The sequence below is a fragment of the Ceratotherium simum genome, chromosome X (assembly GCF_057802395.1).
Source record: "Ceratotherium simum simum isolate JZ-2026a chromosome X, ASM5780239v1, whole genome shotgun sequence".
Lineage (NCBI taxonomy): Eukaryota > Metazoa > Chordata > Mammalia > Perissodactyla > Rhinocerotidae > Ceratotherium > Ceratotherium simum.
The window spans coordinates 44,286,468-44,424,552 of NC_141940.1; the positions used below are offsets into that span (position 1 = coordinate 44,286,468).

General features: G+C 41.5%; 2 protein-coding genes across 5 annotated transcripts; one reads left to right on the forward strand and one right to left on the reverse strand.

Annotated features, from left to right (window-relative positions):
* Positions 1-36,938: 36,938 nt before the first annotated feature.
* On the forward strand, positions 36,939-61,762 carry TAF7L (TATA-box binding protein associated factor 7 like). The gene is made up of 13 exons (XM_087427585.1): positions 36,939-37,248; positions 40,200-40,267; positions 41,103-41,181; positions 42,626-42,759; positions 43,386-43,512; positions 43,759-43,814; positions 46,154-46,186; positions 46,967-47,114; positions 47,448-47,561; positions 47,993-48,202; positions 48,401-48,513; positions 50,124-50,183; positions 60,876-61,762. The coding sequence occupies exons 1-13, from the start codon at positions 36,990-36,992 to the stop codon at positions 60,918-60,920; spliced, it is 1,446 nt and encodes a 481-aa protein (XP_087283711.1). The 5' UTR covers positions 36,939-36,989; the 3' UTR covers positions 60,921-61,762.
* A 5,951-nt stretch (positions 61,763-67,713) lies between these two features.
* Positions 67,714-108,461, reverse strand: DRP2 (dystrophin related protein 2). 4 transcript variants are annotated; one of them, XM_087427255.1, is made up of 25 exons: positions 108,062-108,461; positions 106,293-106,403; positions 103,940-103,991; positions 96,865-97,042; positions 92,677-92,840; positions 90,106-90,262; positions 88,370-88,490; positions 86,526-86,794; positions 86,001-86,147; positions 85,473-85,551; positions 83,384-83,444; positions 83,009-83,070; positions 81,870-81,944; positions 80,714-80,915; positions 80,406-80,491; positions 78,594-78,751; positions 78,113-78,279; positions 75,598-75,709; positions 74,197-74,333; positions 73,823-73,888; positions 73,503-73,568; positions 72,487-72,630; positions 70,619-70,856; positions 69,392-69,512; positions 67,714-69,079 (listed from the first exon to the last, which is right to left on the reverse strand). In XM_087427255.1, the coding sequence occupies exons 4-25, from the start codon at positions 96,979-96,981 to the stop codon at positions 68,955-68,957; spliced, it is 2,874 nt and encodes a 957-aa protein (XP_087283381.1). In that variant the 5' UTR covers positions 96,982-97,042; positions 103,940-103,991; positions 106,293-106,403; positions 108,062-108,461; the 3' UTR covers positions 67,714-68,954. The 4 variants fall into 4 exon arrangements, with proteins under 4 accessions (XP_087283381.1, XP_087283380.1, XP_014651198.1 ...); XM_087427254.1 differs by lacking the exon at positions 106,293-106,403; XM_014795712.2 differs by lacking the exons at positions 103,940-103,991; positions 106,293-106,403.
* Positions 108,462-138,085: the final 29,624 nt, after the last annotated feature.

A 138,085-nucleotide genomic window follows, 5' to 3' on the forward strand; every position in this document is an offset into this window, starting at 1 on the left:
GGGTGGGGTGGTAAGGCCCTCGCCTTGTGTGCAAAATATAAGGGGGTGCCAAAAAACTCAGTAATCAAGACAAATAGTATTTTAATGCAATATTTTAAAAATCAAAATTAATGCAAAAAATCCATGATGAATAAAATATCAAAATCTTAAAAAAAGGGTCAACAACACTGCCATACCAAGCCATACTGGAGTCTGAGGCAAAAAGAAAAATGTGGGCTCCATATATATGTTTTTATGTATTTTTTGAATGGTTAATTTTTTCCAGGACGTTAAAGCAGTTGAGAAAATGTTAAAAAATTGAAAAGTAGATATATTAAAACTTATAGCATTAAGTTTAAATATTTTATTTAGACCCAAACCAGAATTTATTAAATTTTCTTCCCTGGCTTCAATGGAAGAAAACTCATCAATAATATTTTCATTGAAACCAGAGCTTATAAAAAGAATATGTAGAATTTGGGGAAGTGCTGGTAATCTTGTGCAACTTAAATGCAAGGTAGATTTTGGAGAACCTCTGGAGATGAGAATCACAAGGTAGACACAGACTGTTTAGTTATGCTATGTTAAGGAGTTTGGCTTTTATTTTGAAGGTGATGGGAAACCTCTAAAGAATTTTAAGCATGTGCTTTAGGAAGATTACAATCACACAAGTGCTGAGGACTGAAAAAGGACAAGACTGCAAGTAGAGATCTGATCGATTTTTAAGGTAGAAATGTAATTCCGAGGTAGATAGGCTAGGTCTTGATGACTAAATAGGACAAAAACATGAGGACCACCAACCATTCAAGACTCGCCCATTTACAACCTGTTCTGTATCCATATTATATTACATGTTCGTTCCTGAAATGTATGAAAGGAAATACTCTCTCCTTCCTAAGAAGCATGCCAAGCAGATTTTATTTTTGTAGCAGAGCTCACCAAAAAAGTTGAGAATCATTTATCTGATCAATTTTCTCATGCTAAAAATGACCCATCCACCCAGGCATGGACCTACACCACTCGTCAGCTATGCTGTGGTGGCAACCCATGTACAAAAAATAGAGGAAGATTGGCATGGATGTTAGCTCAGGGTGAATCTTCCTCAAGCAAAACAAGAGGAAGATGGCAATGGATGTTAGCTCAAGGTGAATCTTCCTCAGCAAAAAAGAAATAAAAAAGACCCATCCATAGTATTTATATGTACATATGTGAGATGTATCCTTCTCCTCACCCTCACTAGAGTCTTTTGCAAGAAACTGGCAAGAAACCTGGTATTCTGCCAAATGTGCCAAGATTAGGATAAAAAAAGTAAAAGAGGCAGCAGACCTCAAGTAACTGGTAGGTTGACAGTTTTGTTTTCTTTTTTAGGCAAGCAAAAATATTTAAAGATGAGGAAATAGGGCAGAAAAAAATCCATTTACATTCTTCTCTGAAAGAAAGGAGGATGGCCTTCTAAATAAGAAATTAACATCTAAGCCAACACTGCCTGCCATCCTAAGATTATTTTCCTTTAAAAATAATCTTTGATGTCCATCTCCAGTAATATGGTGGCCAAAATAATCTGAAAGTTCTCCCACACTAAAAAACACTTAGAAATATGAAATAAAATATAACATTTAAAATGTACAGCTGAGTTTGCAAGTAAGTAAAAGAAATCACTAGGGATCCAAATACAAAGTGGAAAACCAAAACCCAAAGCATTTAGTGGGAGTTGAAGTTTTAGCCATGCTGATGGTGGGGTGCAGGTGGCTTGGTTATCTCATTACGTGAGATGCTTAGGTTTTGATGGCCATGTAGAGGCAGGAGACAGAGCCTTGGGCCTAAGGAAGGCAGGAGGTTGGAACTGAGACACCTGTAGAAAGTTGGAACTTTCAAAGGACTACACCTTCAATAAGGGAGAACTAGACAAAAGTCCATCCACCGGCGTAAGGAGACAATCTAGGATATAGGAAGGCAGAAAAAAGCTCTCCCTGTGAGGATTTGTAACCTCAAGCCTGCTTTCACATGAGTTTGGGATTCAAAATGCCTACCTCCTGCAAGGGCCAGGAATCCTCCAGGTCATAAAATTAGCATGAAGTGGTTCCTTGCTGTTGATATCCCTCGAACTACCTGGCAGATGCAACATAAAACAGCTCTAGAGGGACAAATCCTCTGCAAGATCACCACAGGTAAAGCCGCACTGAACACAATTTACAATGAAAAATCACAAAACACATGAAGAGACAACCACCATAAGCCACTGTCAGAACACAACAGCAGGATTAGACCCTAAACATTCAGATAATAGAATCATCTAATACACAGTCTAAAATACCTATGTTTAAAATGATTAAAGGCATAATCAAAAACATGAGAAAAGAACAAGACATTATTTTAAAAAAAAAGACCAAGTAGTTTTGAAAGAGAATTCTAGAAATGAAAAAGAAAGTTTTAAAATTAAAAACTCAGTGGACAGATTAAACCACAGATTGAGCACAACTAAAGAGAAAAAGTGGTAAATTGGAATATAGATGTACAGAATACAGCACAGAGAGATAAAGAAATAATAATATGAAAGAGAGGTAAAGAGAGGACAAATGGAAAAAAGTAACCTTCAAAGAAGTAATGGCTGAGAGTGTTCCAGAATTAATGAATTAAAGATGCAAATTCTCAAATTCAGGAAGTATGAGTCCTGAGCAGGATAAATATAACTAAATTCACATTTAGACCATTTTGGTGAATCTTCAGAACATCAAAACAAATGATCATAATGATAATACTTAACATTTTCTATGCACCAGGATTGTTCTAAACACTTTACTCATTTTAATATATTGGCATATTTTCTTCTGGTCTTTTATCCATACATGTTCATGTATAGATACAAAAATTTAAAAGAAAAATCAGAATAGCACTCCACATATAACTTTGTATTCTTTTTTTACTCAACATTTTTCCATAAGCATTTTCCCATGTCATTAAGCAGCAGAAGCAGCAGCAACAGTATAAATAACAGCTAACATTTTAGTGTTGTGGTTATGAACGTGGGTTTTGAAGTCAAACTTTCTGTGTTTGAATCCCAGCTCACCAGTTACTAGCTGTGTGACTTTGGGTAAGTGACTCGTCCTCTCTCTGCTCCCCTTTTGTTTTTTTTTTCTGAAGAAGATTCGCCCTGAACTAACATCTATTGCCAATCTTCCTCTTTGTTTGCTTGAGGAAGATTAGCCCTGAGCTAACATCTGTGCCAATCTTCCTCTATTTTCTATGTGGGTCGCCACCACAGCATGGCTGACGAGTGGTGTAAGTCCGTGCCTGAGATCTGAACCCGTGAACCCGGGCTACTGAAGCGGAGCACGCAGAACTTTACCACTATGCCATGGGGCCTGCCCCTGCTCCCATTTTCTCACCTGTAAAAACCTACATCTTAGAGTTATTGTGAGTTGCTATTTACTAAGCTACCTGCTAGGCACTGTGCTAAACACATGAATAATCTCATTTAATCCTCACAAAACCCGTATGGGTTAAAATTGTTATTGCCTCTGTTTTACAGATGAGAAAAGCGGGGCTTAGAAAGGCTGTTAAGTGATTTACCCAAAATCACATAGCCAATGATGGTGCTTTGACTTGAATTCAGATCTGTCTTCAAAACCTGTGTTCTTGATTGTTATACTACACTCTTCTTTGATATATTTGAATGGCTTCATCCTATGTACAGATCATAAAGCTCACCACAATATTCCCAAAATGTTGCACATTTGGATCTTTTCCACTTATTTCCTGTTACAAATAACCCAGTGAAGAACATCTTTGCCCATAAAACATTGTGTGTACTTCAGATAAACCCTTTAGGATAGTTACTCTGAAGCGGACTTACTAAGTCAAAAAATATGAACATTTTAAGGCTCTTAATATATGTTGGCAAACTGCTTTCCAGAAACGTTGAAACCATTTACATGCCCATTTGGCAGTTTATGAGATTAAGGTTGAATATATTTTTTCATATATTGACCACCTATTTATATGTTTTGCCCATGTTTCTTTAGAGATGTTCATTTTTCTAATTTGATTGTATGTTATATAGTTATATATTATGTTATATATTATGTAATATATATTATATGTTATCCGTGGATATATGTAAATGTGTATATGTTATATATAATATATATGAAGTTATATATATAGTTATATAGTATGGATATTAGCCAGTTTTATCACATATATTTTTAATAAACTTTTTATTTTAGAATAGCTGTAGAGTTACAGAAAAGTTGTGACGATAGTACAGAGAGTTTTCATATACCCCACACTCAGTTTTCCCTATTGTTAACACCTTACATTAGTATGGTACATTTGTCACAATTAGCGAACCAATATTGTTACATTATTGTTAACTAAAGCCTGTACTTTATTCAGATTTCCTTATTTTTTTACCTAATGTCCTTTATCTATTCCAGGGTCCCATCCAGGATACTACAGTACATTTAGTCGTCAGTCATGTCTCCTTAGGCTCCTTTTGCTGTGGCTGTTTTTGCCTATCACATATTTTTGCAAATCTTTTACTTCCAATTTATAATTTGACTTTCTCATTTATGTGTGCTGTCTTCTGATGTATATAAAAATTAAATTCTATATTCAAATATATCAGTATTTTCTTCTGTGATATCTTCTGCTGTATTTATACTTAATTCTTCCCCATATCAGAACGAGGGAAATGTTTACCTATATAATTTCTTATTGTTTCATATTTCCACTTTTCATATTTATATCTAATTCACCAATCCATATGGAATTTATTTTGGTATACGGTATGAAGTAGGAGTCTAATTTACTTTTTTCAAAATAGTTACCATTTCTCTGAGCACTATCTCTTATGAAATCCTTCCTTTCCCCATTGATTTGTGGTTCTCTATTACCTATGAAGGTTTGTTTCTGGGCTATCTATTCTTTTCCACTGTTAGAATGACCAGTGGACCCAGTTGGCTCAGGAGTGTCTCAGTTTTAGCCTGAGAGCCCTGTATCCTGGATATCCCTCAGTCCTGGGCAAACTGGGACGATTGGTCACCCTACCCACAGCCTATTCTTGTGCCATTGCCATGCTGTCTTATTTACTGTTGCTATATAATACATTGTAATATCTAGTAGAGCAAGTACCCGTCACTGTTCTCCCCCGAAATTGACTGTTTCTTCTTCTAGATGAAATTCAGAATATTTTACCAAATTCCAAAATAAAAATCCCATTGAGTTTACATTACAATTGCAAAGAATTTGAGAACAGACATTTTTGCAATATTGAGTCTTCCCTTCATGCAACATGGAATACCTCTTCTAAGTCTTCTTTTATGTTTCTCATTAAAGATTCAAAGTTCTTTTCATATAGGCCCTTACATGCATTTTATTCCTCGGCAATCTAAAATTTTATGCTGCTATATGAAATGGGATCTTTTCCTCCATTATATTTTCTAAATCATTAAAAAATATTTTCATGTATATCCACACAATTTTACCTAAATGCATAAATGTGAATATATACATGCTTTATTTATTAACCACAGCCTTTTTTTCTTTTCTTTTTTTTTTGCTTGGCTACCCCAACTCTTCTCCACTTCTACCCCTGCCACACATATTAACTTAATATGTATCTTCCTATTTTCCCCATATTTAGATAAGCCTATACAGACAGACAGATAGATAGATAGATAGATAGATAGTTAATAGACAGATAAGTTTTTTGATCACTGATTGTTTTTAAAAATGGGATCATATTATATATATCTTTGAATTTTTCAATAGATATTACCAGATTGCTTACCCTGGCTATAATACCAAATATTTCTGCCATCAATGTGTAAGAATACCTGTATGGGAAAAAACACTCTTCCTCCTGTGTTTCTCCTTTACTTTCACACTACTACCACACAATACTTCTGACACCAGATGTGTGGGTTTTCCACACATCAAGCAATTCTCTGACAGCTGGGTGTCCTACAATTCAATTCAGTTCTAACACTACCTGGCGTTAGCGACACATGCCACAAGTTAAGGGCTCAGTCCCACAAGACTGCCTCCATTTCAGACACCAGTCAAAAGTCCCAGGTTGTCATCTGTACTTCTGAGCGACCAGCTATAAATTGGGGTTCCCATGACCTCCTCCTTGGGCTTGACAATTTGCTAGGATGGCTCTCAGAACTCAGGGAAACACTTACTTATGTTTACTGGTTTATTATAAAGGATATAATAAAGGATATGAATGAACAGCCAGATGAAGAGATATACAGGGTGAGGCCCAGAAGGGTTTTGGAGCTTCTGTCCCTGTGGAGGTGGGATGCACCACTCTCCCGGTATGTAAATATGTTCACCAACCCAGAAGCTCTCCAAACTCTGTACTACTGGAGTTTTTATGGAGGCTTCATCACATAGGCATGATGAATTATTAATTCCATTTCCAGCCCCTCTCCTCTTCCCAGAGGATGGCGGCGGGGTGGGGGGTAGGGGCTGGAGAGGGCTGAAAGTTCCAAGCTTCTAATAATGGCCTGGTCTTTCCGGTGACAAGCTCCTATCCTGAAGTTACTCAAGAGCCCACTAAGAGTCGCCTCATTAGAACAAAAGACACTCCCATCACCCAGGAAATTACAAGGGATTTAGGAGCTCTGTGTCAGGAACCAGGGTTAAAGAACAAATAGTAGAACAAAAGATGCCACTGGTGCTCTTATCACTTAGGAAATTACGAGGGTTTTAGGAGCTCTGTGCCAGGAACTGGGAGCCGAGACCAATATATATATTTTCAATTATTTCTCAATAGTCTTTTCCCAAAAACCCACCAGCAATAAATTTTTGCCCATCTTAAATCACCCAAATGTCCATCATAGGAGATTTACTGGATAAAATATGGTACATTGTAACAATGGGATACTATGCAGCTGTAAAAAGAAATGAGAAAGTTTTTTATATACTGCTATAGAGTAATCTTCAGTATATACCATTAAGTGAAAAAGCAAGGCACAGAACAGTATTATGGAATGCTACTTAAGAAAGAAAGGGGGAAAATAAGAACAAATATAACTATTTGTTTAGTTTTCAAAAATAAACAATGGAAGTATAAACTAAGCGCTAATAAAAATGGTTACCTCTAAGAAGAAGAAGGAACAGGCTGCAGGGGGTCAGGAATGAAAGCTAGATTTCTCTGAATGTGTCTTTTATAGTTTTGATTTGGAATCATGTAAATTTTTTCAGAATTATAACAAGAATTAAACCAAAAAAATCCCTAAAAGTTGAAAACAAAATAAATAAAACAAATGACTCTAATATCAGTTGTGGGCAGAATGACACAGAGAATTTTTCCAGGTTTCTTTAAAACACAGTAATTTGACTAAACTGGTGGGATATACCCCAAAGACAAAAAGAATCACAAAGAAATCTTAAGTTACATTCAATAATCATATTTGTTAGTAATAATACTGGAATTGTTATTTTTATAATTGATGTCATAATAGTTTATAACATTGTGAGATTCCAGTTGTACATTATTATTTGTCAGTCACCATATAAATGCGCCCCTTCACCCCTTGTGCCCACGCCCCAACTCCCTTCCCCCTGATAACCACCAAACTGTTCTCTCTGTCCGTGTGTTAGTTTATATTCCACATATGAGAGAGGTCATACAGTGTTTGTCTTTCTGTCTGGCTTATTTCACTTAACATAATACCCTCCAGGTCCATCCATGTTGTTGCAAATGGGACGATTTTTGTCTTTTTTATGGCTGAGTAGTATTCCATTGTATATATATATATCACATCTTTATCCAATCATCTGTTGATGGACACTTGGGTTGCTTCCACATCTTGGCTATAGTGAATAATGCTGCAATGAACATAGGGGTGTTTAAGCCTCTTTGGATTGTTGATTTCAGTTCGTTGGATAGATTCCCAGCAGTGGGATAGTTGGATCATAAGGTATTTCTATTTTTAATTTTTTGAGGACTCTCCATACTGTTTTCCATAGAGGCTGCACCAGTTCGCATTCCCACCAGCAGTAAATGAGTGTTCCCTTTTCTCCACATCCTCTCCAACATTTGTTGTTTTTTGTCTTGGTGATTATAGCCATTCTCACGGGTGTAAAGTGATATCTTAGTGTAGTTTTGATTTGCATTTCCCTGATGATTAGTGATGTTGAACATCTTTTCATATGCCTATTGGCCATCTGTATATCTTCCTTGGAAAAATGTCTGTTCATATCCTCTGCCCATTTTTTGATCGGGTTATTTGTTTTTTTGTTATTCAGATGTGTGAGTTTTTATATATTATGGAGATTAACCCCTTGTCGGATATATGGTTTGCAAATATTTTCTCCCAGCTGGTGGGTTGTCTTTTCATTTTGATCCCGGTTTCGTTTGCCTTGCAGAAGCTCTTTAATCTGATGAAGTCCCACTTGTTTATTTTTTCTTTTGTTTTCCTTGTCCGAGTAGACATGGAATTCGAGAAGATCCCTTTATGGCCAATGATGAATAGTGTACTGCCTACATTTTCTTACAGGAGTTTTATAGTTTCAGGTCTCACCTTCAGGTCTTTGATCCATTTTGAGTTAATTTTTGTATATGGCAAAAGCAGATGGTCTACTTTCATTCTTTTGCAAGTGGCTGTCCAGTTTTCCCAGCACCATTTATTGAAGAGACTTTCCTTTCTCCATTGTATGTTCTTTGCTCTTTGGTCAAAGATTAGCTGCCCGTAGATGTGAGGTTTCATTTCTGGGGTTTCAATTCTGTTCCATTGATCCGTGTGTCTGTTTTTGTACCAGTACCATGCTGTTTTGATTACTATCGCTTTGTAGTATGTTTTGAAGTCAGGTATTGTGATGCCTCCAGCTTTGTTCTTTTTTCTCAGTATTGGTTTAGCTATTCGGTGTCTTTTGTTGCCCCATATGAATTTGAGGATTCTTTCTTCTGTTTCCATGAAGAATGTCATTGGGATTCTGATTGGGATTGCTTTAGGTAGTATGGACATTTTAACTATGTTTATTCTTCCAATCCATGTGCATGGAATATCTTTCCATTTCTTTATGTCATCATCGATTTCTTTCAATAATGTCTTATAATTTTCATTCTATAGGTCTTTAACCTCCTTGGTTAAATTTATTCCTAGATATTTTCTTCTTTTTGCTGTGATTGTAAATGGGATTGTATTCTTTTTTTTTTTAAAGATTTTATTTATTGATTTTTCCCCCCAAACCCCAGTAGATAGTTGTATGTCATAGCTGCACATCCCTCTAGTTGCTGTATGTGGGACGCGGCCTCAGCATGGCCGGAGAAGCGGTGCGTCAGTGCATGCCCGGGATCTGAACCCGGGCCGCCAGCAGTGGAGCGCGCGCACTTAACCGCTAAGCCACGGGGCCAGCCCGGGATTGTATTCTTGAGTTCTCTTTCTGTTAGTTCATTGTTAGAGTATAGAAATGCAACTGATTTTTGTAAGTTGATTTTGTACCTTGCAACTTTGCTGTAGTTGTTGATTATTTCTAATAGTTTTCCTATGGATTCTTTAGGGTTTTCTATATATAAAATCATGTCATCTGCAAACAGCGAGAGTTTCACTTCTTCATTGCCTATTTGGATTCCTTTTATTCCTTTTTCTTGCCTAATTGCTCTGGCCAGAACTTCCAACACTATATTGAATAACAGTGGCAAGAGTGGGCACCCTTGTCTTGTTCCTGTTCTCAGAGGGATGGCTTTCAGTTTCTCCCCACTGAGTATGATGTTGGCTGTGGGTTTGTCATAATATGGCCTTTATCTTGTTGAGGTACTTTCCTTCTATACCTATTTTGTTGAGAGTTTTTATCATAAATGGATGTTGGATCTTATCAAATGCTTACTCTGCATCAATTGAGATGATCATGTGGTTTTTATTTCTCATTTTGTTAATGTGGTGTATCACATTGATTGATTTGCAGATGTTGAACCATCCCTGTGTCCCTTGTATAAATCCCACTTGCTTGTGGTGTATGATCTTTCTAATGTATTGCTGTATTTGGTTTGCCAATATTTTGTTGAGGATTTTTGCATCTATGTTCATCAGTGATATTGGCCTGTAATTTTCCTTCTTTGTGTTGTCCTTGTCTGGCTTTGGTATCAGGGTGATGTTGGCCTTGTAGAATGTGTTAGGAAGTGTTCTGTCTTCCTCAATTTTTTGGAATAGTTTGAGAAGGATAAGTATTAAATCTTCTTTGAATGTTTGGTAGAATCCTCCAGAGAAGCCATCTGGTCCTGGACTTTTATTTTCTGGGAGGTTTTTGATTATTGTTTCAATCTCTTTACTTGTGATTGGTCTATTCAGGTTCTCTATTTCTTCTTGATTCAGTTTTGGGAGGTTGTATGAGTCTAAGAATTTATCCATTGCTTCTAGATTATCCAATTTGTTGGATAATTTTCATAGTATTCTCTTATAATCCTTTGTATTTCTGTGGTATCCGTTGTGATTTCTCCTCTTCCGTTTCTGATTTTATTTATTTGAGCCTTCTCTATTTTTTTTCTTAGTGAGTATGGCTAAGGGTTTGTCAATTTTGTTTATCTTCTCAAGGAACCAGCTTTTTGTTTCATTGATCCTTTGTACTGTTTTTTTGGGTTCAATTTCGTTTATTTCTGCTCTAATTTTTATTATTTCCCTCCTTCTGCTGACTTTGGGCTTTGTTTGTTCTTCTTTTTCTAATTCTGTTAGCTGTAGGTTAAGGTTGCTTATTTGGGATTTTTCTTGTTTGTTAAGGTGGGCCTGTATTGCTATGAATTTCCCTCTCAGGACCAGTTTTGCTGCATCCCATATGAGTTGGTATGGTGTATTTTCATTTTCATTTGTCACCAGATATTCTTTGTTTTCTCCTTTCATTTCTTCAATAATCCATTGGTTGTTCAGTAGCATGTTGTTTAGTCTCCACATCTTTGGCACTTTCCCAGATTTTTTCTTGTGGTTGATTTCTAGTTTCATAGCATTATCGTTGGAAAAGATGCTTGTTATGATTTCAATCTTCTTAAATTTATATAGGTTTGCCTTGTTTCCCAACATGTGATCTATCCTTGAGAATGTTCAATGCTCACTTGAGAAGACTGTGTAATCTGTTCTTTTTGGATGGAGTGCTCTATATATCTATTAAGTCCATCTGGTCTAGTTTTTCATTTAAGTCCACTATTTCCTTATTGACTTTCTGTCTGGATGATCTATCCATTGCTGTAATTGGGGTGTTAAGGTCCCCTACTATTACTGTGTTGTTATTGATATTTCCTTTTAGGTTTGTTAATAGTTGCTTTATGTATTTTGGCGCTACTGTGTTGGTTGCATATATATTTATAAGTGTTATGTCTTCATAGTGGAGTGTCCCTTTTATCATTATATATTGCCCCTCTTTTTCTCTTATTACCTTTTTTATCTTGAAGTCTACTTTGTCTGATATAAGTATGGCAACACTGCTTTCTTTTGTTTGCCATTAGCTTGGAGTATTGTCTTCCATCCCTTCACTCTGAGCCTGTGTTTGTCTTTAGAGCTGAGATGCATTTCCTGGAGGCAGCAAATTGTTGGGTCTTGTTTTTTAATCCATCCAGCCACTCTGTGTCTTTTGATTGGGGAATTCAATCCATTTACATTTAGAGTGATTATTGATATATGAGGGCTTAATGCTGCCATTTTATCTCTTGTTTTCCAGTTGTCATGTATTTCCCTTGTTTCTTGTCCCATGTATTTTTGGACTGCTAATTCAGTTTGGTGGCTCTCTATGATGGTTTTCTCAGTTTTCTCTTTATTTACCATTGGTGTCTTTGCTCTGATTTTTTGTTTAGTGGTTACCATGCGGTTTGTATAAAAGATCTCATAGATGAGATAGTCCATTCCCTGATAGCCTCTTGTTCCCTTAGTCTAAGCAGGTTTCATCCCTTTCCTCTTCCCCTTCTAAGTTGTTGTTGTCACAACTTATTCCGTTATGTGTTGTAAATTTGTGGTTAAAATGAATTGATGATATTTATTTTTGATGTTTTCGTTTCCTTTATCTTTAGAGCTATAATTAAGTGTTTGCTAATCTGTTCTGATAGAGAGTTGCAATTTCTGATTTTTTCTGCCTATTTATCTGCTTGATCAAGGCTTTGTAAACCCTCTCTTTCCTTTTTTTTCAGGTATGAGGGCTTTCTTGATCAAATCTTGTGGGGGGGGGTCTTGTGGCAATGAACTCCCTCAGCTTTTGTTTATCTGATAAAGTTTTTATTTCTCCATCATATCTGAAGGATATTTTTGCTAGATATTGGAATCGTTATTTTAAAACTATAAGATCCATATTGTAGAATACAATAAATAAATAATTATGTTAATGTCATTAGCAACTGAGATTTCAGCATAAGAGAAAAGAGACACAAGTATAAAATCAAAGTGGAGTACAAATTCTATAATTTAATTTTGAACTGGAAATATCAGAATGAACTGATTTATTTTTCTCTTTCTAAAAATATATTTTTAATGTTTATATACTTGAATAGGTCTGTCTCTTCTTTTATAGAGCTTCTGGATATGCAGTCTGCATTAGAAAGATTTCCTCTACCCCTGTACTGTACCCACAGTCTACCAGACTTTCTATGTTTACCATTTTACTTTTGTATTAAGCCATCTGGAAGTTACTTTTTGAAATTGTGTGTGATAACAATCCATTTTTATTTTCTTCCAAATGGATAGCCAATTGTGCCAGTATCAATTATTAAGTCATCTATCTTTTTCCCACTGAACCAAACTATTGCTTTGGTCATACATTAACTTTTCACATATCTGAGGATCTCATTCTGAATTTGCTATTCCATTACACTGATCTATTTTTCTAATCTTGTATTAATATTATGCCGATTTGATCACACTGGCTTAATAGTATTTCCTAATACCTAGCAAGACAAACCCTCCTTCAGTGTTCCTATTTTTTAGACTTTTCTTGGCTACTCATTTTATCCAATTCCCCCTAAAAAATCTTGCTGGGATTCTAATTCAAATTGCATTACATTTCTATGTTAATTCAGGGAGAATTGACATTTTTATGATATTAAGATATTCCCATTCAAGAACACTTCATGTGCCTTTTTATGAGCTCATGAGATTGTTTTATATTTATAAAATATTTATAATGAGACTTTATAGTTTTCTTCCTATAGGTACTGTGTCTTTCTGGTTAAATTTATTCCAGAGTATTTTATAAGTTCTTCTTTAAAATATTTTTTCTTTGGGCCGGCCCTGTGGCTTGGCGGTTAAGTGCGCGCGCTCCGTTACTGGCGGCCCAGGTTCGGATCCTGGGCGCGCACCGACGCACCGCTTCTCTGGCCACGCTGAGGCCCTGTCTCACATACAGCAACTAGAAGGATGTGCAACTATGATGTACAACTATCTACTGGGGGGGCTTTGGGGGCAAAAAAAAGGAGGAGGATTAGGCAATGGATGTTAGCTCAGAGCCGGTCTTCCTCAGCAAAAAGAGGAGGATTAGCACAGATGTTAGCTCAGGGCTGATCTTCTTCACAAAAAAATATATATATATATTTTTTCTGGCTTTATTGAGGTATACTTGACAATTAAAAATTGTACATATTTAAGGTGTACAACATGATGTTTTGATATATGTATACATTGTGAAATTATTACCATAATCTAATTAACATATCCATCACCTCACATAGTTATGTTTTTTTTGTGGTGAGAACACCTAAGATTAACTCTCTTAGCAAATTTCAAGTATATAATACAGTATTACTAGTTATAGTCATCATGCTGGACATTAGATCTCCAGAACTTATTCATCCTACATCAATGAACCTTTGTACCCTTTGACCAACATCTCCCATTTTCCCCTATCCCCCTAGACCCTTGGAAACACCATTCCACTCTCTGCTTTTATGAGTTCGACTTTTTTAGATTCCACATATAAGTGAAATCATGCAGTATTTGTATTTCTTTATCTGGCTTATGAGTTCTTTTTTCTGCTATTGTAAATGTAACATTTTTCTCATTTCCATTTCTAGGTGTGTATAGCTATAATACAGAAATTATTTATTGTTGTATGATTATCTTGAATTCAAATTCTCTTATTAATTACAGATTTTTTGTTACTAAAATCTCTTGGGTTTTCTAGGTATATAAGCATACATTAGCAAAAAAAGATAGATTATTTAATCTCATCTTTTGCACTATATATACAGATTTTCTTCTCTTACTTCATTCTTTAGAACAGCAGTGTCCAGTAGAATTTTCTGTGATGATGGAAATGTTCTATAGCTGTGCTGTCTAATATAGTAGCCACTAGACACATGTGGCTATTGAGCACTTTAAATGTGCATAGTGAGATTCAGGAACTACATTCTAAATTTTAATTAATTTAAATGTAGATAGCCACGTGTGACTAGTAGCTACCATATTGAACAGCACAGGTTTAGAATATCTAAAGTAAAGTTAAATAGGGGCTGGCCCACCAGCGTAGCGGTTGGGTTCACATGTTCCGCTTCAGCTGCCTTGGGTTCGCCGGTTCGAATCCTGGGTGTGGACCTACACACCGCTCATCAAGCCATGCTGAGGTGGCGTCACACATAGAAGAACTAGAAGGACCTACAACTAGCATATACAACTATGTACTGGGGCTTTGGGGAGGAAAAAAAAGAAAAAGAGGAAGATTGGCAACAAATGTTAGCTCAGGGCCAATCTTCCTCAAAAAAAAAAAGAAGTTTAAAATAAAGTTAAATAGTAATCACAATAGTAGGTGTGTCTGTATAGTCCCTGCTTTTAATCAAAGTGGTTTTAGTCTTCTGCTACTTAGGATACTCTTTGCTGTTAGTTTTTGGTAAACAGACTATTATATCTAGGTATTTTTTTTTCTATTCCTATTTTACTTAGAGTTTTTATTAGGAATTCCTGCTGAATTTTATCAAATTCCTTTTCACTATTTATGATCACATAAATAGTGAATTTAATTTGGTGATATCATGGATTATGATTATAGATTTTCTTATGTCTAACCACCTTCATTCTTGGAATAAACCATATTTGGTCATAGTCTTACTTGTTATTAAGTGATTTTAAAATAAAAATTTTAAAGTGATTTTAACTAGAAATTATGTGACCTATGCAGAAATAGAAGTATAATGATGTACACCTGAAATTTATACAATGTTATAAACCAATGTTACTGCAATAAACAAAAAATTAAAAAAAAAAGAAATTATGTTCTAGCTTTTTCATCAGTACCTAGATCTTTTAGTTTCTCCACCATCTGTGACAAGGTAGAACTCTGCTCTCCCTGTTGGGCATAGGTCACCAATACTGTAGAGCCCAGAACACTTAGGATGCAGCCCATCTTCCCATGCATATTGAATTACTCATTCAAAGAGTAAGAAGATAAAATTGAACAAGGGGAAAACAGATAAAAGTTAAATAAACCTAGAATTCCTTCTCCAAACTTAGGCTAGGCAATTCTTGGAAAAATGGTAAAGCTGACCAAGTTCACTTCAATTTCCTTATACCATATAGACTTTTTCTGGTGTTCCAATAGGAATAAAAATGTCTGTTAGTTTAATTCTACTAGGCAGCTCCCGGGAACAAAGTAAGAAGCAGCAAAGGGCATGTAAGAGAGATAAACTAAAGAAAAATTATTGCAGAAGTATGGTTGGTGGGCTTTATACACGGGCAGACATTCATTGAAATATATAGTATCTTCTACACACTCTAGAAATTAAAATTTCTCCTAAATAAAGAGATAAGGGAAATAAAAGGCCATCCTCGGCAGAAGTAAAATACTATCAGATAGAACTAATTTAGGGGTATAAGAATAAAAATAAGAATGAGAAAGATAGAGCAAAGATTATGATGATACCAACAGAAGTCCCAGATAAAGCATCTTAATTTTGCATACGTGACTAACACACTCAGTGCACCCAGAGGTTGCTAGGACAAAGGCACAGGCTACAAAATTGGCAGCTTTTCCAATTCCCACTGCAAAGGAGACACAAAGTTCATGGTTAAGTGAGGAAACATGACTATAAACAAAACTTGGCATACCTGTATTATTTTTTACATATACTACACTTAAGTCCAACTCATGTAAAAAACTAAAAGCACTTATATATAAACTTGTACTGTATAAACTCTGAACTTGTACCAAATTCCAGTTTAGTGCTACCTTTTTTCTTGATTAAATAAATCCCACAGCAGCAATAAAACGGGATAGTTCATACTGATGCCCTAGTAGTTTTCATAATTATTCCAGTGAGTAAAGATTGATAGGTTTTTTTTAGATTGATAATTTCTAATATATTATGACCCACTAATCAAAGTATCAGTAAATGTACACAAATGACTGGTAAATAAGGAGCAAATGTACCATGTTTTCCAGAAAAATGAGCAGCGGATAAGCATTTCTATCTTACTATGATTAAGAAAACTCTACTTCTGGGGCCAGCCCAATGGCATAGTGGTTAAGTTGTGCTCCACTTCAGTGGCCTAGGGTTCGCAGGTTCTGATCCCGGGTGTGGACCTACACACCGATTTTTTGTGTGTGTGTGTGAAATTTTTTTGTACATTATTGTTTATCAGTCACCATATAAGTGCATCCCTCCCTCCGCCCCTTGTGCCCACCCCCCACCCCCTAGCCCCTGGTAACCACCAAACAGTTCTATCTGTGCGTGTGTTGGTTTATCTTCCACTTATGAGTGAAATCATGCCCTGTTTGTCTTTCTCTTTCTGGCTTATTTCACTTAACATAATACCCTCCAGGTCCATCCATGTTGTTGCAAATGGGACAATTTTGTCTTTCTTTATGGCTGAGTAGTATTCCATGGTATATATATACCACATCTTCTTTATCCATTCATCAGTCAAGGGACACTTGGGTTGCTTCCATGTCTTGGCTATAGTGAATAATGTTGCGATGAACATATGGGTGCATAAGCCTCTTTGGATTGTTGATTTCAGGTTCGTTGGGTAGATAACCAGTAGTGGGATAGCTGATTCATAAGGTATTTCTATTTTTAATTTTTTGAGGAATCTCCATACTATTTTTCACAGAGGCTGCACCAGTTTGCATTCCCACCAGCAGTGGATTAGGGTTCCCATTTCTCAACAGCCTCTCCAGCATTTGTTGCTGTTTGTCTTGGTGATTATAGCCATTCTAATGGGTGTAAGGTGATATCTTAGTGTGGTTTTGACTTGAATTTCCCTGATGACTAGTGATGTTGAGCATCTTTTCATGTGCCTATTGGCCATCTGTATATCTTCTCTGGAGAAGTGTCTGTTCATTTCCTTTGCCCATTTTTTGATTGGGTTGTTTGTTTTTTTGTTATTCAGTTGTGTGAGTTCTTTATATATTATGGAGATTAATCCCTTGTCAGATATATGGTTTGCAAATGTTTTTCCCAGCTGGTGGGTTCCCTGTTCATTTTGATCCTGGTTTCATTTTCCTTACAGAAGCTCTTTAGTCTGATGAAGTCCCACTTGTTTATTTTTTCTTTTGTTTCCCTTGTCTGAGTAGACATGGAATTCAAGAAGATCCCTTTATGGCTGATGGCGAGTAGTGTACTGCCTATATTTTCCTCCAGGAGTTTTATAGTTTCAAGTCTCACCTTCAAGCCTTTGATCCATTTTGAGTTAATTTTTTGTGTATGGTGAAAGAAGATGGTCTACTTTCATTCTTTTGCATGTGGCTGTCCAGTTTTCTCAGCACCATTTATTGAAGAGACTTTCCTTTCTCCACTGTATGTCTTTAGCTCCTTTGTCAAAGGTTAGCTGCCCATAGATATGAGGTTTTATTTCTGGACTTTCAATTCTGTTCCATTGATCTGTGTGTCTGTTTTTGTACCAGTACCATGCTGTCTTAATTACTATCACTTCGTAGTATGTTTTGAAGTCAGGGATTTACATACCGCTCTTTAAGCCATGCTGTGGCAGTGTCCCACACACAAAATAGAGGAAGATTGGCACAGATGTTAGCTCAGGGGCAATCTTCCTCAAGTAAAAAGAGGAAGATTGGCAACAGATGTTAGCTCAGGGCCAATATTCCTCACCATCCCTCCCCCCCCAAAAAAAGAGAAAACTCTACTTCTGCCAGAACAGAAGACCAAAAAGGCAGGATTTTATTGAAAGGCTCACAGACAGTCCCAATTTCTAGAGTCTGACATCAACTTATATTTATCTCTTTCTGTTATCTGTTTCCAGGATGCCCCCCTCATCTGGATAATTTTCCTAGGAAAGTTGCTTCCTTATAGTGCAGGCCTTGAACAGTGAGACTCAACTCTAGACCAAGGCAACAGAAGCTGAGCTTAAATTTGCTTTTGACTTAGTCATACAGAAATGGATCCAAATGTAGGGCAGAGACAGAAATATATTCTTGAGATAATAATACTAATTTTTTATTATAGAAAAGTAGGTAAATATGTATCTATGCTTATGTGACTATTGTTAAAAATAAACCTAAAGTGGCCAATTATTTTACCCACAGAATAAGTTTATTCAAGAAAAACCAAAGAATTGCAATTCGGGACCCGCATGCTATGGCAAAAGCCATAGGCAAGGAGAGGAAAGTTATTTTATAGGGAAAAAGGAGAAAAATGGGAGGGGTTGTCTTGAACAAAAGTCTATTGAAAAAAAGGAAGAGTTCAGGGTGGTGATGGTTTCTCATTGGCTGAGTTGCTGGGGTAATCAATTTCTGTTTGGGATGTAACATACATTTCTTCCTATTGGGGTCTGTCTTTGATGATTCTTCCTGTTGATGACTTCTTTCTTTCCGTAATTGACCTTGAGTGGTACTGAGTGAGAGCTCCCCCTTCTGGCCTTCTTAGTCTATTTTAAATGAGGTTTTCCTTTATTAATTTTCACACTATGTCTATGTATGTGAGTATGCATGTAATTATGGGAGGAAATGAGATTTTACTGAAACTATCTGGGAAAAAGAGAAACCGTGAAAGCTTGTTGGCTTATTTTAAACCTGTGATCCATTAAAAAAACAAGCTTGTTTTTTCGTATTTTCGTATGAGCATTGGGTTAAATATAATTCCAATAGATTATAAACTGAAGAGCACTTACTGAATATTAGTCCAACCCACCAGAACCATTCCTTCAGGTATGCATGACCACCATAACCTAAAGAAAGGCATAAAAACTATTAATATATCAATTCTAGAATACTGCAATATAATAAAGTAATGCTGCAACTATTTATATTTTCTTTTTTTTTCCAATTCATTTCATCTTTCTTCTTTTTTTTCTTTTCTTTTTTTGCCCTCCTCAGCTTCCCTCTTCCCCTTTGATAACCACCAATCTGTTCTCTGTATCTGTGTGTCTGTTTGTTTCTGTTGTTGTTATTTTATCTTCCACATGAGTGAAATCATATGGTATTTGGCTTTCTCCGTCTGACTTAATTCACTTAGCATAATACTCTCAAGATCCATCCACATTCTCACAAACAGCAAGATTTCATCTTTCTTATGGCTGAGTAGTATTCCATTGTGTATACATACCACGTCTTCTTTATCCATTCATCCATTGATGGGCACTTAGGTTGTTTCCAAGTCTTGGCTATTGTGAATAATGCTGTAATGAACATAGGAGTGCAAATATCTTTTCAAATTAGTGTTTTCATGTTCTTTGGATAAATACCCAGCAGTGGAATAGCTGGATCATATAGTACTTCTATTCTTAATTTTTTGAGGAATCTCCATACTGTTTTCCATAGTGGCTGCACCAGTTTACCTTCCCACCAGCAGTGTACAAGTGTTCCCTTTTCTCCACATCATCTCTAACACCTGTTATTTCTTGTCTTGTTATTATAGCCATTCTGATGGGTGTGAGGTGATATCTCATTGTGGTTTTGATTTACATTTTCCTAATAATTAGTGATGTTGAACATCTTTTCATGTGCCTGTTGGCCATCTGTATATCTTCCTTGGAGAAATGACTGTTCAGACCTTTTGCCCATTTTTTAATTAGGTTGTTAGTTTTTTTGTTGTTGAGATGTGTGAGTTCTTTATATATTTTGGAGATTAACCCCTTATCAGATACATGGTTTGAAAATATCTTCTCCCAATTTTTAGGCTGTCTTTTCATTTGTTGATGGTTTCCTTCGCTGTGCAGAAGCTTTTCAGTTTGATGAAGTCCCATTTGTTTATTTTTTCTATCGTTTCCCTTGCCCAGTCAGACATAGTAATTGAAAATATGCTGCTAAGACCCAAGAGGAAGAGTGTATTGCCTATGTTTTCTTCTAGAAGTTTCATAGTTTCAGGTCTTACATTCAAGTATTTAATCCATTCTGAGTTAATTTTTGTGTATGGTGTAAGATAATGGTCTACTTTCATTCTTTTGCATGTGGCTGTCCAGTTTTCCCAACACCATTTATTGAAGAGACTTTCCTTTCTCTGTTATGTGTTCTCAGCACCTTTGTCAAAAATTAGCTATCCATAGATGTGTGGGCTTATTTCTGGGTTCTCAATTCTGTTCCATTTATCTGTGTGCATGTGTTTATGCCAGGACCATGCTGTTTTGGTTACTATAGCTTCGTAGTATATTTTGGAATCAAGGAGTGTGATACCTCCAGCTTTGTTCTTTTTTCTCAGGATTCCTTTAGCTATTTGGGGTCTTTTGTTGTTCCATATAAATTTTAGGATTCTTTGTTCTATTTCCATGATAAATGTGGTTGGAACTTTGATAGGGATTGCAATGAATCTGTAGATTGCTTTAGGAATTGTGGACATTTTAACTATGTTAATTCTTCCAATCCACGAGCACAAAAATATCTTTCCATTTCTTTGTGTCCTCTTCAATTTCTTTCAACAATGTTTTATAGTTTTCACTGTACAGGGCTTTCACCTCTTTGGTTAAATTTATTCCTAGGTATCTTATTCTTTTTGTTGCGATTGTAAATGGGATGGTATTCTTGATTTCTCTTTCTGCTATTTCATTGTTAGTGTAAACAAATGTAACTGATTTTTGTATGTTGATATTGTACCCTGCAACTTTATGGTATCTGTTTACTATTTCTAATAGTTTTTTTGTGGATTCTTTAGGGTTTTCTACACATAAAATTATGTCATATGCAAATAGTGACAGTTTTACTTCTTCCTTGTCAGTTTGAATACCTTTTATTTCTTTTTCTTGCCTAATTGCTCTGGCTAGGACTTCCAATACTACGTTGAATAAGACTGGTGAAGTGGGCATCCTTGTCTGGTTCCTGTTATTAGAGGGATAGCTTTCAGTTTTTCACCACTGAGTATAAGTTTAGCTGTGTGTTTGTCATATACGGTCTTTATTATGTTGAGGTGCTTTCCTTCTATATCCATTTTATTCAGAGTTTTTATCATAAATGGATGCTGAGTCTGGTCAAATGCTTTCTCTGCATCTATTGAGATGATCATGTGATTTTTATCCTTCATTTTCTTAATGTGGCGTATTACATTGATTGATTTGCAGATGTTGAACTATCCCTGCATCACTGGAGTAAATCCCACTTGATCATGGTGTATGATCCTTTTAATGTGCTGTTGTATTCAATTTGCTAATATTTTCTTGAGGATTTTTGCATCTATGTTCATCAGTGATACTGGACTGTAATTTTATTTTTTTGTGTTATCCTTGTCTGGTTTTGGTATCAGGGTAATGTTGGCCTTGTAGAATGAGTTAGGAAGCTTCCCCTCCTCTTCAGTTTTTTGGAAAATGTTGAGAAGGATAGGTATTAAATCTTCTTTGAATGTTTGGTAGGATTCTCCAGAGGAGCCATCTGGTCCTGGACTTTTCGCTTTGGGGAGGTTTTTGATTACTGTTTCAATCTCTTTACTTGTGATTGGTCCATTCAGATTCTCAATTTCTTCTTGATTCACTTTTGGAAGGTTGTATAATTCCAAGAATTTATCCATTTCTTCTAGATTATCCAATCTGTTGGTGTATAGCTTTTGATAGTATTCTCTTATAATCCTTTGTATCTCTGATGTATCCATTGTAATATCTCCTCTTTCATTTCTGATTTTATTTATTTGAGCTTTCTCTCTTTTTTTCTTGCTGAGTCTAGCTAAAGGTTTGTCAATTTTGTTTATCTTTTCAAAGAAATAGCTCTTAGTTTCATTGATTTTTTCTTTTTAGTCTCTATTTCACTTTTTTCTGCTCTGATTTTTATTATTTCCTTCCTTCTACTGATTTTGGGCTTTGTTTGCTCTTCTTTTTCTAGTTCCTTTAGATGTAATGTTAGATTATTTGATATTTTTCTTGTCTTTTGAGGTAGGCATATATTGTTATAAACTTCCCTCTTAGAACTGCTTTTGCTGTATCCCATAGATTTTGGTATGTTGTATTTTCATTTTCATTTGTCTCCAAGTATTTTTTATTTCTCCTTTGATTTCTTCATTTTTTTTTTGAGGAAGATTGGCCCTGTGCTAACATCTGTTGCCAATCTTCCTCTTTTTCTTTTTTCTCCCCTAAGCCCCAGTACCCAGTTGTGTATCATAGTTGTAGAGTTGTAGCTCTTCTATGTGGGATGCCACCTCAGCATGGCTTGATGAGCAGTGAGTAGGTGCACACCCAGGATCCAAACCAGCGAACCCTGGGCCGCCAAAGTGGAATGTGCAAACTTAACTGCTAAGCCACAGGGCTGGCCCCTTGATTTCTTCATTGACCCAAGAGTTGTTCAGTAGCATTTTGTTTAATCTCTACATATATGTGACTTTTCCAGTTTTCTTTCTGTAGTTGGCTTCTAGTTTCATACCATTGTGGTCAGAAAATATGCTTGATATTATTTCAATCTTAAAATTATTGAGGTTTCAGGGGCCGGCCCGGTGGTGCAAGCGGTTAAGTGCGCGCGCTCCGCTGCGGCGGCCCGGAGTTCGCTGGTTTGGATCCCGGGCGCACACCGACGCACTGCTTGGCAAGCCATGCTGTGGTGGCGTCCCATATAAAGTGGAGGAAGATGGGCACAGATGTTAGCCCAGGGCCGTCTTCCTTGGCAAAAAAAGAGGAGGATTGGCGGATGTTAGCACAGGGCTGATCTCCTCACAAAAAAATAAATAAATAAATAAATAAGATAAAATAAAATTATTGAGGTTTTGTGGCCTAATATGTGATCTCTCCTAGAGAATGTTCCATGTGCATTCGAAAACAATGTGTATTCTGCAGTTTTTGGATGGAATGTTCTGTATATATCTATTAAGTCTGTCTGATCCAATGTGTCATTTAATGGCAATGTTTCCTTATTGATCTTCTGTCTGGATGATCTATCCATTGATGTAAGTGGAGTGTTACTTATTATTATTGTGTTATTGTCAATATTATTATTATTACCTACTATTATTTTCTTACTGTCAATTTCATCTTTTATGTCTGTTAATATTTGCTTTACATATTTAGGTTCTCCTATGTTGTGTGCATAGATATTTACAAGTGTTATGTCCTCTTGTTGGATTGTTCCCTTTATCATTATATAATACTCTTTTTTGTCTCTTGTTACAATTTTTGTTTTAAAGTCTATTTTGTCTGATATAACTATTGCTACCTCAGCTTTCTTTTCATTTCCATTTGCAAGGAACATCTTTTTTCATGCCTTTACTTTCAGTTTGTGAGTGTCTTTAGGTCTGAAGTGTGTCTCTTATATGCCGCATATATATGGGTCTGTTTTTTAATCCATTCAGCCACTCTATGTGTTTTGATAGGAGCATTTAGTCCATTGACATTTAAAGTAACTGTTGATAAGTATGCACTTATTGCCATTTTGTTACTTTTTTTCCTGGATTTTATTTTATAGTTACTCTCTTTTCCTTTCTTCTTTTCTTGCTCCCTTCCCTTGTGATTTGATTGCTTTCATAGCTGTTATGTTTGAGTTCCTTTATTTTTTGTATATTTATTATAAGTTTTTGGTTTGTGGTTACCATGAGGTTCATATACAATAAACTATTTAAATAGCAATCTATATTAATCTGATGGTCTCTCAAATTCAACCTCTTACTAAAAGCCCTACACTTTTACTCCCTTCCCCCCACATTTCATGTTCTTGACATCATATTTTACCTCTTTTAATTTTGTGTATCCCTTAACCTCTTATCATAGATATAGATGATTTTAGTACTTTTGTCTTTTCACCTTCATACTTCCTTTATCCATGGTTGATCTACTACATTTACTGTATATTTATCTTTACTTGTGACATTTTTTCTTTGATAATTTTCTTATTCCTATTTGTGGCCTTTGCTTTTCCACTTAAATAAGTCTCTTTAACATTTCTTGTAAGGCTAGTTTAGTGGTGATAAACTCTGGTAGTTTTTGCTTGTCTGGAAAATTCTTTATTTCTCCTTTTATTCTGAATGATAGCCTTGCTGGGTAGAGTATTCTTGGCTGTAGGTTTTTTCCCTTCAGTACTTTGAATATATCACGCCATTCTCTTCTAGCCTGTATGGTTTCTGCTGAGAAGTCAGATGATAGCCTTGTGGGGTTTCCTTTGTATGTAACTTGTTGCTTATCTCTTGTAGCTTTGAGGATTCTCTATCTTTAATTCTTGACATTTTAATTATAATGTGTCTGGTGTGGGTCTCTTTGGGTTCATCTTGTTTGGTGCTCTCTGTGATTCCTGTACCTGGCTGTCTATTTCCTTCCCCAGATTAGGAAAGTTTTTAGCTATTATTTCTTTAAATAGGCTCTCTGCCCCTTTGTCTCTCTCTTCTCCTTCTGGGGCACCTATAATATGGGTGTTAGTACACTTGATGTTGTCCCAGAGGTCCCTTAGACTGTCCTCACTCTTTTTAATTCTTTTTTCTTTCTTCTCTTCAGCTTGGGTGATTTTCTCTACTATTTTATCCAAATCACTGATCTGTCATTTACTCACCTGTTGATTTCCTCTAGTGAATTTTTCATTTCCATTATCGTATTCTTCAGCTCTGATTGGTTCTTTTTTATATCTTCTAATTCTTTGTTGAAGTTCTGTGTTCACCTATTCTTCTCCCCAGTTCAGTGAGCATCCTTATGACCATTAGTTTGTACTCTTAATCAGGTAGCTTACTTAACTCTGTTTAGTTTAATTCTTTTTCTGAGGATTTGTCCTGTTCTCTTATTTGGAACATATTCCCTTGTCTCCTCATTTTGCCTACTTCTCTGTGCTTGCTTCTATGTATTAGGTAAATCAGCTACATCTCCTGATCTTGGAAACGTGACTTTATGTAGGAGATGTCTTATGGGACCCAGCAGCATGCTCCCCTCTTGTCACCCGTGCCAAATGTTCCAGGAGTGTCCCCTGTGGGGGCTGCACGTGCCCTTCTGTTGTGGGTTACTATTGCTGCTAGTGTGCAGGTAGGCTGAGCTGGACCCTGGGCCTGCTGGTGTGAGGCCTGGCCACATGTGGCTGCTACAGGCATGTTATTGGGCAGGGCAAGCCCCCGGCACAGCTGGCTGCAAAGTCTGGTAGTGCACCACTACTGCCCAGTTTTGCTGGTGAGTGAGTCAGGCCAGCAGTGTGGCTGGTTGTTAGGCCCAGGGTCACAAAACTGCTGGAGGCCCCCCGATGTGGCAGGGCTGGCTAGCCCTGCAGCACTCAGCTGCCTTAGGTGCGCTGATGGGTGGGGCAGGCCCCTGGCATGGCAGCGTGCAACTGTTTCAGGCATTGGTAGGTGGGGCAGATCCCCTGTGTGACTGTTTTCAAGGCCCAGCAGTGCAAGTCTGCTGTGGGGTCACTGGCGGGCGTGGCGAGTCCGTGGGGTGGACTGCCTGCACTGCCTGGCTATTCTCAATTGCTTCAGGTGCTCTAGTGGGTGGGGCAGACGCCCCCCCGGCCCCCCCCCCGGCACTAATAGGCCAGAGGAAAAATTCCAATGGCGCCTGCCATCATCTGTGTCAGCATGACTGAACTAAGTCACAATAATGGCTGCAACCAGTGTCTCAGTCCCTGGAGGTGAGCCCAGCCACCTCCTGCCTCTCCAGGGTGCATTCTGAGCTTAGTGAGTCTCTCTTACCAATGTATTATGCACTTTTCTATCTGGTGTTTTTGTGCTGGTGTCTGGGTCAAGTGAGTCTGCGCATCGGCCCTTTAAAAGTATGTTTTCTTTTCTCTGAAGTTCTATAGTTTTTCTGTGTTGTTCTTTGTTGTGGAGGTTCTTTTTATCCAGTTTCCAGATCTCTTTCAGAGGAAAATGTTCCACAGGTAGTCGTAGGTTTGTTGTGTCTGTGGGAGGAGGCGAGTTCAGGATCCTCCTATGCTGCCAACTTCCAAACTCCTCTATATTCTCTTCAGGTGAAAGCATAATTAAAATTTTTAACTATTCTTTATGAGCTTTAGTAAGGAGCTTGAATTGTTTCCTACCACATTCGTAAAACTTGTTTTATTCCATTCATGAAACAAGATATTTACTTGTTTTTGAAAAAGCTCGATTTTTTTCTGATTATAAAATTAATATGCATGTTGACTGCAAAACATTCAGAAACTACAGAAAAGTATAAGGAAGAAAATGTGCTAACGGAAAGAAAAACAAAAGGAAGAGAAGAAAAGCTAAATAGTCAACTTTTAGAAAAATTTAGAAATTGTTCTAATAGAACTTCTGCTGATCATTTTAATAAGGCCTATCTCCTAAAGATAAAGTTTCCTCCAGTGAAAATGCTGGAGCTGAGAGCCAAGACTAGGCCAATGTGGAAGTCAGAGTTGCAATATATGTTTCCTTCCAGCAATGATTCTCTGGTGGGATAAAATACTGAGATGGACAATTTGCCCTGATAAAAAAACATTTTTGAATTTGAGTGAAATCAGCAAAAATGGCAGAGTAGGAAACTCCAAAAGTCCTTCCCTTCACAAAAGCAGCAAAAAAATTGGAAAACGCTGTCAAAATCAACTTTATAAGAACTCTGGAAACTAATCAAAAGTTTACAGCAACTATCCTTGTCAAGTGACATCACAAAAAGTGGTAGAGTAGAGAACTCCAGGGTTCTGTCTCTCCACAAAAACAACTAATAAGCTGGCAAAAACTGCCAACTTTTGCAGAACTCTGGAAACTAGTAAAAAAAACTTACAACAAGCAGGGGAAAGCTTAATGAAGAAAGAAGTGGCTACACTGAAGTAAAAGAATGCTGTGGTGTTTTTAATCACCTGCCTACCAACTCCCCATTCCCCAGGTCAGCAGCAGCCATAATGATGACATCCTGCACTCCTGGCATAAGTTTATATTGCCAGAGGGAGCAATATGGACCTTATTCATAAAGATTATGATTGTGTTTTTCAACCTGACTAGTGGCTCCCTCAAGGACTGGTGTAAGAGCCTGCCTTTATTTAACCTGACTCAGAGCATTCCTAGGACTTCCTGAGTGGCTTTTGCCAAAAGCATTTAAAGGCAAAAGTATTGTCTGGAGCAGCCTGGGGAAAGAGATAACAGTGGAAACAAGCAATAGATAGACTGAAAAACCTGGGAGAGAAGAAGTTGGGAAAGGAAATATGTGGGAGGATAAGAGCTTTTAACAGCTCTTATGTATACCAGGGCATTGAGAAAGCCACGTGCATGCCCAGAGTTGGACACATGCTCAGAAAAGGCCTGAGATGACCTAAGCTTTCACCTCTGGCTGACTTTCAGGATTCATGCAAGCAGGAACTGAAGGCTAAAGCAGAGTTGTAAACAAACTGGCTAAGCATTGAAAGAGTCCCCAACACAGAGCCAATCTGCAAAAATTGGGAGAGTACTTTTTTCTTTCTGTTTTTCGTTTCTTGGCTCCAGTAAATTCTGTCAAAACATTAGTTGGCCGCTAAGTCAATGGAGTACAAACTTCATTGGCCATATCATAGAATAGAGACTTTACAAAAATAGTTTAGAAAAGTCATTAAACAAACAACAAGAACCCACAACAGGAAGCAAAAACAAACCCTTGGAAGGGAGGAGAATCATATTTCAAGAGTTACTATATTATAATATTCAAAATATCCAATTTTCAACAAAAATTACAAGGCATGCAAAAAAAAGAAGAAAGTATGGACTATTCACAGGAAAAAAAGAAATTACAGAAACTATCCCTGAAGAAGCTAAGACATTAGATTTACTAGAAAAAGACTTTAAACAAGTCTTAAATATGCCTGAACTGCTAAAGAAAATCAAGAGCCAAGAACTAAAGGAAACCAGGAGAACAATGTCATGCCAAATAGAGAATATCAATAAAGAGAAACCAAAAAGAAATTCTGGAGTTGAAAAGTACAATAACTAAAATTTAAAAATCACTAAGGGAAACAGTTTTGAGTGAGATTTGAGCAAGCAGAAGAAAGAATCAGTGAAATTGGAGATAGATCAATCCAGATTATCCAGTCTGAGGAGAAGAAAGGAAAAAGAATAAATAAAAATTAATAGAGTCTAAGACACTTGTGGGACACTATCAAGCATACTAACATACACCTAATGATATTCCCAGAGGGAGAGGAGAGAGAGAAAGGGGAATAAAGAATATTTGAAGAAATAATGGCTGATAACTTCCCCAATTTGATGAAATACAATACTCTACACATCAAGAAGCTCAACAAACCCTAAGCAGGATGAACTCAAGAGGTCCATACTGTGACAAATTATAATCAAATGGTCAAAAGACAAAGACAAAGAGGCAAATTTGAAAGCATCAAGAAAGAAGCAACTCATGATGTACATGAGATCCTCAATAAGATTAACAGCCTATTTCCCTTCAGAAACCATGGAGTCTAGAAAGCAATGGGGTCACATATTCAAAGTTCTGAAAGAAAAAAAAAGCCTGTCAACTAAGAATTCTATATTTGGTCAACCTATCCTGAACAAACAAAGCCCAAATTCAGCAGAAAGGGAGAAATAATAAAAATTGGAGCAGAAATAAATGAGACAGAGACTAAAAAAAACAGTAGAAAGGATCAATGAAACTAAGAGCTGGTTCTCTGAGAAGATAAACAAAATTGACAAACTCTTAGCCAGACTCACTAAGAAAAAAAGAGAGAAGGCTCAAATAAATAAAATTAGAAATGAAAGAGGAGAAGTTACAATGGACACCACAGAAATACAAAGGATTATAAGAGGATACTATGAAAAACTATATGCCAACAAATGGACAATCTAGAAGAAATGGATAAATTCTTAGACTCATACAACCTCCCAAAACTGAATCAAGAAGAAACAGAGAACTTGAATAGACCAATCACAAGTAAAGAGATTGAAACAGTAATCAAAAACCTCCCAAAAAATAAAAGTCCAGGACCAGATGGCTTCTCTGGAGAATTCTACCAAACATTCAAAGAAGATTTAATACCTATTCTTCTCAAATTATTCCAAAAAGTTGAAGAAGATGAAACACTTCCTAACACATTCTACAAGGCCAACATCACCCTGATCCCAAAGCCAGACAAGGACAACACAAAGAAGGAAAATTACAGGCCAATATCACTGATTAACATGGATGCAAAAATCTTCAACAAAATATTGGCAAACCAAATACAGCAATACATTAATAGGATCATACACCATGATCAAGTGGGATTTATACCAGGGACACAGGGATGGTTCAACACCTGAAAATCAATGTGATACACCACATTAACAAAATGAGGAATAAAAACCACGTGATCATCTCAATAGATGCAGAGAAAGCATTTGACAAGATCCAACATCCACTTATGATAAAAACTCTCAATAAAATAGGTATGGGAGGAAAGTACCTCAACATAATAAAGGCCATATATGACAAACCCACAGCCAACATCATACTCAACAGGGAAGAACTGAAAGCTGTTCCTCTGAGAACAGGAACAAGACAAGCATGCCCACTCTTGCCACTCTTATTCAACATAGCACTGGAGGTTTTGGCCAGAGCAATTAGGCAAGAAAAAGAAATAAAAGGAATCCAAATAGGCAATGAAGAAGTGAAACTCTTGCTGTTTGCAGACAACATGATTTTATATACAGAAAACCCTAAAGAATCCGTTGGAAAACTATTAGAAATAATCAACAACTACAGCAAAGTTGCAGGGTACAAAATCAACTTACAAAAATCAATTGCATTTCTCTACTCTAATAATGAACTAACAGAAAGAGAACTCAAGAATACAATCCTGGGCCAGCCCACTGGCGTAGCGGTTAACTTCACATGCTCTGCTGTGGCAGCCCGGGGTTCACAGGTTCAGATCCCAGGCATGGACTGATGCACCGCTTGTCAAGCCATGCTGTGGTGGTGTCCCATATAAAGCAGAGGAAGACGGGCAGGGATGTTAAGCCAGGGCCAGTCTTCCTCAGCAAAAAGAGGAGGATTTGTGACAGATGTCAGCTCAGAGCTAATCTTCCTCACAAAACAAAAAAAAAGAATACAATCCCATTTACAATCACAACAAAAGGAATAAAATATCTAGGAATAAATTTAACCAAGGAGGTGAAAGACCTACAATGAAAATTATAAGACATTATTGAAAGAAATCGATGATGAGATAAAGAAATGGAAAGATATTCCATGCACATGGATTGGAAGAATAAATACAGTTAAAATGTCCATACTACCTGAAGCAAATCTACAGATTCAGTGCAATCCCAGTCAGAAACCCAATGACATTCTTCACAGAAATAGAAGAAAGAATCCTAAAATTCATATGGGGCAACAAAAGACCCCGAATAGCCAAAGCAATCCTGAGAAAAAAAGAACAAAGCTGGAGGCATCACAACCCCTGACTTCAAAATATACTAGAAAGCTATAGTAATCAAAGCAGCATGGTACTGGTACAAAAACAGATACACAGATCAATGGAATAGAATTGAAAGCCTAGAAATAAAACCACACATCTACAGACAGCTAATCTTCGACAAAGGGGCTAAGAACATACACTGGAGAAAGGAAAGTCTCTTCAATAAATGGTGTTGGGAAAACTTGTCAGCCACATGCAAAAGAATGAAAGTAGACCATTATCTTTCGCTATACACAAAAATTAACTCAAAGTGGATCAAAGAGTTGAAGGTAAGACCTGAAACCATAAAACTCCTGGAAGAAAATATAGGCAGTACACTCTTTGACATCAGTCTTGGAAGGATCTTTTTGAATACTATGTCTAGCCGGGCAAGGGAAACAAAAGAAAAAATAAACAAGTGGGACTTCATCAGACTAAAGAGCTTCTGCAAGGCAAAGGAAACCAGGAACAAAATGAAAAGACAACCCACCAACTGGGAGAAAATATTTGCAAATCATATATCTGACAAGGGCTTACTCTCCAAAATATATAAAGAACTCACACAACTCAACAATAAACAAACAAACAGCCCAATCAAAAAATGGGCAGAGGATATGAACAGACATTTTTCCAAAGAAGATATACAGATGGCCAATAGGCACATGAAAAGATGCTCAACATCACTAATCATTAGGGAAATGCAAATCAAAACTACAATGAGATACCACCTCACACCTGTTAGAATGGCTATAATCACCAAGACAAAAAATAACAAACGATAGAGAGGCTGTGGAGAAAAGGGAACCATCATACACTGCTGGTGGGAATGCAAACTGGTGTAGCCTCTATGGAAAATAGTATGGAGATTTCTCAAAAAATTAAAAATAGAAATACCATACAACTCAGCTATCCCACTACTATTTTCCAAAGAACTTGAAATTAACAATTCAAAGTGACTTATGCACCCCATGTTCGTTGCAGCATTATTCACAATAGCCAAGAAGTGGAAGCAACCCAAGTCCCCTGCGACTGATGATTGGATAAAGAAGTTGTGGTATACATATACAATGGAATACTACTCAACCATAAAAAAGACAAAATTGTCCCATTCGCAACAACATGGATAGACCTTGAGGGTATTATGTTAAGCAAAATAAGCCAGACAGAGAAAGACAAACACCACATGATTTCACTCATATGTGGAAAATAAACTAACACATGGACAAGGAGAACAGATTAGTGGTTACCAGAGGGGAAGGAAGGTTGGGGAGTGGGCATAAAGGGTAAAGGGGTATATTTATATTGTGACTGAAAAATGATAATGTACAACTGAAACTTCACAATGTTATAAACTATTATGATATCAATAAAAAAAAAAACCTTCCAACAAAGAAAGGGTCTGTACCAGATCACCTAACTGATGAATTCTATCAAATATTTTTTTTTTAAAGATTTTATTTATTTATTTTTCCCCCCAAAGCCCCAGCAGATAGTTGTATGTCATAGCTGCACAACCTTCTAGTTGCTATATGTGGGACGCGGCCTCAGCATGGCCGGATAAGCGGTGCGTCGGTGCGCGCCCAGGATCCGAACCCCGGGCCGCCAGCAGCGGAGTGCGCACACTTAACCGCTAAGCCACGGGGCCGGCCCTCAAATATTTAAAGAAGAATTAACTCCAATATTTCTCAAACTCTTCCAAAACATATAAGGAGAGACCACTTCCTAACTCATTCTATGAGGCCAGTGTTACCTTGATACCAAAGCCAGGGAAAGATATTATAAGAAAAAAAATTACAGACCAATATCCCTTATGAACATTGATGCAAAAATCCTCAACAAAATACTAGCAAACAGAATTTAGCAAACGATTAAAGGGATTATATACCATGACCAAGTGGGATTTATTCCTGAAATGTAAGAATAGTTCAACATATGAAAATCAATCGATGTAATACATCATGTTAATGGAACAAAGGGGAAAAAAAACCACGTGATCATCTCAATCAATGTGGAAAAGGTATTTGACAAAACTCAACACCTTTTCATGATAAAATCATTCTACAAACTAGGAATAGAAGGAACCTTCAACCTGATAAAGTCCATGTATGAAAACCCCACAGCTATCATCATACTCAATGGTGAAAGACAGAAAGCTTTCTCCCTAAGATCAGGAACAAGACAAGGATGCCCACTTTCACCACTTCTATTCAACATGGTATTGGAAGTTCTAGCCAGAGCAGTTGAGTAAGAAAAAAAAAAAGGCATCCAGATTGGAAAGGAAGAAGTAAACTTATCTTTGTTCACAGATGATATGATCTTACAGGTAGAAGACCCTAAAGATTCCACACACACACACACACACACACACACACAAAACCTGTTAGAGCTAATAAACAAATTCAGCAACATTGTAGGATATGAAATCAACACACAAAAATCAGTTGCATTTCTATATACCTAACAATGAACAATATGAAAAGAAAATTAAGAAAACAGTTCCATTTATAATAGCATCAAAAGAATAAAATACATATGAATAAATTTAATCAAGGAGGCAAAAGCCTTGTACGCTGAAAACTACAGACATTGATGAAAGAAATTAAAGACGACATAAATCAACAAAAACACATTCCATGTTTATGGATTGGAAGAGTTAATATTGTTAAGATGGAAATACTATCCAAAGTGATCTACAGATTCAATGCAATCACTATCAAAATCTCAATGACAATTTTTTAGAAATAGAAAAATCCATCCTAAAATTCATACAGAATCACAAGGGACCCCAAATAGCCCAAACAATCTTGAAAAAGAAAAATAAAATTGGAGGACTCACACTTTCTGATTTCAAAACATACTACAAAGTTACAGTAATCAAAACAGTGTGGTATTAGCATAAGGAAAGACATATAGGCCAATGGAATAGACAGCCCAGAAACAAACCCCTGCATACGTACATTACGGATTTTCCACAAAGGTGCCAAGACCATTCAATAAAGGAAAGGACAATCTCTTCAACAAATGGTTTTGGGAAAACTGGATAAGGATATCCACATGCAAAAGAATGAAGCTGGACCCTTACCTTACACCACATATAAAAATTAACTCAAAATGGATCAAAGACCTAAATGTAAGACCTAATACTATAAAACTCTTAGAAGAAAACATAGAGGAAACTTTCATGATATTGGTTTTGGCAATGATTTCTTGGATATGACATCAAAAGTACAGGCAACAAAAGAAAAAATAGATAAATTGGATGCCATCAAAATTAAAACTTTTGTGCATCAAAGGACACTAGCAAGATTATGAAAAACAATCCACAGAATGGGAGAAAATATTTTCAAAGCATATATCTGACAAGGAGTTAGTTTTCAGAACATATAAAGAATTCCTACAACTTAACAACAGCAAAAAATAAAAACCAACCAACTAAATTTAAAAAAAATGGGCAAAGGACTTGAATGGTCATTTCTCCAAAGAAGATATACAAATAGTCAATAATCACATGAAAAGATGCTCAACATTACTAGCTATTAGGGAAATGCAGATCAAAACCACAATGACAAGGATGGTCACATAAGTGTTCTGTGCAAGCTGGTTTGACAAGAGTGTTATTTCAAGGAACGGATGCGACTCCTCTTCTGTAATGCTTTAGGGATTTGTTAAAAAATACATAAAATAAGGATGGATAGGAGTGCTAAAAAAACACAATGAGATACCACTACATACCCATTAGGATAGCTATTATTTTTTTTATTCCTTATTTTTGCTGAGAAAGATTCACCCTGAGCTAACATCTGTGCCAATCTTCCTCTATTTTGTATGTGACTCGCTGCCACAGCATGGCCACCAACGAGTGGTGTAGGTCCGTGCCTGTGAGTTGAACCCAGACTGCCAAAGCAGAGAGTGCCAAACAACCACTAGGCAATGGGGCTGGCCCGGCTACCATTTTTTAAAAAGGGAAAATAATGTGTTGGTGAAGATGTGGATAAATCGGAAACCTGTGCATTGTTAGTGGGATGTAAAATGGTGCAGCCACTATGGAAAACAGTTTGGTGGTTCCTCAAAAAGTTAAACATAGATTTACCATATGATCCAGTAATTCCACTTCTAGGTATATACCCCAAACAATTGCAAGCAGTGACTCAAACAGATACTTGTACATCAATGTTCATAGCAGCATTATTCACAACAGCCAAAAGGTGGAAACATTTCAAAAGTCCATCGACAGATAAATGGATAAAGAAAATGTGGTATATCCATACAACAGAATATTATTCAGCCTTTAAAAGGAATGAAGTTCTGATACATGCTACAACCTGGATGGTCCTTGAGAACATTATACTAAGTGAAAGAAGCCAGATATAAAAGTACAAATATTGTATGATTCCACTTATATAAGGTACCTAGAATACGCAAATTCATAAAGACAGAAAGTAGAATAGAAATTAGCAGGGGCTAGGAAGAGCAGGGAATGGGAAATAACTGCACATCTAATTGTGTAGGGGAGGTCTGAGTATGTAGACAAAGACACATTTAGAGTCAAATGAACCTGGGCTTAAGTTAAGTATTGGCTTTGCCATTTACTGGATGTGTCACATGAGTCAAGTTAATTAACCTTTTTAAATCTCAGTTTACTCATCTGAAAAAAAAACAAAACGGGATCAAAGTCACACCAAACTCAGAGCAATTGTGAGAGTTAAATGAGATAAGGCATACAAAGCAGTTAGCAAACAGCTTAGCACCTAGTAAGTGCTCAGTGAATGTTAGCTATTATTAACCTTGGAACAGTTCTTGGCACACAACTCAATAAATTTCTGTTGAAGGAATATGTGCAACTGCCTATTTGCTATAATGATAAAATGTATTTAAGCCATAGTTAGGGGAGAGGCAGGAGGGCTTTGAAGGGGGTGGGGTCCAGAAGAACTTATTCGAAAGACAGTAACATTACAGAACAGAACCCAGAAAAATATTCTGTATGTATTTGACAATATGATAGTATGTATATAACAGGTTTTTATCTGTACATCAGTGCTACTTCTTGGATCAGCTCTCCCCTACCATAATTCATGCTCTTCCCTTTCTTGCACTTTTCAGTCCCTTCTTCCTTAAGAAGCGTCTGGAAATCTGACAGTAAAGGAAAAATTACATATGTGTATACCTGTATCTTAAGGGTAATTTTTGCCTCCTTCCATGAAAGTCTTACCATATTTTAAGCATTTAATAAATATTTCAAATCAAGTCTGGCACGTTAGATCCTCAATGAACATTTGTTGGATAATTAATTTATAAGTGAGCAGTTCCTCACTATGCTCCCCTCCTTCGCCCATAGGGATGCTCCTTGTGACACATCCTTTTTTTTTTTTTTACTTGAGGTCACATTGGCTTATAACATAAATTGCAGAGCACTATTTTTATTTATCTAATATTTATATCTGATTCTCTCTCTCTCTCTTTTTTTTTTTTTGCAGAGGAAGATTGGCCCTGAGCTAACATCTGTGCCCATCTTCCTCTACTTTACATGAGGCGCCGCCACAGCATGGCTTGATAAGCGGTGCGTCTGTGCGCTCCCGGGATCCAAATCTGCGAACCCCGGGTCGCCAAAGTGCAGCTTGTGCACTTAACCACTTTCGCCACTGGGCAGCCCCCTGATTCTCTTTTTAAAAGGTTTTGAAGCAGCTTTCAATGTTACGAACTGCACAAGATAAAAATCATTAGGGAATTGGGAGAGAACGTGGTTATTTAAGATAAGAGAAAGATCAACATTTGCCAATGAGATTCACAGTTGTAAGAAGTGGGTCGAAAAATTGATTCTGAGCTTCCTAGCAGCCATTGCAAGAAAAGTTAATTACATAATTCACATTGTGCATGTGATTCAAAACACACAATTACTCAGCTATTTCAGTTACTGAAAATAGAATTTTTTCCTTTGAGTTATTATTAAACAATTATTTTTTGATATAATAAATGCCTCAAGAATATTCTATAGTAAATGAAAAATGAATTTCATTGGTCTATTTTGTATTACAACCCTGGATGTAGCCCCACGACATAATGCCAAAATAAAGATCAGTGCATGGATTCTAAAAGGGGCCAAAATGATTTTGTCTAGGTCTGAAGCTCTGGTAATTTAGCTTCACAGAATGAAAAAAAAAAATCGTGTATCCAGAAGAAATGATTGTACAATAATTAGTTTTCCCCAAATATTTATTCCTTATGGCTTAGATAAGTGTTAGGCAGTAGAGACCTCACAACTATAACCTCTAATAAGTATCTCTAATGTCTCTAATATTATCCCTGTGTCTTTAAGGAGGATATGGTTGACCTCATTTTATGAAAGTTCTGGAATCTTCAAGGTCACATGACTAAACGGAAGCCATTTTATGACCTACCGGTAGACCATGAAGTGCCCTGAGGGACAGCTGCCCAATCCTTCGGAAAAGGATTCAACACCAACAGCTTCAACATCAGAGGTAATGAGCTTCCACGACCCCCAAAGTCCTGTGGACCTTGGAGCTGACACTGCCGGCGATCGTGGCGCCGAAACTGCCGGCGACCAAGGCAGCCAAACTCCTGCAGACCATGGCGCCCAAGCCGACGCCGAAAGCGGCGCCCAGGCTGCTGCCGGCACTCCGCTGGAAAACTTACTGAAAGGGAAAGGTAAGTGGCTTTAAGTTTTTTCCCACAAGTTTAGGATCTTCTTGGGGAGAAGCGAACTGGTTAGAAGTTTATTTGTACCGCGACCCCACTTTAGGAGAAATAAGCGGCGTAGCTTGTTTTTCTGTCCAAAAGATGTACAGTAGTGACTCTGTTGAGGAGAAGCGAGCAGCTAATTATGTTAGAGTAGTTTGGGCGCAGATTCTAGTTATTTAATGGGTTTTCGCGGCGGTGTATTTGTCACCAAGCGAGGTCGCCTCACCACTGGACAAATCGGTCCAACCTAACGGATTCGAGGAGCAATATCGCTGTGTACTGGTGAAACTCGTGTGGCCGACCCCAAGGTCGCCCCTGGGTAAAGGGAATTTGTTCTGGAGCCTTGATCCGCGAGGTCCCTGAGCGGCGGCGTCCCCGGCGCGCTCGGCGCCTTCCCAGCCCTCCCGCCTGGGCACGCGGCGAGCTGGCCGCCCCCTCGAGGCCGCCCTCTGTCCGGGCGGCCGCGGAGGCGTGGCGGGGAGGGGCGGCGCGCGCGCCTCCTACCTGTCGACGCGCAGTCGGCCCGCTCGAGCCCCCGCCGGAACCCCCCGAGGGCAGAGAGGCAAGCCCCCCGCGCGGCCTTTCCGTCCCGGTCGGGTTGCCGTCCTCAGAGGAGCGGGTGAGCGGGCGGTCAGCGCCGGGCAGCCGCGCGCCGCGCTCCTCTCCGCAGCCCGCCGGGACTACGAGGCGCGAAGGCTAGGGCCCCTTGGCCGAGCAGGAGGTTTTCCAGGGAAACGGGATCAAAACCTAGGAGCTGGACGCTTCCCTTGGAAGCTTAGTGCCCCTAGGTTAAGGATGGAGTGGTCATTGCCTCCAAACTGCAGCCAGCGGTTATGAACTTGAGAAAATACCAATTTAGGTTAGCTGACTGGTGCTGCCTGGAGCGTGCTGTCAGGCGCCCTCCAGCTAGCTATAATTCTAATTCAGATTCTAACACCGTTGAGGCGAGATGGAGCTGAGGGTGAACGGTGGAGAGCGGTTGGTCCTGTTAATTTAATTAGGTACCAAAGAATGCTTGCTGGAAAAAAGTGGATGCCTTTTTCTTTTTTTTAAATAAATATGATATAACCAGTTAATTGGGTAAATGCAGGTAACAAATTTTTAAAAATAATTAAATCTCATTTCAGCTAGCGTTGTCCACCTTCTCTGAAATAGTTTCAGCTCTTAAATTCTTTCTTTCATAAGAGAGGAGTTGCCAGAAAGGCATTGAAATGAACAAAATGCCTAGTCTTAGTTCTGCAGAGAAATCTAAAAGTTGCTACTGATCTGATAAAATCATGCTTAGCAGCTAGTTCTTCAAATAATCTGTATTTCTACTCCCAACCTTAAGTGTTTGGTACTCTTTCTTCTATTATGCCATGTGCCCCGCCCTAAGTTTTTTTATTTAATTTACTTTATTTTAATTAACTTTTTTCCTTACGTTTACATTGAGTTTTTGCATTTGTGTGTGTGTATAACTGTATGAAGCAGGAAAAGAAGAAATGACTATCACAGATAATCAATCTCTCTCTCTTTTTCTCTCCTTCTCTCTCTCTCTCTCTGTCATCCTGGATCTCTGATTTTCCACTGCTGACCTCTCTTGTGCTTTCTGTGCCTTTCTGGTAGTTTCTGAAGTCATACTAAACGACTGAAGTAATAGCTGGTGAGTGATTTCATTGTAATAGTGTCTCAGATTCACTTGTATGTGTTTAAAAACAAGGTTCCAGGGCTTTTAAGTGAGATTCAAATTCAAAACTCAGAGCCCAGTTAATGGTTTACAGGGTATTAGGAGCTGTACATTAACTGGAGTTTTTAATCTAACTTAAGGTATAAGATTTTGTAACTTGGTGTATGGCATAGTGTCCTTAGAACATAAGAAAAGAACATAAGAAAACTTTGTCAGGTTTCATATATGTACATTGCTTTCTTTCCACCTTTGAGAAAAAATTTTCTCAGAGGAAGTGTGGGCCCTAAAACCCAAAATGCAAGCCACTACAGATGTATCCCAAATAGGTGGAAAATAAGATTAAAAATAAAGATTCATTTGGAGATAATTCACTTTACAGAAGGTGTATTTTTTTAATAAAGGGATCCATCTTAGGATTCCTTTAAATAGCTTTTAGGGGTACTTCAAATAAGTGGTGGTTGTGAGGATTAAATGAAATAATAGACCCAACCCACTCAGTGTAGTGCTTGGCACATAGAATTCATGCAGTACGTGTTAGTGATGAATTCATGCAGTACGTGTTAGTGATGAATAAATCAAATGGGATTTTACGTTCTTTCATATCACCCCTTCAGGAATGCATCTATTCCGTGAAGTTAAGTGTACTCATACAGAGAGCCTCGCCGTAAGAACTGGACTCCTTACTTTTCCCAAGGGTAGCTCAAAGTTTTTGATGCTGGCTCTAGAGTCATAAAAAGCTGCCTGCTCTCCCATGGGCTTAATTCCTACCAATCCATTAAGGTGAAGGAAATATTGAAAATTAAGTTCTTGTTTCCTTCAAATCATCATAGAAAACTTCTGCCAGTGGTTTTGGTTGATTTCAGCCTTTGGTTGGGACTCTTTGCTGCAGAGTTTGCTTCAGTAGCCACCACTGTGTTGATGAATTGTAGTCCTTTATCTGGGTCTAAGAATATCATTAAAACGACTAAATCATATTTCATAACAACTCTTACTTCATTTGTTATCATGTAATTGGGATTAACTTTGGAAAATATGCACATATTGGAGGGGAGATAAGGTGACATCTAGAAATAATCAAGTTATGTCAAATAAGGTATTTCAGAGCTGTACACACATCATTCCAGTGAGGGTTATAAGCAAGATCTTATATAATTTAACCAGTACTACCATAAGTGGTCAGCAGAGGGAGCAAGAGGAGTTTTTGGTGACTTTCTGTTGGTTTTGTTTTTGTTTTCATGAACTTAAAAACAAGAGATGAATAGAAGCCGGGATGAACCTCCTTACGAACTTGAGAACCAATTTATATTGCGTCTGCCTCCGGTAAGAAACCCTTGTATCTCAGACTAAATATCTTCAGTATATCAGTATTAGTTCTGCTTGGATTCTGTAGCATTTCTATTTAAGGCAGGCCATAAAAACTGAAAATATTTGTTTCCCAGGAATCATGTTCTAGTAAGCAGTCCTGTCCTAGTGTGTACTCTTTTAGCAGCATTTCTTTCATCCTGTATATGCCACCTATCGTGTGGGTTGATTTCCTGGCAAATAGCTGTGACAGTGATGGATTCAGTCACTTATCACAGACACTAACGGCCTGTTCACTGGAGAGCCAAGATAAGACTCTTCTAAAATCCTTTCTGTCACTTCAGAAGAGGCAATGAGAGGGATCAGCACTGTCTCCTCAAATTCACCACCATACAAGGCTGTCGAAGCTCATCTCAACATCGTGTTAGGGTCTCTTCCCCATTGATACCTGTATTCAGGTATCATTTAGTCTAAGAAAGCTATATTAAGGATGGGCTTCAGAAAGGTTTTTCCCCAGTTAGGGTTAATTAATATACCCAGCAAACTACAGTCAAGCCTTTCCTTAGCAACTACAGCTGAGGGGCAGCAGTGAGAGGTAGGAATGTAGAGCTAGGAGAAGGCATTAACTATAGCTACTTGACAACAATGAGATTAGAGACAACAATGAGATTCGAGTCAGCCTCATCCTAACTTGACTTACACAATGCATGGTATCTCATGGTACATGGCATGGTTCCTAACGTTTGAGAGGTTTAAGGTTTTGTTTAAGGGAGGACTGTCTCTGAATATCTATTCTATTAGCTGCCAAGTAGACAATTCACCCTTCTGATGTTTCAATTTAACTCCTTTTTAGGAACATGCTTCTGCTGTAAGGAAGATAGTACATTCCACAAGTGTTGCCATGAAGGATAAACTAAAAATTGACTTATCTCGTAAGTAGTTAATATCCATTCACTGGACATTGAACAGTAATTTATTAAGGGATTACTTTGTGCCAAGGCACTATACTAGATACTAAGGATGTGACAAAGAGTAGCATGTGGTCTCTGCCTTGCTGGAGTCTAAGAGAGGCTGAAGTCACTCCTATCTCTTGTCTTTTGAGGAAAGGAAGTAGAAATTATGCAACTTGAGGTAATTACCATAGTGCGTATAAGGAAGAACCTGGGAGTCAATTGTGGGATTTGCATGCTGCTGATTGTCTCCTACAGCCAAGCTTTGTGATTTCTGACCGTGCAGGAGAATGACCAATGAATGTACTGCCCTTTGTTTACAAAAGTGACATATCTTTCTCTCTTTTAAATAATATTTATTGGGTTTTTTAAATACAGAGAAATATATAAAGAAGAAAATAAAAAGTGACCCATAATCCCACCACTCAGGTAGCCCTTATTGACATTTAAAAAAAGGTAATACAAGTTCATGGTTAGAAAATTCAAATAAGACAGAAAAGTTCAAAAGGAGAATTGAAACTCTCCCTCACAGTGCCCCAACCTCAGTGCCAAAGATAACTAATAATAACCATTTCTCCTTGTCTTTCCTTACAGACAAAATTTTTATGCATAATACCAACATTTAAATAATCTCTCTATATTTTTAAAGTTAATTTATACCAGAAGGCTTATGTCAAACATGGTTCTGCATCTTTCTCTTTTCATTTAATATTAGAAGATTACACTCGAATCCTCTTGTGTCAAAAGATATTCATGTTTGAGACATCTGGGCAGGATTCAGAGTTGTCAATATATGAATGTATATATACATGTTCAGTATATGACTATTATGTAGAATTTTATCTTTGTGATGCTAACTAGAGATTATAACTTGAGACTTATTAGCTCAATTCTAGGATCAACCCTTCCCTCATCCAAACCTTTAACCATGTACAATGACACAATTGAATGCTTCTAATAGTGTCAAAATGAATGGATTTGAATGAATGGAGTTTGCTTTTCAGGATGAGAATGAAACATTTCCTACTTCATCCACGTTTAGTTCACAACCATTACCAAGAAACTTAGCTACTTTTGATCGAGTGACAAAAACTGGGAAAAAAGAGCCCCATGTACTATGCCTTCTTTTCCCTGGGAAGTTACTAATTGCATACACAATTCTAGCATTATGAGAAAGAGTAGGTTTCACTGAAAGACTAGTCCGTCCCACGTACATCTTCGTTATTCAAACCCTAGGAGGCTTAAGAGTACGCTGGGAAGTATGTAATCTATGCAGAAATAGAAGCATAATGATGTAACCTGAAATTTATGCAATGTTATAGACCAATGTTACCGCAATAAAAAAAAATGATAAATAAATAAATGCTACAAAAAAAAAGAGTACATTGGGAAGACGTCAACTTTAATCTTTCCTACTTCTCTTCAGCTGATGGACATCATGCAGTTGTTGAGGTAGAAGATGTCTCACTAACTGCTAACCTGGTTGATTTGCCTTGTGTTATTGGAAGCCTGAAAACTCTTGATAAAAAAACCTTTTATAAAACAGCGGATATTTCCCAGGTATGGGTATTTCTCAAAAAATCCCTTTCTCCTTCCTTTTCTCTTTCCATCAGTGCTCCTTTCCACTTGGTGAATGGCTGCTCGTTATTTCTAATTTCCAGCTCAATTGCACAGGAATACAGTGTCACGGTCTGGTTTGGTGTTTGATCCATAACTTTCCACTACTTTATTTTATCCAAATAGCTTTTAGAGCCTCCTGTTTGCCATTTATAGTGACTTTCGTTATTTGAAAAATATGAACATCTGGGATCTTCTTCTGAACTTTCTGCTAAAGCAGCATGTTTTAACTTGGGAGGTTTACCTTGATTCTTATTCATCATCTCTACTGTTGATTTCTTGTTTCTTTTCTAAATCAAAATGCTAAGATATATCTGTTTTTAACATATTCCCTCTGCAGTGGTAAGCACTCGAGCTAAAAAAAAACTCAGAGTCCATATACAGTGTTGCTGAGACACACAGAGAGAGAATGAATATGAATGTATATAATAACTTGGTTTTCTGGAAATGCCAAGTAACATACTCCTTACTTCTATGCTCCAGGATTTCTGGTGGTAAGAATGATCACGATTCATTACTAACTCAAGATTTATGGCCATAGTCAACTTCTTTGTCTTTGTTAAATGTAGATGCTTGTATGCACTGCTGATGGTGATCCCCACTCTTCCCCGGAAGAACCAACTACCTCTACTGATCTTAAAGTAATCGCAAAAAATGAAAGAGAGGGCAAGAAAAAATATGTCTGGAAGCATGGCAGTAAGTCAACAGCCCCTTGCTCATTCTGGCTGCCTACATATATCTGCTGAATCCTAATTACTTGTGAGCCGGGGACCTGTTACCACACTGAGGTGATTGGTTCATTAGGCATCCAGACACCCTTAAAAGAATGAGCCATGTCATGAGCCAGTGGCTTATAAGATGACCTTTCTCTTTATCAAATTCAGATAGATATGTGGCTACCATCAGGCATATATATGTTTCACCATGTTGAATTTTTTTTAGTTACACCACCACTTAAGAATGTCAGAAAGAAAAGATTCCGCAAAACAATAAAAAAGGTTAGTTGCATGCTATTTCTGTGTCTACTGGGTGGATTGGAAGAGGATTATGAGTGGGGCGGAGGAAGGGGAGACAGTCAGTTAGGGATTAATTTATTCATTTATGTGTTCAATAAACGCTTATTGAGTGTAAGCTAAATGTCAGGCACTGTGTGCTAGCAACTGGGAATATGCAGTGAACAAAACCAGACTTGATCCTTGAGGTTATAGGCTAGTCGTTTAGGGATCTGGATGTGTCATGAATTTGAAACTTCTGCTAATGCTTTTAGTTTTCAATTGCAAGATCTAGTTTTAAAGGGAACCCATTCCAGAACTTGAGAATTGGGAATTGTGGTTATATTCCTAACCTTACCTCAGACTTGTAGAACCTTGGGCAAGCTACGGGAGTACTGTGACTTGGCTTGTTTTTTTAATTAAACTTTTTATTTTGAAATAATTGTAGATTCACAAGTAGTCGTAAGAAATAAAAGAGAGATACTGTGTAACTTTTTGCAAAACTATAGAACATATCACAAACAGGAAATTGACCTTATTACAATTCACCAATCTTACTCAGATTTCTCCAGTTTTACTTGTACTCCTGTGTGTGTGCATGCATGTGTTTAGTTCTATGCAAATTTTATCCCATGTGTATGTTGGTGTATCTACCTGCACCGCCAAGATTCTAAACAGTTCTGTCACTGCAAAAATCCTTCATTTTGACCTTTTATAGCCACACCCATCTCCTTCCCACCCCACACCCCCAGTCTCTAAGCCCTCGCAGTCACTAATATGTTTCCCATGTTTGTGATTTTGTCATTTCAACAGTGTCATATAAATGGAATCATACAATGTATAACATTTGAGACTGCCTTTTTTTTTTTTTTGCTCAGCATAATTCCCTAAAAAACCATGCAAGTTTTTGCACATATCAATAGTTCATTCTTTTTTATTGCTGAGTAGATTCCATGGTATGAATGTACCACAGTTTGTTTGACTGTTCACCCGTTGAAGGACATCTGGGTTGTTTCCAGTTTTTGACTATTATAAATAAAGCTGCCAGCAGGTTTTTGTTGAACATGAGTTTTCATTTCTTTTGGATAAATGCCCAGGAGTGCCATTGCTGAGTTGTATGGTGACTGCATGTTTAATTTTATAAGAAGCTACCGTACTGTTTTCCAGAGTGGCTGTACCATTTTACATTCTCACCTGCAATGGATGTGTGTGATCCAATTTCTCTACATATTCACCAGCTTTAGGTGTTATCACTGTTTTTTATTTCAGCCATTCTGATGGATGTGTAGTTATCTCTTTGTGGTATTAATTTGTATTTTCCTGATAGCTAATGATGTTCAACATATTCTCAAGTGCTTATTTGCCATCTGTATATTCACTTCAGTGAAATGTTTATTCAGGCCTTTTGCCCATTTTCTAAATGGATTTTTTTTAATTGTTGAGTTTTGAGAGTTCTTTTTATATTCTAAATACTAGTCTTTTGTCGGATATCTGGTTTCCAAATATTTTCTCCCAGTCTGTAGCTTGTCTTTCCATCTTCTTCACAGGGTCTTTCAAAGAGCAAAAGTTTCTTGTTTGATGAGGTCCAGTTTATTGATTTTTCCTTTTAAAGATCTTGCTTTTTGTGTCAAGTCTAAGAAGTCTTTGCGTAGCCCAGATTCTGAAGATTTTCTCCTGTTTCTTTTTTCTAACAGTTTTACGTTTTACGTTTAAGCCTGCGGTCCATTTTTGAGTTAATTTTTGTAAAAGATGCGAAGTTTAGTTCAAGGTTCCTTTTTTTTTTTTTTGCCTTTGCACGTCTAGTTGCTCCAGCACCAATTTTTAAAAAGGCTGTCCTTCTTCCACTGTATTGCTTTTGCACCTTTGTCAACAATCAGTTGGGCATATTCGTGTGAGTCTTTTTCTGGGTTCCCTGTTCTGTTCCATTAATCTATGTGTTGATCCCTCCGCCAGTATCACAACATAGCTATAAAATAAGTCTTGAAATCAGAAAGAATATTCTCTATTTTTCTTTGTCAAGATTGTTTTAGTCGATCTAGAGCTTGTACCTTTCCATATAAATTTTGGAATAAGTTTGTCTTTGTCTATAGAAAACCTTGTTAGAATTTTGATAGAAATGGCATTAAACTTCTAGATCAGTTGGGGGAGAATTGACAGCTTTACTATGTTGAGTCTTTCCATCTATGAACACGGGTGCCTTAGCTTTTATACTGTCAGTCAACAGCATTCATTGAGTTCTTACTAAATGTAAAACTAAGTTAAGAATACTTTTAGAACTCTTTAAGCTTTAGTGAAGTAGAAAAATCGTAATATAACTTCATTGTTTATTGTGTTTTATTTCATAGCTCATTGATTTTGAAGAAATCAACTGTACTGAGGTAGAGCAATCATAATATAACTTTATTGTTTACCCTTAGTGTGTTTTATTTCATAGCTCATTAATTTCAAAGAAATCATAAAGGTTACTTTCAAGCCTTCCTTCTCACCTCTAACTCTTACTCCCATACACATACACTGAATTCGATTCACTGAAAAATGAATTCATTGTTTAATGTCTGATAACTCCTAGAGGAAAGGATACAGTTTGGCCGGTGACCCTGTGTATTCTAATTTGCTTTTTTCTCTGATATTTATTTAAAAAGCCATTTCTTGGAAGCCAGGGTTCACTTTTACCAGCAATTGTTTGCAATTGCTTATTCCCCCTCAAAGTTCTAATTTCTATTTGTACCATGACGAATTGCTTGCTGTGGAGATATCTAAAACTGGATTTAAGGGAGAACATGTAACTAACACCCAATTTTTATAGGAAAATCTCTAATAATAAAGATGTGGGGAAGTGACATCTGGGAATTTGGATTTTTAAACCAAATTACTTCTGAATAACAAATAAGGAATTATAGTTCTTTGCCAGTTTGGGTCAAGGTGAATAATTAATAACTGAGACCTAAAGGTTGTGCCTCTGAGAGAGTTCTTTAACATTCAGCTGCAAATTGAAAAGATTAAATGTCTCAAGTAATTTGATTGGGAAAAAAGTTAGCTTACTGCACAACAATCTAGACCCTGGTCAAAGATTTCTTCATAAATAGCATTACTTAAAGTGGAAATTTGGTTGGAGGGATATTAAAGAGGCCTAATTGTTTGAATTCATTTGTATGTAGGAAAAAGGCATTCCTGCAAAACACAGGGTGTTAAATGACGTTCCTGGTATTCCCTTCTCCCCCACTTTGGTTCAGTACATTGAATCTCCTGAAGTGGAAAAGGAAGTGAAAAAACTGCTGTGTTCAGATGCTGAAGCTGTCAGTACCCGTATCCTTTTATACCATATTTTCTGTGTCATCTCTTCCACCCCATATGCACTTGCTGACAGGCCCTCACCTCTAGTATCTGTGTTCCGATTTTGACGTGTAGAACTTAAGATTTTTGGAAATGGTACTTTCTAGCTAGGAACAGTAAATTCATGTAATAGAAATTTATTTACTTGTGTAATCCAATATAAGGCACTTCTCCGTACTAGGAATCCAGATCCAAATGGCCTGAAGTGGACTAAATTAAATAGTGCTTTCAGCCAAAGAGCCTCTTCCCTTTCAACTGTGCCTTCTCCTTTCTTTCTGCTTTTTCCTTGACTGCCCCTCTTTTCAGGATGGGAAGTCATTGCTGAAGATGAAACCAAGGAAATAGAAAGTCAAGGCTTCATCCCAGGCTTTAAGATATCCCCAGGAATGAGTGGCTATAAGCAGGGTCATGTCTCATCAGGTATACTAATAAAGGCAAAGCAGGAGCTTCAGAGAGGGCAGGTGTTAACTGTGTGTCAGACCATTCTCCCTAGACATCCTGGCCAATCACAGAAACAGGATGCCTTTGCCCTTCTTTTCTCTTATTGGTCCTTCAGTGCTTTAGGGGTTTCAGATTGGTGTTATGATCTCTCATCCATCCCTGGTATTCTAAATTTCTATGGGCCCTTAGATTCTCTGAATGTCTTCATCATTGAATACATGAGTGAATGTGAGTGTTTTGCATTTCCTGTACTTGTTTTATGAAGGGAATAATCTTCCTGTGAGAAAATTATTTGTCAAATTCATTGGTTACTCAGTGAATTTGAGGGGAGGGAGTATAATTGCAGCTAGACTGGGAGTCATTTGAAAAGCTTCAGATAGTTTCGACTTCCACTTGCTTAAAACCAATAGAATGTGAGATGCTTCGGGAGATGTTCAGTGATTCTAGTAGTAACAGTGATAAGGATGATGACGATGATGAAGAGGAGGAAGATGACTACGATGATGATGAAGATGAGGAAGAGGAGAAAGATTATTATGAAGAGGATGTGGAAAGGAAGCTACAGGCCAAGTTCATTGAACCTGGCCAGCATGAGGCCAAGGAAAGAGCCAGTTCAATAGGTAAGTTAGAGGAAAAAGCAAAGGGGTGGGACAGAGTGACTGGCAGTGCTCAAGACCGACTCTAAACACGTGTGAGATGCAAGGCTAAGTTTGAGAAGCTGCTGTTCAGATGTGTAGTGGAGTTTTAGTTGATTTAGATCTCAGTCAACTAGTTTAGGCTGTGTTTAGATACATAAAGTTTCTGTCTATCTCTGTTAGTCATGGAAATTCAGAAGCAGATTCATCACATGGAGAAAAAGCTCCTGGAGATTCAGTGCAAAGCACAAAGACAGAAAAATCTCATCATGAAATTGGAAAACCTGATGCTCAAGGTAAATTCTTGTTAGCTGGTATAAAGATATCTTGATATCTTATTTCAAAATCCCATTTTTGTGTTTCCATTCATGTCATCTCTGTGCAGCATTCTTATTCATTTGTGAACCTAAACAACCTCTTATAAACCCTGAATAAAAGATAACCCTATTTCCTTTTATGTGAGTAATTTTGATCATCTCATATAAGCGTTGTTGTGAAGGGACCAGGAGACCTGAGATAATAATCATCAGTACTGAGCAGTAACTATGTGAAAGGCACATAAAGAGCTGAGCACTTTACATACATCATCTCATTCCGTCTTCGCATCTCTGAACTATAGGTAGTGTCATCATTCCCATTTTATAGATAAGGAATTGAAATTCAAAGAGATTAAGTAACTTGCCAAGGACCACAGTAAGTGGTAGGGCATAGATTGAACCCTGTTGTTTGTACCAAAATGTATTCATTGCAGTGAAAGAGAATTAACTACCTTCATTTTTAAATTTTATGATGGATGCTTGAACAAGAACAAATATCTTGCTTTTTTTTTTTTAATTATTTATTTATTTTTCTCCCAAAGCCCCAGTAGATAGTTGTATGTCATAGCTGCACATCCTTCTAGTTGCTGTATGTGGGACGCGGCCGGAGAAGCGGTGCGTCGGTGCGCGCCCGGGATCCGAACCCCGGGCCGCCAGTAGTGGAGCGCGCCCACTTAACCGCTAAGCCACGGGGCCGGCCAGCCTTGCTTTATTTTTATTAATACACATTTCAACAAAAGGAAAATGTATGTTTAGGATATATTTGGTTCCCTTTTTATAGTGAGGGAAATTCTGAAGCGTTTGAAAATTCCTTGCCGTATATCATTTTCTGTAGAGCTGTAGTCATCGAAGGGGAGCAACTTTACACAGAACTACACCTGTTTAGGGCCGGCCCTGTGGCTTGGTGGTTAAGTGCGCGCGCTGCAATGCTGGTGGCCCGGGTTCGGATCCCGGGTGCGCGTCGAGGCACCACTTCTCCGTCCATCCTGAGGCCGAGTCCCACATACAGCAACTAGAAGGATGTGCAGCTATGACATACAACTATCTACTGGGGCTTTGGAGGGAAAAAATAAAATAAATAAAATCTTAAAAAAAAAAAAAAAAAAGAACTACACCTGTTTAGAGTGTTGTCCTTTAGAATAACCAAGTGAGATAACAGATGTGGACACACTTTGAAAGATACAGATATATGGTATTATTATGATTGTTGTTGCATGCAGTACTAATTAGGAATAATAATATTCTGCCCTAGTGCAGGGAAATGAAGGCATCAGCACCAAATTCTAAACCAGTTTCTTTATTTCACCACAAAGGATTTGTGCTAAACTAGAAAAAGGTAACATGAAAGCATTCCAACTATTTATTTTAGGGCAATAAAAAAAATGCTGTGTAGGGTTTATAAATTCAAATCGGATGGCCTTGTAGTTAGGGGGTGCAGTTTTTATACTCTAAATCCTTTAAAAATAGTGCTCTTTTATTACGACTGACAGTTTTCTTACTTATCAAATTATTTGCCAAACTCTTTGTCTCTCTTGGTTCTCTTTTCCTTTGAGACTCAGCATTCATCATTTATACAATTTGTTTTCCAGAATCATTTACAGTCTGTGCTGGAGCAGCTTAAGTTAGAGGAAAAAGAAAAAAATGAGCAGGTGAGAAGTGTGTTTTCAAATTAACCAGAAAACATTTGATACAAAGAATCCCCCCACCCCACCCCCAATCTCATTTCTGGCTGTTTCTGTCACAGGAATAGTAGTAGCCAAATCTTCTAAATGACGGTAGCAGGTTGAAACAAGGTCTTTGTGAAAATTCATTCAGATATTGAATGCCTATTAAGTGAAAAGCAGTGGATGTACATAGAGTGTTGCTGAATAAGACAGATATAATGCTTGTCCTCATGGAGCTAACAGTCTAGCAGGGAAGAGTGACAGGAGACAAATTATCATACAAATATAAAGGTGCAAACTGTGAAGAAGCACTGTGAAGGAGAAAAAGTCAGTGGTGCTATTTGAATAAAGAGAGTCCTGAATTAAATTGGGGGTATCATATTAGCCCTCTCTGAGGAAGTGATAATTAGGCTGAGACCTGAAGTATCCTTGAGTTCAGGCAGAGAGGGGATGAAGAGCCTCTTGGGTGGAGCATATGCCAAGGCCCACATTGGGAAAGAATTTGGCCTCTTTGAGGACCTCTGGAATATTGAAAGCAAGGAAGAGAGTGACTTAACATAAGGTTGGAGAAAAAGGCAGAGGCCATATTGTATGGTTCCTTGCAGGTCATGCGAAGGATGGGTTTTAGTCTTAAGTGCAATGGGAAGCCCTTGAAGAATTTTAAGCAAGAGAGTCACATTTAAGCTTTTTAAAGATCACCTTGATTATTATCTGGAGTATGGATTGTAGGAGGGCAGGACTACAAGCAGGGTGGCCAGTTAGGAGGCTGTCTGGTAGTCTAATAAGAGATGATGGTAACTTGGACTAAGGTGGTGGCAATGGATATGGAAAGAATATATATTTTTTAACTGCAATAAAAATGTTTAACAACAGCTTTATTGAGATCTAATTAACATGCCATATAGTTCACCCATTTTAGTTGTAAAATTCAATGGCTTTTAGTATATTCACAGAATTGTGCAGCCATCACCACAGTCAATTTTAGAACATTTGCATCACCCCAAAAAGAAACTTGTACTCATTAACAGTCACTCCCCATTTCTTCTGAATCTCTCTCACCCCCCAGCCCTAGGGAACCACTAATCTACTTTCTACTAGCCTACTTTGCTTATTCTGGTGATTTCATATAGAAGAAAACATAGCCAAAGCCAGTCTTTTGCGTCTGGCTTCTTTCGCTTAGCAAATGTTTTCAAGATTAATCCAAGTTGTGGCATGCATCAGTACTTTATTCCACTTTATGGCTTCATTGTATGGATATGCCACATTTTGTTTATCCATTCACTGATGGACATTTCTATTGTTTCCACTTTTTGGCTGTAATGAATAATGCTGCTGTGAACATTCATATATGAGAGAATGTACTTTAAAGGTAGAATTGATGGGACTTGGATCAATTGCTGGGTGTTGTAGGAGAAGGAAGTGTTAAGGATGTATGCCAGATTTCTAACTTGAATGACAGTATTATTGACAGCCACAAGAGAGTGAGCAGAGTGAAAAGGGAAGAGGGCAATGTAGGATAAGTGAGGGTCAAGTAGCTGTATAGAAAATGTCTGGTCACTCCAGCTCTATACTGTTGAGAGTAACAATTTAAAAGAAACTGGAGGTCATATTATGAGGATGGGCTGAGCGTGGGGCTCTTAAGGTAGAGATGCCATCCCCCCGCCTCCATCCCCATACCACCAAGGCCAGGGCATTTCTTATGTTCTGTACATTCCTTCCCCATCAGCAAATCACTTATCCAAGTACTGGTTACAAACAGTCATGGGAACAGTTAATGCCAAAATTGCTTTGGCACCCACTAAACATCTTTGTTTTCATCCATGTGAGTAGTATTTTTTGTTGTTAGTGCCGTCAAGTCGATTCCAACTAGTGACCCTGTGTGCAGCAGAGCTGAAGCCTGCCCAGTCTTTTAGCGCCATCCCCTCACCTTCCAGCACCATATCAGACAATGCTCCGCTGCTATTCATAGGGTTTTCATAACCAGTTTTTTCAGAAGTGGGTGGCCAGGTCCTCCTTCCTAGTCTCTCATAGTTTGGAAGCTCTGCTGAAACCTGTCCACCCTGAGTGACCCTGCTGGTATTTGAAATACTGGTGACATAGCTTTCAGCATCACACCAACATGCAGCTGCCACAGTATGACAACCGACAGATGGGTAGTGTGGTTCCCTGACTGGGAACCGAACTCGGGGCTGTGGCGGTGAGAGCACCAAATCTTAACCACTAGACCACCAGGGCTGGCTAGTTCGTATTGGGGAGTGCTATTTTCAACATAGAAATATAGCTGTAAACTGTATTCACTCAGACCCCTTTATGATAGCTCATTTATTCAATGTCGATTTATTGGGTGCCTACTTTAAGCTGGGTTCTGTAGGGAGCTATAAAATGCTTACAACACAGTCTGCCTCCAGTTGGAGAGAGATCCATGAGAGGGATAGGAAATTAAAGGAATGAGAGCTTACTTTTGTCCATGGAGATTAGGGAAGACTTCATTGAGAAATGGTGTTTGACTGGGGCCTTAAAAGGTGGGTAGGGTTTTAATAAGGAGATAGGGAAAGGAGGGCATTCTGTATAGAAGTAGCATGCACAGTGGTTCAAAGGTCATGATGCCAGGCTAAAGAGTTTAGATTTTTGGTGTAGATCATAATGATCCATCAAAGCATTTTACCTGGGGAGTAACTCAGGAAGATTTCTTTGCCAGCAGCATACAGCAGAAATTGGAGTGGGGAGAGACTAAAGGAATATGCAAGCGATAGAAGGAATCAGAACTTAACAACTGATTGGATTTATAGGGCAAAAAAGGGAACAAAGAGGATTCTAAAGCCTGGGTAACTGGAAAATGGTGTGCCACTAACAGAATGAAGACTACAGGAAGAGGATTACTGGGGGTAGGGGATGGAGAAGATGAGTTGAGTTGGAAGCATGTTGAGTTGGAAGCACTTTTGAAAATGGGAGACTGGAGGGTGGCTCATGCTTAGAAATGATCATTGAAGCTGTGGGGATAGATGAGTTAGCCAGGTTGACTGTACAGCAAGAAACCTGAACCTAGGGAAAACCTCCCTTTAGGGGTTGGCGGGAGGAGAAAGAGCCCACAAAGGAGACAGAACTGGGGTAGTCGGTGGTTGTAATCATGGTCAGCATCTGAGTGAAAAGAGTCTCTATAAATTACTGTAGGCAGCAATTAGAGCAATTTGGTAGGTGATGTGCAGCATAGGATCATTTTCTAATGCTCCATTCCTTTCATTTCACAGAATGAAAATCCACACTGGTATGGAGTGACCTAAATTGAATAACATTCAAAAACAATCTTTGTCCCACAGACAGTATACCTCTCTGAATGTTATTGGTCACTTTGCCATTTCAAGTAAAAAAAAGGAAATTCTACACCACAAAAGGTTCAAGGCTTCTGACTTAGAAAGCATCAGGATAAGTAAAACATTATCAGGCTCCTAATTGGTCAGGACTCTGACCTGGTTTCCAGGTATCTCAGCGTGGCAAGAGGCAGCAGCTAAGACGTGGTTTAAGACCCAGTGTGTTCAATGGGACAAGGGGCTATCCCAACTGCCTTATCTTCTGACTCTTAGAATATGGCCACAGTGATTCCCATCTCCTTTGTCCCTACAGTGAGCTGTGACCTCTGTCCACTCTTCCCAGAAGTACAGATTCTTAACAGCAAGCATACTTACTTTTTTAAGTATATTCTATTTTAAAGCTTCCTTTTATAAGTTTGGCATAATAAAAGACAGCATCATGGCCGCAGCATTGTGCATTCATTCTTTTTTTTTTTTAATTGTTTATTGCAGTAACATTGGTTTATAACATTGTAAAAATTTCAGGTGTACATCATTATACTTCTATATCTGCATAGATTACATCATGTTCACCACCCAAATACTAATTACAACCCATCACCACACACATGTACTGAATTATCCCTCTCACCCTCCTCCCTCCCCCCTTCCCCTCTGGTAACCACCAATCCAATCTCTGTCTCTATGTGTTTGTTTATTGTTGTTATTATCTACTACTTAATGAAGGAAATCATACGGTATTTGACCTTCTCTCTCTGACTTATTTCACTTTGCATAATACCCAAAATGTCCATCCATGTTGTTACAAATGCCTGGATTTCATCATTTCTTATGGCTGAGTAGTATTTCATTGTGTATATATACCGCTTCTTCTTTATCCATTCGTCCCTTGATGGGCACTTGGGTTGCTTCCAAGTCTTGGCTATTGTGAATAACGCTGCAATGAACACAGGGGTGCATGTATCTTTACGCATTGGTGTTTTCAAGTTCTTTGGATAAATACCCAACAGTGGAATAGCTGGATCATATGGTAGTTCTATCCTTGATTTTTTGAGGAATCTCCATACTGTTTTCCATAGTGGCTGCATCAGTTTGCACTCCCACCAGCAGTGTATGAGAGTTCCCTTCTCTCCACATCCTCTCCAACACATGTTGTTTCCTGTCTTGTTAATTATAGCCATTCTGACGGGCGTGAGGTGATATCTCATCGTAGTTTTGATTTGCATTTCCCTGATAGTTAGTGATTTTGAACATCTTTTCATGTGTCTGTTGGCCATCTGTATATCTTCTTTGGAGAAATGTCTGTTCAGGTCTTTTGCCCATTTTTTAATTGGGTTGGTAGTTGTTTTGTTGTTGAGATGCACGAGTTCTTTATATATTTTGACATTAAGCCCTTATCTGATGTATGGTTTGCAAATATCTTCTCCCAATTGTTAGGTTGTCTTTTCGTTTTGTTGATGGTTTCCTTTGCTGTGCAGAAGCTTTTTAGTTTGATGTAGTCCCATTTGTTTATTTTTTCTATTGTTTCTCTTGCCCGGTCAGACATGGTGCTTGAAAATATGTTGCTAAGACCGATGTCGAAGAGCGTACTGCCTATGTTTTCTTCTAGAAGTTTCATAGTTTCAGGTCTTACATTCAAGTCTTTAATCCATTTGGAGTTAATTTTTGTGTATAGTGTAAGGTAAGGGTCTACTTTCATTGTTTTGCATGTGGCTATCCAGTTTTCCCAACACCATTTGTTGAAGAGACTTTCTTTTCCCCATTGTATGTTCTTGGCTCCTTTGTCAAAGATTAGCTGTCCATAGATGTGTGGGTTTATTTCTGGGCTTTCGATTCTATTCCATTGATCTGTGTGTCTGTTTTTGTGCCAGTACCATGCTGTTTTGGTTACTATAGCTTTGTAGTATATTTTGAAATCAGGGAGTATGATAACTCCAGCTTTGTTCTTTTTTCTCAGGATTCCTTTAGCTATTCGGGGTCTTTTGTTGTTCCATATAAATTTTAAGATTCTTTGTCCTGTTTCTGTGAAAAATGTTGTTGGAATTTTGATAGGGATTGCATTGAATCTATAGATTGCTTTAGGAAGTATGGACATCTTAACTATGTTAATTCTTCCAATCCAAGAGCACGGAATATCTTTCCATTTCTTTGTGTCTTCTTCAATTTCTTTCAGCAATGTTTTATAGTTTTCGGTGTACAGATCTTTCACCTCTTTGGTTAAGTTTATTCCTAGGTATTTTATTCTTTTTGTTGCAATTGTAAATGGGATGGTATTCTTAATTTCTCTTTCTGCTACTTCGTTGTTAGTGTATAGAAATGCAACTGATTTTTGTATCCTGCAACTTTACCATATTCGTTTATTACTCCTAAAAGTTTTCTGGTGGATTCTTTAGGGTTTTCTATATATAAAATCATGTCATCTGCAAATAGTGACAGTTTCACTTCTTCCTTTCCAATTTGGATCCCTTTTATTTCTTTCTCTTGCCTGATTGCTTTGGCTAGTAGGACTTCCAGTACTATGTTAAATAGGAGTGGTGACAGTGGGCATCCTTGTCTGGTTCCTGTTCTTAGAGGGATAGCTTTCAGTTTTTCACCATTGAGGGTGATATTAGCTGTGGGTTTCTCATATATGGTCTTTATTATGTTGAGGTGCTTTCCTTCTATACCCATTTTATTCAGAGTTTTTATCATAAATGGATGCTGTATCTTGTCAAATGCTTTCTCTGCATCTATTGAGATGATCACGTGGTTTTTATTCATTTTATTAATGTGGTGTATTACGTTGATTGATTTGCGAATGTTAAACCATCCCTGCATACCTGGAATAAATCCCACTTGATCATGGTGTATAATCTTTTTAACATATTGTTGTATGCGATTTGCTAGTATTTTGTTGAGGATTTTTGCATCAATGTTCATCAGTGATATTGGCCTGTAATTTTCTTTTTTTGTGTTGTCCTTGTCTGGTTTTGGTATCAGGGTAATGTCAGCTTCGTAGAATGAGTTAGGGAGCTTCCCCCCCTCCTCAATTTTTTGGAAGAGTTTGAGAAGGATAGGTATTAAGTCTTCTTTGAATGTTTGGTAGAATTCACCAGGGAAGCCGTCTGGTCCTGGACTTTTATTTTTGGGGAGGTTTGTGATTACTGTTTCGATCTCCTTACTGGTGATTGGTCTATTCAAATTCTCTACTTCTTCTTGATCCCGTTTTGGAAGGTTGTATGATTCTAAGAATTTATCCATTTCTTCCAGATTGTCGAATTGGTTGGCATATAGCTTTTCATAGTATTCTCTTATAATCTTTTGTGTTTCTGAGGTGTCCATTGTAATTACTCCTCTTTCATTTCTGATTTTACTTATTTGTGCCTTCTCTCTTTTTTTCTTGGTGAGTCTAGCTAAAGGTTTGTCAATTTTGTTGATCTTTTCAAAGAACCAGCTCTTGGTTTTCTTAATTTTTTCTATTGTTTTTTTGGTCTCTATTTCATTTATTTCTGCTCTTATTTGTATTATTTCCCTTCTTCTACTGATTTTGAGCTTTGTTTGTTCTTCTTTTTCCAGTTCCTTTAGGTGCATTGTTAGATTGTTTATTTGAGATTTTTCTTGTTTGTTGAGATAGGCATGTATTGCTATAAACTTCCCTCTTAGAACCGCTTTTGCTGTATCCCATAAATTCTGGCATGTCGTATTTTCATTTTCATTTGTCTCCAGGTATTTTTTGATTTCTTCTTTGATTTCTTCATTGACCCAGTCGTTGTTCAGTAGCATTTTGTTTAATCTCCACGTATTTGTGGCTTTTCTGATTTTCTTCCTACAGTTGATTTCTAGTTTCATACCGTTGTGATCAGAAAAGATGATTGGTATTATTTCAATCTTCTTAAATTTATGGAGACTTGTTTTGTGGCCTAATATGTGATCAATCCTGGAGAATGTTCCATGTGCATTTGAAAAGAACGCGTATTCTTCGGTTTTTGGATGGAATGCTCTCTATATATCTACTAGGTCCCTCTGTTCTAGTGTGTCGTTTAAGGCCAGTGTTTCCTTATTGATCTTCTGTTTGGATGATCTATCCGTTGGTGTAAGTGGAGTGTTAAAGTCCCCTACTATTATTGTGTTACTGTGTATTTCTGTTTTTATGTCTGTTAATAATTGCTTTATATATTTAGGTGCACCTACATTGGGTGCGTAGATATTTACAAGTGTTATATCCTCTTGTTGGATTGTTCCCTTGATCATTATGTAATGCCCTTCTTTGTCTCTTTTTACAGTTTTTGTTTTAAAGTCTATTTTGTCTGATATGAGTACTGCTACCCCAGCTTTCTTTTCATTGCCATTTGCATGGAGTATCTTTTTCCATCCCTTCACTTGCAGTTTGTGAGTGTCTTTAGGTCTGAAGTGTGTCTCTTGTATGCAGCATATATATGGGTCTTGTTTTTTTATCCAGTCAGCCACCCTGTGCATTTTAATTGGGGCATTTAGTCAATTGACGTTTAAAGTAGCTATTAAGTATGTACTTACTGCCGTTTTTTTAACTTTTTTTTTTTCCTCAGTGTTTTAGTAGTCCGTCTCTGTTCCTTTCTTCTTCTATACAGAATTGATGGTCACTTTAGTTTGACCTCTGTCTGAAAGCTGTACTCTTTAACTCCCCTCCTCCCTCCTTTTATGTTTTTGATATCATATCTAACCTCTTTTTTGTGCATTTGTATCCATTGCCCTCTTATCATGGAAATAGATAATTTTTCCTATTTGTGGTCTTCTCTTTTCCCCTTAAATCTGTCCCTTTAACATTTCTTGTAGCACTGGTTTCTTGTTAACAAACTCCTTTAATTTTTGCTTGTCTGGGAAATTTTTGATCTCTTCTTCCATTTTGAATGATAACCTTGCTGGGTAGAGTATTCTTGGCTGTAAGTTTTTTCCTTTTAGCACTTTAAATATATCATGCCACTCTCTTCTAGCCTGTAAGGTTTCTGCTGAGAAGTCACTGATAGCCTTATGGGGTTTCCTTTGTATGTAACTTGACTTTCTCTTGCGGCTTTTAGGATTCTCTCTTTATCTTTAATTCTGGACATTTTGATTATGATGTGTCTTGGTGTGGGCCTCTTTGGTTATATCTTATTTGGGGCTCTCTGTGCTTCCTGTACCTGGATGTCTGTTTCCTTCCTTAGGTTAGGGAAGTTTTCATCTGTTATTTCTTGAAATAGATTCTCTGCCCCCTTGTCTCGCTCTTCTCCTTCCGGGACACCTATAACACGGATGTTAGTGCGCTTGATGTTGTCCCAGAGGTCCCTTAGACTGTCCTCACTCTTTTTAATTCTTTTCTCTTTTACCTGTTCACCTTGGGTAATTTCTTCTAGTCTTTCGTCCAGCTCACAGATCCGTTCTTCTGTATCCTCTACTCTGCTTTTGAGTCCCTCTAATGAATTTTTCATTTCCAGTATTGTATTATTCATTTCTGATTGGTTCTTTTTTATATCTTCCATTTCTTTGTTGACATTCTCACTGAGTTCATCTATTCTTCTCCCCAGATCAGTGAGTATCCTTAACACTCTTTGTTTTAACTCTGTGTCAGGTAGGTTGCTCATTTCTGTTTCACTTAGTTCCTTTTCTGGGGTTTTGTCCTGTTCCCTTACTTGGAATGTATTCCTTTGCCTCCTCATTTTGCCTCTTTCCCTGTGCTTGTGTCTACGTATTAGGTAGGTCAGCTACGTCTCCTGCTCTTGGATAGGTGACCTTATATAAGTGATGCCTTAGGAGGCTTCCAGTGTGCTTCCCTCAGTTCTCAATGTTCCAGGGGTGACCCCTATGTGGGCTATGTGTGTCCTTCTGTTGTGGCCTGTTTGCTCTCCCTGTAGGCGCCCAGGGAGGCCAAGTTATGCTCCTGGCCAGCTGTTGTAATGCTCAGCTGCTTGTAGTTGTTGTGGGCCCTTCAGTCTCTTTACCAGGTGTGGGGAGCCCCAGCACAGTTGGCTGCAAGTTCTAATACCACATTTGTGTTGCAGTATTTCTTTTAAGTGAGTAGGCTCCCAGTGTGGCAGGTTGTTATACTCAGGGCCTTACAATTGCTATAAGCCTGTAGCCTATTAGGTCTCTTGTCAGCTCTCTGAGGATTGCAGCTGGGTGGGGCTGGCCTCAGGCACGGGAGCACCCAATTGTTTCAGACTTTGGAAGGTGGGGCAAACCCCCTATGTGGGTCTTTGAGAAGCACAAGCCTGCAGCTGACAAGCCCTGCCGCCCACAGGTCCACACACACAGTCAACACAGTCCTGCCCCGTGTGCACGCCCCGACCTCCCAAAGTGGACCCAGTCTCTCCATGGCGGGAGCCCCACACACTCCACCACCGCCCCACACTCTCCACCCGCTCCTTGTGCACACCCTGCCCCACTGAAGTCGGCTCAGTTGCCAGGCTGCAGAGAATCCAGTCACCAATCTCTGCAGGCCCACAAGTTGCCTGAGGGCTTGTTGTTGGGTGGGGCCAGTCTCTAGGGTGGGCTGCCTGCCCTGGCTGAGCTGGATTAAATCGGTGCTCTAGCGGGTGGGGCAGACCCTGGGCTAGCAGGCCTCAGGGAGAACTCCAATGGCGTCTGTGTCAGCACGCCCACACCAGGCCACAACGGTGGCTCTGCCGCCAATGTCGCAGTCCCTGGAGAGGTCTCACCTCTCACCGAGATGCACTCAGGGCCTATTAGGTGAGTCTCTTTTCACCACAGCACTGTGCACCTTTCTTTCTGGTGATTTTAGGATGCTTTCTGAGACGGGTGAGTTTGCGCGTGGGCCCTTTAAGAGCCGGTTTTAGTTTCTTTGTGAACCAGCTTTTCTGGGGGTGCTCCCCAATGTTTTAGTAGCAGGCAAAGGCAGATATTATGCCGCTGGTCTCGATTGTTCTGGGTCCACAAAATGCCCCCAGCGGGGGCGCTCCCTGGCTCAGGGCCCGGTGCCTCCAGGGAGGGCTGCGTACCTGTGGGCTGCTCCTGGGCGGCCGTGAGGCACTGCGGCTGGTGAAGGCAGCGTTTTTCCTCTCTAGAAGGGAGACTCTGCCTCTTCTACCTCAGTTAGGATTGTCCGTTGTTGCAGGAGTTCCTCTTATCCAGTTTTCAGTTCTGTCTCAGGGGTAATTTTCCACGAGTAGTTGTAAATTGGCTGTGTCCACGGGAGGAGGTGAGTTCCGAGTCTGCTTATGCCGCCATCTTGACTTCCCTCTTCTGTAAATTCATTCTTGACTGTGGCGCTGTTCTTTGGAACATTGCAAGACTAAGATAACTTAATAAATGCCAAATTTCAGTAGTTCTTTTTCGTTCATATAAGTAAATTCTAGATCAAGTAACAGAACTTAAGATTTCAGATGAATTTTTCCTGTTTTTCTGCCTCTCCCTATAGCTCATTTCCCTACGGGAACAATTGAAATATCTTCTGGAAAAGTGAGGAGAGCCTGCAGCCTGGCACGTAAACCTTGGATTCACCATCCAGACTGAAGACTGGGTGAAACTGCATGTTTCTGTTCCTTTGTTGCCTCATGTTGAATCATTTGTATTTGTTTCTCTGAACCTTTTTTTGCTAGTTATATTGGAAGTTTGTACTCATGTAGAAAGTGACAGACTATAAAAAAAGCAGTAGGCCCAAAGATCCAACTCAACTATGAGACTTTGCTTCTCTTTATTAATTTGAGAATTACTTCCATTGCTTCTGTTCTATAGTGTCACCAGATGATTCAGCCATGCTTGTCAAAGATAGACAGTCTAGCCTAAAGGCCATACAGCTGGTTTGCATATGTTTTAGCTTTTCCTTCTTCTGTTTGTTTTAAATATTTCTTAAAACATAGAACACATCACCTCGTTTCTACCAAGGGCTAGGACCTGCCACAGTGAATTTAAGTGCCTACCTCACAGCAGGTTAATACTAGGTTGTGTCCTCTGTTCAGGTAATGGGGCTGCTTTCCTGCTCAGGGATGATTTCTTGCTGCTGCCATCTTTGCTCTGTTGTGTTTTTAGGACTTTGTCTGGTTGTTACTTGCCAGCTAAGGGAATAGTTAGACAAGCAGAGATGAAATTCTGAGTTATCTTTATTCTGAGCTTCTTCATCTTAGCCCCCGTCAGAAAAGGTTAGGGAAAACCAGATGCCTGCGATGCCTGTGATGCCTGTGAAGACTTCCTTAAAAACCCTGGGTGGGTTTGTTTTTTTCAGCTGTATTGTTAAGGTTTTCTAGTCTGTATTCTTTAAGCATTAAATAAATTCCTCATTTTAAATGGATTGCTGTCACTTTATTAAACCACTCCCACGAGGAGTACACTCATATCCAAAAGGAAACTGGCGAGACAAACAATAACCTCTATGATTAGGAGATGACAGAAGGTGCTGTCAGTACTGAGACATCCTTCTAAAGAGCTCTTAGGATAACTTCTAATGAACTAAGCAAATCATGTATATTAACTATATAGCATTGGGATTTTGAGAGAGGGTATAGAGAAGTGAGGCCTGCCCTGGTGGTCTACTGGTTAAGATTTGATGCTCTCACCGCCATGGCCTGAGTTCATTTCCTGGTCAGGGAACCATGCCACCCATCTGTCGGTTGTCATACTGTTGGCGACTGCATGTTGCTGTGACTGCATGTTGCTGTGATGTTGAAAGCTATGCCACCGGTATCTCAAATACCAGCAGAGTCACCTATGGTGGGCAGGTTTCAGTGGAGCTTCCAGAGTAAGATAGACTAGGAAGAAGAACCTGCCCACCTACTTCCAAAAAAATTGGCCGTGAAAACCCTATGAATAGCAGCAGAGCACTGTCTGATATAGCACCAGAAGGTAAGAGGATGGTGCAAAAGACCAGGCAGAGTTTGGCTCTGCTGTATACAGGGTCATTAGGAGTTGGAGTCGACTCGACGGCACTAAAAACAACAATAGAAAAGTGATACAAATGGCAGCTCCGATGTTTGCATTGAATTATGTTGCAGAGGAAGGAACACAAGGTTGGAATCCCAGCTCTGCCACTCACCTTGGGCAAGTCCCTACACCTCTTAGAGCCTCTATTTCCTCATCTGGAAATCAAGGGCGATAATGCTTACCACCAAGAGGCATCTGAGGGTTTTCTGAAAGTAGCCCAGCTAGACCCAGGTCTAGTCCCAAATGATGAAGTCAGTTCTTCTCTAGGAAATATACTCCCAAGTTTTCTGTGCCACTTTTAGTGCTTCCATTCCAAGTTGAAGTTAATAAGCCAAGGGCAGAGAAGAGCTCAATATGTATGGGCAGGGCCTGTGGAGGAGGGATGAAGACAGAAGGAATGCTGGGGGCAAATGCAGGGAAGAAGTGGGCCTGAGGGAGCTAAACATGTTAAGGGCAAACAAAATGAAGCCAAGATTAGGAGAGAATTTAGAGGACAACTTGAAAACTAAGATGATATAAAAACGCTCCTTTTTTTCAGAAACCCAGAATTTAAAAGATGAGAAGAAAGAGAGAATGGAGAAAAGGAATCGAGTGTCAGAGGCAGAAGGTGGGGGAAGAGGCAGGGTTTGAAAAGAAGATAGGCCTTTCCAGATGAACGAATGCAGAGGACTGGAGCAGAAACAGATAAAAAGTACCCTGGGGACATGGATGGAGAGACTGAGGCCAGTGAGGGTGGCACATATGCCACAGGTGGCAGCCAGGGGTGAGAGAGGGAGAAGAGCCCTAGTCCAGTCTCTGCTCTGTTCTGTAGCCCAAGAGCAGCCAGAGTTGTGCTGAGAGGCAGGGTGGAAGGGGAGACAAGAGGAAGGGGCAGGGGCGAATCCGTGCATCTGCAGTGCCGTTCCATTCCCTCTGCCACCATGTCTCACTGTAACCCGGGCTAACTGCTTCACCACTGCCCTCCAGGCACCCAAGGCTTATTACTACCCTGACTCCCCACCCCACCCCACCCCACACACATATGATACCTCATGAAGTTTCTTTTTTTCCTATACCCCAGTGATTCTTACTTTTGCATTTTATAGACCTGGACTCTCCGATATGGTATCCACTAGCTGTGTGTGGCTTTTGAGCACTTGACATATGGCTAGCCCAAATTGAGATGTGCCCTAAGTGTAAAATATACACCGCGTTTCTGTATGGGAACTGCTCTGTGCTAGTGCCCCAACAACCTGGCACTATCCACATAGGCCACATAGGCAAAGCTCAACTGCAGACTCCCCCAGGCCTTGGCAGAATGCCTTGTGATCCTCTTGGAGCAGGGGAACATGGGAACATGGGAAGATAGGCGGTCTCATGAGGGGCTACAAGATCATTTCTTCTTCTCTTCCCTATCCTGAGGGAGGCTGTGGTGAGGCAGTTTCTTATCTGCCTCCCTCATTTTGGTGAGGCATGGGCCTTTCTACCTGCCGCCCACCGCCAAGGGTACAGCTGCAGGCCATAAAACTGCCAAGCTGCAGCGTGGAACTGGCTTCTCAGCAACAGGGGGCCCGGCCATTCACGTTGCACATCATCTAGCCCCTTTTGTTTCAGTGTCGTCCTGTGAGACGGGACGCAGGGAGCTGATACTGTTGCTGAGCTTTGCTATCTCTATAAGTAATAAATTGCCTGGATCTATGTGAGTTTCTTGTTCCTTTACCAGCTGAATCAGTCAGCCTGCTTGAGAATTTCTAAGACTTAGTTAAAAAAAAAGGAATATAAAATATCTTATTCATTAGTAATCGTTTTATACTGATAACATGTTGATAATATTTTGGATATATTGGGTTAAATAAAATATATTATTAAAATTAAGTCCACCTGTTTATTTTTACTTTTCTAATATGGCTGCTAGAAAATTTAAAATTGTGTATGTGGCTCACATTATATTTCTATTGGACAGTGCATTATAGATTAGTGAGAAAAGAAAAATTGGTGGTTGGAAATGGACGGGGTTTTATTTTACCAGAAAATGGCTTTTTTTGTGTGCGTGTGAGGAAGATTAGCCCTGAGTTAACATCTGTCGCCAATCCTCTTTTTGCTGAGGAAGGCTGGCCCTGGGCTAACATCCATGCCTGTCTTCCTCCACTTTATATGGGATGGCGCCACAGCATGGCATGACAAGTGGTGCGTCGGTGCGTGCTCGGGATCCGAACCCGGGCTGCCAGCAGCGGAGCGCGTGCACTTAACCGCTACACCATGGGGCCAGCCCCCAGGATAGACCTTTAAATTGAATAAATGTAACTTTTTGGAAGCTCACCACATTGTCCTGACTTTTCTCATATTGCTTCAGGCTGGTGAAAAATTCCTCAGATTGATGAGGATGGTATTTAAAAACCATTGTATAGAGAGCTCATCCCGTGAGGCGATAACTAGCTAATTTGTGTGGGGCCTTGAGAGGCAACTACTCCAGGTGACAGTGGGGGATGGGGCTGGTGGGGGTGTCTTTTTGTTCAGTAGGTGTTGGACTCATCTGGTGGCTGATGTTTTGCAGTGCTCCTGTGGCTTCTTGGTACACCCTCTCTTCCCACACCCAAAAAAGGGAAGGATGTGGAATATCAGAGTCAAAGAGTATAACCAGAAGAACCAAAGTAAACAAATACAAATTTATTCTTTTCAAAGCAGAATTCAAGAGAAAGGGGAAAAGCACCACAGAGTGGCAAAGTTAACCAATTTGTTCCCAGCCCCGCCCCTTCATCTCAAACTTTTCTAGACTTGTGTGCCACCCTTGCCACGCGCCCCCCCCCCCCAATCCCTTCCCCAACTCTCATCCTCGTGCCTGGTTCTTGCAGCCGGCAAGCAGCATAGCAGGCTTCAGTCTGGCCTCAGTACTGTCCTGAGGACAGCAAGGACATTCAGCAGGTCCCCCCAAATGCGGCAGCTGTGGGAGGAGATGGAGGCTGGGAGCTGAGCCCTGGCCTTGAGCCTTTCCCTCTCCCACAGCCGTTGGTGTTAAGAGAGTAAGAAGGAGCTGAAGTATTTCTTTGTTCCCAGGGCTGGATTTTGGCAGGAGACCCAGAGATAGAGCAGCCCAGCTGAGCAGCTAAGTCTCCACAGCCCTAGGACAGGGCCCCCAGTTTCTCCCCCAGGACTATTCGTCTTAAGGCAGCTACTTTCTTGGTTATCTGTTGCCTATGTCAAGGAAACTTTGATAAAATTCTTGGCCTGAAATAGTCTCAGAGACCATAAATCTGCCATTGAGAATGTGTGTTCAAGGAATGCTCTAGCCTAAAGCTGGATATGGAGCCCAGATCCCAAACACACACCTCAGGCAGCATGGGTAGTTCTTAAAATTAATCTGGAGGGAAAACATCTCCCAGGATTGGCCTCGGCCTGGTCTCAGGGTTTCTCGTTACTACCTCCTGCCAGCCCAGTTCCTAGGGCATAGAAACTCAAACGGGATTCTCTGCAGAGAAATAGCTCCAAACTTTGGGCCTCAAAGGAAATGGGCACTTGTGAGCTTTGATTTCAGCTTTTCCATTCTGGAGGGAAGGGCACATGTCCTCCTGGGTAGGACCCTCCCTAGGGAACCATACAGCAAACAGCCTGATATTCTCCAGCCAGTCAGCCTTCCCTAATAATTTCCCAGTCAACATGACTCCACTCTGCTTTCGCTAGGAACAGAGGCACCCTCATAATGGCTTTTTGGCCTCTATCTGATTCTATCAAAAATAAATCGCCTATCAACCCTAACTGTTCCCTGATACTATTTGACAACAACTCCAGCAAATGCTCACATTCCTTATCACCGACGCTAATCCCCCAAGGCAGAGATTTTCATTAGGCTGCCTCGCCAGCAACTCCCTTCACCACCCTTCCAGTACAGGGCCATAAACTACACAGCATCACACACAATACCTCTAGGAGACATGATACATGACAGATGCCTAACAACATACGACACATCTCAGGAAATCCCACCCTAATTTGGATTCACGGTGCCCAAAGATCCATTTACCTCACTGCAGGCAAACTGCCCACACATGCTGCAGTGCCATCACTGGACCTCTGAGCAATGTACTCACCTCGAGCATTAAGGTAAACACAAGACCACAAAGTGTCAGTGACCCTGTTGGTGAGAATTCAACCCTTGACTTGCTGCTTCGGTCCACCTACAGCACAAATCCTACATAACAAGATCTACATCTCCTCTACCATGGCCCACTGCAGCTGCCACAGGTCCTCAACAGTCCAAGATCTCAAAGGTGGTGCAGGGGCTACAGAAAGGATTTTCCTAGTAAAAGATTGTTTCATAACATCTACCTTCCTAAGGCTTAGGCAGGCATATGCCTCGAAGACCCTGAGCTCTCTGTCCTATAGCAAATTTCTTCTATCTCATTCCTGCCCACAATCTAGGCCCCTGCAAATATAGTTCCCCCCACCGCACTGACTGATGTCCAGGCTCTCTGTTTGATCCCTGCCTACCACCTGCTCGCCATACATCCAGATACCCAGTTCTCTCACCCAGAGAGCTCATGAGCACTAAGGCAGACGTTGTGATGAGGTCGGACACCCTAGACCTGTGGCTTAGTGCCCCCTGGCAATTCTAGAAGGAGGCAATCCTAGGCTTCCAGACCCAATCCACTGCCCTCCCTCCCCTGCAGTAGATAAATCTAGCTTCCCAGGAGTTCTGCCCACTGGCCCACTGCTTAATTATAGCACAGTACCCCAACCGTGTCACACCCTCCTGACCTTGGTGGCTACTGCTGCTTTCTTTAAGGCCCTGAGCCAGACAGGAATTGGAGGGGAACAGAAGATGTACTCTGTGTCTTGGCCTGGCAAAGGCTAATAAAAGTCTATTTATTCCTTTTTTTCTGCGTAGGGTAAGTAGAGCTTGGATTTGTTCTATTTTGGCACCTGAACCATTGTTTAGAGGAGCCCAGGAAAATTCATCTAAGGCCCAGGTCTCAAGAGAACTAGATTTGGAATGAATGAAGGTAACAGAGTGACTCTTCTTGTTAGATACCTCTGTGACCAAAGGCTGCTTGCTGTTGCTTTGGTCTTGAGGACAGCTCACCCCAAACATGAATGGAGAGACATCCTAGGGGAGCAGCCAGGATGCATCTATCTGTCCAACCAGAGGCTGGGGCTAACAAAGAGCAAGGCAGAACATTAATACTTTAAGAGGTATTAGAATTTAATGTGTGAGTGAGGCCAGGGGAGTACTGATGTACAGTAGATATGTAGGATAGATATGTACATATATAAACTTAGGCAAATTAAGTCAATTGCAGGGCTCTAGGTTATAAAGCTCCTTTTGATTGAAAGCTGCCTAAGTGGGCTCTGACTCTGTTCAAAGTTCCCAAGCCCACTCCCCCCACCCCCCGCTATCTAGTCTGAACAGTTTCTGGATAAAGAGATCGTGATATATGTTGCCTAAGAAGAGTTAGTTCACTTTGACGATTGGGCTCACCTTCCAGAGTTAGAAAGAACAATTTTATACAAAGGAAGGCCTTGCTGTTGTCTAAGTGGAAGTGGCCAGCTTCCTGATTTGGGGCCAGTGGCTCCTAGGAAGGGGCTGCTATTCAGGGTGGCCCATTGCCTCTTCCTTATGATTATCCGGGGGCAATCAGCCACTTCATCGGTTTCAGCCTAAAAGAAAGAAGGGTCACAGCCTGCAAGGGTGTTGGGCAGTCACACTCCTCCATACTAGAGGGTGATTCCCCTTCCCTACCCAAGGAGAGGAAGACACCCCTTGCTGAGCAAGCTGCCACCCCTCCCCCAGGGTTGTGAGGGCCGACTCAGAAGAGCCAAGGGTGGCTTCAGCTGGGTTCCCAGAGCAACTCAGCTGATCTCTCAGGATGCTGAGGCCTTCAGGAAAGAGGAAGATCAGGGAAAAATATCTAAACCCATAAGTATTTCTTTAATGTTTCCAAATGTAAGGTAGAAGTAGGAACCAAAATGAACTGTTCTCCTCTTGAGGAAGGTCTGCCAGGGACTGAGGCAGAAGGAACTGAAGCTATTCGAGGAGGAAACAACATCTAGGTAGCATCAGGATGGCTAGAGATGCCTTTGAGCTGAAGTTATATGACGCAGACTACCCAGACCTTTTCAGGGGCACTTTGATGGGGAGGGTTGTCTCCGAAATACCCTTTTGCCTCCCTGAGTTGGGCCAGAGAGTAGGGCTAACTCCTGTGGATTCATAATGCTAGAACCCTTGGGTCATTAGGCTTCCCAATCTCCATAATTCCATGGAGAAGGGAAAGGGGCCAATGGGCATTGCTTCGCTCTGCAAGGCAGCTTCTCTACTCCCCATCTGAATGGCCGCTGAGTGCCATTTGACTGGACTGCAACAGAAGCGTACTTAAGGGACTGGTCTCAAACTTGAAGATTAAAGGGCACATTTCTAGAGTCAGAGGAATCACGCCTCTCCCTCTCCTGGCCCCCACACATCCACCTCACATACCACCAGATCCCTGCTGCTGCCTGTAGCCCAAATAACTCTGGCTGAGGAATGTGGGGCCAGTGGGGACTGGAAAGGTTGGGCGAAGGCTGAGGGAAGCTGTAACCAGTACAGGAAGAGGACCGTGGACTGGCTCCATCAAGAGGCCAGCAGGGTGTTGGCAGTCACATCAGAGCTTCGCACACTGGGGAAGGCATGGCGGAGTTTCTCCATGATGTCCTCCAAGCACAGGCTGACATCTTGGCTCTTTGACCCCACATCATCTGAATTGGAAAAGAGAGATTTGGGAAGAGAACTAGAAATTCCCTTATGAGGCCAAGGGGCCGAGGTGGGACACTGCCAGCTGAAGGGCAAACCTACAACATTTGTATCTTCCCAGCGCAATGCCTAGTATATACAAGGTGCTCAATATACATTTATGGAATAAACAAATGAATGAATCAGTCAATAAGCCAATCATCCCTGACTCTAAGCTCGAAGCCATGAGGAGAAACCATCCCAGCCCTAGTAGAACCTTGGGCAGGAGATCTGGGGCAAGACAAAGCCATAAAGCTGGGAGGGACTGGGGAACTCACCTGCAGCCTCAGTATCTGGAGTAGTTTGTCCTTTCTCCTGGGGGTGACTGCCTTCTGACTGCTGTGGAGAGGAAGCTAGAGACGAGCCTGCAGAGCCATTGCCATCTGATTCGGTGGGTGGCTAGCAAGAGGTAAGGCATGACTTAAGTGGCTTTGCCTTCCTAACCTTACTTTGACAGACTCCTGAGCTCAGAAGGGACCTTAAAGACCTCATGCCCATCCCTTTGTCCTTGGACTTTAAGAAGCTTTTTGTAGTGCCCCAAACAGTGGCTTCCCCTTTTAGGAAACTTCTTGGAATATTCAATTACTGATTACCTTCTTCCTTCAACAACATGTGTCAAAGTTTCCTGGTTCTTATAAGGATGGCATTGCGCCTAAAGGTCATTTCAGCTATAATTAAGCTACTTAGAACCCAATTCTCTGTGGAAATGTAGAGCTTCACACCTGATCCTCAGTTCATGACATAACATCATATGTTAGAGACCTTTAGGCATCTAGAGGCCATCCCTTGGAGGATCTGGGGAAGAGGCAGGGGGTGATATTACTTGGTACATATAATGACAATAATACATAACATTTATGAAGTTTCTACTATATTCCTGGCATTGTGCTAAATTCTTTAAATGCATTGTCTCATTTTATGTTCACCACAATTCCATCAAGTTGGTGTCTTATTATCCCTGTTTTATAGATGAGGGAACTGGGGCTTAGTGAGGCTAAGTAAATTTCCTAACACTTCACAGCCACTAATTGGCAGAGCCACATTGAAACCCAGGGCTATCTGATTCCAGAGCTACACTACATCATATACCCCACCTCTCAAAGAAGAAAGGGACAAAAAGTGACAAGAGTTCCCTTTACAGCCAAAATTTTTCTCTTGCCAAGCATGTCCAAACCTGCTTGTTTCCAGCAAACATCAAAGTAGCAAAATCAATGTTTTGGATGATTCTTTGAACTTTGTTCTTTCAATACTAGATTCAAATGGGTTGTGGGGAAGGGAGCCCTCAGAAGTCCTCCCTTTGCCCCAGGCCCCACAGTGGCTTGAGAGTAACACACAACAGTGGAGTGGAAGCTAGGTGGAAGAGAATTGGTCAAGCAATGTGACATACCAGCTCCTTCCTTCCACTACCCTCCCCAATTGCCAGCCCAGTTCTCTTCAGAAATTCATCTAACAGCCACCGCCAAGCTCAGGGGCTGCTCTAGTCCTTCTCCTGGCTCCAGCCTCACCTGCAGGAGCAGCTCCCTTAAGCGCTGCAGCTGGGACTCTAGTTGCTTGTTGTGGTCTTCAAGGATCTGCATGCGTGTCTCCAGGCGGCTCTTGTGCTGACGAAGGATCCGGGCCTCAGCCAGAAGCTCCTCATTGCGGTGGTCCTGTGTCACCTCGGCAGAGCCCTCAGCCAGGGTGGGTGCCTCAGCAGCCTCCTCATGCTGCCACTTCAGGCGCCTCAGCTCTCCCTGGAGAATCCTGCCAAGGATAGAGAAGCCAAGACCTATGGTCCTAATGGGTTATTGACTGTGTAGGTCCCAGACGTCCGCTCGTAACTAGGTGTGAGCAATCCCTTTACTCTCCCATGCCCACCCACACCCCAGCCATGTGCTTGCTTGAATGGCCATATCCACTTTCTCTCCAGCACATACATCATTTACTCTGCCATCCTACACCTCAGAGCAGAGAGAGCTGACATTTCATATAACAAATGTCTCAGGGCTTTGATGTGCTGCTTCTGGGATTAATTCTGACCTTAAAATCAGGCAGAAACACAATCTGCAAATAAATGAGGCATTAGAGCCACTGACTCATCTTCTCCATTTTTAGATTTTTAGATTCCAGGGGAACACAAACAAACCATCACCCATCTTGCCTCTTCTCTTCACTACCCTCCTCTTTGGCCCACTTTGAACACTCACGTTGAGTCATCAAGGAAACAGATTCCAAAGAGATGGTCTACTTTGGGGGACATTACTTTTTTTTGGCAACAGAATCACTCTCTCCCCAATATTTCCCTGGGCTTGCCCACTGCTGCTGTAATGCAGTGCTTCTCAAACTATTCACGCCGAGAAACCAGAGAGATTTTTTAATCCATCGTGGACCAACATGTGAGCTGAATGTGCATGGCTAGTATACAGTTCACACCACACATGACTTACCACAACAACACTCAAACTGTTCTATACCTTACTCAGTGAAGACAAGTTCACTAATTATGTGCTTGGATGTCATGGCAATGTCAAATTGCTATAAAAGTTTCTAAAAGCTTACTCTCGATTTCTGTATTTACCTTGTCTTGAACCAGTAACAAACACTTTGCAGACTGGCCCTGTTCTAAGGACTTGCTACTCCAAGTACAGTCTGTGAACCAGCGGCATGGGCATCCCCTGGGAGCTGGTTATAAATGCAGGAGCTCAAGCCCCACCCCAGACCTGTGAATCAAAATCTGCATTCTACCAAGCTCCCCAAGTTCCTTGTATGCACACTAATGTTTGAGAAGTACTGTTCTGAGGGATTCTACGGATTCTACTGCCTGCCCCCAAAGTGGCTTGGGCCCTCCTCAGGCCCCTGCTGCCACTTCTACTTCATGGAGATGAATGCCATCCCTGTAATCTTCTTCTCTTTCCCTCTTCCAGTCCTCAATCACTCTGTGTAGTGTCATCCTCTTTTCTTCTATTACTTTCACTAAGTGATAAGTATCCCTTTCTGTTTCAAGACTGAACGTCCCTTTCTGTTCCAATACTGAACGTTCCTTGAGGGCAGGGACATGTCATACTCTCTTCTGTATTCTCTCTGCTGGTACTTGGAAATATTTGGGTTGAGTTAAAAGGATTCAAACAATTATTAGAACAGCTAGCAATTATTGAACCCTTACTATAAGCCAGGCACTGGCTAATACATTTATATGCCTGATCATTTGATCTTAACCAGTGACCCTAGGAGGTAGGTACTATTATCACCATCCCCATTTTACAGGTGAGGAAATGGAGGATCACAGAATATAAGTAACTTGTTCAAGGCCACATAGCTAACATGTGGAAGTGCCAGGACTTGAATTCAAGCTGGCTCTAGAACCCACACAGATCTGTGCCATCGCCACACCCACCGGTTCTCATCCTCTAAGTGGGCCAGGATCTTCTCTAGCTCCCCCTTGCTTTCTGTGGCCAACCTGCATGGAGCCTGCTGTCCAAACGCTGGCTCTCGGTCTGTAATGGGGCTGGAGTGCCGCAGCAGGTACTGGTCCTCATCTCTGCATGGGTGTGGGGAGAGGAAAGGAGGTGGCCAGGCATTGAACCAAGAAAAACAGCTCAGGGCATGAGTTCTCAGCTTCCAGCTCAGGCCCCAGGAGACACATGCTGGAGGATTCACTTATAAGTCACATAGAGAGGGAAACGCTATGTAGTCAGGCTTAAGAGGGATGAAAGTGTTCAAAGGTGACTGGGGGTACTAGGAGAGTGTTTTCAGGATGCTGGAATTTCTGCCTTCTACTTAAAGCCCCTGGGAAACAAGGAGCAAATCACTTCCCATTCTGTGATGTTCCTCCACCGCACCCCCTTCCCTTCCTCACCCCCCAGAGGGACCATTTCCTGCCTGAGTCCCAGTCAGGGTCAGATTGATCCAGATAGCCAGTAGCTCCTAAGCCCTCTGAGCAGGTCAGTGACCTCCCTAGAGATGAAGGGCCCTCTCTCTGGGCTATAGCATCAGGGAGTCTCTCTGGCCACTCTTCAGTCAAGACCCTGGTGACTCCCCAGGGTTGGTGTGGCACTAGATGGGGAATTGGCATCTTGAGCATAGGATAATGGCTCATTTCTGTCACTTTAGATGAGGGCATATTCATCTTCCCTCAAAGTTGGGCATTGAAGGATGGGATCTTGCAGCAGGAAAGGACCTGGGCAGATGGCAGGGAGGTATTCCATCACTCATTCCCCAGCTCAGTTGATAGACAGCAGACTGTTTCTCTTACTAAACACTGTGCCCAGAAAGCAGCCTTCCTTCTTTAGGGTGTCAAAGACCCTCACCCCCACACCCTGCCCTCCCTTTGAGGATATACCCTTCCTGAACGGTGGCAGAGGGATCCCAAGGAGAACTATTCCTGGAAAATAAGCAGCTGTGAAAACTTACATGCTGTCATCTGGGGACAGGCTGTCATTAAAGAAGGAGCAATTTTGACTTTCCATCTCAGCAAGCCTGGAAAGAAAGAACGTGAATAGAAGGGAAAATGGGATGGAGGAAGCCTGCTTTTATCTCAAGCACTCTAATCCCACAATAGGATCATTAGCTCTGGGGGCTACCCCAACCACCCTTAAGTGTCCGGCCTCGCTGGCTGCCGCATAATCCCACTGTGCACATCCCCTGGTCCTGACTCCATTCTCTTTGCCCTGACTGAAAACCCTATCCCCTTTAGACTCCTTAAAATCTCCCTCCCCTAAACCTGGTGATACCTGCTGGCAAAATGCTCAATGCGGGAGTGTGTGTCAGCGTGTGGCAACATCGGGGAAGAAGCTGGCCTAGAAGAAAGCAGCAAAGAGTCAGAGGACCAAAGACTGTGCAGCTGGGCAGCCTGTTTCCTCACCACCACCCTCCTTGCCCCCCCCCACCAAATTAGAGAGATGGGCAAGAGCTGATGGCAACAGGATACAAAGACTGGTTTATTTCCCAGGCCAGATTCCTGGTCAGGCCCAAGCTGAACTGCCCTGTCACTAGTTGGGTTTGCCCTGCAACACTCTCCAAGCCAGTGTGGGACTCAGCCCCTTCACAGCACATCCCCGGGCTCCGCGAGGCTGCCCACAGCCCCTGCTCAGCCACTGGTACTCACGTCTCACTGTAGTCGGCCTCCAGCACTGATTGCACAGGCAGATAACCTCGCTGAGGGTGTTTGCTGAAATAATGCTTTGAGCGGAATTTGTTCTTTAAGGTTGTGGCAAAGTCCCTCATGTTCTCACTGGATGTGGTCTAGGGGAAGACAGGGCAAAGGGACTCACCCTAATGGCATCGGGATATGCTGAGGAGGTGTGCCTGCTCCCCTAGAGCAGGGAACATGACTGGTAATCCACTCTTGTTCATGCCTACCACACCCGCTCCTAGAAAAAGGTCTAGAAGGATACATGCCAAACTGTGAATAATGGTTGCCTTTGGGAAGTTGGACCGGAGGGGTGGGGGCAAGACTGAGGAGAGAGGAAGACTTTCGTTTTATATTTTAAACACCTCTGTATAATTTGAATCTTTTACAATGAGAATATATTTGTTAATATTTAAAATATCTTTTATATAAATTCTAGGGATGTTGAAAATAGCAGGAGGTAGAGGATTATCAGTCTACCATCTCAAGCCAGGCTTCTGTGTATGACTTTTATAGTGTTGATTTTAAATGATAATAAAATAAAAATAAAGGGCAAGGTCCCTGCTCCTGCTGGATCACACATTTTTCTGTGCCAACAGAATTTGGAGAAGAGGTGACAGCTTGGAGATATGGATTATAGGGAAACAGGTTGAAAGGTGGGAAAGTGGGGGGAATAGAGTGGTGGGGGGAGCTGGGGATACGCTTGGGACTTTGGGAGTGCCTGTGGGGCAGAAAGAAATAAAGGAGTTTAGGGAGCAGAGTTAGCTCAGGAAGCTAAGCCTGGACCTGTGGGTCCTGAACACAGCAGAGGAGAAATTCTGTGGCTCGAGATCAGGGACCAACCTGTTTCAGGTGGCTATGAAGGGCACGGTTTCCAATGAAAACCAAGTGGAATTTGAGAACCCAGGTAAAGAACATACCTTTATTTTCCCCAAAAGACTGAGTAATTAATTTGAGCACAAACTTTGGTATTGACTAGAAGGGATAGAAGCAGTGACAAGGTAGCAGGTGAAGACCAGGGGACAGGAGCAATACAGGATGCTGGGCAGGAAAAACTAAAGTGAGTAAGGGAAGGCTAGTTGCCTAGAACTGTCTTGCTCTCTATTTTTTCTTGAGACTTCTCTCTGTAGGAAAATAGTGAGTACCTTTTAAGTGGCCCAGAGTGTCCCTGGGTGCTATAGCCAGCTGCGGCCCTGGTGAGGGAGAAGCTCTGCTGAAAGAATAGAGAGGCCTGAATCCCCCAAACTGGTGAATCACCAGGACTGTTTGGCGAATGCTGCCCAAAGGAGAGCAGAATACAGTCAGCCAATGCTTGGCAAAGTGGATCAAGCACCTGAGTGCTGCCCATCCCTCCCGCCCGGCCCAGAGGCTCCATACCGGGGTGTAATACTCCATGATGGGGTAGTGCAGCTTGTTGCCTTTGCTGGCTCTGCCTGTCAAGAAGCAGGTCTGGCAGATGTCCACATTAAATTGCTTCAGACTCCGGTACCTTCGGGAGAGGAGAGGTGGTAAGACAGAGGATCCAGTGTGCCATAGTGACCTCTCTATTTCCCTAACATCCAAATATACACACACATTAGAAGCGGGGGAGGCATGGAGCCATAACATGTTCAACCTCCTATACACAGCAGTGCCTGAGTCCTCACTAGATGACTAGCCTTATTCTAGAGACCATTAACCTCCATGAAATCACATGCTCAGACTCCTAGGAAATGTGGGAAATAGCATTATCTCACCATCTTTTTCAAGGAGAGGGGGCAGGAATAAAGAGCTCATGATATCAAATAAGCATTCTAGACAAGGATGGCCCCAAAGGGTCCAGTCTCACAGGTACCACCACCTGTGTTGGAAAAGTTACACTTCCAACAACACAAAGGCTGCTTATTCTACCAGCCCTGAGCAAAATGGCTAAAAGTTATTTACAAAACTTATTTATAATAATAACTCTTGGGGCCAGCCTCGTGGCCTAGTGGTTAAGTTCAGCGTGCTCTGCTTTGGCGGCCAGGGTTCAGTTACAGGGTGCATACTTACACCACTCGTTGGCAGCCATGCTGTGGCAGCGACCCCACATACAAAATAGAGGAAGATTGGCACCGATGTTAGCTCAGGGCAAATCTTCCTCAAGCAAAAGAGGAAGATTGGCAACAGATGTTAGCTCAGGGACAATCTTCCTCAGCAAAAATAATAATAATAATAATAACAACTCTATTATTACTGAATATATACTAGCCCTTCAGATCCAGTTCCAAAGCCTGGCTGAACTGCCCAGACCTAGTAGTATAGAATAGTGAAACACCTAGACTTATTAGAGAAGTCAGAGGATCCAACATCTAGTCCTGGATCTACATTAACCAGCTGTGTGAACTTGGGCAAGTCACACTCCACCTCCGTGCCTCATTTGCTTATAAAAAGTAGGTGGTTGGGGCCAGCCCCGTGGCTTAGCAGTTAAGTGCGCGCGCTCCGCTGCTGGCGGCCCCGGGTTCGGATCCCAGGCGCGCACCGATGCACCGCTTCTCCGGCCATGCTGAGGCCGCATCCCACATGCAGCAATTAGAAGGATGTGCAGCTATGACATACAACTATCTGCTGGGGCTTTGGGGGGAAAAATAAAAAATAAATAAATAAATAAATAAAGTAGGTGGTTACAAAACCCAGACTCATAGATACAGAGAACAGATTGGTGGTCGCCAGAGAGGAGGGGGGTGATGGAGGAGGCAAAATGGGTGAATGAAGGGGTTAAGAAGTACAAACTTCCAATTATAAAATAAATATGTCACAGGATGTAATGTACAGCATGGGGAAAATAGTCAATAATATTGAATTAACTTTGTAAGGTGACAGATGGTAACCAGACTTATCATGGTGATCATTTTGCAATGTATACAAATATTGAATCACTATGTTGTACACCTGAAACTAATATAATACTGTATGTCAATTGTACCTCAATTTAAAAAAAATGCAGGGTGGTTGTAAAAAGTGTGTGTTAGTGCTTTAAAAAGTTTAAAAAATTGAGTGCTTTATGATGAGAGCCAAATTCAGCCAAATTCTGGTTACCTTTGTGGGAGGAGGAGGGGAATGTAATCAGGGAAACTTCAAATGTGTTGTAATAATGCTTTATTTCTTAAGATTGTGGTGGGTGCACACTGTGGGGTACTGGAGCTGGCCCATACCAGCTCACGAGAGACAGTAGCTAAAATTGCAGGGATTTTCCAAGCCAGTTGTTAGATTATATAAACTCACAATTAAGTAAATGATATTAAAAACGAAGGTAATAAGTACTCAAAATTCATCACTTCCTAATTATTTTACTATTATCTATGCTCTTGAGGTTGTTTATGTCTAGCATAACTGCATGGTGAAAATACTATGAATAGTATGCAACTGAGCATCTCTTCCCAACCTCCTGTGGCCAGACATTGGCCACAGTAGGAGTATTTACATCATGGAAACTAGCAAATGCTACAAATCAGATTTCTTTTTCGCTTTCTGGAGAGTCTGTTGTGAACCATTTGTTAGCGTCGCCATTCGGTACATAGGTGTTCTTATATGTTAGGATGCTGGGGCTTCTGAGTTCTGCTTAACGCTCCCTGGGAAACAAGCAAATTATTTCCTTTTCTGTGTTGTTCCCCCATCCCGCCCTTCACTTCTCTACACATTTTTGTAGGTCTGGAATCCTTCATAATACAACTAAAACAAAAGAAAATATTTCATTATTTCTGATTTTTTAGAAAGTTAAACAGTCTGCAATAGAAAAGATTACAACAATATATGACAACATATAGTAGATTATCTATAATTATATAATGATGTAACACATTGTTTTGTAACATGATTTATATGTAACCTGGCCTATTATTATTGTCATTCGAACAGGTATTGCTTTCCTTACCTGAAGCCCTTGATGGGGCACTGCCTACAGATAGAGCACTTGGTCTGATGCTTTACTTGCTCAGCAATGGTGACCCGATGCAGAACAGCCAGCCACACCATGGATTGGGGCTCCAAGTTGACCCACTCCAGGAACTGTGAAGCTTCAATGACTGGCTTCCCAGTGCTCTAGGGAAACAAGAAGCCCAATGGCAATGACTGAGACCCAAAGTGTCTTGTCCCTAGAATGGCAACCCTATGCAGAACCAGCAAGGCCTGGGTTGGCCTGCTCTCCAGAGGTGTCCACCTCTGCCCTGTCCTAGTTGAGCTGGCACCCTCTGGCAGGACTCTGACCCTAAAAGCCCAAAGAACCCTCTGCCCTGTTATTCCATCCCAACAAATTCCCTTACATCTGAGTACTTCAGATCAAATGCCTAGCTTTTAGTCCTCCCTCCCTTCTTCCCACCTTCCCTCTCATCATGCCTCCCCAATTCCATACTCACAAAACGGAAGCAACTACGGACACTGGGCTCCACATTGCTGCCTCCAAAGGCTGCCACTTCTCCCAGCTGACGGGGCACCTGGATAGCCTCATGAAGCAGGACACCGAGGTGGCGTTGGTCACATTGGCTGCCTGAGTTGGCCACTTGGCTGAAGAGGTCTGCTGGCCCCAGCATAAGTCATGGCCAATCCCGATGCAGGAATGGCCAGAGAATGGTGCGAGGAGAAAGAGCAAAAAAGAAAGACAGGGAAAGAGCACACAGACTTAGCTAATGACTTTTGAAACTGGAATACCTCAAGGTCAATCCCTGATCATCTAGAAGTCCAGGAGTTCTGAAAAGAGCATTCTCTGAGTTCAGAGAGAAAGAGTGAGACAAACACAAAGAGAGAGAGCATCAGAAAGAGGAGAGAGAGAGAGATGAAGACAGAGAGCGAGCTGCGTGTGAGAGCAGTGCCAGACACAGATATGACACTGCTGGGAAAACAGATTCTTGAGAAGCAAGATGAAAGGGTGTGGGGCTCAGGGGTGCCTGAATATGAGCCACAGTAGATCTGCCCTATCGCCTCCTGTTCATGTAGCTCATGAAGTCCGATACTGCAGTAATCTCGCAATTACGCACACAAATGGAAAGAAACACTGGCATGGGTAATCTAAAAAGAGGAGATAATTCAAAGCACTTGATCATCTAAGAAATATCTTTAAGTGATCATGGAGTAGACTATGGTACTTATATTTGAATATGGGTTATATCTGCCCTGTGGGAATTCCCCTAACCCATCCCAACCTTAGAAAACCTCATCCAGACATTCTCATCTGTCTGTTTCATACCTCATACTTCATACTTCAATACACGGAAGTAGATGGCAGAGGGCCTGGGTTTTAGTTCTGGATCCATTACTGACTAGCTTGTAGAACCTTGGGTAAGTCATGAACCTCTCTATGCTGCAGTTTCCTTACTTGTAAATTGAGGATAAATAATCACCTCCGTCCCTCCTCAAAGGAATATTAGAAATAAATAGTATCATAGCTATGAACATGCTTTGAAATGTCTCCTTCCCTGTAAAGTTTTCCCAAACCGCTGTCATCTCTCCTCTGTGATCTGATATAGAACGTATCCTTTGCCATTCAGATTATTCTAATTAGCACTTTAAAAAATGCTTTCTGTGTACTTCTGTCTCCTCCTCTGGACTGTAAACCACTTGAGGCAGGGACCATGTCTAATTGAATCCTTTACTCACCACATTTAGCATAGTGGTCAATACACATTAAGCACTTGACAACTAATGATGCTACTGCAGAAAAGTACAAAATGCTGTACAAAAGATGGAGGATGGAGAGGAAAGCAAAGGTAATATAAACCAGAGAGGTTAAAGACTAAAGAATTACATACTGTTCGCGTCCCAGATATTGGGGATTATTGTGCCCTTCCCATGGGAAGTCTCCAGTAGAATGCGTGACATGGCTTGACCTTCAGAATGGGAGAGGGCTAAGCCTGCTAGGCCATGGGGGAATGAAACTAGAAAGTCCCGGCCATGGGTACCCCAGGATGCCAACTCAGATCCTGGTCAAGTAATTACATCAGATCAGAAGAAGCCAAACCCCTTGGAGTGACACTGGGAATAATAACAGGCCTTAGGCCTATATTAGCCTTAGGCTGTTGTGGGATCTTTGCAATAGCCTAGACCAGGAAGCATTACAGAGTAGCCCTCTGCTGAATCATAAGACCTACCTTCTGCTTATCTCACACCCTTCCTCTTCCCGCCACATGTCTCCCTCCACCCAACTCCACTTCAGACTTGGGAGTTGTACTCACACTGCAGTTTTTCCTTCACTTCTGTGCCACACAGGCATGCAATGCCAGTCTTAAAGGACAATGCCCGCATCTTTCCACTGCGACCACTAGGTTTAAAAGAAGAAACTGAGAACATGAATATATGTAAAGGGTTAACATTTTGGCAGTCATTTCCCTCACAGAGTTGATCCCAGCGGGGTTCTGTGCCAACCATGACCCAAGCTGAGCTGGGTCCAAGTTCACCGTGGGAGAAAGCCCTTCCCACCATACCCACTCCAGCTGTCCCATTGAATTTCATCCTGGAGGCTACCAGGGCTGCGAGCCCTTACCTATCAAAAACATTGAGGAGCCAGTTGAGGCTCATGTCCACACAGAGTGGCACATTGACCAGGATGCCTCTTTCCTCCTCCAGTCGTTCATATAAGGCAGTCAGGCAGTGAATGACCTCCACCACATCCATCACATGCTCACTGGCCTGCAGATCATGCTCATTGAAGATCTCCAGGGCTGTGGTTAAAGTTACCAGGTCCACTGGCAAGGAAAGGAGAGAAGCAGAAAGTATAGCCAAAAGTAGAAGCCCAGAGGCTAGACAAGGAGATAAGGACACCAGCATCACCATATTTGACTCAATCTCCAGAGCAACCATTTGTAAGTATGATACAAGCTTGCCCTTTACCAAGACCCTCATCCCAAGGAGGGGAAAGGCAACAAAAGGCCCCCTAAATTAACTCAAAATGTTTCTATACCCATATATTCTTTGACATCAGCTTCAAGAAGTTGATGGGATGAGTAAACTCACTTCTTCTGTTGTATTAACTCCCAAGGGGTCTAATACCATTTTAAGTGTCTCTGTCTTTACATACATTTCAACTGCAAATAGGTTTGTTTGTCCATGAACCTTGCTCTGAGAACCTAGACACCAGTTATGAAAGCTTGGGTATGCCTGGGTAAACATGACAGACCTCAGGAGGACTTTTTAATTACCCTCAATGCTGAAATAAGCCTAGCCAGACATGCCTGGGCCAGAAAGATTGAATGGACAGTGTCTCTGAGAAAGGCCAGAAGACACATTGTATCTGCAGCCATGCTATCGCCTAACCACTGGACTTTGCTTCAACAGTTCTGCTGCTACATCCAATAACCTCAAAATGGCAAAAGAACACAAGCCCCCAGTGGCTCCAAGCCGTCGACTGGGATACTTCCTGTCATCAAACAGTTGCTTGATTATCCATGTCAGGCAAAGAAGAAGGGACAAGGAAGAGGATAGCTGTGGGTTAATTTGGAAACAAGTCTGTGGCTTGGGGAGAATGGACGGGCCCTGCAAAGAGCAGGTGTCCACAGCCAGCATATCCCAGCCTTTGGCGAGTTCCCACCAAGCCAATCAACAACCCTTGCCAAGGTGAGATGAAAGTGGGAAGCAGCTGACAGATGATGAAGAGCAGGAGAGGGGTGAAGGTCATAAGAGAAGTGCAATGGGAGACTTACAGCGCAGTGCCTTCTGGACTCTGCGTAGCTTCATGGCAGTGCGGTAAGCCGAGAACTTAATGTTGTTCAGATCAGCTGCAAAGAATGGAAAGAGACTCAGATCAGGGAAATGAAAATTAAAACCACAGCAAGATACCATTTTACACCCACCAGATGGGCAAAAAATAAAAGTCTAACAAAGCAAGTGTCAGCAAAGATGTGGATGAATGAGAATTGCTGGTGGAAGAGTGAGCTGATACAATCACCTCAGAAAACAGTTTGGTATTACCTAGTAAAATTGAACATTCACATAGCCTACAACCCAGCCAACTACATATCCTAGAGCAGGGATTTTCACACGTTTTTCCACTAAGACAATAGTAAGAAATTTATTTTACATCACGGTGCAGTATATATACACACATGTGCACATGTATAAATAACTGAATCAAACATTTCAGGAAACAACACCTTACTAGATTTGCTACAGTAAAAACACAACAAAATTAATATCGGTTATGACTCTTGCTAGGGATCTGTTGCACTTTCATATTTCCTAGTCTATTTCAATTTTTTTAAATGCTTGTCACAACACACTGACATGATGTTATGACCCGTAGGCTGGAAAACGTGCACACATGCACCAAAAGACATGGGCAAGAGCTCCTTAGCAGCTCTGTTCTTGTTAGCTCCAAACCAGAAATGACCCAAACGTCCATCAATAGTAGAATAGATGAAGAAACTGTAGTATATACAATGGAATACTCTACAGTAGTGAAAACAAATGAACTATAGTCACATGCATCAACATAGATAAAATTTACAATGTAATCCTGAGTCTCTCTCAGTAGTCAAAGATAAGGTACACAAGGTAAGGTACACAAGAGTCACGCTCATCACAGCCTGGATAGTGTCTCTCAAAGCAGATCTGGTTCACATCTATAGGATAATTCCCTAATGTGATGATAAGATGGTTCAGGGGGAGTGGAGAGCCTCCAGTTGAGGGAGGTGCAGAGGAAAATGGAAGGAAGGCTGCTGGAAAAAAGACAAGGCACTCACTTCCACCCCCACATGCTCGTTGAATGGGATTCCCTTCTATTCTCATAAGACAAAGGCAACTGTATAGATCTTCACCCTATCCAGGAACCTCGCATTCTTACCTAGGGTTTGGTATAACTCAGTCATCTTGGGATGGTCCCAGCATGTGGTCTGAGCCTGGTGGCTACAAACAAAAGCATAAATAGCGGCAGGGTCCACACCATCCTCCACCCCCCACACACGTGCGCGAACCACTCAGTGATAGGTTGAATGCAAGGAGCAGCAGAATCCGAGGGTGAACCCTGAAGATCCCAAGGCACAAAGGTTCACCTTTACCCAGGTAGCATCTTGAGCTCTTGAGATGAGTAGGAGGAAAAACTGGACTGGGTGGATGAATCCCAACAAGTAAGGAGTGACAGGGACGGGTAGAAAAAAAGACAAGCAAGGGAGGGGGTGGGCAGGCGACCGACCCACTTCTGATTCAGACGATCACTCACTTGATGTAGTAGGGAACTTTATTGGGTGAAATTGCTCTTTCCCAGGGAACCTGGACAGAGGCTGGTGAGGGAGAAGAAAAAGAGAAAGAAGTTGGTCACCAATGCTCTTCAGGCCCCGGGCAACTCCCGTGCTCTGTCCTCCCAAATAGGTGGTCAAGCCCAAAAGGGGATGCTTGACTTTCATTGTCAGCTCTTAACAGCCCCTGAGAGTGGGACAAAAACTTCTAATGAACACACTGCTCTCCCTGATGTTAGGGTAAGGGACGGAGAAGAGGTTGTCACTGATACCCTCATGTGCCAGAGATGTGGCAAGGGCATGAACAGGAATACCTGGCCTCGGCCACCCTGACAATCTTCTCCCTGAGCAGGCTGCCATTTCTCTCCATTCAGCTGGAGACAGCTGGAGTACTGCTGTGGATATGAAGCGAATCCTACTTTCCTCATGGGGCTCAAAGCCCTTTCCCAAGAAGGTCAAGCTTTCCAGTCCTGTGGGACAATGGGGAATGGTACTGCCCATTTCTCTCTGGTGATGAACTCTGGAAAAGGATGGCCCTCTCTGGTCCATGTCTTTATCTTCCGGATGTTCCAGGAGAGGCTCAGTTACCTGGCCAATCTCCTCATTGCAGCTTCCCTGGGTAGAAGAGCCCTCTGCATGTATAGCTGCATGCCAGTGATTATAACAGCAATAATTCTAACCTCCATTAACATCGACTGAGTTCCTACTACATGCCAGATACTCTGCTAAATGTTCTGTGTACATATCTAATTGTCATATCTGTATCTTCCCACCATCTTCACTGCTACCACCCTGATCTGGGTCACCATAATCCTGCACCTGGATTATTGCAATATGCTTCCTAACAGGTCTCCCTGCTCCCACTCTTGCCCCCCAACACTCTGACTCTATTAAAACATACGTCAGATTATGTCATCCTTCTGCTCAAACTCCTCCAAAAGTTCTCCATTCCATTCAGAATAAAATCCCAAGTTCTTACCTCTGGGCTCCTGCTACTGTTCTGCCCTCCTGCTCTCTCCCTTCCTTCTTCACTTCTATACCGGCCTCCTTGCTGTTCCTCAGCCATGCCCCTGCCTTAAGGGCCTGGAAGTCACTGTCCCCTCTGTCTGGTATGCTCTTCCCTCAGACATCCACATGGCTCATTCCCTCACCTCCTTGAGGTTTCTGCTCAGTTGATCTCAGTGAGGACTTTCCTGATCACACTATTAAAATCACAACGTTTCTTGGGCCGGCCCCGTGGCTTAGCGGTTAAGTGCGTGCGCTCCGCTACTGGCAGCCTGGGTTCGTATCCCGGGCGCACACCGACACACTGCTTCTCCGGCCATGCTGAGGCCGCGTCCTACATACAGCAACTAGAAGGATGTACAACTATGACATACAACTATCTACTGGGGCTTTGGGGAAAAGCAAGGAGGAGGATTGGCAATAGATGTTAGCTCAGAGCCAGTCTTCCTCAGCAAAAAGAGGAGGATTAGCATGGATGTTAGCTCAGGGCTGATCTTCCTCACAAAAAAAAAAATCACAATGTCTCCTCGCTTAAGTCCAGCACTCCCTATTCACGCCTTCCCTGCTTTATTTTTTTCCATAGCACTTGTCGTCAATTGACCTTATATATATTTTACTTATTTGCTTATGGTCTGGCTTCCCTCACTAGAATGTAAGCTCCACAAGTCTGAGGGCTTTTGTCTATTTTGTTCCTGTTGTAGCCCCAGTGCCTAGAACAGTACCTGGCCCACAGGAGGCCCTCAATAAATACTGCTGAAAAAACAAAGTCATTCAATTCCCATAACCCTATGAGCTAGGTAATATTTGCCCCTCTTTTTTCATATGGGAAAACTGAGGTTCAGAAAGGTTAAGCTATTTTTTTCAAGCTTGCACAGCTATTAAGTCGAGGAGCTATGACTCTGACTGGAGAGCCTGTCCTTTTAACCACTATGCTACACTGCTTTATCCTTACTGCTTCTTGGATGCCAAGGTATACTGGGCTCCCACCAGGCCCCCAAGGGGCAATAGTAGACTCTCTTGGAAGGTGGCTGAGGTTCTGCTAAGTGAAGTGCAGTTTGTCTCACGTACTGGAGAGGAAGTGCTGTGACCCAGGCCCAAAGTCCCGGTGGGCATCCTGGAGCTGCTTAAGCCTCTCGCCAACTGATACCTATGGAAAGAACGAGTAGGAAGTCAGTAGATTCATGCCAGATGTTTAGTATGGGATTTCCAGGTGCCTCCAGGCATCTCTGTGAACTCCCTTATTGGCTGGCTCCTCTCTGGTTCCAGCTCCTCCCACATCACCCAACTCCCAGCCCTCCCACAGCACTCCCAAGCGTCAGAGAAGCGCATCCCTTATTCCAGGCAGCAGTCTTCACCTGCCCCTGTCTACCCTAAGTGCCCACATTTGGACAGGCCCCTCTCAGGTCTTCATTTCAATCACTCCCAGCAGCTTAGAGGTTGAGAAGTCTGTTCCCTGGACCCAAACTCTCTACTATTCCTTTTCCATGTAGATCTCATTTCAATGCCCCTTTACTTCTTTTGGGCCTGGAGAAGTTTTCCCCAAGCCTAGTTATATTGCGGCTCTTCCCCCTGGCTCACTCCAAGCTCCTCTTGTACCTGTAGCTGTTTCCACCGGATATTGATCTGCTCCAGGGCCCGGGAATTCTCCATTGACAAGTGCACGTCAGAAATGGCAAGTTGATGGGCCAGATCATTCACCAACTTCACTCCATCTTTCATGGGGGAGAATTCTTCTTTGAATAGCTGTAGGGCCAGGACCCAAGTCCCACAGTGGACGGAGAGTGGGAAAGAGGAACCATTAGTCATTCACCTTGACTCCTCCCTCTTCACCCAGAGATTTTGTTTCAACAACACAACCTAGGTGCTTGCCTATTAGCGCAACTGAACTAAGGTGTGGGCAGTCACTGTCCTTACCCTCTTCCTTTTCTACCCTCAGAAAACACTAAAGAAAGAGAAGACAGTAGAAGGTCAGAGGAGACTCCAGCTAACCCAGCCCCCAAATCCAGCACATAAACTGAGAGAGGCTCAGTTGTAGTCAGGGCCAGAAATGGAGTCTCAGCAGCAGGAACATTGTCAGGGTTTGGGAGGAGTGTTAGGTCTCAGGTGAGGGGGCCTGCATACCTTAAGAGCCTGGATGTGCTCAGGGAGTGAATCAATGAAGAGATCTCCAATAGGCTCCCAAGTGGCTCGGACTCCCTCAGCCTGGGTCAGAGTAGTGCTTAATTCCTCCATTGCCCCTTGGATCTCCAACAGCTGCTCCAGAGTGCGCTCAATGTGGCGATGCTGGTCCACGCAGCGGGCTGTCAGCTTCTCCCATAGTTCACTGGCCACCGTCGCTTGCTTCCACACAAAGCGGCTAAGATTCTGGATCCGCTGTCTGGGAGAGGTATCTGCAAGGGCAGGCAGGAAGTCAGGTCAGGCCAACCAGGCAGTGGCAGCCCAGGGAAAGACAGAGACAAAAACAGCCCTTTGTCAAAGGGCATGTATGTGCGTGTGTGTGTGCGTGCGTGCACGTGTGTGTGCATGTGCATTTGTGTGTATATTCATACACACAAATACACATTTTTCCATGGTTGAGCTCCTTTTGTACATCCAAGTTTTTTTTAAAATTAAACTTTTTATTTTGAGATAATTGTAGATTCACACGCTGTTGTAAGAAATAATACAGAGATCTCATGTACCCTTTACTCAGTTTCCCCAAATGGTAACATCTTGCAAAATATAGTACAATATCACAACCAGGATATTGACATTGATGCAATCCATCAATTTCATTGAGTTCCCCAATTTTACTTGTACTCATTGTGTGTGTGTATTTAGTTCTATGCGATTTTATCACATGTGTAGGTTCAAGGTTCCACCACCACAGTCGAGAGACCATACTGGTATTTTCTTACTATATCATGAGAATTTCCTCATATTCTTAAAAAACGGGCAAGGTAAATAGTGAGTAAAGTATTTTAAGAGGCGCAGTGAGGCAAATCATCCAGGATCCTATCCACGTGACCCTGGACTGCAGTTTTGCATTAGTGTGTGCTGCCCACTTCCATACAAAGAAGGGAGACATTTTATGAAGACCCAGCCCAGGAGAGGTTAGTATAACATGCCCAGCTTCTCTACCTAGGCTCCTAAATTGTAGCTTTCCTCTTCCTCCCTCAGACCTCCCCTCAGAAGTAGATTCAGAGCCCCCAGACTCCAGGCTCATTGAAATTATCCTGCTCTCTCTTGGGCTTGTCCTATCTGAAGCCCATTGGGCAGTAAACTGAGTACTAGCCCTCCTACTGAGGGGATCGAGGTGAACTGAGAGGGTCAACAGCATTGACAAAGGACTCAATTAAGGAAAGGTCTTTCCAGGCTATTCATAGCCAATCTCAGAGGGGTGAAGACTCTTTCTGGAGAAGAGGGCTTGCTGGGCCACCACTCAGACTTAATCACCGTGGATCCCAACCCTGCTGCCTTATTTGAGCCTAGGCCTAGAGTGGCCCACTCCATTGAGCGAAGGGGCCAGAAGTCACCAGGGTCAGCATCAAAAAGCCACAATCAATTTTCTTCTCAAATGTCATCACCTAACTTTTTAGATTTTAAAAAAGTATTTTCATTTGTTGGTTGATTAGAGCATTGCCACATATCTCTCTACGTTGGAATAAAGCAGCATGTTTTTAAAGGACATACTACTACTTTTATTCCCTTCAATGCATTTGAGTCTTTTGTTTTTTCCTTTTTGTGCCTCATTGGAAGGCCACACATGTTACTCCAGAGAGCCACATACAACTTTGGGCCACACGCTCGTTCTGCTCCAAGCTCTGTTCTCTTTGCTTTTCCTTGCAGTATGAATCTTGCTCCTCCTTAACTCTGGACTCCTAGGAGAAAACTATCCTTCTAGATAACAGCCAAGAAAATGAGTTTGGGGAGGGCAGGAAGGTTCATAGCTCAAGAAGAAGGGGAAAGAGAAAAAGACCACCCACCTTTGCTCTCAGAACGAGGCTCTTCTAATTCCTCAAATGGGTGCTGGGACAGGAAGGCCTGAGCTGACTCCAGTACAGAGTAGATATAGGGGCCCCGAGACTTGACATCTTCCATAAAGGCCTGTAAGGTTTAGCAACACGGTCGACAGGGAAGGACAGTCTTTCAATTGCTTTAAATTCCATCCTGTAATTGACAACCTTCCTTCTCCTCAGTGCAACCTGATCCTTTGGCAATGTCATGTATCTTTGGGCTACCCAGACAAAAAGAGGTGCAGTCCCCCCTATAGGCAGAAGAATAAGTCTGACACTGGAAGGTCTATTTAGTATGAAATGGGCCTGACTATGCCACAAGGTAGAGAGAAACATGGGAATTTGGGGTTGGGAATCTTGGTTCTCTGGAAGATTCAGCAAGTCTCCTGTAAGGGGCTTAGAGACATCAAAACCAGGATGGGCAGGACTTATATTAAAATTTTAATTAATTTTTTTGTTGAAATATACACAGAGGAGAGTACACAAATCAAAAGTGTACAGATCAATGAATTTCCATAAGTGATTTCATCTCTGTAACCAGTACTGAGATGAAGAAACAGAACTCCACTAGCATTCTGGAAGGCCCACTCACGCCATGGCTCCTTCTAGTCACTATCTCATCCTTCTCTCCAGCAAGGTAACTACTATCCTGACTTGTAACACCACTGATTAGTTTTGCCCATTTTTGAAGTTTATATAAATGGAATCATACAGTATGTACTCATTTTGTATCTGGCTTTTTTTCATTCAACATACTGTCTTTAAAGATTCATCCATGCTGTGGCACGCAGTAATAGTTTGTTTATTTTCTTGCTGTATTGTATTCCATTCTGTATTCATTTGTTAAATTGAGATATAATTGACATATAACATTGTGTGAGTTTAAGGTGTACAATATATTAATTTGATACATTTATATTGCAATGTGATTGCCATTGCAGCATTAGCTAACACCTGTGTCACATCACATAATTGTCATTTCTTCCAGTGCATTCCGTAGTCGTTTTTAAGAAACATCTGCTGTTATTTTCTGTTTACAGAGGTAATATACATCTCAGAAATCTTAGAAATTTCAGAAAAGTATGAAGAAAATTAAAAAGAACTCTAACTTCATCACCTATAGTTTATCAATGTGAACATTTTGATATAGTTCATTCTATTTTTTTTTTCTGAGGAAGATTAGCCTGAGCTAACATCTGTGCCAATCTTCCCCTACTACATATGTGGGTCACCACCACAGCGTGGCTGACAAGTGGTGTAGGTCCACACCCGGGATCCAAACCAGCGAACCTGGGCTGCTGAAGCAGAGTGGGTGGAACTTTAACCACTATGCCATGAGGCGGGCCCCAGTTCCTTCTATGTTTTTATACGTGTGTATACATATACACACACATCTATGTAGATTTTTATACAGTTGAGATCCACTTGTACATAGTTTCGCATCCTGTGCTTTTTCATTTAATATCATATTATGTCCATTAAAAATTAGGTCAGGATTTTAAGAGAGGCCAATATTTGATAAAAGGAATAGAAAGGAAAGGTTTGACTTACTCTGTGGAGTGCTATCCACAGACCTGTAGGACTGCATACAGCTTCCTGTTACTTTAAGTGTCTAAGCAGAGGCTGGGTGTCTGTCAGGGTATTGCAGAAGGGAGCCTTTCCCGACTGAGAGGCTACACATCCCAGCCTCCATAATTCTAACCTACCGCGTGTGTCTCCTTCTCCTGTTGTACCAGGGCCACATCCCCTCGTAGGGGCAGCTGAGCTGATAATTCCTCATCCTTTTGGCTGAGCCAGTCAATAATATCTTGGAGAGGGAGCTGAAGCTTTCCACTGTGGTCTGAGAAGGCCTCTAGGCGAGCACTGCAAACAATGAGTAAGATCAGTGATTTTCAATCTTCATTTTAGTGGCAAAACATTTTTTTTCCCAAACGAATATTTATGTGGAACCTTAATATACACAGTCATCCCTCGGTATGCACGGGGGATTGGTTCCAGGACCCCCAGGGATACCAAAATCCACAGATGCTCAAGTCCTTTATATAAAATGGTGCAGTATTTGCATATAACCTATGCACATCCTCTCATATACTCTAAATCATCTCTAGATTACTTATAATACCTAATACAATGTAAATGCTATATAAATAGTTGTTATATTGTATTGTTTAGGGGAATAATGACAAGAAAAAAAGTCTGAAAGTGTTAGGTATAAATAGGCCTTTCGATCCACGGTTGGTTGAATCTGCGGATGCAGAACCTTGGGCTACAGAGGGCCGACTAAACAGATTAAAGAGGTGCTGCTCTGGTTGAAGTGGGTGGAGGCCAGGAGTCTTCCCTCTTACCCACCCACAGAGGCTCCTGAGGCACCTCTGCATGGAGCGCGGTACTAAAACACTTTGTGGAGGTCAGTTGAGTTGGGTATCCAGCATCAGGCTGGGAAGGGTAGGAAACTGACCAAGGGCATTAGAGGTGACAGTGTCTGGTTGCCCTCTTGCCCTGGAGGAACTCAAGTCATGCCAAACTGCTCATGCACAAAGGCTTCTCAGGGCCTGCCCTCTGAGCAGGAGAGGATGCAGTAAGTGGAAAGGGCAAGTCAGGTGGTTGAGTGTGGGCACCCACATGTATGACAACGCACACAAATATAAGTAGCCCAAGGGTCCCAAAGGATGATAGCAACATAGGCTAGAAGTTTGACATATGGAAGGAGAAAAATGTATACAGTATAATCATCTCTGTCTGCCTCCCCCTACAAATGAACCATGAGCTGAGGTCCAAGTGCTAGGAAGCTGGAGGCCAGCCCATGGGCTATGTGCAGCCATCAAGCCCATTCCCCTTAGCAGACAATAATAACTATTCATTGCCTCCTTACCACCTGAGCCAAGCCCTTTACCTAAATTTTTGCTTCTACTAATTCTCAGAGCAACTTTTTGAGATTGGCACTACTGTTGCCGAGAGAGGTTAAGTAATTTGCCCAAGGTCACACAGTTAAGTTACTGGTAGAGCTATGATTTGAACTCAGGTTTGTCTGACTCCAGAGCCTGCGTTCTTTCAATTTCTCCACACTGCCTCATTGCCACCAGAGTCCACCAGAAGCCAGGAGTTTGGTCTTTGATGATAGGGAGTGGAGAGAAAAAGAGTGTGGCGAGGGGGGGACGGGGTTAGGCAGGGGCATGGGGGAAGAGGAACAACTCCTATAGAAATTGCCTTAAGGGCCGGCCCGTGGCTTAGCGGTTAAGTGCGCGCGCTCCGCTGCTGGCGGCCCGGGTTCGGATCCTGGGCGAGCACGGATGCACCGCTTCTCCGGCCATGTTGGGGCCGCGTCCCACATACAGTGACTAGAAGGATGTGCAACTATGACATACAACTATCTACTGGGGCTTTGGGGGGAAAATAAATAAATAAATAAAATTATAAAAAAAAAATACTGCTCTCTAAAAAAAAAAAAGAAAAAGAAATTGCCTTCAGGGGCCAGCCCATGGCTTACGGGTTAAGCGCGCACGCTCCGCTGCTGGAGGCCCGGGTTCAGATCCCGGGCGCGCACTGACGCACCGCTTGTTAAGCCATGCGGCGTCCCATGTAAAGTGGAGGAAGATGGGCACAGAGGTTAGCCCAGGGCAGGTCTTCCTCAGCAAAAAAGGAGGAGGATTGGCATGGATGTTAGCTCAGGGCTGATCTTCCTCAAAAAAAAAAAAATTGTTAAAAAAAAAAAAGAAAGAAATTGCCTTCAGGCTCTTACTGATTTGCCCTCAGTTTGGGGAGGAATAAGTGGGCTGATAACCAATGGATGGGAGTAGAGAGATAAAAGGATAGGAAAGAGAGCAGATGAGATCTACCAAGATGGAGGACAGTTATGAGAAGAAGAGAGGGGAGTAATCCTATCCTTCATTTATACATCAGTGCTTTGAAGTCAGAAAGTATTTTCCTATCTTATTTGAATGCCTATGACATCATGAGGTAGTTAGGACAGGTGTTATTCCTCCACTCATTTTTTTTTCTTAAAATAAATCCAAAAATAAGTGGAAGTTAAAATTCAGATAACTCAAACCACTTAGCCAAGGTGACACAGATACTTAAAACTGGGGCTCAAATCCAAGTCTCCTGACTTCTGACCCAGGGTTCTTTCCCCGGTGCCAGAGAAGGAAAGAAGTGGGTGGTGAGGCTGACGAGAAGGAGACGCACAGGCTGAGAGGAGAATGATGAGCTGCAGCAGCAAGAGGAGCCCAACACTGTCTGAGCCAATTCCTGCAGGCCCGTTTCAAGGGGCCAGGCCTTACCGGAGGTTGTGAGACTTCTTTTTGATTTCATTCCAACACAGATTCATGGCTGGTGGTTCCAGGGGTCCAGTGGCACCAACAGACCCGTTGAACAGCTTTGGGCTTAGACAGGAAAACCCAGCACCATCCTGAGGAGGCGCAGGGGTGGTGGCAGCAGCTCTAACCTGGACAGAAATACAGACATCCTGCAATCGCTGGAGTGCAGGTCTGCACCCTGGTCTGCACCAAGCCAAGGTGAGACGAGTGTGAACAAGGGGAGAGAAGGGCTTGTCCCACGGTGTGTTCAGTGGGAAGGAGGGGGCCGAGATAAAAGAAGACTCTTTGGCTCTGTTCATTGCAAGGTCCTCTCTTGGCACAGGTCGGTCACATATAAGTGCTGACTACTATCATTATCAGTCTTATTGTTGTAAATTCTGCCAGGACTTTTGCCCAGATGAGATCCTGGAAGTACTTGCATTAGGCAAGAGCTGCTCACAATTGCCCAAACACTGGCAACCATAACGTTCAAGGTGAGCTGCAGGGTCCCACAGTTTACCCAACCTTCTGGAAAAGAAAGCTGAGGGGTCATCCCATAAAGATTCAGAGAGAAATCAGACCAGCCAGAGAGCTATCAGTGGAGATGTCCTACTTCCCAGATGAATCTAGGCCTTGGTGTCCCCTCTCCCTCTTTCCCACTAGCATTTCCCACCACAGTCGGGAAGCCTGAAAATAATCCTAAAGAGGACTGCTCATCTTCCACGGGTTGAGAAAGGGCTACAGCAGCGTTTTGGATCCTGATCTCCAAAGGACTCTGACCAGAGTCGGCAGCTAAGGTGACCAACCGTGGAGCCTGCCACAGTCTCACCTTGGGCCCTCAAGCTCAGAGCCCATCACTTGCTCGTGGGGTGTTGTAGGGTTTAGGGGAATGAGAGTTGTGCCAAATAGCCCTTAAGAAGTTAGCTACCTCCAACACAGTGCCAGGACTGCCCAGCCAGGGTCAGTAGGAGGTGGAGGGAAGGAGAGTGTGGAAGAGGAAATCTCAGCCTGTGTTTCTCCACCCAGGGGAAACCCACCTGCTTGCCTGCTTGTCTACCTGCTCGCCTTCTGTGGAAAGGACAGGGTCCTGCTGGGGGACGAGACTCCTCTAGTCTCCCTTTCCCCCCAAACTATACTTCCTCCCCACAAGATGCTCCAGGCAATTTACAAAACCAATCATCCCATTAAAACCACAGCTCCCAGCCACATATTGAAGGGAAGTGAGGGAGCAGCCAGGCTCTGGGGCAAAACTCTAAACTCAGTCACTCTGTGTCCCCGTGAGCTGACCCTACCTGTGCTGCCTGGGGACTCCGTTGCAGGATTGGGCAGCTCCATGATTATCCCTCAGCACGAATCTGGACTCAGTGCCTGGTGAGCTGCAGGCAGAGTCCTGACAGGCTCTGAGCAGGCTCCCTGAGGGAGAGCAGGCAGAGCACTGAGCCAGGCCAGGAGGCGGGAGCTGTCACCCTGTTTGTTTACTGACCCCCCAGGAATCTGGAGGGGGCGGCCATGTCAGGGCTCAGCCCGTGAATCAGAGCTTTGTCCCTGGGGAATTCCGGCTTGCTCCCAACTGGGCCCGCCACACCGGGGCCAGGAGAGCCCTCCCAGGCTGGTGAGGATGGCGGGAGTGGGACTGGGCATTCCATGGTGCTGAGGAGGGGCCTGTAGAGGGTAGCTTCTGTTCATTTATTTTCCCTTTCCATGGAAGACACAAAGGACTCACTCTGACTCTGGGCCCACCCCTCCCTTGAGGTGGAGGAAAGGAACAGACCACTTTGGTGACAAATCTCTGGTAAGCAATTTCCTCAAGGCCTAGCAGGAGGATGGGCTTGAAAATAAGCCTTGTCCTGGCTAAGTAAGTGTCCTCAGAGGCAGTGAGGAATGCATGTGGCACACCTGGGGACAGAGCCATGGGTTAGCAGGATCAGGAAGCTGGGCAGCAGAAGATTCATCCGAGCCCACTGTGAAAAAAAGGGGGTGCTCTGCCCTGCCTTGGGGAGGCAGAGACGGGTGGAGGGAGAGTCATATCCCCACAGACCTCTCACTGCACTCTAAGGCCAGGGGAAATGGATGGTCCAATCCCCTTGGACCTCTGCAGGGGAGGGAGAGGGCAAATTGGAGCCCAGTAGCTCCGTGCGGGGGTCCAGTGCCAAGGAGGCTCCTGTGCCCTGCCTGTGCTGCCCTGGTCCACTGGCCTAAGCGGCAAGGCCCCTTCTGGAAGTGACTACTCTTTTCCTTCTCCAGCAGACTTGCCTGGGTAAAGGTTAACATTCCTGAGCTGGGCTCCCGCCCTCAGCACTGAGAGAAAACACTTCATTTTTACCAAAAAGGGTTCTGTTCCCATCCTCATTTATCTCCCACAGAGTCTTCTGGGCTTTCCACAGTTCCACATTGTTTCCATGCTGAGGCCCACCTACAGGAATAGTTGGAGCAGCTGCCTGCCCCTTTCTGGGGGTCTGAGGTGGAGCCATCTGGGGTGGATGGGGGATGGCAGGGGATGGCAGGCCAAGAGCAGGGAGTGGCTCTAGCTCTGGGTCGCAGCTTTGCTTATGCTGGGATAATTGGGCTCAAGCCAGTCTCACAGAGTCCCCTGGACTAGGAATGCCCCAGAGTTAGAAATGGTCCCTTGTGACCCAGCCACAATCAAGTTGTCCTTGTTCTGAGGAAAGCGCCCATGATGAGCTGGGCTCCACCCACGTTAGCCTTTCATTCCCTCCAGCCTTCTTCTTAGTGTCCTAACTCCCCACTTGGCTCCGTCACCCTGTTCTCCCCTCCTAGTTCCCCTTTGTACTCACAAGTCCCCCTAGCAGAGCCAGGCTCACAGTAGGCAAATAACGAATAGTAACTGTTTTCTTTCCCTATCAACGGCCTTCTACTTCTGGCTTTTGTGGCCAAGATGTTGGCGTCTCACCCCCATTCCCCACAGGGCTCTCTCTTTATCTCTTGAAACTTCTAAGACAAAGTCAAGGCCATAAGGAAGGAAGAGAAGAAACTGGACAGCGGCAGAAGAGAGGGGTTGGTCTCATCATTCTTAATCACAAAATGAAGCCCTCAGGTCCCTCTGCCTAGGTGGTGAAGCTTGGAGGGGGGTGGACAATGAGCAGGGAAAGGCCTTTGGAAGGGCCCAGGCTTCTCAATCCCTCGATCCTGTGAAAGTCCCACTCTGGCGAAGGGGTAGGTGCACTGGGGAGCTCTAAGTTGACGCTGGCCTTAAGAATATGTTAGAGACAGCGATTTCTCTCTGGCTAGATGTGGGAAAACAGCTCAGGAGGACCAGGATCTTATGCTTCTCTAGACCTTGACTTTTTCTCATTATTCTCCCCAAAATGGGCTCACCAGCATCCACATTCTCCATCCCTCTTGCCTTTCTCTCTTCCTTTCCCCTCCCTGTATATTCAGTTGCTGTCTGCACCCCCAGCAGCAACTCAGCACCACAGCCCATCTATGAGATACTAGGAGACATAGTACTTTCTCACCCCCCATGGCCTCTGGACCCTAAAGCATTGTAGGGCAAGCCAAAGTATGCTTATGCTTCTCCCTTGTCCAGTCAACTTTTCCGTGGACCTCCCTTCTTGTCAGGAAAGGGGGATGCCCTCTCAGGATTACTGCCTTTCACAGATCCTCTGCCCACCTACCAACATACACAGTCAGGCACACACAGCACCCCCACTCCACTCCTAAGGGAGGAGAGGGAGAGGAGGGGAAGATATGAATCTCAGGGGATTCTTGGTGGGGCTGAGCCAGGAGCTATAATAAGACTAAGGACTTAAGAGGAAGAGCTGATGGAAGGAGAGAGAACACTCTACAGATGCAGAATATGAGGCATGCCACAGAGAAACCAAGGCAAAGGAAGGTCCTACCTTGTCCTAGGCTCTGCCCTGAAGGATCATGCTTTTCTGGGACCTCCCGTGGGAGGTTAACATGGAACCAGTCCCCTTCGGCCATTGTGGGCCCTTTGGCTTGCTCAGCCCAACACAATTCCTTGCCTCATGCCCCCCACAAAAGGCCTCATGAATGACAAGAGATGAGCCAGGAGGCCCCATGCTATTCAAGGGGTTTCATGTCTGTGGAGAGTGCCCCTGAACCTTAGGAAGCATGGACACCCACAAGAACACACACAGATTCTGTGTCCACCTTTTTCCACAGGCCTTTGTCTTGTTATGGGCATCTTACCTGAGGCTGGGGGCAGGCGCTTTGGAGGCTGCTGCTGTGACGGAACTGGTCAGCTGCCTGCCACTCATGACATCGTGGGAGGGTGTAAGGGCATCCCTGCATGACCATAGGTTGCATCAGAACCAAGGCTCATGGGGGGGTGAGGATGGGCAGTGCACTGACCTTTGAGCATAAGCACCTGGAAGAGTAACAGGGAGAGATTTAGAGTCAAGACCTAGAAAAGCCTATGAATCCAGCACTTACCCAGAGGTGACTTGACCAGTTACGTAAATAAGTATTCAAAGCTTAACTACCCAATAGTTCTCCCAGGTCACTATGTACCGGAAAAGACTTTCTGTATTGATGAAGGAAGTATTTATTGTTTATCTATTGTGCTTTGGGCTAGAGACACAAAGATGATTTGGTGTTTGAGATCTCACAGCCTGGGGATGGAGGTCGGGGAGATGGGGGGAGCAGTCATGTAAGCTGATAATTATATAACAAAATGTTTATGTGGCAAATGCTATAATTGAGGTTTGACCAGAAGGTTAGGAGAGCACAGAGTGGGGAACAACTAGCTCTATCTGAGGACATGCAAAGATTTCAGAGAGACTGCATTTGAGATGAGTCTTGAAGGATGAGTAGGTGTTTGCCTATGCAAAGAAGGGGAGAAAGGGAGAAGGGCATTCCCAGCAGAGGGACCCACCTGTGCAAAGGTGGATGTTACAAAAAAGCATAGCATGTTCAGAGAACAGTAAGTTCAGTATGGCTAGAGTTTGCTAGAGTTTAGGAGGTACAGAAATGAAAAAGACATAGTGCCTGCCCCTGAGGAGTTCACATACAGAGAGAGTAAACATGGGAAAAATCAAGCCATAAAGTGTTACTTGCATTAATAATAAAAGTATTTATGGGATGGAGAGAAGGGATAAATAAGGTGAGTTCTACTTGGTCATGTCAAGAAAAGTTTCCCTAGAGGAAATATACTTGAGGTGAGTCATGAAAGAGAAATCGAATTGTCATTAGGCAGAGAAGATAAAACAAAAAAGAACATTCCAAACAGCAGGAAAATAAAATGTATGGTGTGATCAGAGTACAAGGTAGGTGCCTTGTGGGGAGTAGCAGACAAGGCTGGAAAATGAGGCTGTGGCCAGATCGGGCCATGCCTTGAATGACAAGCAGAGGATTCTAGGCTTTATCTTATAGACACTGAAGCACTGAAATTTTAAGCAGGGGAGTGACACAGCCAGATTTGCATTTTAGAAAGAGCCCTCTGGCTGCTTTGTGGAGTGATTCTCCCAGGGGAAGAACCCATTGAAAAGCTGTTATAATAGGCAGGCAGTTGCAGCGAGGATGGAGCAGAGAGCATGGCTTTCAGATACACTGAAGAGGTGAAATACCTTGGGCTCGGTGATCAATTGGATGCGAAGGGTGAGGGAGGTGAAGGAGTCAAAGATTTCTAATTTGGGAGCTGGGTGGATAATGTTGCCAACAGCAAGAGAGAGAAGACAGGAGAAGGAGCGAATATGGTGTGGTAGGGGATGAGGGCAGTGTTCCATAATAAGCTATGCTTGAGACATATTCAGCTTTAGACGTCAGGAGGTAAGCTTAGAAAAGGAAGATATGAGTGAAAAAGTTAGATGTACAAACCAATTGACAGTTTAGTGAATGAACACAAGAGCAATGAGAATGGGTGGCAAAAACAATGCTTGCAAATGATAGAAGTGATATCTTTTAGTGCTGGGAAAAGACATGCAAACCTTGATCCAAAGGGCAGGAAGTGAGCATCTTTGGTTACTGATGCTGATGATTAAATAGCCACCACTTTTAGTCTCTATTTCAGTGGTTCCCAACATTTTGGGTATAAGGCCACTTAAGATTAAAAAAAAAAATCTCACTTCACCCACTCACACCTACAATAGTAGCTGTACTTTTAGTACTTAAAGAGTGAGAAAAACACTTATACATTTAAAGATCTGTGGACTCCTTGCAGTAAGTACCTTTCCCTCTTCCTCAAGGGTCCATGATCCAAAGATTGGGGACTATTACAGATCACGCAGGTGCAAGAATTTATGGTCTAAAGGACACTTTATTGTAGTCAAAGTCCCTAGAGAACACAGCTACGTAGCTCCTCATCTCCAAAGAGATTTCCCAAAGAATGGTTGAAAAGATGGCTCCCCTCTGGTCCAACAACAACATAAAAGAATTAGTAACTCAGATAAAAAATGAAGTATTGCTATGGGCGTGCTATAAGCATGAAGGCTTGATTTGAGACCTCTTTTTATATTAACATTTTTATTTTTGCTGATTACTCAAGTAATGAGTGTTCTTTATAGAAAAACTGGAAAATATAAAAAATCATAAGGATGAAAATAAAAATAACCTACAATACTACCACCCAGAGATAACCATTACTAATAGGTATAAAGCCTTATAATAGTTTTTCTAAGAAAAATATATACACACACTTTTAAAATAGAAATGTCATCATATGATAGACATCATTTTGTATTGTGCTTTTTTCATTTGCCGTTTATATCATGATCATTTTAGAATGTCACTAACTCTTCCTCTAAACCATGATTTCTAATGGCTGCAAAGGTGATAGAGCGCTATGGTTGAGGTCATGAGCTTTGGCATCAGACAGACCCAGAGTCAAATCCACACTATTCAACCTATTAGCAGTGTGGCCTGGCACAAGTTAATCTCTCTGAGTTTCAGTGTCCTCATCTGCAAAACGGGGATGACAATGATACTGCCCTCATAGAATTGGTCTAATGATTAAAATTAATAATGTATTTAAATAACTGAGCACGAACTGAATAAATTGTGGTTTTACCAATAAAAAAAAAAAAAATAAAAATAACTGAGCACGGTGTCTGGCAATAGTACACTGCTCAATAAATGTTAGCTGTAATCATTGTTGTATACTATTCCATTGAATGCATATACCATAATTTATCTTAACAGTTAGACATAAGTCACACTGCAAGGAACAGCTGTGTGCATATTTGTGATTCTTTCCTTAGGATAATTTCCTAGAAGGGAGAATTCCTGGATCAAAGAGTACGAACCAATTTCAGGCTTGTGATGCATACTTCTAAATTGTCCTAGAAAAAAAGTTAGACTGCTTTATACTACCAACAGCAATGTAGAGAGTGCCAGTTTCCCAGCACACTTGCCAACAGTGAGTATTCTTATTTTTAAAATATCTTTGCCAATTTTGTAAGTGAAGATGGCATCTTGAGAATTACTTTGTAGTTCCTTAATTACTAAAGATGCTCAACTTTTCTCCTACATTTTTAGTGGCCAGTTATATTTCTTCTTTTATGAACTGTCTCTTTTTCTCTTTTGAGGTTCACCTCTCTACAGATTACCTTCCTTCCTTCCCATTCCTCTACTGACCTGACGTCAACTTGATGCCTCACAAAACAAAAATAAAACAAACCCAGGAGTCAGAGAATTCAGATCTTCTAATCCCAATGCAGGCAAGAAAAGGAATAAACTCCTTTGGGTCCTAGCATGACTATCCTCTACTATTTTCAGACTTTGCCACCGACTGTGATCTCAAGTCATTTCACCACTCTAGATGCTGGTTTGCTAACCTATAAAATGTGAATGTTTAAGAGTTGTCACGCATAACACTAGCATTCCCTGTATTTGTATAGCATGCTTTTGCAGCCTGCTGTACTGTCTCTCCTGATCCTCAGTGCACCCTGGTAAGGTTGGCCCAGCCAGAATTATGATCCCATCTGACAGATGAAAATGCTGAGACACAAACGAACCAGGGCCTCCTGACTCTTTTGTGTGCTTTGTTCCACACAAAGATTCTTCTTTCTGCTTCTCTATTTGTCTCTATCCTGTCCCATATTACTACCAGCACATACTGATTCTCTTCCTATTCCTCCTTTTAATTCGCACAGGCTGTGAGGAATTGGAAATGAATCTGACTTGGTCCTCAAATGGTCAAGTGTAGGAAATAAGACATATAAACAAAAAAAAAGTCTAACTTAAGGGAGAAAATGATTCGTACCTTGTGTGGGACACAGAAATCATGCTTGAGAGGTCACAGAGGAGGAAGTGTCCGCCTTAAGTTGGAGGGATTTAGGATGTATTTTGGAAGAGATGCTTTTGAGCTAAGGTGAGAGAGAAGATTTGGACACACGGAGTAGTGTGCAGGATGCTTTTGGGGTTGTGGGAAATCAAAATTGGCCACCCTGAAATATATCTCTTTACCTTGATTATTTTCTCTGACAGACATTTGACCTCCCGCAAACTGCCTAAAGGAATTTAACTCTGGGTATAGACAGACTGGCAGGGTCCTCGCTATGCCCATTCTTAACAAAGTTCTGTTTACCAAACATTTACATTTGTAAAGATATCTCCCTCTGTGTAGTGGGAAGAGCGGGGGATGACCTTATCTGTGAAAACTCTTATCAGGATGGAAGAAGAAGACTTAAATGTATGTACTCTTGATTACTATAATTCCTATCTCTCCAGCCACATTCTCTATAGGGGGCCCTGCAAAGCATTAATCTGACAAACATTTACATTTCTCTCTTCATGTAAATTGTCTTCTTCCGCTCTGAAATCCCAAAACACCACCCACCCCCAACATCCTCCTTTGTCTTTAGCTGAAGATAGTATTTAAGATGAGAATCTCTGCTATTGTGTTGAGAAACTCAGTTTCCCTGGTTTCTCCCATGTATACATGTTATTAAACTTGGTATTATTTTCTCCTGCTAACCTGTCTTTTAATTGTTTGGCCAGCCAGAAGAACCTTAAGGGAAAGGGCAGAAGGGGATTCTCCCTCTTCCCCAACAGGGTGGAACAACTCTTCTGTGGTCTTCCCTAGGGATCTTGCTAGATACCAAGCTGTGGCTTTTTGCCACCAGGAATACTCGTTTCCTGGTTCTCAAAGCCACACACAGGCCCTTCCAGGAGGATTCAGGGGGGAAACATTATTTTTCTTGGGCAGAGATATAAGCTTTAAAAACATGTGGGAAATACCAGGATTCCAGCATGAAAGGGAAATTGTTGGCTCGTGGAGGACAAGGTCCATGCCTGATATTTCTATCCCACATGTTTTTTAACACAGTGCCAGGCACAGAGCAGACACTCAGTGAATGTTTCCTAATTTGATTTATTGAATTGAACTCCAATTGGGTAAGTGTACAGGTCCTCAACTTTGTAGGTACAAATCCCAGGAGGCACAAATAGAAAGGCTTTGGATATACATTTTTACTTCCATTTATGTGAAATGATGTGTGCAGAATGTTAGCATTTGAAGCAAGCCTTGAAATGGCAAAAAATTGCAAACAACCTAAATGTCCGTCACTAGGAGACTAGTTAAATAGATAATGGTGTATCCATACAATGGAATTCTATACAGCTATTAAAAACAGAATTAAGAACTCTTTATGTGCCGATACAGAATGACCTCTTAAGATACATTTTTAAGTAAAAAGAAAAAAATTAAGGTGGTTAGTTCACATTTATGTAAAAAAAAGGAAAATATGTGCTTATATATACAATAAAATATCTTTGGAAGTATACAAAAGAACCTGTTAACATTGATTACCTTTGGAGAAGGGAACCAAGTGGCTACTAGACAGAGGTGGGAGAATTCCCTCCATTCCTTTAGGATTTTTCCCTATTTTCCTTCTTTTTCTATTTATTTATTTTTTTGTGTGAGAAAGATTAGCCCTGAGCTAACATCCGATGCCAATCCTCCTCTTTTTGCTGAGGAAGACTGGCCCTGGGCTAACGTCCGTGCCCATCTTCCTCCACTTTATATGGGACACCACCACAGCATGGCCTGACAAGTAGTGCGTCAGTGCGTGCCCGGGATCCAAACCTGTGAACCCCGGGCCACCGAAGTGGAACCTGTGAACTTAACCACTACACCACCGGGTCGGCCCCTATTTTCCCTCTTTTTAAAATTGAGAAATATAATATACCTACAAAAAAGTGCATAAAACATATGTGTAAAATATAGTGAATTATTATAAAGCAAATCCTCATATAATTGCTGCTCGGGTTGAGAAATAGAATAATTACCCACACCCACAAAAGCCCTGTATCGCCAATAGGAGATTTAGTTTTTACTGAATATCCTTTTGTACGTTTTGAATTTTGAACCATGTAAATATATTAGCTATTTAACAGCTACTTCCTCCCTCCCTCCCCACTTCTCACCAAAATGCCATGGACGTCTTCAACTGTTTCATGGAAAGATTGGTATAGCAGCTTTTCTATAGCCAAATAAATAATAGCAGTTAAAACTTACTGTATTCCATGTTTTACATGTATTAACTAATCACTCTACATACTGATTAGTCTGCATATCAAGTCATTTAATCCTCACGACAACCCTATGAAGTAATTACTATCGTTGTCTTCCTTGTGCAGATAAGAACATGGAGGCACAGAGGCAGTAAATAACTTGTTCAAAGTGATATTGTGAATATGAGATGAGGAGGTGGAATGCATATCCAGGCAGATGTGTCCCAGAATACAAGTTCTTCACTGTTACACTACTATGCCTCTGTAAATTCTAGAACCCAGGCTCTGAGGCATTGCAGTGACCCCTGGCAAGTAGAGAAGATTTTGGCTATGGGCCACCAGGTGGGAGCCCAAGCAATGATAGTCATGCTGTTACCCAGCCAAAGACACAGTAATTAAGAACAGAGAGGATGCAGTGGGTCTGAGGTCACCCACCCAGCAAACCCTACAGAGCATTTAAATGACTTTCCTAGGACATGTGAGAAGTAAAATTCTTGGTTAACTTTCCCAGTCTGACCTCGGACCTTCCCCAGTGCCTCAGAGCTCAGTAAATATTTTTTGAACAAATGAATAAGCTCTTTCCACCTATAAACTGGAGAAGTCTAGGAACCTATCCTACAGAAATACTCGCAGAAGTGCATGAGGATTCTGCTGCAATATTGTTTGCAATAGCAAAACTCTGCAATCAACTCAAATGTCCACCAGCAGGGGACTGGTTAAGTGGACTATGTCAGAGAGGTGGCACAGCATGACAGTTAAGGGGGTGGGCTCTGTGCCAGGACACTTGGGTTTGTAGCCCGGCTCTGCCACTTACCAGCACAGGTTTGGACAAGCTCCCTGATCTTACCGTGCTTCAGTCCCCGTATCTGTAAAACAGCAATAACAAAAAGACCTATCTCATTGCCATGTTGCAAGGAGCTAATTCCTAGTTGGTGACATCTGTAAGTAATCAGATCTTATCTATTATTGCAGCTACTCACACAATGGAATATTATGTAGCTGTTAAAAGAAAGAGGTAGATCTGTATGCACTGATTTGAACAGATATCAAAGATATATATTTTAGGTAAAAGAAAACAAGTATTAGAATAATGTGGTAGAACTCCAATTTTGTAAAAACCTTCTAAAAAATCTACATGTGTGTATGCACAGAAAGAAAGCCTGCAAGGATACACAAAACTGTTCAGCAACATTACTTCTGGAGAGTTGTATGAGGGAGATTCTCCTTTTGACTTTATATACTTTGTGTATATATATACATTATTTTTTATAACAAGCATTTATTGTTCTTGGACGAAAAAAATAAAGAAATAGGGAAAACTTTTAAATCATGATAGCCTCGGAAAAGAACAGGGCAGTGGGAAGAAGACTCTCTTCCCTTGGGCTATAGATTCCTCTCTCCAATCCAAGATAACCCGGCACGATGGCTCTCCCTCTCCCAGCACTGCCTTTCTACCTGACAGCACAACACTAAGAGACAAGACACACATTTCATTGGTACCGAAACTTGTTATGTGTTCCTAAAATAATTCCTGCAATGTAGCCAAAAACCAAAGTTCTGCTTCAGATCCTCTCACTTAATGAATAAATCATGGAAACTCACATTGTCAAACTGGAAGGGACTTTAGAGATTATCTAGGCCACCCCCCTCATTTACAAACGGAACAATGAAATATGTTCCTGAGAAGTTAGCTGTCAAGTAATTTTGAGAAATAAAATTTATTTTCCAGTGAAAAAATCAGAGATGCATCCTCATGGGGAGAATTTAATTCTAAGACCCAATTAATGCAACACACCTGAAACCTTTATACACTGCTGGTGGGAGTATAAGTCAGTAAACCATTTTGGAGAGTGATTTGACAATGTCTCTGCAAGGTGAAGATTCTCATATCCTGTGATGGGACAATTCCCCCCTAGGTATACATGCGATAGCAACAGTCAAATAAGAATATCTAGACAAGAATTATCATAGTAGCCCTAACTGTGAGCCAAACACTGGAAACAACCTAAAAATGTCTATAAACAGCAGAATGGATAAATAAATCATGGCGTATTCATTAAATGGAATGCTATACAACAGTGAAAAATGAATGAACTAGAGCCACATGTCACAACATGGATGAATTTCACAAATATAACATTGAATAGAAAAAACAAATTGGAGAAGAATACATATCATTGATAGAAAATTTTAAAACACATAAAGCAGTAGTATATGCTGTTTAAAGACACATACATGTGTTAGTAAAAGGATAAATAAACGCATGAGAATAATAAACACCAAATCCAGGAGAGTGGCTCCTTTGGAGGTGGGAAGGGAAGGAGGGAGTTTAATCACAGACGGATAGACAGAGGGTTTCAACTCTACTGGTGACATTTTTTCTTAATCCTGATTTTCCTTATATTATTCTTTATACCTCTTTGAATGTATAAAAATTTTCATAACACATTGTTTAAAAGAATGCAACAAATCCCATGCTGAAAGGAAAATTCATAATTTTCAGATATAACAAAATACTAAAAGAAATGTATAAGATACAAATGCTATGCTCAAAATGACAGGATTATTCCTTAAACCTGCTTCATTTTCCTGGGACTAGTGTCACGGGAGAGAACCTGCTCGAGAAGCAGCAATTGGGCACAGTGGACTGAGAGTCAGGAGATAAGGGTTTCACTCTCTCAGATATTCATTGGCTATGGGAAGGAGAACAATTTGATTAACTTCTCAATTTTTTCACATTTAAGAATGTGGCATTGGAGTGGATTATCTTACAAGTTTTTTCCATGTGACAATTTCTTCTAGCTTTTTTTTTTTTGTTTTTTGAGCAGCAATTCCCAAAACTGTGTCTGCAAGATGCTAAAGTGTTTTCCATGTAGAAAAGTGTTCCCTGATCAAATCAGTTTGGGATATTCTGGGTTAAACAAAATTAAACAGATTTATTTTCAGCAGTACTTCTCAGAGCCTTTAATATACTTATACACGTTGTGACTCTCCAAGAAGAGAATTCAATTATGGAGCATTTTCAAAAAATTATTGAACTGTAGAATGTTCCCCACCACCACTACCACCACTCCTTATTTTAAAGCATAATCTATCACCATTCTCTCAGAACAATGTTCTGTGGAACACCAGTTTGGTAAATGCTGTCCCAGAAAGATTTATCTCACCGGCTGTTTCGCTGTTTCAGTTGCTGACGTGTGTTTAGAATCCTTTGTAAGAGAGGAATGTGGTTTCATGGTGTAACTTCGACAGAGTGGGTTTCCTCTGAGTGAGCATCCCTGGCAAGTTTAGAAGGATATCTTCTTGAGCTTCATTAGTGAGAGCCCATCCTATCTGGCACTGTGGCAGATTTAACATCAGAAACTTCTGAGTATCTGTGGTTAAAAGTCCTGCATCCCAGATGTGCGCTCTGCATCTGGCTCTTGGGCCTTTGCTAAGTTTGCTGCTTCAAGCCACACTCTCCTCCTTTGGGTGATTGCGGAGCTGAAGGGGCCTCTGGCCTGGAGCTCAGAGCTACTTAGCAAAGGCAGAATGCCTGGGGGAATAACTCTCACAGGAAGAGGAGCACTTTCCATGTGCCTTCATCCCCTAGCAATAGTTCAAAGGAAGCAGGACTGCAGGGCAGACGGTGGCCAACCCAGGAAAAGAGGGGTTCAGTTTTCTTTCAGGGACAGGACACTTACAACTTCCATCTACAGCACTGCCTTTTCAGGGGGTCTCCTTAGAAGGCCCCAAGGTTCTCTGGAACCATCTCCCCACCCAAATTCCAGAGGGAAAATCTCCTGAGGTTTGTGGCTCCACAGGGCCTTTTTAAAAGGTGATTTACCTGAGGGTAAATCTGGAAACAAGTATTCCTTTGGAAAAGTCAAAAGCTAAGGTAAACTAAACATAGAGCTTTTTAAAGGCTTTTGTTCTTTTGAACAATCAAAAAGAAAACATAAGACAAAAGTATGTTCTTTTCCAGACAGCATGCACCATGCTCTCAATGGAAGCAGGCAGCTGCTACTGCTGCCGTCCCTCCTTCTCCACTCCACCCCAGCCCAGCTACCTGCTTGGACCCAACACCATGAGGCCTGGCTCTACCTGCCTGCCAAAGGCAGGATAAGCCTTAACTACCCACAGAGTCTCAGGCGCACTTACCAGGCTGGGGCGTTGGGCCTGATGCTGGGGAAAGGTAAGGAGAGCAGAAGGAATAGGGTGTTTGACTCTAGGAGAGGGAAGCCCGATTTCAAAGCACTCCAAGCTATGCTCTCAGGAGTAGAAAGGTGCCTACTGATTAAAGGGCGTAGAAGAGAAACCAAGGGAAGAAGCAATGGGGAAATGGAACAGGGAAGACAGATTGAGCCAGGAAGTGAATGCAGAGATTAGGATGCGCCTTCAGCCCCAGGCTTCTAGGTCAGAGCCCAGCTTACTCCAGGGAAGTGCTTCTGTGTCCTGTCTGCTGGCCAGACACTCATTTGTTCAGGGAATCTGCTCTGAGGTCCCACGTTTCCTCTCTGTTCCTTTTCCAGCCAATGCTTTCCACACTCCTTCCCTTCCCTCCCACCAGGAAATCCACCCATGGACAAAAAGCATGTCATTGAGAACACACATAAATAAATAAACAAACAAACAAATAATACCCCTCTCCTCTCAAAGAAGCAAACTGTGGACCTTCCTCTTCTTCATTAGTTGCTCAAATTGGCTTGAGTTTCTATTTCTGGGCATCTTTTTTTTTTGTTTTTTTGTTTTTTTTATCTCTATGAATCCAAGCGGTGGCTACTTCACTGGGGGCATTTTTTTAATGCAAGTTTTCCCCCAAAGGCACATGCAGGCAGTAGGCAGGCAGGCACATACACACACACACACACACACACACAAACAGAGTGCCCTCAGTCATTTCCCCTCAGCTAGCCAAAAAAGGGCGAGGCTTGGAAATCATTTCTCTGTGGCCTACCTTCTGATTCCGTCAGGTCTAAGGAGCAGGCGGCAACTGGGAGCTGGGAGGCCGAGGCTGGGCTGCCTTTGTGAATCAGCAAAGAAGTCCCTGAGACAGGGATGCCGACAGCTGCTGTACGCACACTCTCCCTCCGTCTCTCCCACCTCACTGCCCTCCTTCTCCTTCTCCTCCTCCTCCCCTCTCTCGAGCGGCTCTGTGTTGCTATGCAATCATATCACCAGGACCAACAGCATCACTCTGACCTCAGGCAAAGATACCCTTGACTGGGCAAATGCAGAACGAGCAAGGACAGTTTTTGTAAAACTACCAGAGCCTTGGCGGCTCTCAGAGATTTCAATTCATTAGAAGCAGAGGAGAGCGGAAGAGGCTGAGAGGCAGAGGGGGAGAGGGGGAGAGGCTTCCACTGGGGAGGAGGAGACAAAAGAGGCCTGGAGATCAATACAAGCTGCTGAGTGAGAGCCTGGGCCCCAACTTCCACAGATCTAGCCCAGAGCCAAAGCCAACTTCAGAGCCAGCAGCTGGCAGGGCCCCTCAGTAGCCAGTCCAGGATTCAGTTTCTGTGTTGGAGGTTGAAACACTCTGCTCTAGAATCGTCACTGGTACCCAAGGTACAGTCTTGGGCTCAGGGCAGTCTGCCCATCACCCCTAAGTTCACCCCTCTTAGATCTACATGTAGAAAAAGCTTCAACAATGAGGGAAACAAAATGGATCTTGAATGACTGGAGAAATTACAGCTCCTTCATGCCTCCGCTCAGCAACTACCCCAGTCACTCTCCCTCCTTCTGTCCATACCAGCCCTTACTCTTTTAACTATCAGCCTGTTAAAGTGTTTAACTAACACCCTGGGTATGAGCTCCAAACACGCTAGGAGAACCCACTAAAGGGATGGAGGGAATTATACCCCTTTATAGAGTGCCCAGCACACAGTAGGTTACTCAATAAATATTTGTTGAATGAGTAAATTAAGTGGATGGATGGATGGATGGGTGGATGAATAGCAGTCAGAAAGCCCCCATCCCCGTCCTTCTGTACCCACATACTCATACTTAAAGCCCAGAAGCTCCAGGCCAGGGCAAAGGATAAGAGAAGCATTCTTCTTTCCTCTCTCCATTTCTGAGAACAGGGTGTGTACAATGAGAGAGAAACAGATTGGTTTGGGGGTGGGTTGCTTAACTTCACTAACTTGTCTCTAAAAACTCTATAAGCTCTGATGCACTGGGATTTAGAACAGAAAATATTTCCTGGACCAAAGGACATAGGACTAGTGTTTACAAAGTATCTATAAGGACTGAGAATTATTATTATTATTGTTATTATTACTATTACTATTATTATTATTATTATTATTATTATTACAGGAAACCCTCAGCTAGGAAATAGTGTACGTGTGTGTGTGTTTTCTTTTGAGATGAAATTTTCAAAACTTAAGCTGCTGGTTTCAGTAAAAGGTTAGCAATAAGGCCTGACTCCTCTTTAAAACAAGCAAACAAAATGGGAACCAACTGCCCCCTCCCCCCAGCCAGGCTTTCAGAGCTGCGTGAGTGGCCCCTCCTGCCTAGCCAAAGTGGCAGCAGCCAGGCCCCCATGCAGGCACAGAAAGGGCCTTTGATTTCTACAGGGGCTTTGGGAAGGACATCTGGCTTCTCAATCTATACACCCTCAACACAGCATTTCTTAGCTACCCAGCCTAGCCCAGGCCTGACCCTGAGTCCCGGCCCCAGTCTTCACCCTGGCAGCTTGCAGGGTTTCTCAACGCCATCCAGACCCAGGGCCCCAGGAGTCCTTTACAACTGACTTGGAATGACTTGGAGGGGGCAGTTGGCTAGAAGAAAGACCAGAGGGAACACTCGGAGAAATTGTTTGGGCTGGCACAGACACAGTACGACTGCAACAGACACACAGCAAACACATGGAAACCTGACTCACTGCTCACCCTGGGCACCAGCTCACCAGCACACCAAACAAAACAGAGTCCGGGTCCGGGAGGAGGAAGGAGAGTGAGCCGGATGGGGTACTTGCTCCCCACTTTGACTACAGTTGGACTTGCCCAGATCACAAGGAACACTTGGAATAATCTTTTACTTTTCTTTTTCTATCTCTAGAGAAAGCATTCAGGCTGCAGACATAAAAATACAGTACCAGCCTCCATGGAAATAAACCCACAGAGTTTGTTTGGAGGGGTGTAACAAAAGGCTTCCCCAAATCTCTCTCCTACTGACCCCCTCATGATGGGAAAGACTCCCCTCCTTGTTCCTTTGCTTAAGGCACTAAAGGCTCCTGTGAAAATAAGAATATTACCTATGAGACAAAAAACATTAAATTATTATCAGCTAGCAACACCTAACATTTAGTTATTAGATTATAATAATAACAATAATAATGGCTAATGTCGGGGGAAGAGAGAGAATCTCCCTCTGCCCTTTCCCTTAAGGTTCTTCTGGCTGGCCAAATAATCAACAAGACAGGTTAGCAGGAGAAAATAATACCAAGTTTAATAACATGTATACATGGGAGAAAGCAGGGACACTGCGTTTTCTCAACACAATAGCAGAAATTCTCGTCTTAAATATCATTTTCAGCCAATGACAAAGGAGGATTTTGGGGGTGGGGGGAGTCAGTTACAGGAGATTACCACTAAAGCACAGTAAACAAGAGTAAGGTTTATTATGTAGCTCAAGGCCTCACCTTCCACATTGATAAGTCACTAGAAATGAGCTCATCCCCCTCTCTTCTCCAAACAGAGAGGGAGATACCTTTACAAATGGAGATTTCCCTTATAAATGTAAATGATTGTCTGGCAACTCTTCACAGGGTCATCCAGAGAATGTGGCCAGAGAGCCAGAACTTCTGATAAGAGGGGCTTGTTGGTGCCTTTCCTATTGTAATATTTACCCTACATTATCTTTACAGCCATCATGATAGATCTGTTCCAGGAAGGAGCCACCATGTCAAATTCTTTAGGCAGTTAGTGGGGGAGGTCAAATGTCCCTAGAGAAAACAACCAAGGTAAAGAGATAGATTTCAGGGTGGCCAAATCTTGATCTCCCACACTAACATTGAGCATTTACTACAGGCTCAGCATGGTTGGAAGTGATTTGCACACATTATTAGCTCATTTTGTCTTCACGGCAAACTTAAAATACTTTCTATTTTTTATCCCCATTTTACAGATAAAGCACTGTAACATAATGAGGTTAAATGACTTGCCCAGTCACAAGGCTAATGCATTATGGAGCTAAGACTAACTCTAGATCTCTCTGGGCAATGTCCCCAGGATTAACCACTATGAATACTGCCTCCCTTCGCCTAGTAGTGGCCTGATCAGATATCAGGCCTAAGTAGGTCATTGAGACAAAGATGACTGTGGCAGAAGAATTCCTCAGATAGTTTTTCTATCCTCTGTGCCTTTTCTCAAGCTATTTCCTCTACTCAAAATGTCTCCCTTCCCTTTAAAGGTCAGAGACACAAGGAACCTTAGAGGTAAGACTTCTCTCTCTGAGAAGAAGTCCCAAGTGAGCAGACCCCACGAAGTTAAAGCTATGAATAGAGTATAAAGGAGAAAAGACAAATGACCTTGAGATGAGGTGGAGCTCTCCAGTTTGCTCTGGTCCCCACACAGCCCACTGTACTCCTCTACTCATTTATGTTATCTGCTCAGCTCCTGTGGGCTTTTCAGTATGCACCATCTCATAGGCCACTGAAGGTGCATTCATTACTGTTGTTGGTCTTCTGGGGCACTTGGAGGAGGGTTGTTTGTTTTCTTGTTTCCTAGAGGGTTGTTGGGATGGATAGAGTCTCCAGTTGTGTTTCAGGAGAGGTAACGTCTTTGCTTACCATCACGACTGGATAGAAAAGTCCACTCTGACATTTAAACCTCAGGGAGACTCATTTTCACCCAGGGGACATCTGGACAAAGCAGAGCAAGCACATAGGCTAGCTTCAACTACTTCTCTGAGGAGGGCAAAGAAAGATCAAAGTAGGCCACAAGCTTTGAGTGTGGCTCCATCCTGGTAACTGGTAGGAGAATGTTGGACACCCACCCCGGTATCACTGAGCAGGACTTTGCTAGGTGGACAAGGATAGGTAGGGCATTTCAGATGGAGAGAAAGTATATGCAAAGACACAAAGGTCAGAGAACATGGCTTGCTAAGGGATTGCAAGCACTAGTTAAGTATGCCTAATTTAAGATAGGGTTCCAGGTGGGAAACGGGAGGAGGTGGCAGGAGATGAAGCTATGGAAGCACAGACAGAGGTGCTAGAATACCATGCTAAGGATCATTTAAGATTTTTTTTAAGGCAAGCAACAGAGTCAGATTTATGTTTTGGAAATATTATTCTAACATCTTTCATCCAAAGAACAATTATTGAGTGCCTACTACATGCCAGGTCTGTGCTAGACCCCAGCGGCACAGAGAAGACTCGGAAACTGCCTTCAAGTTGCTCACAGCCTAATGGGTGAGACAATGAATTAAACATCAATACAATAGAGCACAATGAAGGATGAGTTGGAGGGGAGAAGGGCTGGAAGCTTGGCGGCCTGGTAGGAGGAAGTTGCAGTACTCATCTGATGAGGGCCTGAAGCAGGGCAGTTGGTGAGGATGGAACAGTGCCCCCCTCCCAGTGGATCCTCCTCAGATTATCCTTTCCTTTTATCATTTCTTCCTAGCCTTACTACTTGCTGAGTTGACAAAAGTGAAATAAACTATGAGTAGCTTTTTTGTTCTTTGGGGGTGGGACAGGTGGCGTAGGTAATTCCCATTGCCATTCACCTTATTCACTGGCTCCCTGACTATATTTACCAAAAGTACTACTTGAAATTGTTTCTACTCTTCTCAAACACCCAACGCAAGCCCACCTACATCAGCAAATAACCTCCATTCTTGCTTTACTGAGAATGTGGAAGCTATCCCTGCAAAATTCTTCTCTACCTCAGAATTTCTTCTAGTCTTCTTCCCCTTCCATCATCCCCAGACAAAGAAAAATCCCTTTTTTCCCCCCAAGGCAATACCTCTACTCATGATGTCACATCACTCTCTTCCTATCTCCTCTAGAACCTTCTTCATAAATTTTTCTCTCTCTTGCTTTCATCTTCAATCTTTTCCTTGCTTCTGACACTTTCCCTACTGTCTAAAAACATGTGCAGAGCAGAAAGTTTGCTAACTCCTGTGAACTGGGATATGGGAAGAATGTTTCCCCAGTAGAGAACATTCCCTCACCCCGCCATATACACCATATACACCATATACACACCACCAGGTCAAGACTGTTTTACCAACAAGTTGGAGAAAGTTTGAAGGGAAATAACATCATCAGGGTAAAGAATTCCCAGGTTTCACGTAAGGCTGGGAAGTAAAAAGCAGCACTAAGAAAATGCAGAGGATAAGAATAATAAACTTTTCTCAGTTATTATTTGCAGAGTGGTTTTTGCCACATTCTTTTATTTACGTAGTAGAGATTGCTTCCAACGAATGGGAATTTCATGCAGCAAAAACGGAAGGGTCGGGCCGGCTCTGTGGCTTAGCGGTTAAGTGCGTGCGCTCTGATGCTGGCGGCCCGGGTTCGGATCCCGGGCACGCCCCAAGGCACCACTTCTCCGTCCAACGCGAGGCCGAGTCCCACGTACAGCAACTAGAAGGATGTGAACCTACGACATACAACTATCTACCGGGGCTTTGGGGGGAAAAAATGAATAAATAAAATCTTTAAAAAAAAAAAAACGGAAGGGTCAAGTAGAGGGGCAGACAGACGAGAAATGCCTCAGGAGAAGTTGGGATGTGAAAACGAGTCAGACAGTAGGAGGGAGTTGCACCAAGTGTGTATGACATAGACAAGGAAGCAGGAAATTGGGAGAAAAGTTGGAGGAACATATTAGGAATGTAGGGGCACGATGCTAAAAAGGCTGGATTTTGTCATTGGAGTTGATAAGGAATAATGCAAAGCCACGACAGACTAACGGTTGAAGAATCAGTGTTGCCCCAATCAGTGTTCTCAGCACCCTCTGCTGCTTTTGTTGAACATCTCAAAATGCAGCACTCAACTTACACACTTGGGTACCTCCCACCCTCTTCTGCTGTTCTTCAAGCTTCTGCTAAACCAGATCCAGTGAAACCGGCAAACAGCCATTGATGATTAAACAGCTAGTAACTATGGGGGATTGGAATTTGCGAACTCAAAATATGTCTCTGCCTGAATGATATTTTGACCCCCACCCCCACTAACTGACCGAAGGAGTTTGGGACGGGAGGCCTGCGTGCAGAAAAGGCCATTACTATAGACATCTCCGGGTACCCGGGTGGGTCGTGCTAAACCCATTCTTAGTTCTAGTTACCCTTTATGAGAGACGTATACATTTGTAAAGAAAATCTCCATTTGCAAAGGTACCTTCTTCCCTGCACCAGAAAGAAGGGGGGATGGCCTTACCTAGAAACTTATCAGAATGGAAGGCGAGGACTTAAATCTGCATCAGAAACTTACTCATTGTTAACTGTGCTGTTTGGACAATATGCTATCTGACTCCCACTAGGTTCTTATAGATGACATCTCCCTGGAGCCTGGGTTACCATGGTAATGGGTGTTTGAGCTATTTTTTTTTTCAGGAACTGAGCCCCTTGTCCACTTCAGGCCAGACTGAGACCACTAACCCATCAACTGGGCCCTTTTGATGGCAAGAGGTTGGAACTCCACCCTCAGGGCATGCTAACGCTGCCATTCTGTGAACATGAGTCCTACGAAGAAACATGAAGCCTGACTACGCCTGCGCAGATCATCAATTACCTTATCTCTCCTCACCTCCAATCATTTCAGACCACCTTGCCCCCTTCCCCATAAATACCCCTGAGTCCCTATTTTCGGGGAGGCGGATTTGAGACTTGTTCTCCCGTTTTCCTCACTTGGTTGCCTTGTGATTAAACCCTCTCTCTCTGCAATCTTGTCGTCTCGGTGATTGGCTTTCTGGGAGGCGGGCAAAAACGGACATGGTGCAGTAACACCAGCAGCTGGGATATTATATAACCAAATATTATGTTTTATTTATGTTTTCAAATATATTCCATTTCGGCCAAAACCATTCAAGCTACAGTTTAAGTGGTACAGTGGAAAGAACACTGAATTAGGAGTCAGAAGACAAAGGTTCTAATCCCAATTTTGCTACTAAATTGCTGTTAACCTTGGGTTTTTTTCTCCACCAGAAAGAGGATAATATCTGATCTGTTCAACTGATTAGGTTGAGAATCAAACAGGATAATAGATGTGAATATATAGTGAATATATAGAAAGTATAAAGTGTTATTCAAATGTGAGAGATTATTATTTCCATTGCTTCAAGGTCCTGGTAGTTTTCCCATCTGCAGAAGACATAAAGACCCAGAGTAGATTATAGCAGCTAAGGAAGCAGTGCCAGGAATATAATTAGCTCCCTGTTTCCACGATAGATCAGATACTGTAGTGCTTTAAGTAGACAAACCAACAAGGCAGTCAGACTCTTAGTCACCATCCTTCACATTATCAACCTTTCCATCCTCCTTCCCAGAATGCTAGACAGACACACATGCACTAAGAACCTTCACATATGAGATTGCAGGATAGGATACACAATGCAGTAAGAACTACTGATTTTCTAGGCTAAAGAGAACTGCTATTGATTTGTACTTTCATAATGTTTAGGTTGCTGGGGCAAGGTGAGCATTTCTTGCTCATAACTTGCATTGAGAGGAGAAGGGAACTAACATTTTTTGAGCTCATACTCCATGCCAAACACAGTGTAAGGCTCTTGACATCTGTTACCTCCTGTAATGCTCACAGCAACTCGGCAAGGTAAGGATTATTGTTCCCAACTTGACAAAAAAGGAAACTGCAGATCAGAGATGTTAAGTAACTTGTTCAAGTTCATTAAGTTTATAAGAAATGCAAACTGGGATTCCATCCCAAATCCATCTAACTCCAACGCTAATGCTCTTCCGACTTCTCTCCTTCTTCCAGGCAGGGCCTCAATATTAAAAGTAGGGCACATCCCAGAAATGATCACTTCATGGTGCATTGAAAGCACATACTTGCATAACATCTGGCAAGTACCTTGGCCGCCAACAGGTAGAGGCATCTTTCAGGGATACCTTTAAATCCTGAAGTTGTTCTGGAATCTAAAGTGTCGGGAGAGAGGGAGAATCTCCCTCTGCCCTTTTCCTTAAGGTTCTTATGGCTGGCCAAATAATTAACAAGACAGGTTAGCAGGAGAAAATAATACCAAGTTTAATAACATGTATACATGGGAGAAACTCAGAAATGAGCAACTCGTCCCTCTGTCTAAGCTGCTTGCTTAAGTATTGTAGCTAAAGGCGAGGAAGGTGTTGGGGGTGGGTAGTGGTCTGGGACTTCAGAGGGCAAGAAGACAATTCTCTTTAGGGTCATCTATAGATAATGTGGTCAGGGAGAGATAGAGTTTTTTGATAAAAGGGGCTTGGTGCCCCTCCCATTGTAACATCTATTTTACATTATCATTAGAGCCATCATGATAGAAGATCTGTTCCAGGAAGAAGCCACCATGTCAAATTCTTTAGGCAGTTAGTGGGGGAGGTCAAATGTCCCTCAGAGAAAACAATCAAGGTAAAGAGATATATTTTAGGGTGGCCAAATCTTGATCTCCCACAAAAGCAAGCCTGGGCCTAAAAGACAAGAGTTTTCTGTCTTTTACATCTAGTAGTGAGTTCTATACATGTCACAAAAGAAAAGCAAGATATTTGCCTGGCAGAGGCAAAGTGACAATTTCAAGGCTAGAATCTGTCAGTGATAAAACGATGCCTCACACAGTGTTGTCTGGCCAATAACCAATCAAACTCAGAGCTACCACACTGGCCCCTCCTTGGATTCAATCTTAAATTCAGTCTTATAGGGGTGGGTAGGGTCAGTAGGTACCTACTTGGTATTGTGGGAGATCAAGATTTGGCCACCCTGAAATATATCTCTTTACCTTGATTGTTTTCTCTGAAGAACATTTGACCTCCCCCACTAACTGCCTAAAGAATTTGACATGGTGGCTCCTTCCTGGAACAGATCTTCTATCATGATGGCTATAAAGATAATGTAGGATAGAGGTTACAATAGCAAAGGCACCAAGCCTCTTTTATCAAAAACTCTGTCTCTCCCTGACCACATTATCTATAGATGACCCTAAAAAGAATTGTCCTCCTGCCCTCTGAAGTCCCAGGCCACTACCCACCCCCAACACGTTCCTCGCCTTTAGCTGCAATACTTAAGCAAGCAGCTTAGACAGAGGGGCGAGTTGCTCATTTCTGAGTTTCTCCCATGTATACATGTTATTAACCTTGGTATTATTTTCTCCAGCTAACCTGTCTTGTTAATTATTTGGCCAGCCATAAGAACCTTAAGGAAAAGGGCAGAGGGAGATTCTCCCTCTTCCCCCGACAGTGTGATTTGAGGAGAACTGAAATGCTATCACTAATCGAAATGACTTCTCCCACTGGCCCTGCCATGAGGCCTGCAATTCCCTATTAATCACTTCTTTCAGGTTAAGGCATCTGTCAAAATGTAAGTGCTGTCTTCAGTCACTATACATTATACTCATTAGTTTATCACTTGCATTCTAATCACCAGATAGGTGTGGGACACAGGGCAAATGATTCTGAAGGGGAAGGCAGAGGGAAAGATTCAATGTGTTGTATGATGGGTAGCTAGAGTCCAGTAGGACCAGATCAAGACATTTAGAAGCCCCAAGCACTGAAGAGATAATGTTACAAACCCTACATGCCCATATATAATTGAAAAAAGAAATAACCTGTAACTAACCAGTAAAGTAAGCATAAGATGGTTCAATAAAATCTGATCTTTCCCACAATTACTACTGCAATTCTTTTTTAGTGTCATATAATTCACTCTTTTTTTTTTTACCACATAACACATACTTTTTTTTTTTAATTTTTTGTTTATTGCAGTAACATTGGTTTATAACATTGTATAAATTTCAGGTGTACATCATTATACTTCTATTTCTGCATAGATTACATCATGTTCACCACCCAAATACTAATTACAACCCATCACCACACACACGTGCCGTAATTCACTCTTTAAAAGTACAATTCAATGGCTTTTAGTATAGTCAGAGTCATGCAACCATCACCATGATCAATTTTAGAACATTTTCATCACCCTCTCCCACAAAAACAACCCATATTAGTCACTCCCTGTTTCCCCCCATCCCCTCCCAGCCCTAGGCAACCACTAATCTACTTTCTGTCTCTGTAGATTTTCCTATTCTGGACATTTTACATAAATGGAATCATACAATATGTGGTCTTTTGGGTCTGGCTTCTGTCACTTAGCATAATGTTATCAAGGTTCTTCCATGTTGTGGCATGTATCAGTACTTCATTTCTTTTTATGGCTGAATAATATTCCATTGTATGGATATACCACATTTTATTTATCCATTCATCAGTTGATAGATATTTGTGTTGTTTCCACTTTTTGGCTATTATGAGTATTGCTGCTATGAACATTTGTGCATAAGTTTTTGCATGGACATATGTTCTCAATTCTTTTAAGCATATACCCAGGAATAGAATTGCTGAATTATATGGTATCTCTATGTTTAACTTTTTGAGGAACTGCCAGACTGTTTATCAAAGTGGCTGTACCATTTTACATCCAACCACACCAATACTTGTTATCGTCCGTCTTTTTGATTATAGCCATCCTAGAGGGTATGAAGTGCTATCTTATTGCATCAATCCTTTTTTGAAATATCAAATATCTAGTTCTTTAAAAAAAATCTTTAATGCTTCTAGTTAGCTGGTTTCCTAAGCATATGCTTGATTTGCCTATTATTAGGCCATCCAGAACTGGCAATCACCTTGATTTGATTCGGTTCCTGGGGTTGGAGGGCACGTAAGGGAGGGCCTACCGTGTAAAACACTTCCAACACCAAAACAAGATAAAAAGATGACTAAGCTGACTCTTTGAGACTTGGCCTCATTACGTTTAGTCTTATGTCAACTTGTAGGACTGCACTGACGAATGGCTGTAAAGTGCTTTGTAATTCTAAAGTACGTTATAAATAGTAATCTCCCATTGCAACATTCTTACCAACAACAAACAAATCCTACTCCAGTAGTTCCCCATTGCCCTCTCTCCACTCTACTATTTTACCTGAATCGTTCCCATTACACCTCTTTGCATCAGTACACCCCAAGTTCTGGAGACAATGCTTACAATCAGCTAAGCCTTCAGAGAGTTATTGCAGTCATAGAAGCACTTTGAGTCAGTATTTTGCTTTGGAAATAGAAAGCAAGCCAGAGAGATTGCTCCCATTTCATAAAGGAGATGCTGAGGCACATAGAGATTAAGTGACCCAATAATTTTAAAGAAATCATGTTATCAGACTGAAGTTCTGTGTGTCCCCCCGTCTTACCCCTACCTCTATCCATGAGAAATTGTAGTTATTAAGGTTGTGGGTTTGGGGTACCTACTCCCCAGGTTCTAAGCCTTTCTCCTGAGAGTAGCTAAGAGTAAGCAGGCTGCCTGAGCACAGCTAACTCATATTCAACAGACCAGAAAAGGTAATTTCACTTTTGAACTGCTCTCTGCTTTTCTGAAGTGGGACTCAATTGTGCTTGAAAATGTCAAGCACAACCTAATTGCCCTCAACAATCTGTCTAAACCCTGCTCAGAGCAATGGGCCAGTGTGTTGTAAAAACATGTGACTCTGCCCAAGGGAGGCCTTAGGGGAAGCCCTTTGGAAAAGAGAGACCTCTAATCATTTATTTATTCAAATATTTATTGAGCACCTACTAATTTTAATACTTCAGAGTAGTAATAGCATAGTGTTTACCAGCAAGAGTTCTGAAGGCCGACTGCCTGGGCTCAAATCCTGACTCTAATGGCTGCTTATTGACTTTAGTTTCCCTCTTGGTTAAAATGAAAATAATAAAATTACTCAAGCCATGGGTAGGTGTGAGGATGAAATGAGATCCATATGTGAAGTACCTAGCACATTGCCTGGCACATGGGAAGTATTCAATAAATGTTAGTAACTATTGCTATTCACACAGAATCAGAGCAAACCAAGGATCAATAGATAGGAGTAAAATTTTACAGCCCTTCAGTCAGCTTCATGGGCCCATTGCTGGAACCACTCTGGGGAAGAAGCACGTGCTAAGAGTGGTAGGAAAGGTGCCATGATTGGAGGAGGTACAGCAGAAATGACACTTAGATGCCAGAGAACTAATTGTTGCACTACTGAAGTTTCAGAAGAATAGCAACACCAAAGAGGAAATTATTGCACATCAGTACACTCTGTTCTAGGCTAAATGATTCCTGCTAACACAACCAAGCCCCTACCAGTCTTGTTTTCCATCACACAACAAAGAGCACAATACATACTAAGGGCAGTGATTCTTGGGTGCAAAGCCCAGAATCTAACAAATTATTCCAACTTTCTCCCAGCAGTATTTTTCCTGGAATTAGTCCTGCGAGTTGGGGCACCCCAATTGACCCCAAGAAAAGGCAAAATGTGGCAGAGAGAAGATCCAATTGATGAGCTAACTGAGGAGAGGACTGATTTAGGACTACCTTGACGGGTAGAGGGTCTTTTGTTGGGAAAAGGCTCAAAAGGAACTGGAGAGGGTGGGGAGTGAAGGTGATATTACTGTTTTGATCATGCTAATGGCTATCAAGCAGGAATCTTGAACCCTATTCCTGGCTCTCATGTTTATCAAGTGTCTACTCTGTGCACAGTAGTGCTAAGCATTGCAAAGGACACAAAAGAAGCAACAAATGAGCTTCCTGCTTCCAAACTGTGATTAAATTGCAGTGGGAAAAATAGTCTGCATTTTCTGCCTGTAACTTAATTCCTGATTGGACAGTACAATGGTAACAGCTGCACTAATTGCTTTTATTTTCTATACAGCACTTAGAGTTAGGGCCTCTTGAACTCAGTTCACAAAGTGACATAAAACCATGCGTGGGCATTTCTGTTTGTTATAGGATTGCAGCCAGAACTGTATAAAATTCTATGTTTGTGCTCTCTGCTGCACTAGTCTCTCATTGGACCAGCATTCCACAGTGTTTAAACAACAACCAACCCAGTGAAATATCTCTGGTCCTCCCAGGGAAGGGCTGGAGGGCCCCAAGGGCATACACACAGTGGGTTAGCATCACTGGGCATTCCTGTGCCAGCTCTGCTGTTTTCTCTCAAGTCCCTTTGCCATTTAGAGGCCCTGTTTTTGTTTTCCACTCCTGATGGGCTGAACTTCAGAAACAGTGGGCTGGTGAACGACCATTTGTGAACAATCTAATTGTGAGGGAAACAGGGCAGTGGCAGACTGAGCAGAATGAACCCTAAGCACCAACGAGCTACCGACCCACGCATTGGTACACTCTCCAGATTCCTGTGTCTGAGTTCCTCACACCTCCCACTTAGGGAAAGAAGGCTCAGAGTGAGGGGGAAGTACTAGGCAAGGCAAGTAATTTGCTATGATCATTTTTCTATTCTATAAGACATTCTCAAAAAGTTCTCCTTTGCTGGTTTGGGGTGGGTTAGGTGTTGTTCTGCTGAAAGCAAAGAGACGGCCTCTTGTAGCCATGTGAATCTCTGGTTACACTCCCTGACTCCCACAGAGATGAGCCAGGTTTAGCACCCACACTGTCTATTCTCTTTTTCTGTTCAAATCTACCAAGGGCCAGGCTACCCAGAAGATCTCTGCTTATTGAAAGCTTGCTGCTGCTGCTGCTACTACTACTTTTATCACTGTTCCTTCCTCTTGGGGAATCTCAGCCCAATAGCACAGCCACTGAGGAAGTAATTCTGACCACAAGGGGAGAGAGTCTGTGAGATTTCCAAGAGGGGCTGATATTTAAACTGGTCACCAGGCAGAGAAGGGCGTTCCAGGCTGACAGCAGCATGAGCAAAGGCACACAGGGATGTAAGTGCATGGCAGGTTCAAGAAAGTGAATAGCGGAGTGAGGCTACAGTGGAAGGTATCAGAGCAGTGAGAGTGATGCCCAAGAGACTGGAACAAGGGAGGGTGGGGCAGATTGTGAAGGGCATTGAAGGACATGGTGGGGTGGACTTATTTCCCTAGGCAAAGGGGTGTTCTAAGCAGATAAGGCACAAGCCAATATACATTTACAAAGAGAGCTCTGGTGGGAGTACAGAGGCCTGATAGGCAGAGGTAAGGAGACCATTTAGGAGGCGCTACTAGATAAGAAATGAAAGCCGTATCTAGGGTAGTGGTAGCGGGAACTGAAAGGTGGCAGATTTGAACAACACTAAGAAGCAGTAGGGTGCTGGTAAACAACCAGCTATCTAGAAAAGAAAAAGAAAAGCCCTGATTTATAGTGTTGGTTGATTTCCATTGGTAAATACTTCCCCACAGCTGATTTCAAACTACCGACTGGACATCACTGGATGTGGAGTTGGGAAGAGATGTGATCAATCGGCTCTCTCAAGCCAGTGTGAGCCAGCCTACCACTATAAAGTGACCGATTTGATGTGGGGAAAAAGACAGAGAAATTAAAGTTGATGCACGTGTCGAATTTGGAGGACTCTGTAGATGTTCAGTTAATGGAGAGAGGGAACCCAAGAGGAAAAACAGACTTCGTGCATTTGTTTTTCTGTCTGGGGTTGGGGAGGATTAAGAGGCAAGAGGCACACCAGGAGGGAATTATGACTTTGGTTTTGGACAGGTTGAGTTGGAAGTGCTGGCCCTGGAATTCAGTTATCAGTGAGGCTCTGCCTTGTGACAGTAACTCACATTAATGGAATACTTACACTGTGCTAAGCACATTATATATTTTTATGTTCATTCAGCTTTACAGCAACCCTATGGGTCTAGCAGAATAGGCGGCATATAGTAGTTGCTCAACAAATAAATGAATTATGAATTAAATGAGTGAACGAATTAGGTATTGTTTTCTTCATTTTACAAATAAGAGAAATGACACACAAATTGGTTAAGTAACTTGCACAAGGGCACACAGCTGGGACTCAAACTCAAGCCTGTGTGATTCTGAAACCACTTTGCTACACTATATATGTGTGCTGTGGAGACAAACCATGGCAGGGACCTTTTCTTTTTTATCTTTCTACCTCTAGTCTACCACAATGCCTATACATAGTATTATGGACTGAATGTATGTGTTCCCCCCAAATTCATATGTGGAAGCCCTAACCCCCAATGTGACTGTATTTAGAAATAGGGTCTTTGTCGAGGTGGTTAGGGTTGGATGAGGTCATAAGGGTAGGGCCCTGATCTGATGAGATTAGTGTCCTTATAAGAAGAGGAAGAGACACCAGATCTCTCTCGCTCCCTCTCCATGTGCACGCACCCAGGGAAGGCTATGCGAGGTCAGAGCGAGAAGGTAGACATCTGCAAACTGGGAAGAAGGCTTTTACCAGAGGCCAAATTGTCCAGCACCTTGATTTTGGACTTTCCAGCCTCCAGAACTGTGAGAAAATAAATGTCTGTTGTTTAAGCCACCCAGTCTATGGTATTCTGTTATGGTAGCCCAAGCTGACGAATACACATAGTACAGGATCACTAAATATTTGCTTAATGAATGAGGACTGATCTTAACATTTACATTGGCATCACTATTTTTCAGAGATAAGACCTAGTAGCACATAAGGAAGAAATAGGAGTAAAAAGAGGCTCCACTTGATAGATCATTGGTGGTGGATTTTTCTGTGATGGAAGCTTTTCTCTGGGGGACTAGTGAGGGGTTTCTTGTCAGAGTTTACAATGATCATTAGCCAAGCCTCAGAAATATCTTTTCCTGAGGATCATCATATACTGCTTCCTCCATTCTTGATTTACTTATGACATTAGGAATGCAATGTGAGAATTAGAGAAGTATTTATTAATTTAACAAATATGTATTGAGTAGCTACTGTGCTATAATATGTCCATTATAGCATTTATTTTTTACCACAAGCCTTGGAGATAGTTTATATTATCCCATTTTGCCAACGAGAAAATTGAGGTTGGTAGAGGCTAGGTAATCTGCTCAAGATCACCTTATAAACGGAATCACACATTTAAACTTGTGTCTGACTTTAAAAAATTACCTTCTCCCTTTCCTTACCACTATCAACCAGCAGGGTGCATCCTCTGCTCAATAGACCTTTTCTCTACCTCTTGGCTTCTGCTTATTTCCACATGGGGGAACTGTGCTAATTGCTCTATATGCATTCTCTGATTTCATTCTCAGGACGATCTTATGCATCTTGTGCAGTAGCTAGCACATAGTATGTAATAAATAAATACTTTTTGGAAGGATGACTGTGTAATAATAAAAGTAACTAACATTTATTGAGTCTTCTATGGGCCAGCATCCATTCTAAACACTTTACATGCATTAATTCATTTAATTTCCATACCAACACAATGAGGAAGCGACTATTATTATCCACATTTTTATTTTTTTTTATAATTTTTATTTATTTATTTTTTCCCCCAAAGCCCCAGTAGATAGTTGTATGTCATAGCTGCACATCTTTCTAGTTGCTGTATGTGGGACACGGCCTCAGCATGGCCAGAGAAGCGGTGCGTCAGTGAGCACCCGGGATCCGAACCTGGGCCGCCAGCAGCGGAGCACGCGCACTTAACCGCTAAGCCACGGGGCCGGCCCTATCCACATTTTAAATATACCTAATGATAACTTTTTGGGTTCCACAGGCATCTCAAACTCAACATGCTTAAAATTGAGTACTTCTTCCCCATATCGCCTTTCCACACAACCACCCTTCCCCCCACATCTTGCTCCCCTGAGTAGACATATCTGTCTGACTAACATCCTATTGGCCTTGCTTCTGGAAAAAGCACACATCATTCTTTAGGGAAACTGGCCCTTTTCCATTTCATTGGTTCTTGTGGAATTATGAATCACAGCACCCTGATGTCCCTGCCACAGCAGTAGGCACGTGATCCGAGCAAGGTCAGATTCTTTCTTTTAGGAATCTGAATCTCAAGTGCATATGAAGACAGAAGTTGGCTAGGGTTCGGTTATCTAATGACAGCACCCTAAAGAGACATCCACAATTTCTTGCTACAGAGAAACCTATAGTTGCTCTGATCCTATCCTTTCTAAGGTCTCGTAGCTCAGTTCTTCCTTCAGTTGTGACCTACCCTATATCTTTCCAATGAATTCCATATTTTATGTTTAAGTCAGTGAGAATTTTTTTATTTATTATTTATTTTTTTATTTTTATCTTTTTGCTGAGGAAGACTCGTCCTGAGCTAACATCCACTGCCAATCTTCTTCTTTTTGTATGTGAGCCACTGCCACAGCATGGCCACTGACAGACGAGTGGTGTAGGTCCATGCCCAGGAACCAAACCCGGGCCGCCAAAGTAGAGTGTGCCGAACTTAACCACTAGGCCACCAGGGCTGGCCCTATTTTTTATTTTTATCATTTTTTTTCTGTTTGCAACCAAAGGACTCTGATTAAACCAAACTCAGTGAATGGTACCATTTTATTTACCCAGTAGTTTAGGTTAGAAACCTGAGAATACTGAGCTAATAACACACTTCTATATCATCAGTCATCAAGTCTGATACTGATTCTACTTCTTATTCATTTATTTATTTATTTATTTATTTATTTATTTATTTATTTATTTATTCTGATGAGGAAGATCAGTCCTAAGCTAACATCCGATGCCAATCTTCCTCTTCTTTGCTGAGGAAGATGGGCCCTGGGCTAACATCCATGCCCATCTTCCTCTACTTTATATGGGATGCCACCACAGCCTGGCTTGATAAGTGGTGCGTCAGTGCACGCCTGGGATCCGGGCCTGCAAACCCTGGGCTGTGGAAGAGGAGTATGCGCACTTAACCGCTGCGCTACCAGGCCGGCCCTTGATTCCACTTCTTAAATATTCCTAATCTGTCTCTCTATTCTTATTGCTACTGCCTTGATTCAGGCCCTCATCTTGCCTTAAATGCAGCAAAAGCCTTAGTTGGTCTTCTTCCTTCTGGTTTAGTCCCTTCCAATATACACATGCTATAGTGCTTGCTTTCTGAAAACCCAAATCTGATCATGTTACTCTGCTATTTAATACTCTTTGTGGTTCCCCATACCATTTAAGATGAGTTTCAATTCCTTATCTTAGCACAAAAGGCAATTTATGACTAAGTCCCTGGCCACAATTCTCCCTCTTGAATAAAAGATAAAATAAAATTACTATTTTTGTGTTAACATTCAACTACCATCCCACACACACAGTACAAACCAATAAGCAGATGTTTTCAAAATATTCCCCCAAAAGACTTTAACTCCTGGAGGGGAGCAGACCGTGTTTTATTCATCTTTGTAATCACAGTGCCTACTTGTAGTAGACGCACGATACTTAATTCCCTTCACTCTCTTTCCCATGTTAGATATTCCTCAGTAATTCGGTGGCATTACTTCATTCTATTTCTTTGTTGCTTTGACTCTTCTGTACAAGCCAAAATGTACATATTATTATCTTTTCTTTCTGTGGTAGTCCCCCAATGAGCCCACGCCTCCCTATATTCACACCTTATGTGACGTATCCCATATCCTTCCCTTCCTCTTGAATCTTGACTGATCTTGTGACTTTCTTTTGACCGATAGATAGAAGTGACTGTTTGAATGCTGAGGCGAGGTCAGAAGCCTTACAGCTTCTACCTGGGCCACTTGGACCACTCCCTCTCAGAACCCAGCCACTATGCTGCGATAAGCCCAGGTCACATGGAGAGGGCACATGTAGTTGCTCCAGTTGACAGCTCTAGCTGAGTTTCTAGCCCACAGCCAGCATCAGCCACCAGTGATTTGAATGAGCCACCTTGAACATCTAGCACAGTTGAGCCTTTTGATGATTCCAATCCCAATCAAGAATCACCCAGCTGAGCCCAGTCAGCCCACAAAAGTGTGAGAGACAAAAATAATTTTAACTTTGGGGTGGTTTGTTACGCAACAAGAGATAACCAGAACACTTCCCTCATTCCATCCTGTATCTAAAGAAAAAAGACTCTCATAGGTAAACTAGCTCATGTTGTAGGATTGAATTTTCTTTCCTAGTCATACTATCATCTAGTCTAACAAGTTTTTCCTCCTAGGACAAGCATTCAGAAAAACTAACCTAGATGATTCAGCCTTAATCTACATCTTCTTCAGTTCTCAGTTTCTCTTTAAAAGATTGAATATATTCATTTCTATTTTTGTTTTAATTAGGAATATTACTGATTATAGGATTTCAGTAATTGCAGGCTTGTGATGAAGTACTCTGAAATTCATCCTAAGTAATGTCTGGGTACTTTTTCTTTCAACTCTAAATGTCTGCCCTAGAACTCTTCTATTGGTAGCTATAGAACCCACAGACATCTTTATCCATACACTTGGTCTCCAGGAGCAAATCCCTCTTCTGTTTGCAATAGAAAGATACTTAATAAAAGTAAACCACTGACATCTCATTCCCATTTCTTTTCCAATGCTTCCTTCTCCTTTTTTCCTTAGTGGCCAGTCACTGAATTGTCAGTTTATTTTTACTTGGTGCATTTTTCTGACAATATACATCAGTGGCAACCATTACTTAAGAACCAAGTTAACTATTTTCTCCATCTCACAACCTCTCCTTGCAAATCTTCAGTATCTTCTTGACTAAAAATTCTCACTTCAAAAGAGAATTGCTAGCTAAAGAATCCTGAGTTCATCAACTACTATCATTTTAAGCAAAATGTTTCCTTCAAAACCAATCAGATATAGGAACAAGGAAACTTATTGTCTTCTCCATATTAGTACTTAATGGTGGGAAACTGGGTGAAGAAGTAATGATAATAATGGTTAATATGCATCAAGTGATCATTATATACTAAGCACTGTTCTAAGTGCTTTACATGTATTAATACATATAATTCTTCTAACAACCCTGAAAGGAAGGTGATATTATTACCCCTACTCTACAGATAAAGAAACTGAGACACAGAGATTAAATGACTTGCCCAAGGCCACACACCTAGAGTGCGGCAGCATCTAGGTTCTAACCTAGGCAATCTAGCTTCAGAGTCTGCTCTCTTAACCACTGTAGTATTAGGTCAAGTTTTTCTTCAAAGCTTCCAGACACTCAAACTTTTAAAAATGGAATAGAAAAAGCAGAATCATCCAGTATCTATTTTTCTTCTGTTTTCTCTGTGTTAGAAAAAGATTATTCATTGGTCTGTAAAGGGTAGAACAATTACTGGTATAAATATTATATCCAAAGATGAGTTAAACAGCTCCTAAGACAACATCTCAACAATCTGTAAAAATTAAATTCTAGGGACGTGGGCCAGTAATTTACCCATTGCCCCTCAACTCTACTCCTACCATTCTATACTTTTCTCTGTACATTTCCCAGGCTTTCCTGCCAATTTAGTTTGCTCTTAGGGTCTGCCAATAGGAGGCACTGGCAGGAGATCAGAAGGCAAGAGGAAGAGAGATGCTTCTTGCTTTTGGCTGTGATGGGTGGCAGTTGCTGGCAGGAACCGAAGTAGCAGCAATAGTAGAATTTCTAGCCCTGGTTAAGGTGATACTACTCCGGCAGATCTAGAATTGATAGTGATAATGTCTCTAACCATGCAATAGTAGGCATAAGCTTGTGAGCTTCACTCCAGGAATATTAGTTTCTGATGTCTCAGTATCATCTCTTCTTCCCTTTCCCCCTCCTTCTCCCTCTCCCCTTTGCCCTACCATTCTTTTCAAAATCTTTGTAAATAATTATTTTTATTAAATTCCCTGTTTGAAACACCAAGAGTAATTTCTCTTTACGTGGCTGGACTCCAAGATCACAAAGAACTTACAGATGAGATTATCGGATCCCTGTCAATGATTGTCGAGAAACTGACAATTACAGGAATAGCATCAGAAAACTGAAAGCAGCAAAACATTGTACTTTTTAAAAAAACGTTTTGTATCGTTAAGAATAACACATACAGAAAAGTGAGCACACGGAAACAGAGAGCTCAATGGTTTACCAAGAATTAGTCACGTAACCAGCACCCAGATCATGAAACAGAACATTACCAGCATCCCAGAATCCCCTTGCCAATCACTAAATCCTCTCTCTTCTGCAAAGGTAACCATTAACCTGACTTTTATGAGAATCACCTCTTCATCTTTCTTTATAGTTTTACCACCTAAGCATGTATCCCTGAATATTAATGGTTTAGTTTTCCTGTTTTTTGAACTGTTATATACATGTAATCAAACAATATGTATTCTTCTGTGTCTGGCTCCTCTCATTCAATGTTATATGTGTGAGATTCATCTATTCTGATGCAAGGAACCATAATTCATACATTTTATCGCTATATAATATTGTATCGCATGAACAAACATGGCTACCAAACAAGGTCTGATCTGAGATTGTATTAATAAAGTAGGTAACATTAGGTAAAATATCAATGAACTAGATGGTATGCTGTGAAGGATGACCAAGACAGTAAAAGTCTAGTTGTTTACACTGGCCTGGAAAAAGAGAAGGCTTGAGACATAGAAGAAAAGGAGCCACAGCTGTCTTAAAATTTTTAGAGTTACCATGTAGAAGAGGAATTGAACTTATTCTCTGCATTTTCAGAGGGCAGAATAGGTAGATGATATAAATAAGTATCTTTCAGCCATCTTGTCACTATATTCTTGTCCTTATCATCCCATAAAGTTCTTGAGATAATCTGGTCAGATAGGCAGGCCATAGCAGCCTTCTAAATATGGATAAACTAAAATGATCTGCATGGCTAGTTGCCTGAGCCCAGGGTTTTCAAATGTAATAAAACAGTTATAGAAATAATCCTCTTCTCAGCATTCTCTGCAAGCTTTCTGTTGAGACTTTTCAGCTGGAGTAAGCAGAGGTGAATCAATAGAAAAGATAGGCTAGGAACTGTAGTAGATACTGACCATACGAATCACGGGAACTAAATAATGTGAAGACCTCTGAATTGAAAAATTAGGATGCCCTTTGAGTGTTACACTAATCTTAAAAGTCAATTCCTAATCTAGGTAATGTTGGGAATTTTTCTAACAAAAAAGGTGACCTCAAATATATCAAGTTAGAGGAAAAAGACAGCAGAAATTTCTTGGAGCCTCTGTGTGTGTATGTGTGCATAAATGATATCTGCCTTACAGAATTATAAAGTTCAAACAAGATAAAGTAAATATAAGCACTTCATAAACTCCAAGGTGCAATAAACTAGAAGATGAGCTTAAAAAGAATAAGGTTTCCAAGAACTCTCAGAAGAATTAGCCTGAAATTCCAAACCAGGGTTTGAATAACTTTTCAGAAATGAGGCTACTAAAAATTACCTGATGAGAGTCTTGAATAAAATTAAAGACATAAGAAGAATTAACCTCTAGAGAGGGAGTTAATTTTGTGGATAATGAATAAACATAAGAAGGCATACCATTAGACTTAAGACTCTCAGGTCAAAATTTTGCTAAGAAAAAGCTTCTCCTAGCCTACCACCTCTTTAAATACACGACCAGAGGTTTCCCTTTTACAGGCTGGCCAAAGCACTAAAGGGTTGCTTAAGTGGTAACTGTAGAGATAACTGATAACCAAAGTGGGTTTTGCTAAAGTTTATTCCCCTAATCTAAGCATATTGAAGAAAGAGGAATGGAATCTGATGTTTATAGTCAGCAGAAGAATGAAAAAGCCCTCTCAGAGCCTTCAAATTCTAAAGATTTTGGTGAAGAATTTCAATCATTTGTAATAATATGAGTACAAGGATTTTAATTATACCTCTCTCAATTTACTATTAACCATAGTATGATGCCTCATTGTACTTAGATGTGGGGGGAAGAATGGAGATAAAGAATACGATATTTAAGAAAAATTCATGTCCAACAGAAAAACCAAATAGATGTGGTTGGGCTTTTTTTTTTTTTTTTTTTTTTTTTTGAGGTTAGAGAAAATGAAAAGACAGAATAGAAATAAAAAACATGTTATTTAAAAGTTGCAGAAGACAGAAAAATTACAAAATATTGCTGAAATTTGGGGCCAGCTGGTGGCATAGTGGTTAAGTTTGTGCGCTCTGCTTCAGTGGGCCAGGGTTTGCAGGTTCAGATCCTGGGCACGGACCTATGCACCACTTATCAAGCCATGCTGTGGCAGGTGTCCCACATATAAAGTAGAGGAAGATGGGCACAGATGCTAGCCTAGGGCCAGTCTTCCTCAGCAAAAAAAGAGGAGGATTGGCAATAGAAGTTAGTTCAGGGCTAATCTTCCTCACACACACACAAAAATAAGGCTGAAATTTAAAGAAACCTAAATAAATGGATTAATATATTATGTCCATAGATTAGAAACCTCATTATTTTTAATACGTTAAGATTCAATACAATCTCAATAGAAATGCCAACCAGGTCTTGTTGTAGAAATCAACAAGATGATTCTAAAATTTATATGGAGGGCTAGTCCCAGCTGCCTAGTGGTTAAGTTTGGCACGCTCTGCTTTGGTGGCCCAGGTTCAGCTCCCGGGTGCGGACCTACAGCACTCGTTTGTCAGTGGCCATGCTGTGCGGGCAGCTCACATACAAAAAGAGGAAGATCGGCAGTGGATGTTAGCTCAGGGCGAATCTTCCTCAGCAAAAAAAATAATAAAATAAATAAAATAAAATAAAATTTATATGGAAATGCAAAGGTGATGGAAGAGCCAATGCAATCTTCAACAACAACATAGCTGGAGGGCTTACACTATCAGATGTCAAGACTTGTATTATAATGCTATGGTAATTAAGACAGTGAGGTATATGTGCGATGAAAGTCAAATAGACCAATGGGAGGAGTGACATCAGCCAGATGGTCAGATAAGACGTCCTTTGCTCATATCCCCCTCTCAACATCAATTTGGCATCCATCTACAGACAAAAGTACCTTTGTGGGAGCTGTGGACTCCAAGTAAGAGATTATGAAACCCTGGTACAGTCTAAGAACACAGAGAGCCATTTTGAGATGACAGGCCTGCACTCAGGCTGCTGACTTGCCTACCGCAGCCCTAGCTATAGACCTGGAAATAGCTCCATACCTGGAAGCCTTGGCTACAGCCCTGTTTAGCCTTGGTTCTCTCACCAGCACCATATGCCAAGGGACTCAGGAGGAGTCTCAGCCACCCATATGTTGGGTAATAGGCACACAGATCTCAGTCCAGACTGTGGATCCTGAAGTGGCCTGTGAAACAGGTACAGCCCCTCTTGGCCACAGTTCAGGAGCCCCTAGAGAATACCTATGGACAAGAGAGCCTTTGTGAAAGTCTAGGAATCCAGAAGACAAGTTCCGACACACTGTTGGAGCAAAAAAATCCAAGATTGGATGCACTGGAGAGAGTAAAATGAACAATACGACTTTACTCGCATCTCTCCTCCCTGAAGGCAGTACAGCTCAGTACCAAGAGAACACTTCTTGGCCTACGATTTCTCCCACAGCAGAAAATGAGAGCATGTGAGTGAGCACTCAGTTTCCCCAGCTGTGCAGGACACTGCCAGAAAGGTCCATATTTCTCTTGCCCCACCTAGAATACTGAGTCATGAGTTGCACAACTTGGGGTCAGTGAGCGGCTGGGAGAGCAGCAGCTGGGGCTAAGAATGGAACATATCAAAGGGACGTGGATCCTAATAACTGTGTTGGGAGTCTTTCCACGAGCTGCTGGGGACCATTCACCTGCAGATCACCCCAAGTGGCCCACAGACACCCCCATAGCTCCATGTGCCTCACCCACATCTCCCCCCACCCCTTGACCAGCTCCCTATGCAAGCTCCTGATGATGGCAAGACTGAGCTTTCGCAGATGGCTAGTGAGGACGTGCAGAAAGCCAGCCTGAATCTGTGGGCCTGGGAGAGATCACAAACTTGAGCATTTAGCACCATGCTTGGCAGAGCAAAAGGGAGGGCATCAGGACCTGGCCTGATGCTTTGCAGGATCAAGAGAAAGTACACAAGCTTAAGAATTCTGCCACAAGAGGGAGCAAGAAGTGTGGAGCAGGCGTATCTATAGAAGGTCTAAGAAAGCCTCGGAATCCCTAACAGGGCTGATGGAAGGTATCTCTCCCTAAGTCATTTAGTAAAGACTGAAGGAAGCGACAGCTACTTCGAATATGAAGACAGTACTGCAGGACTTCAAGGAACATGAAAAATCAAGGAAACATGACACCACCAAAGGTCAATAATTTTCCAGTAACTGACCCCAAAGACATGGAGATCTACAATTTACGAAATAAAGAATTCAAAATACCTGTTTTAAGGAAGCTCAATGAACTATAAGAAAATAGACAATTCAACAAAATCAGGAAAATAATACACAAATGAAATAAGAAGTTTAACAAAGAGATAGAAATCATAAAAAAGAACCAAATAGAAATTCAGGAGCTGAAGAATACAATGAATGAAATGAAAAACGCAATAGAGAACATTAACATAATAATGAATCAAACAGAAGAAAGAATCTGTGAAGTAAAAGAAAGGACCTTTGAAATTATCCAGTCAGAGGGAAACAAAGCAACAAGAATGAAAAAGGGTAAAGAAAGCCTGCCAGAAGTATGGGATATCATCAAGAGAAACCATCTGTGAATTATTGGAGTTACAGAAGGAGAAGATAGGAAGAAGGAGGCAGAAAGTTTATTTAAAGAAATAGTGGCTGAGAACTTTCCAAATCTGAGGAGAGATTTGGTTATCCAAGTTCATGAAGTTCATAGGTTCCCAGACAAATTCAACTCAAAGAAGTCTTGTCCAACACACAATATAACAAAACTGTCAAAAATCAAAGACAAAGAGAGAATCTTTTTTTCTTTCCTTTTTTCTATGTTTTAAAATTAAGTAATCAAGTTGTTTTCTAGATGATTTCTAGACAGAGAATAAAAACTCATTCAACAACTTGCAGTCCTGAACAGGAACAGAGGCAGCTGTAGGCACTGGCTCCTCTCTGAGTCTCTCTCCTGGACCAAACGTGCTTTCGCCAAGTGTCCAGGTACCCCAACTCCGGCTGCCCTCCTGTGCCACTGTCTGCTCTCTGCTTCCTCGGAGCTCTGCGCCTCTAACAGGGGCTTTTATGGCTGCTCTGGACCCTCTCTACAGCCACAGCCTGCCGGTTTCAGCCTCCACTGCTAGCTGCTTATTCTCTTAATGTTTTCTAGTTCCAGTTCCCCAGAGACAGATCTGTCCAGGCTAAGCCTGACCACAAGTAACTGGCCAGCACATGGACTGTCTGTCTTTGGTCAGGTGCCCACCCAGATCCAAGCAGCTGTGACCAGCAGGACCAGGGTCATGTGACACTCAACATGGACACTGCATCAGTCAGGGTTCTCCTGAAAAACAGAAGCAACAGGACATGTATCTGTGTGCGTGTATATATATATACATATATATAGAGAGAGAGAGAGAGAGAGAGATTTTAAGGAGAGATTTATTGTAGAGGCTTGGCAGGTTCAAAATCTGCAGGTTGGGCTAGCAGGCTGGAGACCCATGAAAGAGTGGCTATCTGAGTTCAAAGGCCATCTGTTGGCAGAATTCCTTCCAGCTCGGGAGACTTCAGTCTTTTTCTCCTAAGCCCTTCAACTGATTGGATGAGGCCCACCCACGTAGAGGAGGGTAATCTGCATTACTGAAAAGCTACTGACTTAAATGTTAATCTCATCTAAAAAATACCTTCACAGAAACCTCTAGAATAATGTTTAACCAAAATATCTGGGTACTGTGGTCCAGCCAAGCTGACACAAAAAATTTACCATCACAGACACCCAGGCATGCTGGGATGTAGCCTACTTGTTACAACAAATACTATAATTTAAACAATTCAACAGGTTAATTGTAGTTGTTCCTACAGAGAGAGACAGAGCTTGCTCTTTGAGTTCAGCAAAATAAACAGATAAATCATGTTATCCCATTGGGCACTCATCCAAGACTTAGCTAACTGGCAGGCAGAAGGTCACACACCCTCGGCACAAGCCAGGCCCAAGAAGTAGCCAATTTCAGGCTGTACCAAAACAAAATGATTTTTGCTTGTTGCTTTTCTAAAAGCCTCAAATCAGGTTAACTGTGTTTTAATTGCCTCCACTGAGGAAATGGATCATAAAATGGAATCAACAAATATTGATAACAAATAGTTACTCTCTACCCAAGAGGCTCTGAGAGCATCTAACCTGGGGGGCTTCCTACACACTCAGAACTCAAGAAGTTTTTAGGAAGACAAGAAATGCAATCCAAGTTAATTATTGAATGAGAAAACATTTTTAGAGTGCTAAATGAGATAGTTTCATCAATCAGAAAATATCACAGGGTCAAGAGGTGTGAGGCAGACAATAAACCCCAAAAGGAGCTGACAAGAGATGGTTTGAGGTGAATCATCAGAAAGGCTTCTGAGGGAACAAAAAGGAACCCTGCCTTATCCACAACTCTCTGGCTGGAATGCTGGAGCAGTCTTCTTTCTTTGCACCAAGTTTTCAGAGTTCTTGTGGTCCCACAAGCCTTCTCCAGTGAGAAAATGAGAAGCCCTAATGCAGCCCCCACTGTATAGAAGGAGATGGTTCATCTCCAGCATCCAGATGCTAGCGAGGCAGGATCCTTGGAAGAACAGTATGTCACACAGTTTCGAGTATCCACATCCGGGAGCAGCGGAGCTGGCGGTCTGGCCCCTCTGGGAGCTGCATGTCTGTTGTTGAAGGTACTATCCCTATTACTATATGGAACAGTTTTCTAGGGATACAAAAAGCCATCCAGGGGTCATACATACTAACCAGTCACAAATCTCCCCTACAGCACACTCCTGGACTCCACACTCATTTCCAAGTGCCTTCTAGACATCTCCACCTCAATATCTCACAAGAATTTCAAGCTTACCATGTCAGAAACCCAAAGCATTACTCTCCCTAAAAAAATGTATTTTTTCTTCTGAATCACTACTTTGATCCTCCAAACCACTTTCTCATAACTTCCAACCTGGAAGTTGTCCCCACCTCAATCCTCACCCATTTAAGGAGTTATGAAATCCTGTTAACTCCAGTTGCTCCTTGTTGCTCAATCAACTTCTATTCTTTCTACCCTCCCACCTCATAACCACTGAGAGTCCTGGCCCTGCCCATCACCCCTGGACCGCCACTGAGACTCCTTTCTGGGTACCCTACTTCCTGCGTCCGCCCTCCCCACAGCCAACAGAAGATATGTCACAGCTTTGCCCCTGCCACTTCCCTGTCCAAACATCTCTGGGCCCCTCCAAAGAGAGAATCTTAAAAGGAGCAACAGAAAAGAATCATGTCACTTATAATGGAACCCCCATAAGGCTTTCAGTGGATTTCTCAGCAGAAACCTTACAGGCCAGGAGAGAATGGGATGGTATATTCAAAGTGCAGGGAAAAAATTCTGCCAACTAAGAATACCTTATCCAGCAAAGTTATCCTTCAGAAATGAAGGAGAGATAAGGACTTTCTCAGATAAACAAAAGCTGAGGGAGTTCACTGCCACTAGACCTGCCTTACAAGAAATGCTGAAAGGAGTTCTTCAAGCTGAAATGAAAAGACGCTAATTAGTAACATGAAAATATACAACACACTGGTACAGGTAAGTATATAGTCATATTCAGAATACTCTAATACTGTAATATGGTGCTGTGTTAACCACTTAACTCTAGTAAAAAAGTTATAGGACAAAAGTATTAAAAATAATACAGCTACAATAATTTAATGAATACACAATATAAAAGGGGTAAATTGTGACATCAAAAACAAAATATGGGAGAGAGTAAAAGGATAGATTTTTTGTATGCAAAGTTAAGTTGTCATCCGCATAAGATAGACTGATATCTATAGGATTTTTTATGTAAACCTCATGGTAACCACAAAGCAAAAACCTATAGTACGTACACAAAAGATAAAGAGAAGAGAATCAAAGGATACAACTATGGAAAATCATCATTTCACAAAGGAGGACAGCAAAAGAGGAAGAAAGGAACAAAACAGCCAGAAAACAATGAATTACTAAGTCTATACCTATCAATAATTACTCTAAAATGTAAATGGATTAAGTTCCCCAATCAAAAAGCATAAAGTGGCTGGATGAATAAAAAACAAGACCCAGCTATATGCTGCCTACAAGACTCACTTCAGCTTTAAGGACATACATAGGCTCAAAGTGAAGGGATGGAAAAAGATATTCTATGCTAATGGAAACCAAAAGAGAATAAGGGTAGCTACGCTTATATCAAACAAAATAGACTTTTACTCAAAAGCTGTAACAAGAGACAAAGAAGGTCATTATATAATGATAAAGGGGTCAACTCATTAAGAAGATATAACGATTGTAAATGTATATGCACTCAACACTGAGAACCTAAATATACTAAGAAAATACTAACAGATCATAGATCATTGGAACAGAATTGAAAGTCACAAATAAACCCATACTTCTATAGCCAACTGATTTTTGACAAGGATGTCAAAACAACTCAATGGGGGAAATAGCCTTTTTAATAAATAGTGTTGCGACAAATGTATATCTCCATGTAAAAGAATGAATTTGAGCCTCTAACTCACACCAAATAGAAAAATTAACTCAAAATGTTCTAAATATAGGAGCTAAGACCACAAAATCCTTAGAGGAAAACACTGATGTAAATATTCATGACCTTGGATTAGGCAACAGTTTCTTAGATATGATACTTTAAAGCACAAGCAACCAATGAAAAAATAGATTGGAGTTCATCAAAATTTTACAATTTTGTATACTAAAGGGCGCTATCAAGAAAGTGTAAAGGCAACCCACTATTTGTAAATCATATATTTGATAAGAATCTTGTATTCAGAAAATATAAAGAAGTCTTACAACAACAACAAAAAGAGAAACAACCCAATTAAAAAATGGGCATAGGACTCAAATAGATGTTCAACATCATTAGCCATTAGGTAAATGAAAATCAAAGCCACAATGAGATACTACTTCATACCCATTAGCATGGCTATAATTTTAAAAAATGAAAAATAGCAAGTGTTAGTGAGGATGTGGAAAAAATGGAACCCTCATACGTTGCTGATG

Coding starts and splice junctions, on each gene's coding strand:
- TAF7L (XM_087427585.1), top strand. CDS start 36,990: ATGAAGTGCCCTGAGGGACAGCTGCCCAATCCTTCGGAAAAGGATTCA. Junction 46,187..46,966: donor AAGAAATCAACTGTACTGAG/GTAGAGCAATCA, acceptor ATTTGTATGTAG/GAAAAAGGCATTCCTGCAAA. Junction 48,514..50,123: donor TGGAAAACCTGATGCTCAAG/GTAAATTCTTGT, acceptor TTTGTTTTCCAG/AATCATTTACAGTCTGTGCT.
- DRP2 (XM_014795712.2), bottom strand. CDS start 96,981: ATGCAACCTATGGTCATGCAGGGATGCCCTTACACCCTCCCACGATGT. Junction 83,071..83,383: donor AAAGTTCCCTACTACATCAA/GTGAGTGATCGT, acceptor TTTTGTTTGTAG/CCACCAGGCTCAGACCACAT. Junction 69,080..69,391: donor TCCAGATACTGAGGCTGCAG/GTGAGTTCCCCA, acceptor TTTCCAATTCAG/ATGATGTGGGGTCAAAGAGC.